Source organism: Anolis sagrei, chromosome 5 (genome assembly GCF_037176765.1).
Source record: "Anolis sagrei isolate rAnoSag1 chromosome 5, rAnoSag1.mat, whole genome shotgun sequence".
NCBI lineage: Eukaryota > Metazoa > Chordata > Lepidosauria > Squamata > Dactyloidae > Anolis > Anolis sagrei.
Window position 1 is genome coordinate 53,936,968 of NC_090025.1, and position 115,218 is coordinate 54,052,185.

The 115,218-nt window shown below is 39.9% G+C and overlaps 1 protein-coding gene across 6 annotated transcripts; it reads left to right on the forward strand.

The window, feature by feature from the left end:
- The first annotated feature begins 4,890 nt into the window (after positions 1 to 4,890).
- FNIP2 (folliculin interacting protein 2) lies at positions 4,891 to 66,096 on the forward strand. Of its 6 annotated transcripts, none has more exons than XM_060778776.2 (18): positions 4,891 to 5,251; positions 30,481 to 30,607; positions 33,695 to 33,814; positions 34,389 to 34,489; positions 34,568 to 34,639; positions 38,023 to 38,108; positions 38,225 to 38,314; positions 40,939 to 41,010; positions 42,545 to 42,665; positions 46,325 to 46,526; positions 49,111 to 49,199; positions 51,940 to 52,086; positions 52,188 to 52,357; positions 54,421 to 55,627; positions 58,066 to 58,222; positions 59,957 to 60,157; positions 61,687 to 61,802; positions 65,752 to 66,096. In XM_060778776.2, the coding sequence occupies exons 1-18, from the start codon at positions 5,145 to 5,147 to the stop codon at positions 65,828 to 65,830; spliced, it is 3,264 nt and encodes a 1,087-aa protein (XP_060634759.2). In that variant the 5' UTR covers positions 4,891 to 5,144; the 3' UTR covers positions 65,831 to 66,096. The 6 variants fall into 6 exon arrangements, with proteins under 6 accessions (XP_060634759.2, XP_067324803.1, XP_060634757.2 ...); XM_060778774.2 differs by lacking the exon at positions 4,891 to 5,251 and adding an exon at positions 6,209 to 6,695; XM_060778773.2 differs by lacking the exon at positions 4,891 to 5,251 and adding an exon at positions 27,602 to 28,143.
- The last annotated feature ends 49,122 nt before the right edge of the window (positions 66,097 to 115,218 follow it).

Genomic DNA, 115,218 nt, shown 5'->3' on the forward strand with positions numbered 1-115,218 from the left:
CCCCGCCACCACACGCACACACGCAACCCCACTCCCCCTGCCGCCGCACACACACACACAACCCCACGCTCCATCACTCCCCCCGCCGCCGCACACACACACGCAACCCCACGCTCCATCACTCCCCCCGCCGCTGCACACACACACACAACCCCACGCTCCATCACTCCCCCACCCCAATCTTACCTCCTTTTACTTCACGCCCCCCTCCAAACCCCACCCCGCCCCTTCCCGCCCTGTCAAAATCTAGGAAAGACAGGAAGGAAGGAAAGAAGGAAGAAAGAGAAAGGGAAGTAAAGAAAAAGGGGGAAGGAAGAAAAGTTAGAGAAAGAAGGAAGAAGAAAAGGAAAGAAAAGGAAAGATGGAAGGAAAGAAAAGAGAGACAGCAGAAAAGAAAGAAAAAGGGGGAAAGAAGGAAAGAGATAGAGAAAGAAGAGGAGAAGGAAAGATGGGAGGGAAGGAAGGAAGGAAGGAGGGAAAGAAGGAGAGAAAGAGGGAAGATTGGCCACAGCAACAGGTGGCGGGTAAAGGTTGTTATTTCTATTATTATTATTATTATGCTATTGTTCCTATGAGACCCTGGAGGAATGGGAGAGGTGTCAGGTCCCAGAGGCAATGCATTGCATTATTGTTATTGTTATGATGGTGGTAAAATAAAAGGAAATAAAAAGTGAAAGAAGGAAGCAAACAGGGAGGGAAAAAAGGCAAAGGAAGAAAGGGGGAGGGAATGAAGGAAAGAGAGAAGGATGAAACCAAGTAGTGAAAGAAAGAAAGAGGTAGAGAAGGAAGAAAGGAGAGAAAGGGGGAGGAAAAGGGGGAAGGAATAGGTAGGTACCTCTCTTTCATAATAGTCCAGATATCTACCTCAACTTTGATAAGTTTTACTATAGGCCACAGCAACGCGTGGCAGGGCACAGCTAGTAAGTAATAATAATCATAATAAATTTAGTACTTTTCTTTCCTGAATGTCTTTCTTTTTCCAGAATAAATCTTTGAACTCTAAGATTGACTTTGCAAGGCTATCTCTGCTCACCACATGTAACCTTTTTTGTGGTTATGAACTGATGTTCTGGTCCTCTGCTAGATTTTGGTGGAATCCCCCTAACTGAGGGTGATTTTGGGGCCTATCAGTTCTGATTCTCCAACAATTACTATTATAATATTATGTATACTTGTATATTATTATAATTACTAGCTGTGCCCTGCCACGCGTTGCTGTGGCCTATAGTAAAACTTATCAAAGTTGAGGTAGATATCTGGACTATTATGAAAGAGAGGTCCCTACTTATTCCTTCCCCCTTTTCCTCCCCCTTTCTCTCCTTTCTTCCTTCTCTACCTCTTTCTTTCTTTCCTTCTTTCACTACTTGGTTTCATCCTTCTCTCTTTCCTTCATTCCCTCCCCCTTTCTTCCCTCCCTGTTTGCTTCCTTCTTTCACTTTTTATTTCCTTTTATTTCACCACCATCATAACAATAACAATAATGCAATGCATTGCCTCCGGGACCTGACACCTCTCCCATTCCCCCTAAAAGGGTCTCATAGGAAAAATAGCATAATCATAATAATAGAAATAACAACCTTTACCCGCCACGTGTTGCTGTGGCCAATCTTCCCTCTTTCTCTCCTTCTTTCCCTCCCTTCCTCCTTCCTTCCTTCCTTCCTTCCTTCCTTCCTTCCTTCCTTCCTTCCTTCCCATCTTTCCTTCTCCTCTTCTTTCTCTATCTCTTTCCTTCCTTCTCCCTTTTTCTTTCTCTTCTGCTGTCTCTCTTTCCTTTCCTTCCATCTTTCCTTTTCTTTCCTTTTCTTCTTCCTCTAACTTTCCTTCCTTCCCCCTTTTTCTTTACCTCCCTTTCTCTTTCTTCCTTCTTTCCTTCCTTCCTGTCTTTCCTAGATTTTGACAGGGCGGGAAGGGGCGGGGTGGGGTTTGGAGGTGGTGTGAAGTAAAAGGAGGTAAGATTGGGGCAGGGGAGTGATGGAGCATGGGGTTGCATGTGTGTGTGCGGCGGCGGGGGGAGTGATGGAGCGTGGGGTTGCGTGTGTGTGTCCGGCGGCGGGGGAGTGGGGTTGCGTGTGTGTGTGCGGCGGCGGGGGGAGTGGGGTTGCGTGTGTGTGCGGCGGTGGGGGGAGTGATGGAGCGTGGGGTTGCATGTGTGTGGGTGTGGCGGGGGGGGGGGGAGTGGGGTTGCGTGTGTGTATGCGGCGGCGGGGGGAGTGATGGAGCGTGGGGTTGCGTGTGTGTGTGCGGCAGGGGGTGTGTGTGTGCGGGAAGCGGCGCGGCGGGGCTTGGAGTGGGCATGGTTTCCGCAGAGGGAACGTTGGCCGGAAGGCCATGTGTGCGCACCAGGGAACTTGCGGCTGGGCGCCAATGCGCATGCTCAGTTGTTTTGCCGTTTTGTGAGTGTGTTGTTGTGTTGTTTTTCATTTTGAGTAGATACGTTTGTACCTTGTGGGTTGTGTTATGGGCATGGGAATTTTGGTTAAGTTTCGTTGGGGTTTTTTTGAGTTTTGTTCTTTTGCCGTTTTGTGAGTGTGTTGCTGTGTTGTTTTTCATTTTGAGTAGATATGTTTGTACCTTGTGGGTTGTGTTATGGGCACGGGGATTTTAGTTAAGTTTTGTTGGGGGATTTTTGAGTTTTGTTGTTTTGCCGTTTTGTGAGTGTGTTGTTGTGTTGTTTTTCATTTTGAGTAGATATGTTTGTACTTTGTGGGTTGTGTTATGGGCACGGGGATTTTGGTTAAGTTTTGTTGGGGGATTTTTGAGTTTTGTTGTGTTGCCATTTTGTGAGTGTGTTGTTGTGTTGTTTTTAATTTTGAGTAGATATGTTTGTACCTTGTGGGTTGTGTTATGGGCACAGGGATTTTGGTTAAGTTTCGTTGGGGTTTTTTTGAGTTTTGTTGTTTTGCCGTTTTGTGAGTGTGTTGTTGTGTTGTTTTTCATTTTGAGTAGGTATGTTTATACCTTGTGGGTTGTGTTATGGGCATGGGAATTTTGGTTAAGTTTCGTTGGGGGGTTTTTGAGTTTTGTTTCCTCGTTGGATGCCCCTAACAAATTTATATATATAGATTATTATTCTATTTTGTTATTATTAGACACATACAGTTAGAAGGGACCCCAGTGTGCCAAGAAGGAAGATTAAATTCCTATTCTCATATTATCAATTATTTGTTGTTGTTGTTTTACTGACACAAAACCACACAGCAAACAAGATCTGTAAACTGGATTTCATATTTTTAAAAAATCACAAATTGAACACTTCCCAAGTGCCTAGGACTATGTGTATTTCTGAATGATGCGGGCAAATCCAATTAAGGTGGCCTTTTGCAGTTGACAGCTCATGATTTTGTCAATGTTTATTGTTTCAAAATGCCAGCTGAGATCTTTTGGCACGGCACCCAGTGCACCAATGACCACTGGGACCACCTGTACTGGTGTATGCCAGAGCCCTTGCAGTATGATTTTGAGGTCTTGATAATAGCTGAGCTTTTCCTGTTGTTTTTCTGCAATGTGGCTGTCACCCGGTATGGTGACATCAATAATCCAGACTTTTTTCTTTTCTATAATCGTGATGTCTGGTGTATTGTGTTCCAAAACTTTGTCAGTCTGGATTTGAAAGCCCCACAGTATTTTTGTATGTTCATTTTCTACGACCTTTGCGGGTTAATAATTCCCACCAATTCTTTATTGCTGGCAGGTGGTACTTGTGACATAAGTTTCAGTGAATCATTTGGGCCACAGAGTTGTGCCTCTGTTTGTAGTCAGTCTGTGCAATTTTCTTGCAGCAGCTGAGGATATGATCCATGGTTTCATCAGCTTCCTTGCACAGTCTGCATTTTGGGTCATCTGCTGATTTTTCGATCCTGGCTTAATTGCATTTGATGGCTTGCTCCTGGGCTTCAAGAATCAGGCTTTTTATCTCCTTCTTCAGTGTTCCATTCGTGAGCCACAACCAGGTATTCTCCTTGTCAACTTTTCCTTCAATTTTGTCAAGGAACTGCCCATGCAATGCTTTGTTGTGCCAGCTGTCAGATCTGGTTTGGAGTGCAGTTTTCTTGTACTGGTTCTTTGTCTGCTGTGCTTTGAGAAGTTTCCGATTACTGACTACAATTAAAGCAGGCTCTTGGCTTTCCTTGACATATTCTGCCGCGGCTGCTGCTTCTTTTCCTCCTCCTCCTCCTCCTTCTTCTTATATATGAGAGCCATGCGTGAGCCATTCTATATGAGAACCATGCGTGACTTAGGACCTTTTACTCTAGCACTTAAATCCTGGCTTTTTACTAGAGCATTCGATCTCTGTTAATTTTAATTTCTGTATGTATGTATTTTATCTTTTACAATTAAGCCGTAAATTGCCTAGAGCATTCTCGGATGGAGGGCGATTAATAAGTAATTAAATATGATATGATGAATGATGATTTTCTTCTTCTTCTTCTGTTTCTCTTCTTCTTTTTCTGTTTCTCTTCTTCTTTTTTCTGTTTCTCTTCTCCTCCTCCTATTTCTCTTCTTTTTCTGTTTCTCTTCTTTTTCTTCTGTTTCTCTTCTTCTTTTTCCTCTTCTTCTGTTTCTCTTCTTCTTCTCCTAGTTCTCTTCTTCTCCTGTTTCTCTTCTGTTTCTCTTCTTCTGTTTCTCTTCTTCTTCTGTTTCTCTTCTTCTTCCTCCTCTTCTTCTGTTTCTCTTCTTCTTCTTTCTTCTTCTTCTGTTTCTCTTTTTCTTCTTCCATTAAAAGTAGGCTCGTATCCCTTTAAGAACGAAATCCCCAAGGACCCTATGACAACATTAGGATGGAGCAAGCCCCTCTTGTGCGCATGTCCGTTTCCGCAGGGATTCTAAGCTGCGCGGGCTCGAGACGGCCGCAAGGGGGCGCTGCGCGCGCACGGCTCTCTCTCTCTCTCTCGGCCAGTCATATGACTGACGGACTGGGCGGCTTCCATTTAAGGGGAGGGGGAGAGATGGAAAGAGGAGCCGCACACACGCGAGAGAAAGGGGTGTTCCGTTAAGCGCGTCCGAAGCACACCCCCCCTCCCCCGCCCAGCCGGCCGCTGCCATGGATGCTCCCGCTGTAAGCGCGGCAGGAGGGATTCCTGACAGTTGGGCTGCCAGCTGAGTTGGGCTCTCCCTCTCGGTCCCGCCTCTCCTGAAGCGGCAGCATGGCCCCGACTCTGTTCCAGAAGCTTTTCAACAAAAGAGGCGGCGGCGGCCCGGCGTCAGCCTCAGGTGGAGCGGCGTCGTCGTCTCAGGAATGTTCCACTTTCAGGTGAGAAGAGGGGGAGCCATCCTAGGCTCGCTTTGTTTTCTGCGGGTTGGGAAAGCGCCTCCGCCAGGGAAGTTTCTCCCGTCGAAGCAGCTGCTATATCTTATCCTGACTGGAAAGAAATGGTTGAGGCGCATCCCACATGGCTGGCAGCCGTTTCATAACAGTCTCCTTTAATACAGGCCAGTCAGGCGTGTACCATTCTCTCTTTCGGGGGGGGGGGGGGCTATTGCTTGCCATTTGCTGCCCATCCTCTGTCTTTGGGCGCGTCTACGCTGTGGAATTAATTCAGATTGACACCACTTTGACTGCCATGGAATCAGGGGAATTGCAGTTTGGTTCTTTGGCAGGGAAGGATGAAGGTACTGCAAATCCCATCACTAAACTTGGCACCCAGATCCCCCATAACCCACTCCCAAATCCTCTCCCAAATCGCACCAGGGCATAAAGTGGGTTATGGGGGATGTGTGTGCCAAGTTTGGTCCAGATCTGCCATTCATGGGGGTTGCAATGGTCTCTAGAAGCAAATGAAGGTACTGCAAACTTCATCATCTGTGGTCCATCCTCCATCAAACTGCAGCAAGACACAAAATGGATCATGGGGGGGTCTGTGTGCCAAGTGTGGTCAAGGTCTACCATTCATGGGGGTTGCAGTGGTCTCTAGAAGCAAGGGAAGGTACTGCAAACCTCATCATCTGTGGTCCATCCTCCATCAAACTGCAGCAAGACACAAAATGGATCATGGGGGACCTGTGTGCCAAGTTTGGTCCAGGTCTGCCATTCATGGGGGTTGCAATGGTCTCTAGAAGCAAGTGAAGGTACGGCAAACCTCATCATCTGTGTCCATCCTCCATCAAACTGCAGCAAGACACAAAATGGATCATGGGGGATCTGTGTGCCAAGTTTGGTCCAGATCTGCCATTTATGGGGGTTGCAATGGTCTCTAGAAGCAAGGAAAGGTACTGCAAACCTCATCATCTGTGGTCCATCCTCCATCAAACTGCAGCAAGACACAAAATGGATCATGGGGGGTCTGTGTGCCAAGTTTGCTCCAGATCTGCCATTCATGGGGGTTGCAATGGTCTCTAGAAGCAAGTGAAGGTACTGCAAACCTCATCATCTGTGGTCCATCCTCCATCAAACTGCAGCAAGACACAAAATGGATCATGGGGGGTCTGTGTGCCAAGTTTGGTCAAGGTCTGCCATTCATGGGGGTTGCAATGGTCTCTAGAAGCAAGTGAAGGTACTGCAAACCTCATCATCTGTGGTCCATCCTCCATCAAACCGCAACAAAACACAAAATAGATCATGGGGGATCTGTGTGCCGAGTTTGGTCAAGGTCTGTCATTCATGAGGGTTGCAGTGGTCTGCAGGAGCCAAAGCGATTGAAAATACTGCAAATCCCATCATCCATGGTCCATCCTGCCCCAAAACACCAGGGCGTGAAGTGAGTCATTGAAAGTCTGTGTGCCAAGTTTGGTCCATTTATGTAAATAGCCCTTCTCTGTAGATCAGGCATGAGCAAACTTTAGCCCTCCGGATGTTTTGGACTTCAACTCCCACAAATCCTAAGAGCCTTCCGCCTGTTAGGAATTGTAGGAGTTGGAGTCCAAAACACCCAGAGGACCATTCATCCACTCTGTCGAATTGATGTAGTTTAATACCACTAGCTTAGCTTAATGCTTTGGAGTCATGGAAAGTGTATAGTTCAACAAGATATTTGGCCACCTCTTGCAAAGAGAGGTGGTGCCTCACCAAGGTACAGCTCCCATTATTCTGTAGCATTGAACCATAACAGCTAAAGTGTATCAACTTCTATTAATTCTACAGTGTGGATGTGCCTTTACAGTCCAAGATAAGTTGATCCAGGTCTAGTTCGAGGGCTGTACTTTGAGAGCCTTCCATAGAAATGGGAGATAGATGGCACAGACAAAGCTTATGTTTGTGTTAATTGATGTAGTTTGACATTTCAGGTCTTGCTGCCTGAAATGTCAAACTACTTGTTCTGTTCATTTCCAGTCTTCTGATTTGGGAATGAGAAGACTACTGCAGCTCCATTTGATTAATGACTGAGCCATAGGATGGGAAATCTTTTGCTGTAACAACAACAACAACAACATCAACACCTTATTTATATTTCGCCCTATCTCCCCAAGGGGACCCAGGGAGGATTACAGCACACACACACAGGAAAACATTCAATATCTTGTTTAGAGGAGGGCAACTAAAATGTCCTGTGAGGAGCACCTTAAAGAGATGGGTATGTTTAGCCTGCAGAAAAGAAGGTTGAGAGGCGACATATTAGCCATGTAGAAATATGTGAAAGGGGATCATAAGGAGCAGGGAGCAGGCTTGTTTTCTACGGCTGTGGAAACTAGGACTCAGAGCAGTGGGTTCAAATTACAGAAAAGGAGATTCCGCCTGAACATTAAGAAGAACTTCCTGACTATAATAGCTGTTCGGCCATGGAACTATCTGCCTCAGAATGTGGTGGAGGTTCTTTCTTTTGGAGCTTTTAAACAGAGGCTGGATGGCCATCTGTCGGGGGTACTTTGTGCTTTTCCTGCATGGTAGAGGGTTGGACTGGATGGCCCATGTAGTCTGTTCCAACTATTATCTGTGGCCACATTTTTGTTTTCCTTATGTTCCACAGCCACTATATTTGTTTTCTTAATGGCCTGTCTTTGCATTTTCTTCCTTGTCTTCTATTTCAATAATTGTTCCAAATCTTACCTATTTTTGTTATAGTATGGTGTCATCTGTATTTCATAAATTATTAATGTTCCTTCTTCGACTTTTCATTCCTCCTTGGCCATTGGAAACTTTTCTCTGTATTTTGTCCTGACTCTTATCCTGAATACAGATTATGCGTCAGGACAGTCAAATGTTGTGACACACCTATGTCTTTAAGAACAATCCATAATTTTTCATAATCGACACAATATTTTGCTATAATCAATAAGCACAGGCTGATTATCTTTTTAAATTATTTGGTGAACTCCATTATCCAATGTATGTTTGCAGTATGATCCCATGTGCCACTTCCTTTCCTGAACCCAGCTTGAACATTTGACTTTTCTTGCTATATGTATAGAAACGTTGTTGTTGTAGAATTTTGAGCATCAATTTGCTTGCAATGGTCCTTTACCAGGAGGGTCATGCATTCTGAGTCAAAGTACTGGCACTGTAGAACTTGCAATGAACCATGTCAATGAAAGTGGAATAATAGTGGTGTAATTGTGCAGTGCGAAAGTGATCCTGATTCAGATGTCAGCTTGGTTTTTGAAAAATGGTGCCATATAATGAGAGAACATGTATGCTACTTCAGTTTCCTTAGAAGCTGCATGGTTTACATAATTTTTGCCTGCAGCATGATATTTTTTGTAGCTTAATCTACCAACTTGTGTATACAGTGACTTGCTTACAAACAACTTCTGTATCTTCTTCTTTTTGAGCTATTTTCTCAATGGAGGAGTTAGCATTCTGACTGTCGTTTCCACAGGGCTTTGCTTTGGGCATCCTCGGAGCTCAGGTTGTCATCATTCATGTCTTTGTTGATGGAGTCCATCCATCTTTTCTTTGGCCAGTCACATGGTCATCATATCCCAGCCCAAAAATTACATCCTTGAGTGTTCACCTTGTTCCCCCAAAATGAGACTCAGGGTGGCAACTTTACATTTTAGTCCCACCTATCTTCCAATGAACTCAAAGCAAGTTTTCTTCTTCACTGCTTTGAAGTCACAGCAACAACCCTGTGAGCCGCCTTGAGTCCCTTTCAGGGTAGAGAAAGGTGGGATATAAATAGAGTAAATAATAGGCAAGGCCGAGGAAAGGTTTTATGGCTCAGAGGTGACAGGAGCCTGGACATTTCAAGGGTCTGTCCCCCAGTGTAACTACAGAGGAAACAGACCTCTCATAAATGTTGTGAGAAATAAATCACCAGTAGCTCAGCACTAATGTAACAGGTGTTTTGTACAGGCAAAGAGTGTAACAGCAGTTCACACTTCTGTTAGGATATCTTCTGGGTGATAACCAGTATGGTAGTAGCTTAAACGCTGAACTGACACTTTTGAGAACAGGGTTTGAATCTTTGCTTAGCCATAGAAACACACTGGGTGATCTTTAACATGTCACATTCTCTAAGCTTCAGTTGAAGGCAAAGGCAAACCCCTTCTGAGTAAGTCTTGCTATGAAAACTCCATGATTGACCACTTTAGAGTCTCCATAACTCAGAATTGACTTGAAGGCACACAAGATCAATAAATACCTGTTAGTATCTGTGCAGCAGTCTTTCCCAACCAGATGCCTTGCAAATGTTTTGAACAGTAACACTCATCATTCCAACTTGCTAACAAGGTTTGAGTGGCGTTTCAGTTCGATATATCTGAAGAGTCAGTGGGTTGTTGAAGACTTCCATACAAAATATATTGGGCATGTGCCTTGGAGTTTGGGACTTTTGTGGGGGTAATTCTGTCTTATTAAGAATAAACAGAACAGAAAGGGTTTCACAGTCCCAGAATAACTGCTGTTGTTTGAACCTTTGCTGGGTTCTATTAAATCAAGTGTCACTTCCTACTTTGAATGATTCCATATTTAAAAAATGTAACCATTTCCTTGCACATTATATGAAAAGAAAATTTTATTACATTGATTGCTTTTTGTCCTGTAGGCTTTCATTTATTAATAAAAAGTTTCTGAAGTGATAGTGAAAACTACTCTTCTACACTGGCATTCTAGATCAAAGATTAAACCCCTCAACCTAATTAGTTTTAAGTCTAAAGTGTAAAACAAAATAATGGAGCTTATTCAGATTGTAATGTCAGATTTCCTTTTGCATTTGCTATTTCCTTTTCCTGGAATTTGCTGAATAATCAGATGACTTCAAAATTAGGTATTTCATAATCTGTTCACTTACATTTTGAGGGAAGCTGGCCAAGGCCACAGTGACGAAATTACATCTGTAGACAACACATTTTCACATGACATCCCATTCCATTCATTGTGGCTGATCAGATCTTGTGACTGGGTAGTGTCTGGATCCCTTGCCAATTCCTAAACCTTTGAAATGCTAAATATGCTGTCGAGAGGGGAAAAAGAGGGGGCTGGGATGCAAATTTGGGATAGCTCTTTATCTCTCCTTGCTTTCTCCCAATTGGAAAATTCGTTTTTCTTTCTTTCTATACAGTACTATGCCCATATCCATGGAATTGATATAGAGTTTCCCTTACTTTCATTTCAAAAAGTATCCCCCCCCCCAAAAAAATATGGACCTCTCTAGATCCTCCAGTGCAATTATGTTGTATGTGTCCAGCCCAAAGATAGTCAAATTATTATCGAGAGTTTCAGTTTTCTATGCAAGCAGCCCCCAAGTCACAAACATCTGATTTACAAAAAATTCATAGTTAAGAACGGGGGTAAAACAACAGGAAGTGAGAGAAATCTACCCATTGGAAGGGAAAATCCTGAAAGATTTTTCATGGGGAAAATGTGCTCCACTGAAGCTTTCTCACCAATCCTTGTTTCCACAAGACATTTTTTCTCAAAATGCAGTTGTCACAGGCACAGAAAATGAGGTGAAATCTTCTGAATAGGAACACAGAGAGCCAAACAAACACTACAGGGGTGTTATCCCTTTCCCATGCTATCCAAAACTAAAAAATAGGTATTTTTGGCTAGAGTTACACTTTAAAAATTACCTGTTCTGACTTCGAAACAAATTCAGTTATTTGTAACCTAGGGATTGCCTGTGTTTTGTCCTGGAATATTTTCTCCATGGATATGGGGTTATATTGCGTGCATGCATACATACATATATCTGTATACGCACGTACACATTCTTTTAAGTTAAATAAATTGTTGATGTAATTTATCAAGACAGTATAAAATTACAAAACACCACGCTACTTATTGCTCCAGTGCTAATTATTTTTCAGTTGCTTCCATAGAATGGGTAGATGCTTGCAACATTCAAGGAGACCCTACTCTCTTTACTACTCCTTTCTTGGGGTACATGAAGTCTACACATGTTTACCTCTTTTCTCTGTCCTGCTGCTCACCCTTGAGAATTCTCAAACTTACCTATTTTGTAGCTTCATAGGATACCAAGGGCCTGCCGTACTGTCTTGTTTTTATATAAATGACAGATTGGTTTGTCTTATGAAGTATCAAAGTTACAAAAAAGGAAGCCACACAATTCCTTCAGTTCCTGATAGATTCATAATCTTATCAGTGCTGCTAGTTGTGGTGGGTGAGTTACACAACACTGAATATTAAATTCTGAGAATCCATATTGTAATGTTCTTACTGTATATTTAGTTTTGCTTTATGATTTCTGGACACTTTACTTGTGATGCTTTCATAGAGGTTTAGTAAGTTGGAAAGCAGAAAAACCAAGCCGTCTCTACAATTTTGTAGTGGCATAAAAAGTACAGTATTTGCACTGCAAGCAGGTTGTGGTGAGATGAACACTCTACAGGGTCTCAGATGTTGTTTTGTCTTGTCTTGTAATCTTCAATTTGCCATTTCAATTTTCAGTCATAATTCTTTGATATTTCCTTCCAAAATGTAACTACTCTGCTTATAATTTTCTTGCATGAAATTAGGATGAAATGTCTTTGAGTATCATGGTAACCAACTCCCTGACAAAAGAGACTGCAGATTATTATAAAGTAGCAGCTGTACTCACTGTTGTTGCTTTCTATGGTTTTCATGCTGACCAGATTTTATGACATGAGAGTGACCTTGTATATCTTGGGTAAGGCTATAGCTATTGTAATCTAGCCTCAAAAACCACATATGGGTGAGTCACCAAGATGTATATCCAAGTAAAACATTTGAGGGGCAGTGAAGCAATGGGAAGTTTTACTATTACCATGTTGTATAAAATCACAGATTCGGATATTGGAAGAGCCAGCATATTGCAGTTAATGTGTTCTGCTACTCAGCTTCCCTATCTTAAAATCTAGAGTGCAAATAAGAAGACTTAATTTGAAATTTTTGTTTCCTTGATCTTAGAATCTTTATCCAGACCCTTTATCAGGTCTGATTGTGGCAAGTCTTAATTCCTGTAATAAAGAACTGGATTCTGCAGCCAATATAATACATGTTCAGCTTCTGAGGAGTAAACACGCTCATGTGCACTCCTGGTCTTCTTTCTAAACAGTAAAGAAATCAAGCAACCAACAAACCGAGCAAATGTTAAATATAGGTTTTAATTAGGATACATCAGTCCTTGTTAATTACTTCATGTTGTGAGATCAAGGATTTATGTGTAGAAATTATGGATCTACCATATTTAACCATATGTAATACCCATTTCTCCAGCTTCTACCCTTTAACAATGTTGCTTTAATTTTCAAGATAATTTTATAGCCAATAAGTTATGGATGATGGTCTGTAAATAACCCTTATGCTTCGGCTCTGAGTATGATTTCATCAAACTACACACAGGCATGGGCAAACTTCAGCCCTCCAAGTGTTTTGGACTCCAGCCCAGAATTCCCAACATCCAGTAAGCTGGCTAGGATTTCTGGGAGTTAAAATCCAGGAGGGCTGAAGTTTGCTCATGCCTGCTAGAGCATCGATCCATTTAAATCAATTGCTGCCGTCTGCAGAATTCTGGATTTTGTAGTTAGTGAGGCCGCTCTGCCTGAGCAGTTTAAAGGCCCCTCCCTAAACTACAAGCTCCAGAATTCTGCAGGAGGCAGCAACTGAATTTAAAGTGGATCAGTGCTCTAGTGTGATGAAGTCCTAAGCAGGACTGAGGAGTCTTCCATTATGAGGGTGTTCTGATTGATATCTACTGCATGTAATGTTTCTTCTTGTCATGACCCCTTCCAGATGTATTTGGGAAATTGATGCTCCTGTTCGAAGTTTGATGTTTTGTCTGACATAACAGGCTGTGTTTTTATTTAATTTTAGTTGTTAAGTCATAATTTGTTTTTCTATGTAGGGTTGCCAATTTTTGTTACTATGGCTGTATTGTTGTGTTTGGACATTTAATGTTTGCCTTTTATGTTTGGAATCCACCCTTCCTTCCGGGAAGATAGGGCGGAATATAAATACAGTTATTATTATTATTTTACTGACACCACAGCAAACGAGATCTATATGCTGGATTTCTTATCAAAAAATCACAAGTTGAACACTTCCCAAGCGTCTAGGACTGTGTGACGTATTTTCGAATGATGCGTGCAGATCCAAGTAAAGTGGCCTTTTGCAGTTGACAGATCGTGATTTTGTCAATGTTTATTATTTCCAAATGCCGACTGAGATCTTTTGGCATGACACCCAGTGTGCCAATGACCACTGGGATCACCTGTACTGGTTTATGCCAGAGCATTTGCAGTTCGATTTTGAGGTCCTGATAACGGCTGAGTTTTTCCTGTTGTTTTTCCTCAATGCAACTGTCACCTGGTATGGCGATATCAATAATCCAAACTTTTTTTCTTTTCCACAATCATGATGTCTGGTGTATTGTGTTCCAAAAGTTTGTCAGTCTGGATTCAAAAGTCCCACAGTATTTTTGCGTGTTCATTTTCCAATACCTTTGCGGGTTTATGATCCCACCAATTCTTTACTGCTGATAGGTAGTACTTGTGACATAAGTTGCAATGAATCATTTGGGCCACAGAGTTGTGCCTTTGTTGGTAGTCCGTCTGTTATTACTATTGTTATTATTATTATTATTATTGACTTTGCAACCCTCCTTTTTAAATATTTGCAGACAATTTTGTTTCTAAGTAATCCTCCTCAACCAAAAAATATGACAATTCTTGATACTTCCTCCCTCTGTATATAAGTAAATCTGTGCAAACACATGTCAAGTTTTAAAATCTGTCCTATCCACTTCTAGTTTGGAACACAGATAAAAATGCCAGGGTTCGTGAACGTTTCTCTTCTTGTTGTTCCCTTTTTCCGTTTTAAAGAGATAGTGGGATGTATACATTGTTTGGAATAAAACCTTGAAATTATTCCCAGAGATGATTCTGTACTTTCCCCTGTCACTGCTGTCCTTTCTTGGGGTGGGTGGGTGATGAGGGGGATCATTGGTTGGGCAGAAAGACTGCTCAGAGATGATGAGAGAAAGGGGACCAACTTCAAAAGCTTTTTGCAGCATATTTTGGAATAGAAAAATGATTAGATAGATGCAATTTCATTAAATTATACAGTTTCCGTAAAAATAAGTTGAAAAATGGGGCAGTGGGAATTAAAAGGAGGCATTGGGGGCCAGCCACCGTCTTTAAAATTGAAGCCATGGGAGCAAGGAAAGAGAATGAGATAGAAACCCAGATATTTTTATGTGTGCTACAAAGTGGAGAGTAATGGGGTAGATAGACATTTTAAGGCGAACATGGTGTGTGTGTGTCCAAAAGTGTCATTAATTGCAGAGATAGGAAGTATGAAGAATATAGATATCTTGGTCCTTTCTTTATCTTGAGATATGCAAATTTGTGATCCTTCCTCTCCTCACAATTAATTACACCTTTAAACATACAAACATATACTCCGGTCAACTAGGAACATAGGAGTTGGAATATATTCATCCGAGGGCAAATTAGGACATTCCTCCCCAGAAGAATTGTTGTTGGTTGTTATTGTGTGCCTTCAAATCAATGGTTCTCAACCTATGGATCCCTAGATGTTTTGGCCTTCAATATCCAGAAATCCTAACAGCTAGTAAACTGGCTGGGATTTCTGGGAGTTGTAGGCCAAAACACCTGGGGACCCACAGGTGGAGAACCACTGCTTCAAATAGTTTCTGACTTATGAGGATTCTAAGATGAACTTATCACTTGACAAGATTGGTTCAAATGAATTTTGTCTTTGCTTCCTTCTGAGTCTGAGAGAATGTGACTTGCCCAAGATTACCCATGGGTTTCCATGGCTGAGCAGGGAGTCGAACCCGGGTCTTCAAAGTCATAATCCAGCATTCAAGCTACTGCAACATACTGACTCTCATTACAATTATGTCCCCCTCTCCAATCTATATTTATTCCCAGACCTCAAAGATGTACTATTGCAGTTGAGCATTTAGAGATACAATTTATATATCTTGCAAAACATGAACACCTCGTGAAAGAGACTGAAGATTGTACTATATAGAAGAATGTATCACACAGTCATATGTGTCATACAGCTGGAGCTGATCTTGATAAAATATTTATAGTGGTGCCCTTAATTTGAATTCTCCATTATGCGCTTGTCAAAATATTCTTCCTGTATATAACATTAATTAGGATTCTGTATGCTTGTCCAATAGTATTCATAATTTCACTATGAAAGTTTCTACACTGAGGTGCCTGAAGGTTATTTGAGCAGAGTGAACAGTGAAGTGTTTTATTTTCTATGCAGTGTTGTAAAGTATGTGATCTATAGTCTCAGTATAACAGAGTGAAAAGCATAGCGAAATAATAGGTGCGATAATTTGCTGAAATGAACTCCATATCAAAAGACTATCTATGGGTACTGCATGTTAGTCAGCTTTGAAAATGATGGGATACAGCTTGGAATACTTCAAACTGTCCTTTTTTAAACTGAACAAATGCTTTATTGCTGCTGTGCGGAGTCTCCAGCCAGTAACAAAATGTTGGCTGCGGTGAATGAGCTCATTCACTTGGCAATAGGTTGTAAGCCATTCCTTCTGGCCATGTTGCAATGATTAGAGACTCTGCCAGTGTGTGAAATAAAGAAATGTGAGAACGCTTTATGAAGTGTTTGGCAGTATTCCACTGCCAGTAAAAGGATAGGCAGAGGCAGGTTTTGCTGAGTTATGGCAGGGATGCTATGGATAGTCAGAAACAACACTGAATTGATAATAGTGAAGATTTTTAGTTTGTTACCATCATACATTACATTTGAAAGTACATTTGAAAATAAAGATCTTGATTAAGAGAGGGAAAGAGTAGGAAAACGAGGCTTTAAAATCTGATAAATAATCTAGTAAGGGGTCATGACTGGGTCAGATCAATTGGATCATGAATCACTCAAGAGAAGGGAGGGAGGGAGGAAAGTCTTGGATTCATCATTAATATTAATAGGATTGGGATCTTCAACTATTGGGCTCTTTCTTTCTCCTTATTGATTGAATCTTTAAAATGTGAGCAAGCAGAGCATATTTTAGACTCTAATGATGCCCAAATGGCTGCTTCTTATTGCAATTCAGGGTTGTGCTTCTGAAAGGCAGTTCTCAGTAAATTAGATGTAAAATAGAAATCTGCAAGCCATATGTTAAAAAAGGTTGGTTGGAAATGACATGCTCCTAGTAATTAGCTCCATTTATGAGTAACTAAGCTGTAACTACAGTATGTGACTTAACAAATGATACTTTTACTCCTTTAGCAAAGTAACTGTAACTTTAAAAAGTCAATTTTATAGTCTCACTAGGGTGTGGTCCCACTAAATGGTTATTCTTGTTGTTTATTGTTCAGTCGCTTCCGATTCTTCGTGACCTCATGGACCAGCCCACGCCAGAGTTCCCTGTCCGCTGTCACCGCCCCCAGCTCCTTCAGAGTCAAGCCAGTCACTTCAAGGATACCATCCATCCATCTTGCCCTTGATCGGCTCCTCTTCCTTTTTCCTTCCATTTTCACAAGCATCACTGTCTTCTCTAAGCTTTCCTGTCTTCTCATGATGTGGCCAAAATACTTCATCTTTGCCTCTAATATCCTTCCTTCCAATGAGCAGTCAGGCTTTATTTCCTGAAGTATGGACTGGTTTGATCTTCTTGCAGACTAAGGCACTCTCAGAACTTTCCTCCAACACCACAGTTCAAAAGCATCTATCTTCCTTCGCTCAGTCTTCCTTATGGTCCAGCTCTCACATCCGTAGGTTACTACGGGGAGTACCATTGCTTTAACTATGCGGATCTTCGTTGCCAGTGTGATGTGTCTACTCTTCACTATTTTATCGAGATTGGCCATTGTTCTCCTCCCAAGAAGTAAACGTCTTCTGATGTCCTGGCTTCAGTCTGCATCTTCAGTATTTTTTGCACCTAAATAATAGAAGTAAAAAATACCACTGGCTCATGCATGTTTTACTGCATGCTCTGTTGTAGATGTTAAAGTGGCAACAAAGTAGACAAAAGAAGACTGGCTTTGTATCACCCTAACTAATCCTTGTACCATTCAGATAAAAGTAGTTAAAAAGAACTCTGTTTCTTTTGGCAAATTGGACAATAAAACTTTAGTTGTAAAAATTGGAAGTATATATTAGGTAAATACTCCTGGAAGAGCAAGTAATAAGGTATGCTTTTACACTTAGATTTTAAAGTACTTTAGCATCTTATCGGTCCAAGCTCAGTATTTCTTTTGCTTGCTTAGAATGTGAGAACTACAAGTTACACTTTTTCAGAGTTCTCATTCTAAGTAGATTTTGTCTACAATGTTTGGAATTTATCAACTTTAACTTCCAAATAATTTATAGGAAAACTGTTTTAGGTTTTCCTGAGCACTTGAGTGTATTCATTTGGAAATAAAGAGATCTCTTCAGCTGACATTTTATAGTCTATCAAGAAACAAACCAGGGAGGTACCAAGAAAGGTATTTGCAGGAACCGTGGAGGCTTCAAAGTTACTGAAGGCTTTGTGCTCAGGCTGTGTACTTCCAAACAGAGGGGGATCCTATTATTGCCAATAAAAAGACATTATACACCTGTACTATTCCTTAATGTGTTTTTTCCTGCTGAGAAAAAGGAAAGAAAAAGCAGTGGTTAAACATGAGAAGACTGCAATGGGAATATTATGCTGTTTGGACCGAGTCATAAAATTTTGTGTTTGGTGAAGGAGGATTGCAGAATTGTACATTAAATGTGGGAGTGCTCTGAGCTGGCTGGAAACAGTTGTTGGCAAGCTAGCAATTCTAAGAGAAAGGGCACTGAGGGCCCTTCCACACAGCCCTATATCCCAGAATATCAAGGCAGAAAATCCCACATTATCTCAGTGTGGACTCAGATAACCCATTTCAAAGCAGATATTGTGGGATTTTCTGCCTTGATATTCTGGGATATAGGGTTGTCTGGACGGTCCCTCAGAAGCTTTACCTTTGATGTTGGGTGCTCTTACATTCTCCATCTTTTGAAAAGAAAAAGCCTGCAGATGGGGTGTTTTAAGAAGAAACTTGCTTATATAAGCAGGTTATACTGTTTCCTCTAGTTGTCAGAGGTGGCTCATGCTCATTGCATCCTGTTAGATTTCCCAAACATAGCTTCCTTTTAAATTGTATATAAGTGAGGTGTAGTTCACGTGCTTGCTTTAACAGCTTTGTTACAGATATAATGTGTGATAACTGATACAATGTGTGACTTTTGTGTAGTTTTATCTGTAAATATCTTGAGGCAGTCTTTCATTGCATCATATTGTTGTATCTATGCTGAGAGAGGCCATGGCTATGCCATGTTATATATTCATGTTATATCTCAAGAGACAGAGTGAGTCTATACTAGCAGCTAATAATAATAATAATAATAATAATAATAATAATAATAATCCTTTATTTGTACCCCGCTACCATCTCCCGAAGGACTCGATGCGGCTTACGAGAGGCCGAGCCTAAATATAACAATACAACAACAACAACAACAACAACACAATAACTCAAAAAAACAAAGCAATAGCAAAGAATAGCAATACATTAACAACATCCAATAACGCAATTAAAAAATAATGGCCAGGCCAAATGTAATAATTAAAATTAAAATTTAAAAATGCTGGGCATGACAAGGTGGGGTATTTAGAGGGGAATGGGCTTGCAGATATCATGGATCTCTAATAAAGTGCATTGGGACATAATGCTAGGAGTTTCCTTATTCTGGAAAGGCACACTGGAACAACCACGTTTTCAAGCTAGAGCCTGTCCCAGAGCATTTATGCTTTAGACTAGTCCCAGAGCATAAATCCATTGTGGTGCCATATTGGCTTTGAGATGGGCCGAAACCACACCAGTCTCTCTAGACTAGAGGTTTCCAAACTTATTTGACCTACCGCCCCCTTTTCATACACAAAAAGCCAAAAAAATGCCCTCCTTTTTAAGCGAATGGAAAAATGCAGTGACAAATTTACATTCTTTTATGTATCTATATTTCTACCTACACCACACAAGATGGTACAGAAAGATTTTTTAATGAGACACTTTGAATCTTGAAATTGTAAAGTTGCCATATTTACTTGAATTCTCACATTTCTTGCCAGAATTGGGATGCTCATTCCATTTGTGGCGTACAGTAAGCTTTGTACTAAGCCAAAGCAAAAGGGAAGGCTGCTTCAGGAGCTGCACTTAGAGCTTCTCTTTGAAGGACTTAATCTCTAATTCAGTGGTTCTCAACCTGGGGTCCCCAGATGTTTTTGGCCTACAACTCCCAGAAATCCCAGCCAGTTTACCAGCTGTTAGGATTTCTGTGAGTTGAAGGCTAAAAACATCTGGGGACCCCAGGTTGAGAACCCCTGCAGTCTAATTAAATGGCCAGGGCTCAATGCTGTGCAGTTCTAGGATTTGTAGTTTGGTGCGGCAACAGCATTCTTTGACAGAGAAGGTTCAAAACCTTGTGAAACTACAACCCACAGGATTGCATTGAATCAAGGCAATTAAAGTGGATTAAAGATGCATCCCAATGTTTTCTTTTCCATTTCTGGAAACTTGGGTGTTCTAATACAGTTGTTTATAATAAAGGAATTCTAAGCAGGCAGCAACAGTAATGCACATTTTTGGGGGTCAAATTACAAAGTGCACTCTTTTCACCACCGCGTATTACATTTTGCAGCAGATACTTTTGTTTTTAGTTTCAGGGTTTTAACAGTTGAGGTGCACATTAGACTTGAGTAAATATGGGTATTTATTTCAATCAATCAAAGTAGCAGAGAACATTGTGTGAGGAAAGTGAAACCTAATTCAAATATTTACTTTCGCAAGAGGTCACCCATCTTGCACAGGCAGAATCACAAGAGCTGTTTTCGAACCTACCTATTATCGCATATCAAGAATTCCTTTGCTAAGTCTTATGTAAGTATTTGCAGAACAATATTAAAAACAATTTTCCTACCATTGACAGTCTTGTGCTGAACCTGTTTAGATGTTTTGCTTCTGGAATGTAGCACCACTTTTCATATAAAGGATGATTAAAACTAACATTATGTTAATAAGTTCAAATCAAAACGTATTTATTGTAACATAGCAAAATATTAAAGAGGACTCTTTCTCTTGTGACAAGTGTCAAACTGTTTAATCTTTATCAGTTGTTGATATTAGCGTTATTAGCGCTCTCATATACATTAACCAATGGTTCTAAGAAACAATAGAGCTGAAGTCATTTTTGGCAGTAATTTATCATGTCTCATCTGAGACAGGATTTCCGAGCATTCATTGCTAGCGGGTATGGAAACACTGATCAACCGTGTTTTTAATATTACAAACCTGTTTGTAAAATGAGGGTTGGTATGTTGGACTCTGCCATTTTTCCTATTTTCTGCTTTCATGAAAACATGTGCATCTGAGCATTGTGTGGAGTTGGGTGGAACCATCTGTGTATGAGCCTATTAACCTGAGCACAGTGAAAGAGATATACACATTTTACAATTTATGGAAAACCGGACTCTACATAATCTTTTGAAAGCATGACCTTTTGAAGATTAATTGGCATACACACCATTTGGAATGATCATAACCTTTTTTTAAAGTATGATCTTCCTGAGACGAACTAAAAACTTGAGTGAAGTTTCTCTTTAGTGGTATATATATCCACTAGCATTCATGCAAGGCAATTTAGGTTTCTCAGTTGTTAGACTAATATATCTGGTTACTCTCTGAACTGTTAGGACCAAAGATTATGCCAATGCACAAAATATAAAGCAGATATTAGGAAGTGTTATTTCAGTTTCTCAAAAGCATATACTCTGCCTTAAAACATATTATTTCTAAAATCATGTTCTCAAGAAACAAAGATAAGTAGTCTTCGTTAAAAGTAACATAGTTGATTTATTTACAAGCTTCATGTATTCATCAGTTGCTTATCAGTTGAAAGTTTAAACAGTAAGTTCTCTAAGGCATTATGTTGCAGTCTCATCTCTGTTGCATACAATACAGAACCCAATCAATCTGAAAGATTACACTCTAAACATTGAAAATACAATATAATACTTCTAAAATGGAGTCTCAGTCTGATTACGCGACCCTCTGTTGAAGATTATAAACAGCTCCCTTGAGCAAGGAGTTTTTCCAGAGGGTTTAAAAGAGGCGGTGGTCTCTCCCCTGCTGAAGAAACCAGATTTAGATCCTTCGGTTCCCTCCAGTTACCGCCCAGTTTCGAATCTCTCGTTCCTGGGCAAGGTGATTGAGAGGGCAGCAGCGGAGCAGTTGCAGCAATTCCTAGACGACACAGCCGGACTAGATCCCTTCCAGTCCGGCTTCCGTGCGGGGCATGGGACAGAGACTGTGCTGGTCTCCATCACGGATCACCTTCGATGCCAGCTTGACCAGGGCGGGTCAGCGCTGCTTGTGTTATTGGATCTCACAGCAGCATTTGACACAGTCGACCACAATCTTTTGACCCACCGCCTTGCTGTTGCTGGAGTCAGGGGAACAGCTTTAAACTGGCTGTCCTTTCTTCACAACCGTGAACAGCGAGTGGAGAGGGGAAGCCTGGTCTCTGAGAGGTCCCCTCTATCTTGTGGGGTTCCTCAGGGGGCAATTCTCTCCCCTCTGTTATTTAACATCTATATGCGACCACTTGCTCAGCTGATTCGAGGTTTTGGGCTTGAGTGTCATCAGTACGCCGAAGATGGAAGGCCGACCGGACTCTGTACCCGATTGTTTCCATCAGTGCCTCGAGGCCGTTACTGGATGGTTGCGTGCCAGCAGGTTGAGGGTGAATCAAGCAAAGACGGAGATCCTATGGCTGGGTCGACATCCAGCTGCCTACCCTGGATGGCGAGGCACTACGCCCGTCATCATTGGTAAAGAGTCTGGGAGTCCTTTTGGACCCTCTGATGACGATGGAGGCCTAGGTCTCCGCCGTTAGCAGAACCACCTTCTTTCATCTGCGGCAGGCTAGACGGCTGGCCCCCTACCTGTCCAGAGACAACCTAGCTCCGGTGTTCCAGGCCACGGTCATCTCAAAACTGGACTATTGTAACGCCCTCTACATTGGACTTCCTCTGTTGGTGATCTGGAAGCTCAAGTTGGTACAAAATGCAGCTGCTTGGCTTCTTGCGGGAATTCCGATGAGATGCCACATAAGCCCAATCTTACTACAGCTACATTGGTTACCAATTGATCACTTTCAAAGTGATGGTACTCACCTTTAAGGCCTTGCATGGTCTGGGGCCGATGTATCTGAGGGACCGCCTCACCCCCTACCAACCCCAGAGATCCCTCCGTTCTGAGGACCAAGATCTATTGGAAGCCCCCAGTGTCAAGACCTTGCATCTAACAGCAACCAGACGCAGAGCCTTCACAGCAGTGGCACCATCACTCTGGAATGCTCTGCCACCTGAAGTCTGTGCCTTGTGGGACTTACCAGCTTTCCGCAGGACATGTAAGACATACCTGTTTCGACAGGCTTTTAATGTTTGATAGTGTTGTTTTTAAATTGTTTTTAATTGCTTTTAAATTTTGTTAGATTTTAGCTATTCTTGTAAGCCGCTCCGAGCCCCAGGGAAGTGGCGGCATATAAGTTTAAATAATAAATAAATAAATAAATAAATAAATAAAAATAGTCCAGATCTGATCACATGGTATGCAGTTCCTCACACGGCCTCAAACAACATAGAGTTAAGGGAAATCAGCATACCAATATACACATATACAATATTGTAAGCAATCTGAATTATATACATAACAAATAACTAGTATAGGAGGCTTGTAGAAGGTTGCTATTTCCAACAAGCCATGTATAAATTTGTGAAAGGGTGTCATAAGGAAGAGGGAGAAGGCTTGTTTTCTGCTGCCATGGAAACTAGGACTTGGAGCAATGGGTTCAAATTACAGGAAAGGAGATTCCATCGGAACATTAGTAAAGAGCTTCCTGACTGTACAAGCTGTTCAAAAGTGGAACTCTCTGCCTCAGTGTGGTGGAAGCTCCTTTCTTGGAAATGTTTAAGCAGACGCTGGATATCTGTTGGGATATTTTTATTGTGCTTTCCTGCGTGGCAGTGGATTGGACTGGATGGCCCATGTAGTCTCTTCTAACTCTATGATTCTATGTATGTTCCTTCATGAGCAACAATATGAAAGATGCTGCACTGATTAGGCAATACAAACTCAGAATCAGTATACTAGTCTCAGGTGTGGTCTGGAAGATGAAGTTGACCTTCCTCTTCCAGGAGAGATCAGATGGTTGTTATCAGCCCACATTAAGGGCCAGATCTGAAATTACCATAATTTACGATGAGAGAGTAATTTTTCAGATGTTAAAAAAACACACCACATATTGTCACTTAGGCAGGGCATGAGTGGGAAGATAAAAGTAAGCATAGCAAGAAACAGCCAACTTTCTGTGTTTGGCAAAGAGCTTTCAGCTGGAAATGTCCTGGCAGCATTTCTGCTGAGCTCTGTGTTCTTGGAACTTGACCAAATCCATCTGGAACCAGTGCCATGTGAAAGAAGCATCCTCTGAAGGAAAAAAAAGAAGACTGTTACATGATGTTACTCTAAGCACAACCTAATACTCTGTTTCAGAAAGTGACATTTGCACTAGTGAACAATTTTATGTTATGACAAAGATGCTGTAAGTTGAGTACTATCTCTTATTGTGTGTTTGAGTTTTATTTCGTTGCATTGATGAAGGGAAAGATTAGTTATGTCCTTGCTGGACCTCCCATGATAACTCAGAATTCTTGAAAGTTCTGAGTTATTTTGAATAAGACAGCATGCCCCACCATTCCTATTGCAAATGGAAGGGCTAAACAAACCACAAGCATTCAATCAGTAGTTTGCTTATTGTGACATCCAAGCAAAACACCGGCCTCTTGAGGAGGAACCAAATCAGAGTGCTAGGTTTGGACATAATTGTGAACTATTTGTGGGTGGAAGGTTCATGGTTTGTTAGGTCACTCTTGCTCAGTTGTGTCTCCTCTCCCCCATTTTTGAAGATGAGAGGAATTCAAAGATTTTAGGTAGAAAATTTAGGAGAATTTAGGAGCAACAAAGGAGGATAACACAATTTCTTCAATAGCATCAGCAGTACAATAGATTAGGCAAAAGTAGATTGAATGGGATTTCTAAATTATATATAATTATGACTGTATATATAATAACTATGGCGTGATCGGAGCGTACATACCATAGCCACTTTGCTGAAGTTCAGTGGCCTATGTCTAGTTGTGTAGAATGTCTGGAATTTTGAAGCTGCTCCCTCTTCCAGATGAGAGAATCCTAAAACTGTGGTGGACACCAAAATAAAAGCAATACACACTTACTTATTATTCAATCTATTTTCCTGTTTTAATAGAATTAATCTCATAACAAATTTGTTTAGCAAATAACTTTTTATTTATGGAGTTACCATAGGCATGTTTATTTAGATATAGTTATGTATAGTGTATTGTTTCCAGCTACACGTAAAGAACGTTGCACAAGCTATTGGCAAAGCAAGAGGGCCCCCTCAAACAACAAATTGTGGCTATCATAAAAGGGGAGCAAATCATTAGTTCATTGATTTATTACCTTTGTATATTCATTTCCAGGACAAGGGAAATTTTCCTCCTCAGGTGCCAAAATAACTTGACCATTTTTGGGTGCTGATCTCTAGATTTGATTAGGGTATGTGTTTGTGTATATGTGAGCATGGGTACTTTTACAGTTTTACTTCAGGCAGCATAAAAAGTCTTACGGTACCTTTACACCAGGTTGACACCACTTTAACTACCCTAGCTAAATACTTCGGAACCATGTATAGCAGTTCTGTTCCCAATTGTTGCATGACTACCCATTTTCTGTACTTTAGATTATTTTTCCACAGTTTGGAAGCATTGCTACTTTGGATTACATTTCCCATAATCTAACACTCAGCATAGCCCTGACTGTTGGCAGAAGGGTTCTGGGAGGCATTGCCACAACAAAATAACTTTTCCGGGTGCTCTTTTTCTGTGAAAATGTTATCAGGGGTTTTGCCACCTGAATATTTATTGGGTAACTAACTCCATGAAAAGAAACCAGAGTGGGGCTATGCAAATCACATGCTCTTATCACATGTGACTTTCAAAACAGGCTTTATGAGAAACTGATAACACTGCATTGCAGTTGAACAGGTGGATTAACCAAAGGTATGCCAATTTGCTTGCTGTTTGTTCAGTGTGAAATTTGCTTTTAGTCCTTTTGAGGCCGACTTCTCTAATCTGTTGCCCTCCAAAAGTGCTGAGCAGAACATCCCAAATACCCCCAACTGCCTACGGTTCTGCCATTTGCATAGCTAGCCTGAGGATTTGGGGACTTGTAGTCCAAAACATTTGGAGGGCAGTAGATTGGAGGAGGCTGTTATCATTGCCATGGTTACACAATTGCTACTACTAGAAATGGTTGATATTATAGAACAAAGTGTGTATGTGGCAGAGAAGCATCTGTGGTGCCTTTTTGCATAAAAGGTGTCAAAATAGCAAACTGAAAAGTGATAATAACTAGGCCATCCCTCCACATTTGCTGGGTTTAGGAGCACATGTGAAAAATCACAAATTAGAAAAGGCTTTTTGTAACCTGAGAGAATCTGCTGGTTCTCCAGGATATTTTTGTGGCCAACATCTGCCAGAGGACCTGTGCCCCTTCCACACAGCTGAATAGAATCCCACAATATCTGCTTTGAACTGGAGGATATTGCAGTGTGAACTCAGATAACACAGTTCAAAGCAGATACTGTGGGACTTTCTGCCTTGATATTCTGGGTTACATTACTGTGTGGAAGGGCCCCTAGAGATTCCTAGAGAGAACATTTTAATCAAATCCTCAAATGCCAAGCCAATAGTTTGGCTTGTCAGACTTCACTGATTTTACTGGCAAACATCCCAGCTGTCTAGGTTTGAGAGACTCTTGTCTCTGACTTGCTTTGGAACCAAAAGCACTGAGAAAAAGGCTGCTGTTGAGTAGAAACAAAATCTGTAACAGAGTGAGTGTTGAATTTATGCGAGGAGACTTGGGCCCCTTCCACATATCTGAATAAAACCCCACATTATCTGTTTTGAACTGGAATATATGGCAGTGTGGACTCAGATAACCCAGTTCAAAGCAGATATTGTGGGATTTTCCGTTTTGATATTCTGGGATATAGGGCTGTGTGGAAGGGCCCAGAAATTCATCATTCTTCACTCACTGATCTTTCAACACAGAGCAGACTCAACCTTTAGGTAGAGTGATCCAGCCTCCTGACAGGTTCTGAATGTATATGCTTCACATGATCTTCTCTGAAGCCCCTAAGCTTACCTGTCTGTTCTCAGAGATAGTAAAGGATTCTGTCCTGATTTCACTATAGAATGCATCTGCTTCTCTGAAATGCATAGGGTCACTGAAAGTTGAAAGGCGACTTGAAGACATATACATGCATACATACTGGTCAATTTTTATACCTGAAATGGGATATCAGTGCCCCATTTCAGGTATAAAATAAGAAGGGAGCTCTTATTTACCTCATGTAGCAGAAATGTTGTGAACCAACTGTGTTCATACAGTTATTAGCCCTTGGTTTAACCCACTTAATACTGCTAGATGGTTTTGTTGGGTTTTTTTTGGGGGGGGGGGCAAGATGTCATTCTCAAGACAAAAGATTAAGCCATTTTATGTGCTGCTAATCTGTAGTAAAGATCACTGAAACAAATCTCTTGACATGTCCCACATCTTATAAAAATCTTTATATGATCATCTGTGAGCAAGAGGTGACAAAAAGAAAAAAAACTCCTTTTTTAAAGCTTAGATTGGTTCACATGCTGATTATATTTATGGTAAAGTTTAAAAACTCACCAGCATTCTGTTGCCCTCTTCAATTAGGGTTTTTTCCTATACGAGTAATTGTTTCTGATAATTAACAGATTGCTTATGATAGTAGTAATATTAAGGGGGGACATTAGAAGGAGGGTACTGGTCCCCTTGTCTTTTGTTAATCATTGCCTACTGATAACCTGTGGTATTGATGACAGGTTCCTGTTTGCATTGGAAGAGTTGGTGTGGAGACACAAGGTTGCTAAGATCTGTCAGATGACACTTGCTCACATGAGACTATTAACAGGGTGTTGCAGCCGGTTTTAAAACAAGTTTGCAACTCAGGAGTGGATGAGAAAGCAGCAACCTCTCTATCCAAGGCCATCTGGTTAGGTCTTGTGATCATATAATTGTTAGCTACAGAAGCATACCAGGAAGCAAGATATTCACAGTTCTTTAGCTATTGCATCTGACAGCAAGTTGGCGGAATTACTGAAACAAACAAGCTATGCTGTTGGTTTAAGTTTTTTAAATTATATAGTATAGTATAAGACTTATACTATACCATAAATAGTTCTATAGATAGTGAATATTTGCAATCAGGAGGAGTTAGGACCTACTGTTTTATATGGAGCAAAGCAACTGAATGCTGTCCAGGTTGGGGCTGCTGATCCTCCTAGTGAGAAGGCTGATGGCCAATAGTTTTGCTTATCGCAACTCAGTATTTCTTTTGATATTTTTACATACACATCAGTTATTTTGAAGAAGCTGTGATTGTGTGTGTGACTGAGAGGGGGACACCAGTGAGCTCAAAATGTGTGGAGGTACACCGAAGGCTTCAAACAGTACAGGAAACAAAAAGGAGAAAGCAAGGAAAATCCATGTTTCCGCTTCCAAACTGGTAAATGACTTTTCAGTGCCGAGATTGGATAAAGCAAGGAAACCACTTGTGCCAGAAAAGGGTGCCAGACATTCCAAAAGAGTTGCTGGAGAACTATCAGGCAGGTATGAAAGCTTAATCCAATATCTGTATTGTGTGGTACAGGAATCTTATGTTTGAACACATGTAACAGGGAAAAAAAATTAACCTTGAAATGAGTTGTCACTCTTTAAATGCTGAAACTGCTATTCCAGGGAATCTCTTGATAATTGCTATCAACTTCAGAAAGTATTACTAGATGTTAACAAATTATTGATCTTCATGTATGTTAATCTAAAATGACTATTGCTTAGATACAAACATTTATATCTGAAAAGTTGAGTTTGCGTCTAATGCCTCCTGCTTTTCATCAGTCTTTAATGGTAGTCCAAAGCTGATATTCAGTCTGTCAAGTGAGCATTAATATAAGGAAAATTAATAGAGGCATGACACAGTATCATGCAGTTGGTGTTATTAAAATCTGGCTGTTATCCTCTTAACTATAACTGTTAGTATTTAGCAACTCCTTAATGTGTGGTTGAAAGGTTTGGGTTTTCTTTTTCTTTTTCTTTAAAGTCTTTTAAAGGAATATCCTGTTAGTGAATAAAAGAATAAAATTTATTTATTTATTTATTTATTTGCTTCATTTTTATACCGCATTTTTCAGCCCTTAACAGGCGACTCAATGCGGTTTTGAAGATTCAGTTAAAATAAAATAGCAATTTAAATGGAAATACATTGTATTTAAAAATACTTTTGTTTGAGAGAAAGTATAATTAAGTAAAAGTCAAACAGATATCCAAAATATTACCCACATATTTCAGTGTGTTAATAAATCTTATTGCCACCGAAGAATGAATTAATCGCTTTGTATGCTCCTATATAAATCTAGAGATTTTATTCAAAACATTGGGTTGACTTGTCCATGGATCAATGTAAGATCTACATCTTAACTCTTATTAAAAAACCAAAACCAAAACAAAACAGTTGTTTTATCTTAATAGAGGGACAAAAGGCAAGAGCTTAGTACATTCCAGGAGAACCTAAAAGAAGCACCAATCCCTTCTACTGTCTTGGTTGTGACATATTTCTAGTCTTCTTGAATTCATGGGTGGGAAAATGGCAGTGGCAAAATTATGCCCTTGACTTATACATGAGGTTGTTGTGTACACAAGTATATAGAATTAGGTGCATTTTAGGGAGGGGATGTAACTGAATAAGGAACCATGATTTATTAGGTTAGTATTTGCTGTTGTGCTTGAGAGTTTATAAAGTCTTTTTCAAAAATGAAAAATCAACCTGAGTATTTTTTTAAAAAGAGCCTTAGAAGACTAGTTTACACAAACTAGAATGAATGATTTCTTGGGGGGAACTAAAATTACCCACTGCTTGACATTAAGAGAGGTTCCCTCAATATTGTAAATATTTGCTAGGGTATTTTTGAAGAATGTGGGTAAGACAACACTTTTTGAATTGGTGTTGTCTTATCCAAAAGCATTATATTGATCACAAGCATAAAATCACATAATAATGAAAAGAAGATGCTTAGCTGACAGAGGCTTGGGATTTTTTTTTAAGGAAACAGTGTTTTCAAATTATGAAAATAGCATCAACTAGTTATCTCCACTGCATTGGCAGGCATCCATCTTTGGGTATCTTAGCAGAGGAGAAACTACTAATTCTTCGAGTCTCCTTTCTCGTTTCCTCTTTGGTGCATGCCATCCAAAAACTACAACTTGGCAGGGACAGTCCCAATTAATCCTCTGACATTTTACCTTTCCAGCTGCTTTTAAAAATGTTCCAATTTCTCTTTTCTCTTCTCATTTTCCGCCTTTGTCTACAGATTACTGCAGCTGCTGCAAAATGAGTTTGAAGTGCAAACATTATAGTTTTCAAGTTATGGTGACCCTAAGGCAAATTTATCAAGGGGTTTCCTTGGCAATGATTCTGACATAATGAATCAGATTAACCTACTACAGCAAAACAGGGCATCTTAGTCATGTTCAGTCATAGGTTCTACATAGAACAAGACTTACAATCTATGTATTCTACAGCATTGTCACTTGTAGAGTTGTAAAAAAAAAAGGGAGGGTTCCCTATTGAAGGATAAGGGGACCTTTAGGATTTGAAATGGGTTCAGGAAATGCAAGCATAATCATACCTCTGACCAATGGTACACCAGAATTTCAAATTGGGATCAGAAAATATCTCACTCAGTTCAATTTTTTTATCCAGGTGCATGAGGGTCAAGGATGTTTGTAACAATGTTCTTAGGAAGGGACCCCACAGCAGGTAGCTTTTGTATAAATCTCTTTATAGTCTTTTGAATGACACAATTTCTACAAATCTAAATGAATAAATTGACTGTTGTCTTTACAGAGAAAGCTGAAAAATTCATTCCTTCTTGCATTTACAATTCACAGCTGGTCGTGTTCAGGGTTTGACCAAAATGAAATCCGCTTGATAGTGTACCAAGATTGTGAGAGGCGAGGCAGACAGGTCTTATTTGATTCCACTGCAGTCCACAAGACTGATGAGACAGGGATTCAGGTATGGATATTTTTGTCTTTCATCAAACTATAAATGTTCTCTTTAAACCACAAGATCTACATGTTTTATAATCATTTATATTTTAATATTTTATGTTGCTATTTAAACTTTTAGACAGAACATTTGATAATTATGTGTCAATGTACTGGTTACAGTAGGCTTGGGCAAACGTAGACCCTCCAGGTGTTTTGGACTTCAACTCTCAGAAATCCCAGCCATCTTACCGAGTGTTAGGAATTGTATGAGTCGAAGTCCAAAATACCTGGAGAGCCAAAGTTTGCCATGATTGGGTTACAGAGTGTTGGACTGGGATTTGGAGAACTATGTTCTAGCTTTGGAATGGTAATATGGACGACGAAACTGGATCACGATTTTAGTCATGAGATGCATTGGGTTGTTATTGTTGTGCCAATATTGTGTATTATGCTTTTATGGTTTTAAATTGTATATTGTTGACTGTTGTACCTTTGTTGTAAACCGCGTTGAGTCGCCTGTTAGGCTGAGAAACTGCGGTATACAAGTAAAGTAAATAAATAAATTTGCCAAACTATGAAACTTGTTGGGTGTCCTTGGACCTGTCATGCAGTGCTAGTCTAACATGCTTCATACGGCTCTTGTGAGAATGAATAGAGGAGAGAAAGAAAACCATGCATGCTGTGTTGGGCTATTGAAAGAAAGGCAAAATATGAGTCTGGGGAGGGCAAAGTCCAGCCTGTGGACCAAAAGTGTCCCTTTATGCCAATTTTGTGATTTCCAGGAACCCTTAGTTTCAGTTTTTGAAACTAAGTGTCAATTTTGCTCCACAGTTTTCTAGAAATGACTTCCAAGTCATTTTCTTGGTGTAAAAAGGCGTCCCCTAAGCCAAAAGCATCTAGGGCAGAAAATGTTGCCTATGCCTTCTAGAGAGTACTTGGAGATAAAAATGGCATTTTGTGCAGGGAGGTAGAGCAAGGGCTGTGGCTTTCCAAGGGTCTGAGGAGGGGGGGTGTGTCCCCATATCCCCCAACAGCTACCCATTCCTGTTATGGCTGTAACCATGAAATAATAATGAGAATCAGTGTGATGTAGTGGTTTGAGCATTGGTTTATAACCAAAGTTCAAATTCCCAACTGACCATGGAAATCCACTGGGTGATCTTGGTCCATCTCCCAACAGTCATGTTTATTCAGAAGCTGAGCCCAGCTCCTTGCATGCAAGAGCCAGAGGCAGGAAAAGTTAGTTTTGTGGAGGGCAAGCAAAATTATTCTGGAAGTTATCCCAAAATGCACTTCTTCTAGGCTTAGGTAAAAGCGAGATTAATCATATGTCATTACTAATAGTTTCTGTTATAGCTTTTTCCAGTGGGTAGTCTAGAATAAAAAGCTGTAACAAGGTTTTCCCTACCACACTTCTTCCTTGTCAGCAGCTTGTGTTAAGCACATGATAACTAGCATTTTTTACTTTTTCCCTAGTGACAGTCACATTGGGGATTAGAGAAGTAGCCCTTTCATAAAAGCTGTATCTCCAAAAATAGAATGTAGATTGGTAGTAAAACGTGAAAGAGTCGATGTGCTTTATGGGAGGTTTTTTCTTAAGGTTAAGGGAAAGGGAGTTGGGCAAAGAATACTTCTTTGCAAAAAAAATATTCAGACAAAAACAAATTGACACTATGTCTTTTTATTGTCGTTCAGAAAAACGGCCTCATTACTGAATGGGTTGAGATTTGAAAAAAGTGATGTTTCCAAGCTCAGAGCTGTAATTATTAATGATATCCTCTATAATCAGGGCTTCTTAAACTTCGGGTCCCAACTCTAAATAATTTGATGTTGGACTTCCAAAAATGTTTTTCTTAATGTTACCTAGTGGCTAAATGTATTGTCGAAGGCTTCCATAGCTGGAATCACTGGGTTGTTGTAGGTTTTTCGGGCTCTATGGCCATGTTCTAGAAGCATTCTTTTCTGACATTTTGCCTGCATCTATGGCAGGCATCCTCAGAGATTGTGAGGTCTTACCTAGTGGCTGTTTTAGACATTTACATGAACCTCTTGTAAAGTGTTTACAGTAGACTCTGCAGAACACGCTTCAGCTGCACTTTGTAAAAAGGAAAATCAGCCTGTTTAGCAAGCCTTGCAAATGCCAGTTGTTTAATTGTATACCTATTTTGTATAACAATATATCTGGGGTCACATAAAGGTTCTCATGTGGAAAGGGGTCATGAGTGCAAAAGTTTAGGAATCCCTACACTATATCATACATGTCCTCTATATCAGACATGTGTGTTGAATCAAAATGGCATTTTCGCTTAGGCTGTCTAGTGTTTTGAACGAGGTACATTTTGTGCCATTCATTTCTTAACTGAGAACTCACAGAGATGTCCAGACTAAAACTAAAATGCCTATATTGCACTGCCACGTGAAAAAAAGCCAGGCATGTGACTTGAACAGCTAGACAAACACCAGAGATAAATGCATACACATACATATAGTGATTAAAAGAAGCAATTAGTCAACAAGCCAAAAGTCCAAGATCTTGTAAAAGGAAACCATATCTAAACATGGTTTAGTCCATAGACGTGGGAATTTGTTTGCAACAAAAGAGCTTAGCTGCTTTGAGGAGAGTGCAGTCAATGAGAACTAATTAATTAATTAACAAGGCAGATGTGCTCTAGGCATTACTTCTTTAACTGAGAATGTGGTACCTGGGGCAGAAATAGCATCGAAATAACTGTGTTTCTATAGCTCTCCCTCTTTTCTCATTGTTGATTCTGTTAAAAAAATCCAGCTAGACAGAAGGCAAGAAAAAAGGGAGGCTAGATGGACATGGAAAGACTTTTAAAAGGAAATTCTTTATCAGATGCTTTGTTAACATGTCTGTAAATCATATATCATTTGCCCTGTTTTTAATAAGATACAGATAAAAGTGTAATTTATTATGTGGACTATAGTAAATTAAAACTGATTCTTTAATAAATGTCTTTGTTTTCAAAGTGTCATAGAACCTTTGGTTGTCATCACATATCGGGATGCATAGTAGTACAGCTTTTAGTAGAAATATGCAAGGGCCAAGAAATGATGGAGATTCTGCTTTGTCATTTCTTTAATCTGGTAGGATGCTTCTGGGAAGCCATGTGGCAAATGCTGCCAAGAATGCAGGGGATCCAGTACAACTTTCCATAACTCTTCAATGGACAGCAGACACACTATCAAGGAAGACATTCCAAAGTATCAGGTAACTTGGCAGCTGAAATCTCTGTGCATATTTAGATCACATAAACTGAAAAATAGCTTCTGTACTGAGATCCCATCTCTTACTGCATTTTTGCATTCTCTACTTAAATACTGCTATCAAGTATCTGCCTAGAAAAAGAAATTGCTTCGTTTTCACAGTGGCTGCTATCTGGCGGAGATCAATATGAAGTTCATTTTCATTCAGTACATCTCCTTTTTCCAGTCTTTTAATTAAAAAAACTAGGTCAACTTGTCCATGGGGTTAATGTATACTACTTGTTGTGTGCAGATTAAGCATAGCTTCTTACCAGTGAGGGAGTCGACTACTGTTTTCACAGAGCTTTAAAATGCTACTTTAAGTGGATTGCAGCTTTCAGAATTCTTCTGCCAGCATGGCCACTGGCTGACTTCTGGGAGCTATAGTCAAGAAGTAACACCCTCAAGCTATCTTTTATTTTTGTTTCTGTTTATGCTTTGTCTAGAATTCAAGGTATGGCATGGTTGAGCGACATTAGAAACCGAATATAGTAAATCTTGTACAATTACAGTGGTATTTTTTCCTTTCTTACTTGTAGTACACCAGACCAGCATCTGATGTCAATATGTTGGGAGAGATGATGTTTGGTTCAGTAGCAATGAGTTACAAAGGCTCTACATTGAAAATTCACTATATACGGTAAGCTTGTTATCCTTGCACAGTGTGGAATTGCTGTTAGAACTTCTGAGTTGCCAGTAACACTGTTTATCCTTTCAGCTCTCCCCCACAGCTCATGATGAGTAAAGTGTTTTCTGCCAGAGTAGGAAGCTTCAGTGGAAGCACAAATAGGTAGGTCCTCTTTGCATTCTGATTAAGTTTTGTTTCCTTCTTACTGAAACATGCTTCCCATCCTTTCTTTAGAGAACATATATTAATGGTTTAAAGGTGCACAAGGACCCAGCTATTTCGGTTTACTGATTTGTTTCTGGGCAGAATTCCATATGAGCCTGCCTTATATTTGAGGTCTTTAGAGGAGGTCCTCCCTTTAGTCCCACTTGCCTTGTGTCCAAAAAGGAGAAGATCTTCCTGCTGATTGCTTCCAGGCCCTGGAACTCCCTTCTTAGGTAGACTAGACTGCCTCCCTCTTTGTGGCCTTTTTATTCCAGAGAACTGTTTGCTTTCCAAGGAATCTTTTTTCTTTTTTTTAAGACACTACATGTGCCTTTTTAAAGTGTTCTCTAAACAGTTTTCACCTTATTGATAGCTTAATTACATTTTAACAATAGCTTTGTGTAAAATTTTGGGGAAAGGAAGTGGGATATAAATAAGTTAAATAAATGCAATTATAATGTTTCTGTTTTTTGATGATCCAAAACAAGGTTCTCAAAGTGTGCTCTACGGAGCTCTTGAAACTCCATGAAGCATACCGAGAGGCTCTGCAGTTTCCTCCTCCTCCCAATCTCCATGCTTTCCCTCCTCTTTCATGCTCCTCCCCTTTATCCCTCCTCTATTCCTCCAAAAGCCTTTTTCCCTCAGCCCCCTCACCCTCAAAAGCCTTCTTCCCCCACCTCCCTTGCTTCCCTTTCCTCCCTTGCTTCCCTTTCCTCCCATCACTCAGGGGATGCTGTGATTATGCTTTTCTTGCATGGCAGAAGGGGGTTGGACTGGATGGCCCCTGGGGTTGCTCCTATTACTACTGCTACTACTACTACTACTACTACTACAAAGGCTAGATGTCCATCTGTTGGGGTGCTTTGATTCTGCTTTTCCTGCATGTCAGAAGGGGGTTGGTCTGAATGGCACCTGGGGTCTTCCACTGAAATACTGCTAAGTTTATGGTGGTTACATTGTTCTTCATTTTAAATATTGTGTTGTTCTTTCTTTCTTCCCTTTTTTGACACTACAGACAAAATGTGTGCTGTGTACATAGGAACTTGTTCATTTTTTTTCAATTAGTTCACACAAATACTCTCCATCGGTCAAAAGGTTTGCCCATACCTGGTATATATACATTATATGTAATATATAAAATTTCTTGTGGCTCCAAGAGAAGCTTTTGCTTCAAAAAAAAGGGCTCAGTGGCTGAAAACGTTTGAGAACTGCTGATCCAAAATATGAACTTTGCTTTGGATGGCTCAGAGTAGTGTAGTGCTATCTGGAGACCAGGGGTTAAATTCCCAATCTGCCATGGAAATCTTGTGGGTGAAGCTGAGGAAATCAGCTCTCTTGTCACAAAAGAATTCTCTATGAGCAAAACTTGCAGAGAACCCGTGACAGGTTGCCATAGGTTGACTATGAATTTGAAATGACTTGAAGGCGTATAACAACAAATAGCTCAGGTTCATTTGTCTGAATATTGAGATTGCCATCTAAAACATTTTTGCTTATGCTTGCTTCAAGGGAGGTTCATTGAGGGCCAGAGGATACTTTTAGCAGTAGCAATTCCTTCAGTTGGTTTAAGGTTATGGAGTACTTCACATTAACATTATCTTGGTAGCAGACAAAATACTTATTTTGCTCCCTGACATTAAGAAACCAAGAAAAAACATCTGCTGGGAGTTTATGGTGCTCATTCTAGATTGGGCAGGTGGGTGAAACATGAGTGTCGGTGAACACTTTTTGTTGTTGGAATAAAGTAATTCTGCTTTATTTCATTTTGTGTTTATAGCTTTATATAAATTGTGTATGACTGCATTATATTAATTATGAACTATATTGATTTCTGTAAGTTTTTTGGGCTGTATGGCCATGTTCCAGAAGCATTCTCTCCTGATTTTGCCTTTTCCTATTTTATTGAATGTGGCCATGGGAATGTTTTCTGTTGCAACTGACTTGAAGACTACTGTAATAGTGGGAAGAAAGATACACATTTAATAGTGCAGTGCTTAGAGTGCTGGATTAGATATGTGAAGACCCAAGTTCAAATCCACAAAACTATGAAGCAAACCATGACTTTGACTGTCTCTCAACCTGACCTATCTCATAGGATTGTAAAGAGAATTTGGGGCAAAGGCAAGATCCTTCCTTGAGAATAAAAAAAATAGGTGCCACACACTTATCCTAGAGATTTAGTAATCAGACAGGAAAAACGAGTTATGCATTCTGTTCCTGCGCCTTCTGTTCTCTTGGCAGCCTGTGTTAAAATAGTACTGTTTTGTAATAGGATTTCACTGGACAGTCTGTTGAATACTGACAGTGATCACAAGGGAGACATGCATTGCTCTTGAAGCAAGTCATGATGGCCTAGGCTTTAGCAACTGTTCCTTGAAGAAACCTAAATGAGTGGGTTCTTATGCCTGAACATTGAAAGAAATTCCCCACACTTCAGCTCTGTCTTCCTTTCATCCTGGATACTTTTGCTTATTTCTCTCATGTTTAGTTTCACACATGTGAATCAGCATGCACTGTTTACCAAATAACTACCTCATTGTAAAACAATTCCTTTGTAGTATAAAGGTAAAGGTTTCCCCTTGACCAGTGGTTCTCAACCTGTGGATCCCCAGATGTTTTGGCCTTCGACTCCCAGAAATCCTAACAGCTGGTAAACTGTCTGGGATTTCTGGGAGTTGTAGGCCAAAACGCCTGGGGACCCACAGGTTGAGAACCACTGCCCTTGACATCAGTCTAGTTGTGTCCAACTCTAGGGGGTGGTGCTCATCTCCATTTCTAAGCCAAAGAGCCTGCGTTGTCCATGGACGCCTCCAAGGTCATGTGGCCAGTATGACTGCATGGAGCACTGCCAACCTTTTGGTCAGCAAGTTAAGCAGCCTAGTGGTTTAACCAACTGCACCACCGGGAGCTCCACTTTGTAGTATAAGTGATATAATTTCAGTAGAAATCCATATTGAATTATAGATTTTCTACACCATTTTTTCTTCCAAAAGAAAAAGAAAAAAGAGTAAAACCCTGGTGTGTTTTTGGAATGAACTACATTCACAAGAAGAGGGAGAAAGATTAGTTCTGCCTCTTATTGCATCTATGAATGGATCACTCAGATAGAATTTATTAGTAAATAGAGATAATGCATGATTATAAATTCACACAGAAAAACTGATGCTGTGGATTAGATTTTTACTTTAAAATAGTTCAGACAGTTCTGTGTTATAATTATTAATACTGAGTAATACCATCTGTAAACTAGAAATAATTTTGGATATTCAATGAAGATAACTCAATTTCAGTCGAATTTTTGATTGTCCCTTGATGACTATTTTGGATGTTTTCTTTCTAAGCTTGCAAGGTAGTTTTGAATGCATCAATCAAGAAAGAATGAACATTCCAAACAGTTTGGGCCCCTGTCGGAACGGAGGTAGTTTAGGTAAGGGCATTTACCTAGTATGTTTACGGATGTGTTTTGTCATGTACCCTAGTATTTCATTTGTCTGTTTTCAATCTGACGTTTGTCTTGTGTATTTTTCACATTGCTATCTTTAGGTGCATTACAGCTGTGTAGCAACAAACTGCTGCACGGTGTGCCTGAAGGGGGGTCCCTCCGGCTCATCCGGAGTGCTTCCTTTTTTGCAGGTTTGTGTGGAATGCCAGTCACCTTGTGATGTGCTCCTATGCACTTGTTTGGCTTCTTGTGTGTTTTCTTAGTGTGGGATCAGTGACTGCTCTCTAAGCGGAATGGGCTGATACTGATATTGATTTTATAATTTTATTTAAAAATTGTACCAGAGATTGGAAATACTACTTTTTTACATCAAAGCTGTCAGAATCCCCCAGGCAATATGGCCATGTTGACTGGGACATTCTGCAAGTTGTCGTCTAACATCATCTCCAAGCTGTCTGGGAGGGTGCCAGCTTTTGCAAATATTGAACTACATTACCTGTATACCCCTTCCTTGCAATATCCCTCACAATGTGTTATTGCTATTAGTAGTTTTACGTCCTTGGGAATGAGGTTGCCCTTTCCAGTTTCGAGAGGAGTTATTTTTCCAGGCTAATCTTGCCTAGTGTTAATTTTGTGTTCTGTTACTTATATGTAATTATGCTGGGAATATGGTTTTATTCTTTCACTTTCCAGGAAGTCATTCCTCCACCCTCACTCCACCCCAGCATTTTCAACTAGTCTGTCGTTAATTGAAAGGATGAATTTGGGAAATGGGTTAAAATATAGTTTGATCAAAGAAATATTACACGGGTGATAAATCATGCATGTACTAATAAAATGCATTCATCTTCTTAATATTGGCTTGACCTATTCTGAATGTTACTATTGTGTTCCTGTGTGACAGGGAATTGCATTGGATTTTGTGATATCTTCCAATTTTTTTACTATATGATTTAGAATTACTTCTTTGACTAGCATTGTTAGTTGAAGTGGAACCCATTTGAAAATGAATATTACCACCTGTGGGCATTATCACTATACAATTTGTTGCACCTAGAAGCTCTCTTGTATTTTCTGACCATGGAAGGATTGTTTTGGTCTACATGCTAGAAAAGGAAAACCAAAGCTTCATATATTTGGATATATATACCCAAATATATCCACTAAACTTCTCAGAAGTGCTCAGGACTTTACTTTTAAAAAACTAAGATGTTCTTCCACTTTAAACCCTTTTACAGAAGCATTAGAGCATCTTTAATTACTGTTGACCAGAACATGATAACCATGGGGTATCCGTGTTTGCAATGATATTAGTCAGTGTTCCAACCTGATGACTTTAACCAACTAATTAAAATCAGACTGAGTTTTTCAGGTAAAAGACTGCAGAAATAGGCTTTAACAAATTTCAAGTAGAAATTTGTTTTCTTCCGTTCACCACAGGAGAAAAAAAGTGGTAAAGATACGAGTTCTGTTGAAAATGCAAAGTCTGTAAAATCTGATCTCTTTCAGTATTACTATGTTCATTCTGTGCTGAGAGTTTTTGTGATTTGAAAGAGACTGAGCAGGAGTACAAGTTCAGATACTCTTTTAAGTCAATTTAACCTTTTTACTTTTTAGATTTAACCTAACTTTAGAACACTGGTTTTTTGTTTATCTTTTGTTTAACCCTCAGGGAGGCAAACAGTATATTTCCACCGCCCCGGTCACATGTTTTGTTGTAGACTTCACATAGAGCTAGATCTACATTTTGGCATTTTATGACTTGGTTATATTAATGAGTTATAAGAGGAGTACAGTCATTTTTATTAATAAAAAACATCTGGGACAAAATTGTCCCAACAAATCTGTTGCATTTGTGTGTTGGTTTTCTTTCAAACCTGGAGATCTGACAAATATTAAAAATGTTCCATGTCATGCATAATATGTATGACATGGTACATTATCTGTTCTGACTTGCAGAGTATCCTTTATTCTGAACCCAAATCCCTCCTATAGTCATGAGACATTTCTTATACCTGCTATACATTAGAGTTCTCAATGTGGACAGACTGAGGCATTTGGTGTCTATTTTTTTCATCTGCCTGCTCGGAGGTTAACAAATATATAAAAAAACTCAGTCCATTGTTTTGTGGTTCTAGTTGTTCCCACCAGCTCATTCCAGTTGTTATTCTACATATATAACATGTCTAAACCCAAAAAATACATTCATTGTGAACTGTGGGTCTTTGGGTTCTTGCCCTGAATTTCCCTAATTGAGAGGAACACCATTTGAGAAAATGGATTCTTACTTCCTTAATGTGGGAACAAATTCAGGAGGATACAATTCGTTGCAGAACATCATAATGTAGTTTGTTTAGATTAGAAGGTCAGGCTAAACCAACCTTGTAATTTGCTACTTTTTGAGGAATGTTAGAAAGAATTGTTACATGGTTTCCTCTAAGAACTTGAACAAGTGAATAACTGATGGGAATGGTGGGAAGTGAGGTATTTTTTGCATTCACATTCTATCTATCTAGAAGCAAGCCAAATAATACATTGCCAAAGTGCAGCTTTTTGCTTGTCATTTGCTGACAGTTTTAAGGTACAAGTGTAATGTTTTTAAATATCCCATTGTGTTTTCTTAGCCACTATGGGATATTTCAAAATAATATTATACTGTTATGGGAATATCATTCAATATTATTGCGACTATTTCTTTGCTTAATGCTTTATTGGGGGGGGGGGGGGGTTTGGGGGGGGAGGTGGTATTTGGGTTTTGAAGACACATGATAAACAGTACTGCAATTTAATCTTTAGGATTTTTTTAAAAATTTAGCTCACAGCACACCTGTTGACATGCCTAGCAGGGGGCAGAATGAAGACAGAGACAGTGGCATTGCTCGCTCAGGTATTTACTAATTACTTCACTCTTTTTTAGAGTACAAGTTGAATATCATTTATTTGGAACGCTAGGGACCAGAAGTGTGAGAAAGTTTTGGATTTCAGGGTTGGGTTTTTTTCTGTGAACATAGCCTGATATTTTTAATTATTTTCGTCATGAAACAAAGTGTGTCTATGTTTAACTATCTGAAAGCATATGAGACAGTGTGTTAAGATATAGTTTTATTTCTTATGGAATTTGAACACATCTGTGAAATTTGACAGGCTGTTTAGAAATGGGAGTTTTGTTTTCTCATTAATTGATTTCAGTGGTTCCCAAACTTGGGTCTCTGTGTGTTTTGGACTTCAGCTCCCACAATTCCTAACAGCTGGCAAGGTAGCTGGGATTTCTGGGAGTTGAAGTTCAAAACACCTGGAGGCCCAAAGGTCGGGAACCACTGCATTTGTAAAATAGGTCAGTTGGCCTCTTCATGTAGTCTTGTGTTTTGTAATGAAGTTGGTAAGCCTCTTGGGCAAGGTAGTTTGTAGGTTCTTGTGGGTTTTTTCGGGCTATAGAGCCATGTTCTAGATGAATTCCCAGGACTGGGACAAAATAGACAACCTCACTTACAGGAAAATGGAGAAAAACATGGCTGTCCACACCAACAGACAAAAACAAAAATTCCACAAACGCCAAAAGCAACAGCCGAAACCAGAACTGGATACATCACGGACCATCATCAACCTGACAGACAGACAACTCTCTGAAGACCAAGTATCCATACTAGCGAAAGGAGGAAACTTTGCTGTAACCGCCACCAGGATCCCAGTAGAAAACATCATTGCCAATGTTGAATCAGCAATTTATCGCCTCCCCGAGGAGGAAGCAGAAGAAGTATGAGCAGAAACAGCAAGGATCCTGAAAAAGGCAAAACTTCCCTCCAGTAACATTACTAGGAAGGAAAGACAAGCCATCAGAGAACTGAATTCAGATCCGGATATCCTCGTTATGCCAGCAGACAAGGGGGAATGCCACAGTTATCATGCATATCTCTAGAACATGGCTCTATAGCCCGAAAAAACCCACAAGAACCTAGTGATTCCAGCCATGAAAGCCTTCGACAATACAAGGTAGTTTGTCTTGGACAGTGTCTGCACACTGTTTTAAAAGATCATGATTGTTCTGTGTTGTACCTGCTTGGTTCTTGATGGCATCACCCAAGGTGTGATTAAAAACTGTCAGTCTAATCTCTTGGCAAGATGGCTACAGAAGAGAGCTCTGTGTTTCTCCAGGGATGATGTTGGGGTCCATTATTACTTTGTAACTTAATGGAACTATCTCTTTCTTCTCCGTGTGATTGTAATATGGAGGAATAATCATCTTATCTGTTATGTGTTTCCATGCTATATTTACATATAAGGTAGAGCTGTTGGCCTTTCTTCGTCAGCCTAGCAAAAGAAAATATATGTTGGATATCTTTAATAACAGCAGGATATAAACTTCCATGTGATTAGGAAGTGACAACTTAAAAAATGTTGTCATCTTTCTGCTTTCCTGCTAGCATCTTTGAGCAGTCTTTTGATGACTCCATTGCCATCTCCAAGCCCTTCTTCTAGTAGCTTCCAGCGCCGCTGGCTAAGAAGTCAAACAACAAGTCTGGAAAATGGCATTTTCCCCAGGTGGTAAGTATCACAGGCATTACCTTCCTCAAATTCAGATGCTGTTTATAGATACCTTATATGCAGTTACTTTTCTGCTTTAAGAAACCATCCATAAACTACAATCAGAAGTCTTTAAGCAGACTGGCAGAGCAAGTACATTTTAACGACCTTTGTAACTGGAGTATGCAAAACTTGCCCAGCTTCTCTAAAGCTTCTGCAGGATATGTGGAGATGGAGAGACCACATAGAAGGTGTTCTCTTCAGATACTGTTTGTGTTTTATTATTTCTAGGAGCCTGCGGTGGCACAGTGGGTTCAACCCTTGTGCCGGCAGGACTGAAGACTGACAGGTTGGAGGTTCGAATCCGGGGAGAGCGTAGATGAGCTCCTCACTATCATCTCCAACTCCCCATGTGGGGACATGAGAGAAGCTTCCCACAAGGATAGTAAAACTTCAAAACATCTGGGTGTCCCCTGGGCAATGTCCTTGCAGGTGGCCAATTCTCTCACACCAGAAGCAACTTGCTGTTTCTCAAGTCGCTCCTGACACAGAAAAAATATATATACTGAATTTTTATTTTATTTTTTAAATAAAAATTCACATAATTGGGTAAAAAGCTATCTGGGAGGAAAAATCCTAGAAGCTGAGGAGAACAAATTAGACTTTATATCCATCTATAATTCTTAATTGGGGAACAAGAAAGATACTTCAGAAGAATTCCAAATATGTGAGCTGCCACTAAAATTGCCATTTCCTTGGCACAACATGGGGCATAAACTGTGAAACTGATATTTAGGGCCTAGATCAGATGTAGACAGAATGGTGTAGGCCATGTGGAGAACATATGGCCTTCCAGATATTGATGGCCTGTATTCTCCATCAGTCCCTACTAATGTATCCATTGGAGAGGAATCCTGGGAATTGTAGTCCAACCATAAATAAATTGGCATATTGCCCACCCCTGGTGTAAGGTAATCTCAAACTTTTATGTATGTATTAATATGTTACATATATACTTCTTTTGCAGGATCTGGTGCAGCTTATAATATGAATTAAAACTAAGTACAGTCCCAAAACATTCAAATAAATGCTGAAGAACATTTTAAAAAGAAATAATATATACATATATAATAAAAGCACCAGATCCCATCTGATACTGGAGAGCTAAACAGGATCAGCCCTGATTAGTGCATAGATAGAAGACCACCAATGAATACCAGGAGCTGTAGGCAATATTTCAAAGAAAGAAACTGGCAAAACTGCTTCTGAGTATTCCTTGCCTAAGCAAATCCTGTAAAATACATGGAGTTACCATCAGTCAACAATTAACATGAAGATGCACACACACACAAACTCATCAGAGAAATTAGATAATGACAGCTTTATAGATGTATGGGGTATTGCATACATTATGACATGAATAGGAAACTTTCATAGTACTTTTCTATTTTTCTAAGCTGGATGAGATTTCTGAAAATTGACATCAAAAACATCTGGACATATGTGTCTTCAGCCCTGCCATATAGAGAGAGTATTTATTGAGTAGGGCAGCGGGACATAATAGTACTACTTTCCACTATGATATTCCTCAATGTGGCTTGCAGTCAGTTTAAAACAATGTAAAGAATGAGTAAGAAAGAAGGAGCAGATACATGTTAAATTGTTCTCAGGTTCATTTCTTACATCTCAGACTTAAGCTTATTGAAAACTAGCACATGTTTAAATACACAGATGTGAGCCCCCACTTAACATCCTTCTACCTGAACTAATGATTATAGTATGACTTAGTTATTGTTTCCTTTACATTTCTTGAACCATAAAGAGTTAAAAATCATTGAACAGTACTTCCCAAAAAGACTTCACCTTCTAGAAAGGATGAGAGGATGCAGTGCTCATAGCATTTCCTTGTTTTTGGAACAAGATGCTGGTTCCAATTGTCCTCATGCATTGTTTGTAGCAGGTTGACTTCAGCTGGAAATCTGTTTAAACTATGTATTGCCTTGATTTGACCCAGTAGGGATTTTTTATGTTTCAAAGTTATGTGGTTACAATTGGAGAGATATGGAAGTAGATAGCAAAACTTCTCTGAAAAGCCAAGTCCATTATTATGTAATTTCTTACTCTTGATCTAAAGAACTTAGAACTTAATCAGTGTGAAGCTTCACAAAACAATATATCTTGGTTTGTACATCACATAGGCTGTGGATTCACATTTCTAGCATTTTCAACTCATTTGTAAAATGACTTTGACCACTTTTAGTATGTATTTTCTTGTTATGCTCCCAACATCCTCCATTGGTACCTTATGAACTCCCCATGAGTTAGCGAAGGGTGTTTTGCCAACTGCAAATACTTTGAAAAGGATAGGTAGGGTACTGCCACTATTCATCATTATAACTTCTATAGTTTATCCTTGCCTGTCACTAGGCTGCAATTCCTGTGCATTTTGAAATCACTTTTCAGAGTTATAAAACATTGCTAACTTACCTCTTGTTTCATTGTTTTACCATAATGAACTCTGAAGGACTTTGGTCTGGAACCCACTATGTCTGATTACGTAGTTTGATATAGTGACTACATGGTAAACAGCTTTTGAAGCAAAACACAATGCATTGATATCTGCATTATTGATTTAATGTTTAAAATTTTAAGTGATTTTTTAAAAAGTGTTTGCATGAATATCCTAATGCATTGAAATGTGATTTACCACAAAACCCTATACATGTCTACCCAAAGTGAATTTTTGTAGGCTTGCCTTTTAGTTGCTTATTGTTGAAATTGCACAGGCAGCAGAATTCCAACTACAAAGGGCAACTGGGTTGAAATTATTTCTGTTGTCAAAAGTTTTTGTTTAAGCCTGAGTTACAAATTCTGAAATATGTTTCTTCTAAGAAGACAAAGAAGGCAGGGGGAGGGTGAGACTCTTCATTTAATATTTTTTGTCTTGATATAGTAACATTTGACTTCAGATTCTGTCTTGAGGAAGATTATTCGATTATAGCCACATTAGTATTTTGATTGAAATATTATTAGTCATGGATACCTCTGTTGGCATAGGGAATTATATTTTGCCTCTCCAAATGTCCTTCCACTTGTGAGTAACTGAATTCTATGTGGTAGAAGTGCAGGCATTCATGTACTAATACCCCCATGGAAAAATCCAAAGTGTAAAGCTACAGCTAAATCATAGAATTAGAAGAGACTACAAGGGCCATCCAGTTCAACCCCATTCTGCCAGGCAGGAAAACACAAAGCACTCTGGTCAAATTGCCATACAGCCTTTGCTTAAATACTTCCAGAGATGGTGACTCCATCAACCTATTCCCACTGCTAAACAGTTCTTTGGATTACAAGGAAGATTGTATAGCTATGCATCATTGTTGGAAAAACCCATTTCCCCTCCAGATTGGATTGCAGCTAAACTCAAGGGGAAGAGGGAATTCCAGTGTGTGTGTGTGTGTATATGGATAATCATAATCCTTCTACTTAGTCACTGAGTCCTGGATCTTTGACCTTGTAAACTATGGCTCTACTACACCACTGATGGAGTACAAGGAGAGACACAGTTCTAATATCAACACACCTAGAATGAACAAAAACCTCTGGGATGTTGGTGGCTGTATGTGTGTGTTTTTGTTTTAAACGTAAATACAGCTGTTCTTCTGCTCTCCTTTCTTTAGCTCCACTGAAGAAACATTCAGCATGGCAGATGAAAGCTGTAGCCTCAATCCTGCAATGATTCGTAGGAAGAAAATTGCCATCAGCATCATTTTCACACTGCCAGAAAATGAAGAGGCCCAGAGGGACTTTCAAGATTTCTTCTTTTCTCACTTCCCCTTATTTGAATCACATATGAGCAAGCTGAAGAGTGCAATTGAAATGGTAAGCAATGGGGCAGATTTCCTCCTGGTTTTAATTACCACCTGTAAAGCAGATTGGCATGATAGGAGGTTGGCCAACCAGGTTTCCACATACTTTGTTAACTGATGCTCCCTTCAGCAATATCACTGAATCATTCACAGGGTGGACCAGTGTAGGAGGAAGGCTGTAGTAATTAGTAGGCTTGTGCATTTCGGCTGAACCATAATCCATTTCCGCTATCTGAATTTTGGCGGGTCCACATATCCATTTTTGCGCATCTCCCGAAAACAGGTGGGTGTTCGAATAGCCATTTTCGGTCCGCAGTCAAAAAATGTGGCAAGATCTGACCCATTGGCAGCAATGGGACGGGCTTCCCAGGCCCCCTTCCCATCATTTTTAGGGCTATTGGGATGAACAGGACTACATTTGGAAGGCACATCTAGTACTGTTAGCCCACCAAGATTCATAACATTTAGGTCATCCCTAATTTTTTAAAATTCCTTTTCTTTCTTGAAATAAAATCTCCTTTTATAAATTCCCAAAATGGCATCCCCCGCTGGCCCTGCCCTGTAACCTCTCCAGCAGCAGCAGGGCACCATCCTTCCTACCAGATGTCAAAGATGCATATCACACAGCTCACTATTACACTTTCTTTACTAATATAAAAAAGCAACTTCTTTCAGAGCTTTTGCAATTCTTGTTCTCACAATATTCTGAAAGAAGCCAGCAGCCTACCATCCAACAATACATTTTTTTTAAAAAAAAAATCAAAATGTATTGTTGGAAAATCTAGCCATGTTTGGGGAAAAACTATGTTTTTGTAGCTTATTATATTATTTTAAGTCTTCACAGTTCAGAGCAGGTCCTCAGCTTCACTGATTCGGAAAGGTAAGGTGGCAGAACCCCAAAAAAGGGTAATGGATGGGCTCAGGGACAAGGGGAGAAGGATGACTTCAGGTCAGGCAGACAGGTGGCTGGCAACCGGAGAAGATGGGCACTGTGGCTGTTGGCTGTGGCTAGATGTGGCTGGCCAATTGCTTGCATGAACAGGCAGGGTTTTTTGTGTTTTTTTTTTAAATTAAAAGTTAGAATACAAAAAAAGAATACAAATAATAATAACAACAATAATATTTTATGTCCTTATAGAGGTTGGAGTTAGAGAAAGACGATGGATTCTTTTGGCTTGGCAAAACTTCCAGAGAAACTCAATAGTTTTATTATTATTAGGCAGCCAAATTATTATTATTAAATGAAATAAGAAGGCAGCGAGCACTGAGAGAAATATAATAAAACAACAGAGAGATCTTGTGATGGGATTGAAAATTAAATAAATTAGTATTGGTGGTAGATTTAGGTTGGTAGGTAGGTAGTTTTCTGAGGATGAGGCTTTGCTGTTTTCTGGAATTTTTATAATTATTAATGACAATAATCTTGTAAAAAAGGAGCGAGGAAAGAAGAAGCTAAAGGTCACTTAAATAAAGGCTAAAGGGTGACTTAAAGCTCAGAGCCACCCTAAAAGAAAAGCACACCCACCCACGTCCCCAAACCTTGCCCGCCCACCCACCCATACTTTCCAACAACCAGTCCCTAAATAAAAAAATTAGGAAAATAATCTAGAAAAATCTCACAAAATCAAAAAATAAAATTAGATTAAGTGAGCCAAGCAAAAAAGCTAAAGCTGCGAGCAAGCAAGTGGCAAGGCAATTTGACTTCACAGTAATCGAAGCACCTCTCTCTAGAACCAGGATGCAACTGAGCAATGGAAGTGCTTGTCCCATGAAATAGATACAGTGTGTGTAAGACACATCATGGCTTTCGTCTATTCTGATTGGCCCAACAGGCAGGGCTCATGTAGAAATCCCATGCAAGCCTGTGGCAGCCTCTCCGCGCACTGCGTGATCCCAAATAGAACAGAAGGTAGCCACAACTGGCAGCCATGTGGTCTGTCTCGGTCGCAAAAAACATGGTAGCAGAGCCCTTACCGTTACAGGCATCTAAACAAGCCTAAAGCAAATGGCCAAAACAAATCTCTGCACAAACCTAGTAATTAGACCTATCCAGATGTCATGTTCTCAGCCTTTGATATGCCACTTGAGCAATACTTCTGAAGTGGGCTTCCAGTCCGCATTTGAATGCGAACCTGTATGCAAGATGTTCTCCATAGCATCATGATTGCATTCAATATATTATTTTTATAATGTTCATTTGTCACTTCTCAGCCTGCAATGTACAACACTTAAAGTCATATTCTTTAACAGTAAACTGAAACAATAAAAAAACAGTTGTATAGCCTAACATTTTTCCTGGGTTATAGTGAAGACCAGTATTTTACCCAAGAATTTTTAAAAAAATGCTTTTTTACTTAATTCCATAAAATGAGACTGATTCTTGCCTATTTCCTACATCCAATATATCACACGCTGACAACCTGTCACTCAAGAATAATTTTTGGAGTCACCATGAAGCAACAGGAGGAGGGTGTAAAGACCTCGATTCTGTATTTGGTTCCAGATCCTGAATTTTTTCAAAAAAAGCTTTTTAGTAAATTTTTGAAAGAAGCACTATTTCATTTTAAACCTCTTGTCATTATTTCTTTATCATCAAGGCTATGATCTCCTGTAGAAAAATAGCAGAAACTAGCCAAAGAGTGCAAGTTTACATCAGCCGGGTCATGAGTGCCCTGGATGAATTCAGGTGAGTTACTCTTACATAAAATTATCTAGGAGCAGGTGACAAGTAGGTTTATTTTTCTCCAAATGGCGAATCCAGACCACCATTTAGGTACAGATTCATTTCAGGTTTTTCCATGTTGTGTTAATCTTTCTGAGTTTGCCATACACACATATTTTTTCCTCAGTGACATAGATTTGTGCTTGCATACCAGATGTAAATTGCAATTGTTAAAATTTTGTTTTGTAAAACACAATTTAAAAGGAAAGAGGAATTCTTGTTCTCAGTGTACCCCCTAGTCTCATAAATTTCACAGTTATAGAACAGTTCATGATAACACCTATCATTTGAGGTGGTCTGCAAAGGATGGCCTAAATATGCAGCACCTTGGGTGTTGGACTGCTAGTTCATGGGGTGCAGGGTAGTAGTGACTTATTTGCAATCTGCCTCTTCTGTTCAGAATTGTAACCCCCACCTACAGTAGAACACTTCATTTTGACACTTTAGTCCTAGCTTATGCTGTTTAAATTCTTATTTGTGCAAACTAGTGCAAAATTGCTCTTTAGAATCCTAAAACAGCTGTTTTTAACCTGGGTTTCTTCAAGGACTCCATACTGTACTTGCACTGTTATAGAAGCGTCAGTACTGCCCTAAGCTATTACATTTTGAATCATTGCTATCAGTGTGAAATTTGCATAATTTGAAAAAGCTGAATGACAGAACTGGATTCTGGGAGTTATCCCCCAAAACATAACTTTCGCACACTGATCATAAGAAAAGTGAATTAACAGTGAAAACCACTACATTTACCTCTCTTTGAATAGCATTAAAGAATTGTTGTTGTTTTTTAAAGAACCCCTCCTCACCAACCTATAACTCCTGAAAAGTCACTTTCCAGGCTCTGGCTGTCATGCATATAAAAAAATCCCAATGTTGAAACGACAGAAGTTGCATGAGTGTGAAAAAATAGTATTTAAATAAGGATTTCATGCTTCATTTTGACTTCTGTGTGGATTTGATCATCTGACCATACTTCAGCTCATTATTTCAGCACCTGACTGGGGCCAGGGCCAAGACAGAGAGGGTGGGTCGAGATTATATAAAAGAGCATGTGAGTCAGAGATGAAATGCACAACATAAACGTTCCCGTCAAAACCGACACTCATGACTTGCTGCCTTTTGACTGTCCTGGGGTACCAGGGGATAATGTAGAAATGGGCTTTGCCAAGTTTTGATAATGGGTCTCCCAGATAATAGGGAATGAATAATCTGGAGTGAATTTCTTTGTTTATGTAGAATTTTCTCAGTTTGCTCAGAATCTAATGTTTTGTCAAAAACCTTCCCTGCATTTTCCTATTACCCCCAAATACCCTAGATGTCACATGTGTCAAACTCAAGGTCAATGGCCGAATCCAGCTCACTGTGTCATTTTATGTGGCTCTCCTGTATTCCTAATTATTAGACATCATGACTAGAGCTGATGGAAGTTGTGGTACAGTAACTTCTGAAAGACTGTAGTTCAGTGGTTCTCAACCTGTGGATTCCCGGGTATTTTGGCCTACAACTTGCAGAAATCCCAGCCAGATTACCAACTGTTAGAATTTCTGAGTTGAAGGCTAAAACATCTGAGGAGCCACAGGTGGAGAACCATTGCTGTAGTTTGTCAGAAGAGTGGGGTTTGAATTTAGATACAAGGCTTTTGGATATGATGTCTGATTTTAAAATGTACTTTAACTTTTCCCCAACTTCAGAGCCACAATTGCTGTTGACTTGCAATTTCCATTATCTCCAATCCGTATGGCGGATATTCTAAAGTGATAGGATTGGTTGCTTAGTAACATCTGGGGGCCCAAATTTGAAGTTTGACACCACTGTGTTCTAGCGATATGTAAACATAGGGTGGAGGGATAGGTTTGCCTATATTCAGCCTCAAGCCATAAGATAGGAAAGAGTCTCCAGTCACAATTGACGCACTTTCCACAAATACACTTGTAAGTGAGGTATTCCACAATTTTCACAGTCAGGCATATGCAATCTCACCTTGTACATTCACACATCTGAACCAGATTTTTGATTTCTACCATTAAAGCAATGTGATGAAAAGCTTCTGCAGTTATCTTGGATAATGTGTATCCTATACACATGGTACAACCCTGGGTTTCACTATAGTCTCATTTGGTAACTTTACTTCCTTTCAGTATTAGATCTGCTAATCAGTTGTAAGTTGTACTAACAAGCTGAAAAAAAAAGTATTTGAATAAGAATTTAATGCTTGACTTTGGCTTCTGAATGGATTTGTACCAGTTGCAAGGAGGAAAGGATCCTCTATTCAATGAATCATTCACACTGATTTTATCATGTACCATCACTGATTCATTAGATAGAGTGAGGCAATTGCCTCAGGTGGCAAACGGCAGGGACTGGCAAGGACAATGTGTGCTATTACATGTCTTCATTTTTCTTTCTGAATTTTCTAGAAACCTCCTCTTTGTTGGAGAACAGAACTCCATGTGACACTTCACCTGTCTTTCCCTCAGGAGGGAACAGCTTTGTGTATCTTCACCTCAAGCAGAAAATGTCTTATGTCACCTCTGCATTGATTCTTGAATTTCTGGACCATTTCAGTGGCATTGTGGGACCATAATTAATATTTTGACTTTACAAAACCCTTCCTTTTTGCTTGAAAGAGGTTTTGTGATGTGAATAATTGCATTATTTTAGCTAACACATTGTTGCTGTTTTTCTTTCTGGGAACTCTTTGTAGAGCTACAGTCTGGAACTTATATTCATTTCCAAGAATTGTAGAGCCTGTGTGGCTTACTATGATGTCTGGTGCTTCAGAAAAGAATACGTTATGCCAGCACTTTCTCAAGGAGTTCACTTCTTTGATAGAGCAGACTTGCAAAAACCAGTAAGTCACCTCTATGTCCTGCTTTGCTCTATTTCTCTATTAGAAAGAGTAAATGTATGGCAATGTTTATTGTCTTGTTTCTGGCTATTCTGTCTCCATAGGTTCTTAGCTGCTCTATTAACAGCAGTGCTGACTTATCACCTGTCCTGGGTCCCAACTGTGATGCCAGCTGACCATCTTCCCAGCAGGACCTTCTCTGAGAAACACGCTTCTCAGTCTGTGAACTTTCTAGCAAAATCTCACCCTTATAATCCACTCTGGGCACAACTTGGTCAGTAGAGATTTTCGCATGTAGACATTTTCTAAAAAAAAAAAAATCTATAAAGAAAGCAGGAGTATGCTTTGAATATAAATAGATTTGTTTCTATGGGTGTGGAAATTGTTTGCCTGAAAATGTTAAGGTTTGGAGCAACTGGCCTACAGTTAGAGAACAATATGACCACATTCATTAACACATGCACCCATATGATTGACTTTAAGCATGTATGTTTGCACCCTGCAACCTAAAATTACAACCAATTGCCGGATTTTACTACCGTAGCAACAGTGGCAATGATTCAGTGAAGCTGGGCAATGCCCTCTAGTGGTTTCTGAATACATTAAAAACTGGATAATTGGATTGCAGTCTCTTTGGCACTAAGGAAGTAAGTGCAAATGAAAGAACTGGATTTTATTTTTATTCAGAATGTGAATGAATCTGAGGTTTGTGCATTAGTAAATAGCAGTTTTTCTAGTTTCAGAATATAACAAAAATAACACAACAAATCCATAAGATAATTCAACACCAAAATCAGAAGTCAGATTGCTTACTGTCTTCCCTTACCCTCCTTCTTGCTTCAAGCAGAGGAAATAGTGTTGACAGAGTATTCTGCTCTACAAACCAAAGAATGGCCTAACTTGTAATTCTCATGATGAATTCAATAGCTATGTCTTAGTACAGAAATAGGCAACTTGTGACCAGATTTTTTTGTGCTACAACATCTCTCTCTATGCATAGATAGTTTTAGTCCAAGAATATCTGAAAGCTGTTGTATAACAATATTTGGTGGATCACACATTAGCCTGTTCAGTTTAAAGTTGTTAAGTTTGACTGTTTTACTCATTCTTAACTGTTCAGGTCTTCAAAATTTCTGTTTAACACCTGTCAGACAATAAAATATTGCAGTCCTAGTCATAATCCAGTTTGACTTGGATATTGCTGAAGTCTTGGTGTAGCCTTGAGTAATACTGTATTATATCTGCTATTCAGGCACATAGCTTACACTTCACCAGTCTGTAAATCTCATGGTTCTGTTTTATCAAATGCCATATTGTGCATGTATATAGTAACTGCTGCACTGATTTAAATTGAGTGGCCCACCTCTGTTGTATGTAGCATATCTGTATGATATGAGTTGCTGTAAATCTTATATTACACTTGAAACTCCATCCAACATAGAAACAGAACTGTAAATTGTAAATCATTTAATTTTATATGAGTTTGAAGAAAAAATCACTTAATTTTATATGAGTTTGAAGAATTCAGGTGATGTTAACACCAATTCAAAATATAGACCTCCCTGTTAATGATGTACCAAAAAGAAAAATTCTACTTGTACGATGTAAAAGGACCTCAAGGGGTAGATAATTCCAAACATTTTGATTTTCAGTTGGAAGTGTATTCATTTCTCCTACTAAAATCAATAGAACTTAATTTATCTCAGGATGGAATTGTAATGTTTGCTTCCTAAGTGCTGACTCATTGCACCTTGTTGTAGACAGAGAAATCACCTTTGGACAAGTTTGTTTCTAATGCAGTGGTTTGACCTTTTTTTGACCAGGGACCACTTGAACAGGGACCTGTTTGAGAAGGGACCACTCTCCAAAGGGTTACAAATCAGTTTTTGGTCAACTTTAGATGTGGTTTGGTTATTTGAGGTGCCGATTGAGAAAACTGCATTAGATAGAGCACATCAGCTCTAGTTTTAGATACAGAACATATGCCATTCAGTAGTTGCCATCTGCTCACCCACAGCAAACCATATTTTATAATCTAGAGCTGATGTGGTAGTAGTAATCTTTTGTAGGTAGTCAGCCTTTCTCCTCTCAACATCCCCATTGTTTCAGCACAATAAGAGGGTTTTGCAAGACCAGTTGCTCTTCTTGCTGAGTGATTTCGAGGCAACGGTGTTGTAATGGTGAGGCCGAGGACCATATTTTCGTACTTGCGGACCACTGGTCCACGGACCAAGGTTGGGAACCACTGTTCTAATGGATTCAGTTTAAGTCATGTGTCTGCCTAGTTTAATTACTTTGTATATCTCTCTCTTTTTCTTCCCCCTTTCCTTGGTCTAGGTGACTTGTATGGTGCTATAGGTTCACCTGTCAGGATGACAAGGACTGTAATTGTTGGGAAACGTAAGGATTTGGTTCAGCGGATACTCTATGTTCTTACATATTTCTTGCGGTGCTCTGAGCTACAAGACAATCAGCTGACCTGGAGTAGGCAAGTTGGAAGAGAAGAGCAAACTCTGAATGGGAGCAATATTACAACAGCTCTGGAAAAGGGAGAAACTGAGGAATCTGATTATGTGGTTGTCACTGTTCAAAATGAACCTGCTCTCATACCTCCTGTTCTGCCTCTAAAGCATGGAAAGCACGGGAGTTCTGCAGTTCTGGAACGTAACAGTTGTTTTGAGCCTATCTGCTTGAAGGGAAAATATGAAGGAATAAATGCTGAGCAGTGCTCTGAGATTTCCCCTTGTGTGTCCAGAGATGGCTTCCCAAAAGGAATTGTGGAGGAGACTAAGAAGGGAAAAGCTATGGGCAATGCAGGACCTGTTTCTGAAGAGCAAGCTAAACTGGATCATTTAACAGCAAGGATGCATAATGGCAACCAGTGTTGTGTAACAGAAGAGATGCTTCTTGGCTTGGCAGTTGTACGGTGCCCTGATAAGTCTGACCAAAAATACCCTCTTTTGGAAAGGGTTACCTTCCAGATTGGAAGTTCAGCCTCATCAGAGTCTGATTTAGAGACCCAAAGAAAGGAGATGGATAAAACTATTGGGGTGCACAGGGCTAAAAGCAAATCTCCCTATGTTATATCAAGTCCGCTTTCCCAATCCCAGCAGGACAAATCCAAGTTTTGTCTTAAATCACGGACAAAGCAGAAAGCTAGTAAAATGCAAGCACCCTGGTTGTTGTCAGATCAGATGTCTGTGTCACCTGATAGCAAAGTCAAGACAATAGAATCAGGAACACTGGAGAAAACTAAAAGTACATGCTGTGAAAACTTGGAAAGAGGTTCATTTGAATCTGATTCAGGCAATCCTTATGTTGAGCCAGAATCTGGCCAAGTAGTTACTCAGGAGATCCCCTATGGGGATACTGGCAGGAAACATACTTTTAGAATGGAAGAGAACATTCCTAGAAATGAAAGCTCTGACAGTGCCCTGGGCGAGAGTGATGATGAAGGCAGTGCATGTATTCCAGATGTACCATCTCTAAACTCTCCCAACATTAGACCTGGAGAACTTTCTGAGGTGGAACTTCTTTTACCAAGGTAAATAAATAACAAAAAAGTGCTGCTCTAAGGTGTAGTTTCCCAGAGGTTTGATGCTTGCATTGTTCCAAGATACTTATATGATGTGATGGTAGTTCTGTTGTGAAATTTGATCTAATCTAAAGCCAGAGGTTTTTACCACCTAGCAGTATTGACATAGAAAAACTAGCTTGGGACAACCTAAATGTATTTATATTAGTGTAAGTGAATGTATATTATTTCACTGAGAATCCTCTTTAGATAATGTATGCAAATATTTTGTGGTACATGCAGCTTAGGGTTAAATGTGGAGTTGTTTGTTAATAGCCATGAAGCAACTAACATTCAGATATGAGAAATAGTTGTTCTTTGGGGCCAATCTTTTTCATTGGCAATTTTTCATGGCCCATCCTGAGTATGCCAGGTCATTATCACACGAAGCTCATAATGTGAGCTGCAGTCTTCCCAGCCACAGATTGAATTACTTACAGTTGCATGCTGTCATCCTGTATTCACTCCAAATCAGTCTGCAATTCATCTGTAAGCTGTGATTTTTTTTTTTTTTTAAAAAAAAAACCTTGCATTTTCAAGTGGCACTTTGAAGCAGTACTTTCAGCTGTGCGGTAAATGCAAAAGCACTTCAGTTGTGAGTTTGAAAACAGTGATGTGTTATTGTGAGCCACTTTTAACTACTTCACTTCCCTATGGCCATAGTACTAATAATGTTACTTTTGCTTTTTGCAAACTGTTCTTTTACAAACATGGAAGCAACGTGTTGGAACCAGAATTCTGAAAATGCACTGCTGATCATTCAGTAAGAAATAGCCCTTTCCTTTGCAGAATGCACAAACCAGGGGAAAGATTCTAATTGCAAAATGAAACTTTTATTTTTTTTTTAATTTAAAATTATCCATTTTGCAATACAGAAAGGTTGTGCAAAGCAGCAGCTTGTGTGGGCTTGCAATAAAATTAGCCCTCTCTCTTGCTGAATACATATACAGTGTTCCCTCACTTATTGCGGGGATTACTTTTGAGGACCCCCCACAATAAGTGAAAAACCACAAAGTAGAGACGTCCCCTCCCCTTCCCTCCTTGCCCTCTTTACCTTCCTCTTCCTCCTTCCTGCCTGGGCCTCTTGCCACCATTTGGGACCTGCGATTGAGGAGGCGGCAGAGGTGTCGCAGGGCCCTAGCTGCCCCCTCGCCCTCTTTGCCTTCCTCCTCCAAGCAGCAGCAAGAGGCCTTGGCGGCTTGGAGGAGAAGGAGGAAGAGGAAGGTAAAGGGGGTGAAGGGGTGGCTCTTCTTCGCTTCTCGCCCTCTTTACCTTCCTCTTCCACTGGCAGCGAGAGGCCCCGGCGGTGGTGAGGAGGAGGAAGAGGAAAGTAAAGAGGGCAAGGAGGGAAGAAGAGCTGCTTCCGCGCCCTCTTTGCCGCCAGGGCCTTTTGCTGCCAAGCAGCAGCAAGAAGCCCTGGCGCCGGTGAGGAGGAGGAAGAGAAAGGTAAAGAGGGTGAGGAGGGAAGAAGAGCCGCCCCCTCGCCCTCTTTACCTTCCTCTTCGCCGCTGGGGCCTCTTGCTGCGGAGGCAATGCCAGGTCCAAGTGGCAGCAAGAGGCCCAGGTGGCAACAAGGAGGAGGAGGAAGAGGAAGGTAAAGAGGACGAGGGGGCTCTTCTTCCCTCTTTGCTATAGTGTTCCCTCGCTACATAAAATCTATGTATGTGTGTGTATATATATATAAGCCCGCTAAACAGCAAGTCCACGGTAAGTGAATCGCAAAGTAGCGAGGGAACACTGTAATGGGAAAAATACTAAATGGAAAGTGTATATTTCTCTTATTGTTTTAAATGTTTAAAGGGACAGTGCTTGTGATCTTAATTATGAAGCCCCGGTTCCCCAGTCTCATGAGATTTTGAACTTTCAAGGTTGTGGAATTTGTTTGGTGGAAAAAAAAAGGGGGGGGGAGGTATGGATTAACATGCAATGCATGGTCTAGGACAGTGGTGCCAAACCTTTGATCCTCCAGGTGTTTTGGACTTCGGCTCCTACAGTTCCTAACAGCTGGTAAGCTGGCTGGGATTTCTGGGAGTTGAAGTCCAAAATACCCAGAAGAGCAAAGGTTGGGAGCCACTGGTATAGGAGGAGAGAAGTCATAAGCAGATGTAGTAAACTAAACATGTTTGTTATTGTCTTGAAGCACTTGCATAACTGATTGGTGCAATAAGATGAGCAACTATCCTGGTGTTTTCCACTTCAAACTCGAGGTGTGTTTGCAATGCCAGATCTGTTTTCAGAGCCCTGTGTGATAATGTTCCAAGTATTTTGGCAAGGAAAGAAAGTGATCATGTAGTCCATTTGCATAACACTGTTTTTGTCAAAATAACTTATAAAACACTTCAGTGCCATTAACAAAGAAGCCTCTGAGAGGGTGAGTGCTAAGCAAGCTGCTAATTCCTGTGTTTTAGATCCAGTACAGTCAGCAACCAAAATGTGAAGCATTTTGGAAGGTCGCTTCTGGGTGGCTATTGTGCCTCATATATGTCTGATCTGGTGTTACAAGGAATAAGTAATGAGGAGCAGCTTAAACAGTGCTTACCAGCCGAATTGAGTCATGCTGTGAATGTAAGTCTGTGTGTGCTTCTGAGAAAGATTAATACAGACAAACATGGGGAGAGGGGGAGGGATCTGGTAGAACCGACAATAAGCTTTGGTTAGAATGGGCTGCACAGGAGGAATTCAGGTCTATCACTTTCTTACACTAGCAGAATTTAGATTTCTTTGTCACAAATGTAATGGTGATGATACACTATAAGAGTGAAACCATAAATACCATATACATCTTTCATGACAACGGCATTGTGTAACATCATCCCATATACTACTGTCCCTTTTGCCACTTCAACTCCAGATTGTGTCAGCTGCAAACTTGTGTACTGGTTAAAGCAGTGGTTCCCAACCTGTGGCCCTTCAGGTGTTTTGGACTTCAGGTCCCATAATTTTTAACAGCTGGTAAACTGGCTGGGATTTCTGGGAATTGAAGTCCAAAACAATGGAGGACCAAAGGTTGGAAACCACTGGGTTAAAAAAATCTTTCACTTAGTGACTATAAAGAGTCAACACAGAGACACACTCAAATTACTTTATGAAGCAAAGTATAAATATAGTGTAAGTACAGTATAAGTATAGGAATTTTAGTTAAAAATCAACTAAAAAAGCTGGGTTGACTTATCTATGGATCAATATGAGTATTGTATCTTACAACTGATCAAAAACAAAAGCATCCCCTTCTTTGAGTAGAGTGGTGAAAAACAAGAGCTTATTCCATCCCAGTAGCACTTGGAAGAAGCACCAACTCCCTCTACTCTTTTCACCATGGTGCTACTTCTGGCCCTTTTAAATGCCTGTACAGGGAAATTAGTGCTTTTTTGTAATGATTCTTGATTTATGCACAGAACATATCAAAATCCATAATTTTGACCCCCAAACCACTCTCAACTTATTATTTATTTATTTATTTACAATATTTATATACCGCCTTTCTCACCCCTGGGGGGGCGCAAAGCGGTTTACACATAAATAATGGCAAAATTCAATGCCTTACACTGGGCACCGATACGATACCAGTACAAACAATTACGATAGTAAAACCACAATTAAACATAAATCATAATTAAAACAATACATCAACATGTGATGTGAACTTGTACATTAATATATAGGAAATGTTTTAGGGGTTGGGACAAAGAACCACCAAGTTGTATACCTCTAGGATCTCCTCACTAGGTGCAATATCAAGTCACTAGAGTTTAGAAGTATAGTTCATTCCCACGTACTGAACATGAACAACTTTTCCCAACGCCATTTCTATTTAAGCAATGAGCTGTATTCCATTTGCTTTAAAAAAAATGAGTTTTCTCTATTTATTGCAAGCAGTAGAAAATATACTCTGCTCTGAGAAAATACTTTTCATCGACCCTATCTAGTGCAGCTAGTAAAGGAATACTGGAATTCCAGTCCATTGTTATCTTTCACAAGAAATTCCTTTCACATAGAAAATTCGCACTCATGGAGAATTTTCTTAGAAACTCTGGTGATGTATAATATTATTGTGAATTAATTATAGAAAGCAGTTGTCACACACATTCACCGAAGAAGAAAAAACCTTACCTACATCGGAACTGTCAGTTTTTTAGACTGAGTGCTTGAATGCAGCTGCTGTTGGGGAAAAGTCTATTGTGTTCAGTTAAACTGAATACAAAATGTAATATTTGTGCTTTCAATATGCAATGAAATAAAATATAGAAGAGCAGTTTGAAATTCTGTTGTTTGTTCTTTCTGATGTCTTTGTTTTCACAGCATCCTGTTCTAGATGAGCCTATAACAGAAGCTCTTTGCATTATTGCAAATACAGATAAATGGACTGTCCAAGTGGCTACAAGTCAGAGAAAAATGATGGACAATATTAAGCTGGGCAAGGATGTCCTAGTTTCCAACCAAGTGTCTTCCTTATTGCAGTCCATTTTACACCTTTACAAACTTAATCTTCCTGCTGACTTTGTAAGTATTATTTTACAGTCAACTTCATTCAGGCATTTCACACAGGGAAAATGTGATACATATGCCATTCCACTTTGTTTTGAAATGTAGAAGAAGGGCAGCACAGAAAAGTGTATTTTCCCTGCTCAGTTAGCAAAACTAATTGCTGCTGTCGGAACTGAGACTCTGGGACTGTATTATTCAAAGTAGTGGTCCATGAACTGATGCCAGTCTACCAACTATCATCTGCCAGTCCTTGCAGAGTTTTTACGAAAGGAAAAACTAGCTTATTATTTATTTATTTACTACATGTATATCCCATCCTTCTCACCCCAGCAGGGGGACTCAGAATGGCTCACAAAAGGCAGTAGTTTGATGCCATACATATACATAAATGCAATAAAAATAAACATATGCATTAAAACTCAAAAAACAATAGCAGCATTAAAACAATGATTAAAATCATGTTATCCAAAGTCAAATCTGAGGCCATTCCATTAGCCATTTCACAATTCCGTATATTCATATTGCACTAGCTTGTTAGCCAAAAGCTTGGTTCCATAACCAGGTGTTAACTATCTTCCTGAAGGTCAGGAATGAGGGGGCTGCTCTAATTTCACTGGGGAGGATGTTCCATAGCCGTGGGGCCAGTTCTAAGAAGGCCCTGTCTCTCATCCCCTCCAAACGTGCCTGTGAAGAAGGTGGGATTGAGAGCAGGACCTCCCCAGAAGATCTTAACCTCTGTGGTGGAACCTAGAGGGAGATACATTTGGTGCCAATGGTTATAAATATGGCACTAGTCCCTCGCACACTGGCCAATGGTCACTCACATCAGATAGTATAAGAAATAGTGGACTGGGAAATCCACTATTCAAGAATTGGAAACAAGACTACCTTTCTTGATTGGAGTCTAGTTTTTCCCCCTAGCAGACCATTGTTCCCTCTTTTATTCCTCCCAAACTATAGGTCCACCAGAAAACAATACCTTTCAATTCCAGCAAGCATAGTAGGCTATACGGTGGGACTGCTGACTGAAAGGTCAGTGGTTCGAATTCGGGGAGTGGGATGAGCTCCCATCTGTCAGCTCCAACTTCTCATGCGAGGACATGAGAGAAGTATCCTACAGGATGGTAAAACATCAGGGCATCCCCAAGGCAACATTCTTGCAGACGGCCAATTCTTTCACACCAAAAGCGACTTGCAGTTTTTCAAGTTGCTCCTGACAAGAAAAAAATAGGCTACATATGAGGCCTAGGGGTAACTGATACCAAAATGCCTTCTATCAGCCTAGCTATTCCCACTTCTGGCACTCCTGGTGATTAGTAAACTACTATCCATTGTTAGGGTAAGTATACTTGTCGTTCTATGGCAGGGCATCTCTCTCTCTCTGGATAGTCACTTTTTAAAAGGTGTTAAACTGGACTGGTAAAGTACGGAGATTAACAGAATATTAATCTTCCCATGATTCCATGTATTTGGGTATTTGCATGTTACCTGTTGTACTAGATTCTTCTGGATTTGATCACTGTGTACTTTTTAAAAATTGACAGTGCATAATGCATCTCGAGGATCGCCTACAAGAAATATACCTCAAAAGCACAATGCTGTCTAAATATTTGCGAGGTCAATCAAGAGTCCATGTGAAAGAACTTGGAGTCGTGTTGGGGTAAGTAGTGCTAACAATGCTTTGAAGTTTGAGCAGGTTTAAAAAACAACAACTACAGTCATTTACCAAACAGTTGAAACCATTAAAATATTCATGGAAAATAAGAGCGATGGTTACATAATCCATGTTTTGTCAATTACCAGACTAATCTGCTGTGATATACTGTGATCTTTAACATGGATTCTCCTTGGCACTAATTTGAAATTACACTTGTCACAGAATGCTGTCCCTGGAGATTCTATGCCCATTACCTTTTTTTACAGTAAATATGTAAAAATGTTTTTCTTTTGAGTGGAAATTTTAATTGTTATACATTCTTACATAGTCTATTTCTGCTTAGACACATGGCTTAGACCCATTTGGATTAATATAACATACTGGCTGCCTTTGGAATCTGCTTGTACACTTCAGCATATTTAGTTGGCTATAGCTAGGTTGCTAACCAAGGCTTGTTAAAGGAAGCACACCTCTCCCTTGTTGAAACAGCCTAACTGGCTGCCAGCTCCTTTCCAGGCACAATTCACACTTCTGGTTTTGACTTACAAAAACCTATGTTGCTTAGGCCCATGCCAGCTGAAAGTTTGTATCTCACCATATCAGCCTGCCTGTGTTTTGATCTTTAGGGAGGACTTTATTCCCTTTCCAAAGTCATCTTCTGAGACCATGGAAGAGGATCTGCTCAGTGGCTGTTCCTATCCCATGGAACTCCCTCCGAAGGGAGGCTCTAGTTGGGCTTTCCTCTGCTCTTTTTTCACCAATAGGCAAAGAAATATTTAAAATTCAGCATTTAACCAATTGTGATAGGTGTAAAATGGGTAGATGTTACATAATGTGTGTTTTTGCTGTTAATATATTAAAAGTAATGTTTTAATTGGATTGATAACTTTTGTACCACAGGTTATGAGGCCAGAAGTCTTTCAGATTTTATTAACTTTTGAAATATCTGTATTTGCATATATATAGTGCATGACAGGGGGGCCTTGGTGGCACAGTGGGTTAAACTGCTGAGTGCCAAACTTGCTGACCAAAAGGTTGGCAATTCAAGCCCGGGGAGCGGGGTGCGCTCCCGGTGTTAGCCCCAGCTTCTGCCAACCTAGCAGTTCAAAAACGTACAAATGTGAGTAGTTGAATAGGTACCACTTCTGCAGTAGGGTAATGGCTCTCAGTGCAGTCATGCCAGCCACATGACCTTGGAGGTGTTTACGAACTACACCGGCTCTTTGGCTTAGAAATGGAGATGGGCACCACCCCCCAGAGTCGGACATGACTAGACTTAATGTCAGGAAAAACCTTTACCTTTGCCTAGTGCATGACAGATGATGGTAAAGGGAAGGCTAGTCCCATGTCCAGCATCCACTGAGTTTTATCTCAAGAAGCCCTGACAGGTGAAAGAGAAGTGGGGGAGAACTCTGCCTAACCAAGGTCTCTCTAAAAAGCAAATGTCCCAGACAGTTCCCTGCCTGATATTATCCTTCCTACCCATTCAGTCAAGTAGCTAGGAAAGGAAGGGAAAATCCTCCTGCTACACTTTTTAATTCTCTCTGGGCTAAGTACAGGTGGTGGCAAATGGGGTCACTCTGTGTTCACCTTTGCAAGTGTTTCCAGGGGGCTTGTCTTGGACGTCTGCTTTCTACAGGGGCCTTGTGTAAGCAGAGTCCTCCCACCCTCTTCCTCCTCTTCTCTTTCCAGTTAGCACTCCTTGGTGAGACCCCAGCGAGCACTGAACATGTGGCTAGCCCTTTCCCCCCCCCAAAAAAATAGAAGTGGGTAGCTGACAGCAAAAGGTTTGGGGGGTATTTTGAATTTCTAGATAAGGGGGATTCAACCTCTAGTGAACTTTTTGGAAAATACACTGTATTAATTTATCAGTATTTTTTCTACTAAGTCTGGGGTTTTTTTTAGAACAAATTGACTTTGAACAGTTTTCCGTTGAACAGTTATTACAAAGAGTGAAAATAAAGACTAGAAGATTCCAGTGGAGGAATCATGAAGAAATTTCTGTAGCCTGTCATTTAGCTATCCCAGTTTTAGAGTTGAAGAGTGTGTGATTTGTTTGCTTCTGCAGCATATAAAGTAGTTAAATAAATGAATGCCTTGGAAAATAATTTTGTTCCCAACCCTGAGTTCATAAGAAACTGCGCTGTTTATTTTGTCGTTTGACATTTTTAAAGCTTTGAAAAGATACATTACTCTACCCTCAGATAACTCAGCCTTCAGCACAGCAAATGTGTGCTGTTTGATATAAATTTGACAAATAAACAGCTCTAGATTAGCAAAGTGCTGGACCCTCTCTGTTACAGTATCTGAATACAAATTGTTCCTTAAAGGCTGAGTGTCTTACTGACAAGGGCTTGGAGCAACATGCTTATAGCATTCAATATTATCTTTGGGGTTTTTTGTAGGTTTATGTTGCTGGCAGGTGGATCTTGTTATAAGCCTCTGTATCACTGCACAATATTTTTCTTAAGTGTGTAATCCATGTATGCTCTCAGGAGACACTCCGGTTGCTTGGTTGCACATGACTATTGATTTCTCTTCCTCCCTATTCCTCAAAAACCTATTGTCTTTGGTTAGAACAGTTCTGTTCTTTGCAGAAGTCCCTCAGGAAAAAATTGGAAGACTTTCCACTCCAAGGAATCCCTTCCCTGTGTAGTTAATGCCATAAGTTTCATGGTGTGTCCTTTTTCTTGCCAGTCAGAATGTGATGCATGGCACAGCAGATAGGAGGAGGAGCTTGAAAACGTGGTTGTTCCAGTGTGCCTTACCAGAATAATAAACCTTTAGCATTATGTCCTCTAAAAGCACTTTATACTGATTTAGGACTGCTTGTACGTTTCCACCAACGCCCCACCTCCTCTATCTTGTTCATGCCCAGCATTATTTTGTAAACTTCAATTACATTTGGCCCAGCCATAGATTTTAAATGTGCAGTGTACCTTTAATGTTTATTCTATTTGTGTATGAGATTTATTTTAATTGCTTTTTATTGTGTTTGTTATTGCTTGTATTGATGTATTGTGGGCTCGGCCTCATGTAAGCCGCACCGAGTCCCTTGGGGAGATGGTAGCGGGGTATAAATAAAGTATTATTATTATTATTATTATTATTATTGATACACTTAATGCAGAAACAGGCAACCTGGCACTTTCCAGTTGTTTTGCATTGCAATTCCCATAATCTGTGACAGTCCACTCTCTCTGAAGCTAATGTTAGACTACTGTTAACTAAGCACAGATTAGATTAATAGGACCATGCGCTTCCTATTGTTGTCAGTCTTGCATGAACATGGAGCGGGAGGTGTTATGAAACTGTCATGCCTCCATGTGACAGTGCTTAAGAAGCACACATAGGACTGTGTTTTAAGAAATGATTCCCACTGTGTTCACTGAGGCTTTGCTTTCAGAGAAATGGGTATGAGTTTGTAGTTTTACTATAATCTGACTTGGGCAACTTGTGGTGCTTCCGATCCTGATGCATTGCAGCTTCTGCAGTCCCATGTCATTTGCTGTGCTAAGGCTGATGGGAATTGCAATCCAAAAACATTTGAAGAGCTACAGTTGTCCACCCCAATTCAACAGGACAGCTTACATTATCTCTCTTAAGAGTTGTATTCTGTTACATATCTTCAATGTCTACCATTGCAGAAAATTACTTTAAAATGTTGTGTTGTTGTTTGCCTTCAAATCATTGATGACTTATGGCAACCCTAGGAAAAACTTACCATGGATTGTATTGGCAAGATTTGTTCTTATGTAGGTTTGCTTTTTCTACGAGGCAGAGAGTGTGCAACTTGCCTTAATAGGTTTTATGGCTGAGTAAGGATTTGAGTTTTGGACTCAAGTCATTGTCCAATCCTCAAACCACTACGCCATACTGACTCTACTTTTAACTTGTAGCTTTAACTTATATATTTAAAAGTGTCTATCTTTTTTCCACTCATTATCTTTAGGATTGAATCCAACGACTTGCCTTTGCTGGCTGCTGTAGCAAGTACTCATTCTCCGTATGTTGCTCAAATACTCCTCTAAGCTACCATGATGAAAGCAAAAGCTTCCTTGGCAAAGGGAGTGGATTTAGGTGTGAAGAACAGCAATACCAAATGTGAAGTGGTGAGGAGTGGAAGACAGCAGGCGACAGCAATTGGTTCTGTCACTTTTACTTCTCCTGGATTTTGCCTGAACACTTATTTGTGGGTTTCCAGTTTACATAAAGTAAAAGACATTCAGGGTTTTTATACTGGCATGCAGCCTGACATTTTAATGGACAAAACCATTAAACACTGTTGGCAGATAAACTGTTTATTTGTTGTTTTGAACCAAACCAAATGGGAAAAAACCCAAGTATTGTTTCCTAACTATTGCACTGGTCTTGTTCTGATTTGCCTCCAACTGGACTTCTTTAAAGAAAACAGCATCACATCTCTGTGTTGGGAGGACAAGCTGGAAGATGTATGCATGAGTATGCACTTGTGTTACAGCACTGCTCTTCATTGGAAGAAGGACTGCCAATAATGAACCTGCAACTTCACTCAACATCCGTGGTTAAGAAGAACGTTCTAGCATCTCCATAGTGTTAGATGAAATCGGAAGAAGCTGCTGGAGTCTTCGGTAAAGCTACTATCTTCTACATTTATGTCAGGTCTTGAACTTGTTTCTTGGCCTTACTGAAACATCTCAGACCTGCTTATTTGTCTTACATAATCAGCCCTCAAGAATGTGTTTTTGAATCTTAAAAGCTGACATGGTGGTGAACTTGGCATAAACTCCCGATGGTTTATTTTAAAACCTAAGTATATCCTGTTGCCCTGTAGATAAGAGACCACACTTTAGCCACCCTGTGCAAGCAAGATCCGCTTCTTAAGTGAATTCAAGAAATGTACAGAAGAGATGTCACTGAGAAAAAGAAAGGTGGCTATAGGAACAGTGACAGAGAAATTCATTAAGATAATTCCAGGTATTTGATCCAACAACTTTTGCACTAGCCTCTCAGTGCCTTTCACTTGTTACGTTTTAACTCTAGAAGAGAAACGTAAATGATTTTAAAATCCAAAATATCATTTTTTTTTTCTGTACTAATGTAGAGTCATGAAAATCTTGGGTTTCAAACATAGGGCCTTTTTCTGAACAGGTTCAGTGTAAACATAGTGACTTATCAAATTTCAAGCAACTTTCAAGTAAATTAGCTTGTGAAATTGGAACACAGAACAGTAAATCCTTTTAGAAAGGCCATTTATTAAACGGATATAAAAATAAGTTTAGAGCATATAAAATCTTCCGTTCTCTTTCATTGCTCCTTAATTCTTTATCATACTGACTGCAATTCAGAGAGCTAGGCAATACACCTAAAAATGATCTGTCCCTGATTAACTTTTAAAATGAATGAAAATTTTATTGTCTAAACTGATGATTTGAATTCTATGGGGAAAATCTACACAAGCAAGAATTAAAAAGAGATGTCTCATCCCCATATCAACACCATGAAACAAAATTAATCAGCATTCCATATTTATATTATCTGCTATACACTTTAGGGCATATATATCCTGCCTCCACCTATTGATGCTTCTCTGTTTCCAGTTTTAAAATGTGCTTTTAAGAGAAAAGTAGAGGCTGAAAAGCCCCAAATGAAGATTGTGATGTCTAGGAATGTAGTAAAAATAGCATTATTCAGAAACATAAAACCTCCCTTCCCACTTTTTTCCCCTTGGAAAAACTACCTCAATTGACAGAATAAGCTGCCAGCAGGGGGAGCATCAAGTGCTTGTACCTGTTAAAATTTCTGATGGAATGTGCTGTAAGATGTGCAGAGCATGTGCTGTACCAGTGAGGTTCCATGGTTATGTTTTATTTCTCTATTTTAAATTTTAAATATGATACATATATACATAAGAGACACTGAACATGACAAGAAAGTGGAAGCTCCTAAATCTTAACAGATTCCAAAGTGTTTTATTTTCCATGGTGTGTTAGCAGTATTTTGTACCAAAAAATGACATAAAATACCATGTTTTTTAATTTCCTGAGTGGGAGCAAATCTCTTCAATATTTCATGTTTATTTTGCAGAGTGGATTTTCCCCCCAAAATTAATGAATACAAAAACGAATAAAATAAAATCTGGTGTCTTTTTAATAGATGTTGATCTAGGTAAACAGTTTGTAATGTATCAGTGCAATCAGAGTTTTACAGCTCAATGCCTAACATTTGAAAAGTATTGATTGGTATTCTAGGTATTCTCTTCTGAAATCAGCATCCCGTTTTGAAGGTTTGGTTGTCTTTTAACTTTTTAGTCAGGTTGATAACTGTACCGCTAAAACAGATGTCCATACACTAAAATAACAGTTGCATTTTTTAGAAATACAGCAGCTGTTCTATTTGTTTCGGTGAAGCATGTTACCTGGATTAGATGAAGTAACGTGACTTTCTAGGGAAAGATGCATATGTGTGTGTGTTGGTGTGAAATATCTTTGGAGAGAAAGTGCAAATACTGTATTATGATTGTATTGTCGAAGGCTTTCATGGCTGGAATCACTAGGTTCTTGTGGGTTTTTTCGGGCTATAGAGCCATGTTCTAGAGGCATTTCTCCTGACGTATGCAGCGAAACGTCAGGAGAAATGCCTCTAGAACATGGCTCTATAGCCCGAAAAAACCCACAAGAACCTTGTATTATGATTGTTTGGATACCAGTGTCAAACTTCTTACTTTGGGCTGTAAATGTACAGTATCATTTATGTTGGTTTACTTGTGGCTTTAGTGCAATAAATTATAGAAATATGTTTTGTCAATGGATGGCTAAATCTGCTATTTTTAAAAGTTTTACAATGGGATATAATCTCATAGTGATACTCGAGGCAAGAACAATCCCAACAGGGAAGATGGGTTTGCAGCTGTCATTTCCCAATTCCAGGGGGAAAGATGATGGAGGAAGGTGGCTATTCCCCTCCATTCTCAAACAATTTCTGGTTCTGTTTATGTGTCCAGATAATAAGGAGTCTGAATTATCCCAAGATTGCCCACCTTGGAATCTGTTCAATGAAACGAATACTGACTATTCTATAAAGCAGTGGTTCCCAACCGTATTTTGACCACTTGACTAGAGACTACTTGACCAGGGACCACTCTCTAACATTAGTACCAAAAGGGTTACAAATCAGTTTTTGGTCAACTTTAGATTCGGTTTGGGGTGCTGATTCAGAAAATTGCATTGGATAGACCACATCAGCTCAAGTTTCTGATACAGAACATATGCCATGGTCAGCGACAGGGAAGGAGTAGCAGGCGGCGTAAAAGGAGTGGAAATAAAATTAATAAATAAAGAGGAAGGAGGCTCACGGACCGGATTTTTGTCCTCGCAGCCCACTGGTGGTCCACAGCCCACAGGTGGTCTAGGTTAAGAACCAATGCTATAAAGCTAAGTTCTGAGATGAAAGTTATTGTCTTAAGATAAAGCCATCCTTAGGCAAGTCTAAGCTCTTTAGTAAATACTTCAATACATGCAATGAACAAACTGGGAGTAGTCCTATGGGTAGTTTGAGCCTTATGTCCCAAACAGATTCCTGACTTGATCTGCTATTGAATATAAGTGAAGAACAATCTGCTATTGAATTTAAGTGAAGAACAAAAGTCTCTTATGATTCCAGCTTATTAAAAGGCAACTTGGAGATTCTAGTTTGAATGAAATGGTAAACGAACCAAGAGTGTGGGCTTTCTGGCTTGTATAGCTGTCCCTAGTAATATCTTTGATCATACATCACAAGCCAACATTCTTTAGAATTGTGGTTTACTGTTATGTCCAAAGCAGTCCATTTGTTTTGTAAACGTAAGGGCGTGTTTCTACACAGCCAAAGACAAGCTAAATAGAAGTGATTCTGCATTCTTGATGCACATCAAAGTTGCTTTCTTTTACTTCCAATGGTCTAAGTCTTTAGCCCTAAAATGAAAAAGAAAAAAGAATGAGGCACTGAGTGGCAAATAGTCTGAAGGCTTTTGTTTTACTTCCATTTATGAAGGAAGATCGACTGAGTGGAACTGAAATGCACAAAGTCGGATTGTTGTGGGTGGGACAGCTGAATAGCTTTGACCTACTTCCAGTACCAGAGAAAATTAGCTTAATGACCACATGTTGGTAGCCTACATGCTGGCAAAAGTATCCCATAAAGCATATCCAGTCAAAGGCACATGTCTCTTTTTTCCAAGTGCCCGGATTGGGGGATGGTCTTAAGAGCTGCAGATAATTAATTGCATGGAGCCAGGAATTTGGCAAGGTCAAGATAGTGCAAGGAAGCTTATGAGAGACTGTCAGGTCTTTAAAAATAAATGTAATCTCAGCTAAATTGGATTTCTTGCATCCAGTGTTACAACAGTCTGCCAAAAGTCCCTTAGATGAGGGAATCCTCTGTGCTGATGTTAACAAGAAAGCTTCCTGTGCTGTTAATAAACTGGCAAGCCTCATATATTCTAAGAACCAATTTCATCTGAGAACAGTTAAAAGTGAAACTACAATCTCAGTACTATGCATGGATTTTTGGAAGCAAGGTTTACTTCCGAGTAGGTGTGTCAGGTTTGCAGCCAGAGTGCATAAACTATATATTTTTTTCTCTTTGTAATTGACTCCTTACTACTAGTAAACTATATCAAACCCACCTCAAAAAGGCACAGATGGTAAACAACCAATGAATGTATTTTCAGCTAACTCGGGGTCAAGTTAAGAACTTCTGGTGCAATCAATTGCTAAAGCAGTAATTCCACTTGCAAACTTAACTACCAGCATAATTAAAGGAGGAATATTCCCACCTTCATTGGATAAGGTGAAGTCTCTGGTCTAGCCATGCTTGGCATAAAGGGTTGATAGTTGGGGGAGTCTCTCCAGAAAAGGTATTGTGGATCAGGTGGAAGATACCTTTGTAAGCTGTTTTGGAGAAAGTGGCATCAATGAGAAAGGTAGAACACGCACCTCATTATTTAGAATACACTGTATTGGCTTAATGCCAGTTCCAATATGCTTTATAGATACTAACTTCGTTTAAAAGCCAGAATGTATATAAACTTGGAGCAGTTTTATTTGCAAAGCTTCTTGCATTGGCATAGGTCAAGTCTGGGGAACATGTGGCTCTGTAGATTATAATGAATGGGGACTCTGGTTATGCCTATGGGGAATGATGGCAATTGTAGTTTAACAACATTTGGAGAGCCACACATTCCCCAGCCCAGTATGGGATATTTTAATGTAATACCATGCTTCTGCATAGAAAGACCTTTTTAAACATGGTTGTTGAAATTCCTGAAATCAGTTTTCCAGGCCAATGTCTGTTACCATGATTATTGACATGGGAGATTAGAGGTTTAATCCAAAAAGGCTTATGTTGACCTTTTGTCTTTTGTCAGATTTGGTTCATGAACTTTTCCAAATGAATTTTCAATGTCACCATCCATAGCTGGCATTGCAGGGGGGAAAGGGCTTATTATTAAATCAAATCACCATCCAGTGTAATAATTATTTTCTTTTAAAATGTCATTAATGGCAGTTTCTGCCAGAAAAGATTCCCCATTTGGAATTGATGGAGAAACATGGATGGAGTCAAGTCACATCACAGTTCATCGGAGAGAGCTGATGGGGATAAGGCTCTCCATCCCCCAGTTTATTGGGAAATTCAGATAACTGAAAGCTGGAGAAAAAAAATGTTCTGTACTACAGTTCTGTACATGGATTACAATCCATGAGAAATGACATTGTTCATTAATAATCCCTGGGAGAATTACTTCCAGCAATTAATATTTTTTGTATTGTCGAAGGTTTTCATGGCCGGAATCACTGGGTTGTTGTAGGTTTTTTGGGGCTATATGGCCATGTTCTAGAGGCATTCTCTCCTGACGTTTCGCCTGCATCTATGGCAAGCATCCTCAGAGGTAGTGAGGTCTCACTACCTCTGAGGATGCTTGCCATGGATGCAGGTGAAACATCAGGAGAGAATGCCTCCAGAACATGGCCATATAGCCCAAAAAACCCTACAACAACCCTTTTTTTTTGTTTGTTTTATCCGAGTCATCAGATAAGTCAATCCGAAGAGCTAAAGGGTTTAGAGAGAGCCCTCAGGAGACATCCTTAAAAACCTGTTGCAGAGAACAATGGCACTAACTGCCTTTTTAAAGTCAAAGTCTCTTTTATAGACTCTCCTCATCTAACAAAGTGGTCTAATTGCATGATGGCACTCGACCGAATAGCCACTCTCTTTCTCTGCTGATTCTTATGGTAAATTCAGCGGAAATTTTCCTCTAGGCCTGTAAGATAATGTTCATATTGTGTTTTGTGTTACAGAATACAGTAGGCAGCAACATAACATTGATGCCATGGGGCAATACACTTCTTGTCCATTACGTTCCTTGTTACTAGACATTCTCTTAGTAAAGACCTAAATAGCAGTTTTTTCAATAGCCTACAAAAGTGGCCATCTTCCTAGACATGGTCTTATCATGTGTGGTAAAATGTCTTTGCAATCTATACTAAATGTAAAAACAATTATGCATAAAGAATGATGATAACCAAATTGGCCTTATCCATCGTATTCTTCCTCTCTGCATTACAATTATTTTGTTTGTTTTTCAGTCTGTGTATTCTGCTTCTGTGTCCCACATGTGATTCCCAGATCTCAGGGCCTGGCCCTTCTTCTCTGGTGTCAGGAGGGGAGGGAGGAATCTCAGAGTGAAAGCATAGCCTTGAATAGTATGTTCATGTAAATTCCTCATTTGTTAGATTTTGTGTTTTTTCTTTGAATGGGTTATTGCTGACAGTTACAGTTGGTGGATAATGTGAATGACATCAACACAAGTTCCTCCTGAGACATAAGAAGAGGTCATCTTTAGGTCTTATGTTTGGCTTGCAAATCACAAGACCTGGGATAGTCCTTCCCTTGCAATTAGAGTCTCACAAATCCAACATACAGTGCCAACAAAGGAAATTCTGCAACATGGGAGATTGTGGCGAGGAGTTATGTAAAACACTCCACCTCTTTTTATTCAGCTTTGAGCAAGTGAATAATAACTGGGTTCACAATGGGAAGGCTTGACAAAGAGAACTACGCTTGGTTATGATAAACACATAGATGCAAACAAAAACTAAAAGAACTGATTTTGTATATCTAAGGAGTCCATCTTAAGGGGAAACTAATTTAGCCACACCCTGCTGTTGCGTAGCATTCCCTGTTCTTGTGACCCAACTCCATATGATCCTTGGAAATGCTCTTACTAACAATTTTAACAACTCCTAGGTCAAAGAATTCTCACTGTGGTTAGTTTTTCTTTGTGTGTGATCCCCTGTCACTGCTATACCAGTTTCTTTGAACTCAGCTCATGGAAAATGGAAATTCAGCACAGCTTTTCACTCTTGTCTGTGTTAAATACAGAACACCTTGTGTTCCTTAAATACGGCTAGAGAATTTTCAAATAATAAGTCCAGGAATAGAGGTGAGGAGGAGACTAATAATAATTACCATCAAACAAAAAGTGGGAAGCTGTTGTGTTTTATAGCTGTTGAGTTGTAGTGTGCAGTAGGTAGCTGTGTAATTGTGGCAGTATTATACATCCCAAGCGTTTATGTGTTTATGTTTTTCTTGAATTTTTAAAAAAGAAATGGAGGAATATATAGCATTTGTTTCATGTGTTAAAATGTACCATTTATAAATATGGTCTACAGTAAATATGTTTATCTCCTGCAGTTAAGCTACTTACCCTTTCTGAGGGAGGAGGAAAGAAGGGAGAGCACATTGTTCCACAGCATGGCTAATACTAATACTCTAGTAATGAGGTATTTAATGGTACTTATGGGGCTGGACAGTTCAACGCTCTCTATATTCTGTGTGTGCATTTGTGTGTTTTAACGTCTGCCCTTACACTTGACTTGAAATGATCCACAAAAGCTTCAGTTTTCTGCTCTGTGTGTGCCGCCTGTGTGGCTTCCAAAGCTGATAAATGACATTTCTGTTTCCCGGAGACTGGAGGGGGGGGGGGATGTCTCAGCCCAATGGTGATGTCACAGGGACAATGCTGATTGCTACTTATGGATTCCAGCTGGGTTTCAAATTACTCTGAGGTAATGCAACCTAAGCAAATCGTATTTTCCTCTTCACAAGAAGCTTCCAAAAAAAGCTGCTCTGCCAAGGACTCCTAGCTAGAAATCATTCTTGGTCAGGGGAATATTGCCTCAGTAGCTTCTATTAATTTTCTTTACTGCTGTGTTCTAACTGCTGCGATAGAAGGAGAGGGGAGCCACAATAGTGTATTTTGGTATTTGGTTCCAAAGGATGCCTGGGACAAAAACATTTGATGTATTGCTAAGTCTTGCTTAGAAGCAGCTTTAATAATGGTTGGTGTTATACTAACATTATTAACAATTCCTGCAACTGAGGAATGATTCCTGGGCCCATAGAGAGAACTTGAAAATACTTACTCTGTTTTTACATGGCCATTACATGCAATTTTGTGTGATTCCTATATTGGCATTGCCAATATAGGAATGATATATTTTCAATTATGGTGAGTACCTCACTGTACGTTGCCCCTATTAAGCAGCTCCACTGGCTGCTAATAAGTTTCCGGTCCCAGTTCATAGTGGATGTTATGACCTACAATGCCCTAAACAGTTCCTATCCTCAGGATCGCATCTCCCCCTATGGAATGGCGTGGGCTCTAAGATCTGCTGGGGGGGGGGGTCTTCTCTCACTTCCACCACCATCACAAGCATGGTTGGCTGCGACAAGGGAGAGGGCTTCTAGTTGGTGGCCCCCGTCTTTGAAACACCCTCCCCAGGGAAATTAGGCAAGCCCCCACACTGTCCTTCTTTCATAGGGATCTGAAAACCTGGATGTTCCAGCAAAATTTTGAGAATGATTAGTCCCTAAATAGGCAGATAACACTCTGTCCTTCCCCAGCCCTGTGATACGTTCATGTTCATTTTGTAATCTTGGACATTGGTTTATTGAATCTCTACTGCTAAAGCTACAATGAAATGGATTTTTAATATTTTTATTTATTTTTTGGTGTATTTAACAGGATTTTGGTATTTTTGATGCTTTTATTTGTTGTTATTTTGTGTGTTAAGTTAAATTTGGTTGTGTTATATTGCCACATGTTTTTATTTAGATATAATTGTATGGTTTTCTTTCTGGCAATTGAATCTTTGTCTTATATGTTGGAAACTGCCTCGAGTCCCTTCAGGGAGATAGAGTGGTATACAAATAAAGTTGTTGTTACTATTATTATTTTACTGACACAAAAACACAGTATGTCACAGCAAATGAGAGATATATGCTGGATTTTGTATCACAAAATAAGACGAACACTTTCCAAGTGTCTAGGATTGTGTGTATTTTCGATTGATGTGAGCAGATCCAAGTAAGGTGGCCTATTATTATTATTATTATTATTATTATTATTATTATTATTACCTCTCACCTGAAATGTTTGGGACCAGATGTGTTTTGAAATTTTTCAGATTTTAGAATACCTGTATTTTCGTATATGCACCTAAATGAGATGTTTTGGAGATGGGGCCCAAGTATAAACATGAAATTCATTTATGTTTCATAAACTCATTAGACTGAAAGTCATTTTGTACAATACTAGCCAATCCCTGCCACACGTTGCTGTGGCCCTGTCTGGTGATCTGGAAAATAAAGTATTGAGAAAGTGTTGGTTTCTAATATATGTAATTTTTCATGCTTGTGGGTAAAGAATATTGCCTGTTGTTTCTTTATAAGTGTTGATGTAGAGATTGTCTGGTTTGCCTAATCTGGAACATGCAACATATAATTGTCCTTCTTTAGGGGTCCCTTTCAAATCTATGATACTATATCTGTCATATACATATATGTGTGTGTGAATCATATCTATCTATCTATATCTATCACTGGATGGCTCTTTGTCAGGAGGGCTTTGATTACGTTTTCTTGTCCTGGTGAAGGGAGTTGGACTGGATGACCTTATGTATGGGGGTTCTGTGTGGGAGGTTTGCCCCAATTCTGTTGTTCGTGGGGTTCAGAATGCTCCCTGATTGTAGGTGAACTATAAATCCCAGTAACTACAACTCTCAAATGACAAAATCATAATGTTTTGAGTGATGGTCACTCCTTGAGTTGTAAGCTGTTTTGTTGCCAAATTTGGTGTGATTTCGTTCATTAATTCTTTTTTTAAGGTACTCATTATGCACAGAGCATTTATATATATATATATTAGGCCTGGGTAACAACGGAAAAATTTGTTTCTAAAATCGATTCATTTTTTGGGTTTTTTTGCGTTTTGATATTTAAAAGAATTCCGAAATTTTCCTTTTAAAAAGTTTGATATTTACGAAATTTCGTTAATATTAACGAATCAATTCGTTAAAATGGCGGACGCGGTTGCGCAACATGAAAATAATACTTTTAAATAATAGTTTTAACCTCGGAGAAGGAAAGAGGGGGGAAAGAGAGAGAGAGAGGAGGGGTGAAATCTCTATTCTGGTTTGACAATGCTTCTCAGTAGTAATAATAATAATAATAATAATAATAACAACAACAACCCACTTTCTGCCTTCGTGCATGTAAGGCACAGTGAAAGCACTACTGAAAGATGGCCATCCATTCTTAATAATAATAATAATAATAATAATAATAATAATAATAGTTTTAACCTCAGAGAAGGAAAGAGGGGGAAAAGAGAGAGAGAGGAGGGGTGAAATCTCTATTCTGGTTTGAAAATGCTTCTCAATAATAATAATAATAATAATAATAATAATAACAAACCACTTTCTGCCTTCGTGCATGTAAGGCACAGTGAAAGCACTACTGAAAGATGGCCATCCATTCTTAATAATAATAATAATAATAATAATAATAATAATAATAGTTTTAACCTCGAAGAAGGAAAGAGGGGGGAAAGAGAGAGAGGGAGGAGGGGTGAAATCTCTATTCTGGTTTGACAATGCTTCTCAATAATAATAATAATAATAATAATAATAATAATAATAATAACAACCCACTTTCTGCCTTCGTGCATGTAAGGCACAGTGAAAGCACTACTGAAAGATGGCCATCCATTCTTAATAATAATAATAATAATAATAATAATAATAATAATAATAGTTTTAACCTCGGAGAAGGAAAGAGGGAGGAAAGAGAGAGAGAGAGGAGGGGGGAAATCTCTATTCTGGTTTGACAATGCTTCTCAATAATAATAATAATAATAATAATAATAATAACAAACCACTTTCTGCCTTCGTGCATGTAAGGCACAGTGAAAGCAGTAGCACTACTGAAAGATGGCCATCCATTCTTAATAATAATAATAATAATAATACTTTTACCCTCGGAGAAGGAAAGAGGGGGGAAAGAGAGAGAGAGAGGAGGGGTGAAATCTCTATTCTGGTTTGACAATGCTTCTCAATAATAATAATAATCATAACAGTTTTAACCCCTGCCCAAGAAGGCAGGAGGTTAGGCAGGCAACAGGCAGGTCTCTGAGTGCTGCACTGCTGTGTCTCTTTGCCCAATGCACGCAGGCCAGAGTGAGGAACGAGGTGAGGTGATGACAGGAGGAGAGGAGAATTTGATCCACTTAAGCAGAGGCCAGGGACCCGGAAGTGGGGTAAATGCCGACTGCTTGCAACCAGGGAGAGGGGAGGGAAACAACTATAAAGCTTGCACCAGACATACGGAAATAATAACGAAACAATTACAAAACAATTACAAAATAGATTTAAAAATTCATTTCATTTTTTAGTTGCTCCTGAATGGTTTGTTATCGCTTCGTTATAAAAAAAAATAACGAATTATTAACGAATTACGAAATTAACGAACGAAACCGCCCAGCCCTAATATATATATAGATATAGATATAGATTTTAATCATTTTGCACATGAAAGAAAGATTTTGTACTCTGAACCATCAGAAAGCAAAGGTGACACTAATTGAGCCACCCACTTAGACAATTTTGGATATTGGAGTATTTTGGATTTCAGAGCTCCAGCTAACAGAAACTCAACCTGTATATTTTAGTTGTGTTCACAACTGTGCAGGCATGTAGCTGGGGGGGGGGGGGGGGGCGCTTGAGGGGCTTCAGCCCCCCCCCCCCCCGAAATTCTCATGGTGGTTCGCTAAAAGGCCTTACTGGTGCATTATTTAAACTGTTATGTTTATTCATATCATGATCTGATCACCATTCTCAATATATCCCATATGCATGGGGGTATTGGGGTAATGATACAAAGGGTTTGCTAGGCTAGATCCTCTTTCACTCAGGCTCAGCCCCCCCCCCCTGAAACCCCCCCTGAAAAAAATTCAGCCCCCCCCCCTCCCCGAAATGAAATCCTGGCTACGGGCCTGCAACTGTGCTTTTTAATTCAACATGAATGAAAGGAGAGAAATGGGCCTTTTAAAAGCATCTGAAAAGGTGAGATGGCAGAAGATTAACTGGGAAAGTTACAAAGTGTGAATCGTGAATTGATGTGAGGTATATTTTCTCTACGTTTTTTAAGTTTTGCTTTGGGCCATTTGGGCCATGTTATTGCTTACTTGAATAGTTGTGTCTGCTGGATAATGAAACACTCAAATATGATGAGGCAAGCATCAATATCACACACAGGATTTAGGAAAGGGGGTGGGGAGGGGACTATATTCCAGAGCTCAGTCTCTGTAAAGAACTGGACAATGAAAAAACAAAGAATGCATTACAGAATATGTTCAGTTACCCTCAACTACCTAGAGAGTCATTGCCGCATCCACTGGTAAATTAAGGAACCGATTACCCATCTTAGTGGCCCTCATTATATACTTTTCTTGTAGCTTTCTTCGCAATCCCATCCTGGACAGTCCAAATTGAATTAAATTGGGAAATCATGTCGAGGATCAAGCGTACATGCTCGCTCTTGAAAGTGCCAGCCGCTCATTATCCCTTTCAACGTGGCAGATGGTAATTATGTGCAATGCATACAATTAGGCAAATCATTGAAGAGGTTTGAATTAGTCTACTAATTGACAAATATGCTAAAGCAGAAAAATATTTTTTTAAGGTTTTGAACATCTGCAAATCTTGAGATTTTCAGTCTTGTTGTGACACATTGAGATTGATGTAGTGGATAAACATTTTTTTGAAAAAAATGTTTTTTCACGACTTGCATATATGAAAAACCAGATGGGCACGGGTGTCTTTTTTTAAAAAAAGTAGTTTTTGACAGGGCAGGAATGCTAAAGAGAGTGGCATGTGATGAGTTATTCGAGCTACAGTTTAGCAGCTCATCTACATGAAATTATGATTGTAAAGTTGCAATGGGTTTATGTCACTGAACTTCACATCTTGGAGAGCTTACAAAGGAGGCAAGTAAACAGACAGAACATTCTGTTTTGATTTTGCAAATGTACTGAACAGAACACATTAGATCTAACATGTGCCATTTAGACACAAACATTAGACAAAATGAACTTGCTTATACCTCAGATTTAAAGCACAGTAACGGGTGATGATGTTGACCATGCGTGGGTTACCTACATGGTTTGGGTCCAGATTACCTACAGGATTGCCTTCGGCTGTACAATTCACCCAACACAATAAGGTCCTCTTGGGGGGAGGGCTACTCCAGCTTTCCAGAAACCAAATGGTGACTGTCACCCAGAGGATCTTTTCATTGACTGCTCAAGACTGTGGAATGACCTGTCGGTAGAGCTCGAACAGCTAAACGAGCTATTGGAATTTGAAAACCATCTCAAGACCTATCTCTCTGGTGTCTCACATTTAATCTGGAGGCTTTTAAGCAATGGCTGGATGGCCATCTCGGAGATGCTTTGTATGTGATTTTCCTGCTTCTTGGCAGGGGATGGACTGGATGCCCCACAAGGTCTCTTCCAACTCAATGATTCTATGATTCAATATTTGTTCTGTGTATTTTCATATGTATCTTGTAGAAATATGTTATATGTATATTTTGTAGAAGTTTTTTAGATGATGGTGTGTTTTTAGTGATGCTATGGCCTGCTTTGAGCCATGAGGAGAGGTGGGTAAGAAATAAAATTATTATTATCATCATCATCATCATCATCATCTCAACAACATGTATGCTATAAGCATTTCACAGGAAAAAAAATCAAAGAAACTGAATTTAAATGGAGTCCGGTGATGTAATGGGTTAAACCTTTGTGCCAGCAGGACTACTGACCAAAAGGTTGGCAGTTTGAATCTTGGAAGGATATGTAAGCACATTTACATTGAGAAGGTTAGAATAATGATTTAATCAGAGTTGTGCAGTCTTACCTTAAATTACAGTGTTATGTAAATATTCAAAAACATTTAACCTACTGATGCCTCAATTAATGCAATTATATTAATATCTATTTTTATTTTCAAATTTACCAGTAGCTGCTGCATTTCCCACCCTCGGCTTATACTCAAGTCAATCCATTTCCCCAGTTTTTTGTGGTAAAATTAGGTGCTTATATTCGGGTCGGCTTATACTTGTATATACGGTATTCAGTTGGATATTAATCTGAGTGTGACATCTGAAATTGTCAATTAAAAACTGAATTCATGACTCAAATTTGGTTATTTTCCTATTTGGATTAGATAACTAGGTTCTAAAAAAAAAACCATTTTCACATTTTATAAGATATAACATAGTAATAATGTATGTTTAGCATATTACCCATAGCATCTGTACTTGTTTAACTATGGGTGAGATTACATTCCTTTCTGGTATGTGCTGCTTCCCAGAGGACAGAACTGTGTCACCACCACCTTGGACATGATAAGGATTCCTCTCATGTATTTTGACTAAAATGCTTAGTTCTTGTAAAAAGCATTTGCTTTTAATTTCCCATCTTTGCTCTTTAGTTCCTAATAGCTTAGGAGTTGTATATGACCTTAAATGAATACTCTGTTACTTTTAATGGAAGATGAGCGGAAAATGGAATTTGTATTCAATTTCATATTGTGTGTAGAAAATTCCAAGGGAAAAAAAGGAGCGATCTTCATAGGTACAGCTGCCCCTACAGAGACATATTTCACACTGCTTTCTTTAGAGTAGCTGGCTATATTTTAGAGGAAGCTAAGAGGCTTGTGGGATCTCAAGTTTTCTTGTCCAGCACTCATTTCTAACCAAGGACAGGGGGATATTTTGCAGACATTTATCACTTGGTGTACCTAGCTATCTTGAGTCTCAGTATTTGAGGAAAACGTGGAGTATACGTGAAACACTCTTACTAGTATTGCTATCCTGATTTGGCAGGACATTCCCAATTTGTTCTGTCAGCTCATTTTCAACTTCTTTTAAATTGTCCCAGTTTCTCTCAACCCCTTCTATGTTTCTCTTTTGTTCTCAGTTTATTTTATATAGAACCACCTAGCCATCTACATTTTATATATCTGTAGGGATACTAGGGTGCTTGTTTATAAAGCTATTATCCTCCCAACCCTGCTATAGGCCTACGAATCATGGACTGTCTACAGATGTAGCACTCAACTCCTGGAATGATTCCATCCACGTTTCCTCTGAAAAATCCTGCAAGTCTCTTGGGAAGACGGGTGGACAAATGTCAGTGTGCTAGAAGAAGCAAAGAGCACCAGCATTGAAGCGATGCTGCTACGCCATGAACTCCGCTGGATTGGCCATATTGTCTGAATGCCCAATCCCTATCTCCCAAAGCAGTTACTCTACTCCCAACTCAAGAACGGGAAACGGAATGTTGGAGGACAGGAAAAGAGATTTAATGATGGACTTAAAGCTAACCTTAAAAAACGGTGGCATAGACACTGAGAACTGAGAAGCCCTGGCCCTTGAACACTCTAACTGGAGGTCAGCTTCGACCAGCAGTGCTGCAGAATTTGAAGAGGCACAAATGGAAAGCGAAAGAGTGAAACATGCCAAGAGGAAGGCACATAAAGCCAATCCTAAATGGGACTGCCTTCCACCTGGAAACTGATGCTCTCACTGTGGAAGAACATGCAGATCAAGAATAGGACTCCATAGTCAACTAGGTACCCACCACCAAGACACTACATTTGGCGGGCCACCATACTCAGACAATGACGGATCACCTAAGTAGGTACTACATTTGAGGATGCTGTGTAGAGAACAACTATAGAGGCAATTAAAATGAGTTTCTGTACTTCATTATTAACCACAAGAGCATGTGATAAACATGGCGAAGCATGGTTCATTACATGACAGCTTAAATATAGACACTGAACACTTAGAGCAACCAATACACATTTTTCTTGAAAGCAGGTACCGAACAGAAATTGTTTCTAAACTCCAGTCAAGAAATTGCTGGGGAACAATCAAGAGAGACCAATAACAATATAGTAGCTTCCCTTGCTGTTACTGAATGTTCACTTATGGTTACCAATCACTTCCTGAAGAGGTCAAACCACAAAAAGGAAGTGGTGTTTTTCACAGTTTAATTCTGAAGAGAAAGCGGGAATTCCCTGATTACAATTGTCAGAACTATAATTTTTGTTCATTTCATCTATTAGTGCATTTTAGACACTGGGGGCAAGATGTTAAAGAGTTTTGATAGAAAATAATAGTAATGGTAAAGTTAGCAGCAGCTGCTGCCAACTGAGGAATAATAACTAGATCAGCAGTGGTTTGTCTCTTCAGCTTTGAATCTCTGCTCAATCCTTGAAACCTACTGGTGACTTTGGGAAAGTCACACTCTTTTCGGCTTCCAAGGAAGGCAATGGCAAACCTACTCTGAATCAAGAAAATCCCATGATAGTCAACCTAAGGCACATAACAAGACATTCCTACTTCTGAAGGAGAAGGACATGCACACATTTCTGTGTTGCACGAAAAGACTGAGAAGACCATTATGCTGGGGGAAATGGAAGTAAAAAAGGAAGAGGAGAGAAACCTCTCACAAGGATGGTGAAACATCAAAACTTCTGGGCATCCCCTGGGCAATGTCCTTGCAGACGGCCAATTCTCTCACACCAGAAGCAACTTGCAGTTTCTCAAGTCGCTCCTGACACGAAAAAAGCACGCTTTTTGAGGAGTTTGTTGTCTGGCTGCTGCAGTTTGAAGCTTCGTATAGCATTAAATCGTAAATTTAGATAGGGCCTGATTTGGGGTTAATTTTGTCCATTTTGTGACAATTTTGTGAATCTGGAAGAAATTCTGATAGAAAGCCCCCCCCCCTCTTAACATTTTGGAAAAGAGTCAAGACTTGGTTGTCAGAGCAAGTGTTTGAAAATGCAAGGTAAAAGACGTAGGAATTGGAACGACTGGACAACAAGATGGGACAATGTTTTTTTTATTAAGAGACGCAAATGATCTATGTTTTAATATTCTTGTTATGGTTTTGTATTATGTATTAATGTTTTAAATGTTTTATGGTGTTTTAGGGCATCAAATCATTGCCATTGTGAACTGCCCTGAGTCACCTGAGGGCTGAGAAGGGCGGTATTCAAATACAGTAAATAAATAAATGAATAAAGCAAAACAAAATACTCATCTTTCTCTAAGATACGGGCAGATTACTCAGTTCTGCTTTCTCCTGCATTCCAGTTTTGAGTCTTAATCTTTTAGTAAGTCTGATCAAAACCAAACTGAAACCATATTGGCACCAATCCTTAATCTGACCCAGGCTATTGGCCATGGTGTGATCCAGATAATGGGAAATACATATGGTTAGAGAAAAGAGGATGTACCTGCACAGCCAGAGCACTGATTGTTTGCTGCAGTAGTTGCTGCTGCCAGAAAGAAAAAAAGGAACGACTGCCCTAATAGCAGCAAGCAAAGATGCCAAACAAGGCACACTGTTGGCATTTGTGTAATTTTCCCAGCTGAGCGCCTGCTTCCCCTGTGGTCTCTGCCTGGGAAGGCTTTGGCATGAGGTCCAGCTCACTGAATGCTGCTGAGCTGAGCTGTTGTCTAGTATGAGGAAGCAATGCTGGAATACAGAATATGCAAGTACGCTTGCCTGTATCTCTTCTATTTACCTGAGCAAATCAGCCGGTGTTGATACAAATATGTCACTTCAAAGATTTACTATGCATTATCTCTGGAAAATAAGAGCTCTTCAAATGAGCTATGAATTTCCCAGAGGACATTAAGAAGGCTACAGAGGAAAATGGTTATGTATACCTTGGATGAGAACGAAGCTGCACCAGTACAGTCGCAATGAAAGAGCGTAGGAAATGAGAAGTGTCCATTTTAAATATCTCAATTTATCCAAAGCTGGTATTTTTACACTGAAGTGTGGAATTAACAAATTACAAGTACCATCACTGTGACTAGTTCTTTTTTTAGTCAATGAGCATGTAATTTAGTGAGTGGAAACAACATTTTAAATGTAAGGTGGTGTAATGGAAACAAAATTAAGCCTGTATTGTCCAAGGCTTTCGTGGCTGGAAAACTTGTCTGTTGGAAGTGGATGTGAATGTTTCAGTTGACCACCTTGATTAGCATTTGATGGCCTTGCAGTTTTTTTAGTGTGGCTTGTTAGTGCTTGGGGGAATCTTTTGTTGAGAGGTGATTAGTTGTCCCTGATTGTTTCCTCTGTGGAGTTTCCCTGTGTTTGGGTGTTGTTTTGCTGTTATAATTGTAGAGTTGTTTAATACTGGTAGCCAGATTTTGTTCATTTTCATGGTTTCCTCCTTTCTGTTGAAATTGTCCACATGCTTGTGGATTTCAATGGCTTCTTTGTGTAGTCTGACATGGTGGTTGTGAGAGTGGTCCAGCATTTCTGTGTTCTCAAATAATATTCTGTGTCCAGGTTGGTTCATTATGAACCATCATTCCCCCAAACGTTCTTTCTCCCACCCTGGACATTCCACAGATCTATAAACCCTTTTTCCTAGTTCCAACAGACCTCACAACCTCACAAGCCTGCATAAACCATTTTGGAGGTTAAGATTGCCCATAGAGGTACTGCTCTCAGTCCCATATCCCTTGCAGGGGTGGCATTGATCTCATTTTGTTGGGGAGGGAGTTCCATTATCGAGGAGCCACTACCGAGAAGGTTCTGTCTCTCATTCCCACCAGTCACCCCTGCAAGGGATGTGGGACTGAGAGCAGGATCTCTATGGACAATCTTAACCTCTGAGATGGTTCATGCAGGCGAAACATCAGGAGAGAATGCCTCTAGAACATGGCCATATAGCCCGAAAAAACCTACAACAACCCAAAATTAAGCCTAACTTTTTTTGGAAAGCAATGAAAAATAGTGAGCAATGCAGCAGGTAATACAATGAATTACTCTTACAATAACGTAGTGCCACAATTTACATGCTTGCTGTATCACATCATTCTTATTAGATGTAAATTGTGCTCTAGTATTAACTCCATTGCTGCCTCTGATGAAGTGGACTGAAATGCACCAAAACTTAGGCTAAAATAAACCATTTTCACTGTAGAAATAATGAGGTTTGACACCACTTGAATTGTCATTTATTTACTTCACTTGTATACCGCTTTTCTCATCCGGGAAGGGGAGAGGGACTCAAAGCGGTTTCCAACATATTTATGACAAAATGTAATGCCTCACATAATATGAAACCTAACATAAAACAACAATATAACATATAACTATCAATTAGATCATAAAAACGTTAACAACATTCAAACAACGTGAAATTAAAAACATATTAATATAAACATTAACATCACATGATCCAAAAATTGTAGTCCAGGCCATTCCAAATATCAATTCCACACAATCCTTGATCATTCCTTGTATTTCTTACTGCCCAAAGGCTTGGTCCCATAACCAAATTTTTACTTTTCTTCTGAAGGCCAGGAGGGATGGGACTGATTTAATTTTGTTGGGGAGAGAGTTCCATAGTCGAGGAGCCACCACCGAGAAGGCCCTGTCTCTCATTCCCACCAGTCATCCCTACAAGGGATGTGGGACTGAGAGCAAGACCTCTATGGACAATCTTATCCTCCAAGATGGTTCATAGAGGGAGATACATTCAGATGGGTAAGCTGGGCCAGAACTGTTTAGGGCTTTATAGACTAAAGCCAGTACTTTGAATTGTGCATGGTAGCAGACTGGCAGCCAGTGGAGCTGGCATAACAGGGGGTGGTATGCTCTCTGTACCGCGCTCCAGTGAGCAATCTGGCTGTCGCCAGTTGGACCAATTGAAGCTTCTGAACAGTCTTCAAAGGCAATCGCACATAGAGCCAATGCTATGAAATTGTAGGAACTGCTCTTTGGCAGAGAAGGCTAAAGACCTTGTAAAGCAATAACTCCCATGATTCCTCTTAATTGTTCCCTAGCAATAATGTCAAAAATGTTTAATAGTTGCTAAAATTTCAATTTTTACTGTCAATCTTAAGGCCAAAATGAGTGGCACTTGGCATATATCAGTCTTATATCCCTTCACCTGAAATTATATAGTATGAAGATACTTAATCATTACCAATGGACAACCAACATGTACAACCAACTAAGGGGTGTGTTGTAGTTCTTATATAGTTACATGAAAATAGTGTTTATTTTGTAGGTAGTAATAGATGCATTTCCTCAATTTAAATGAAACTTATCTTCTTCTATAGAAAGTTAATTACAAGGCCCATGATAAACCTTCCTGTTTTTACATATTGTCATCAGGCAGTTACGTACTGGAAGTTCACTTGCACTTGGTAATAATATGAGATGCAATTGCCAAAGCCATTCTGCTTGTGGTTAAGTATATTGGCAGTATCTCCTGTCTTGTTTGACCATCACTGCAACAGCAGGTCAATTAGTATAGGAATTTAAAATGAAAGCAATATAGTTCTACCTGGGATTTCTCTGTCGATTAATTAATTCATACTCTTCAGCTGGAGGAAATACTTCATGCTGCCAAAGGAAAATAAAATGGCATATTCACAATGCCTAGTTATACTCAGTGTATTTTATTCCTTTGTTATTTTCAAGGGTACTCATCAGATTCTGAAATGAGCAGACACAACTTTGAAAAAATAAAGTGTTAGACCAATCTTTGAGTATATTCTACATGCTCTAAAACAGGGGCGATAACACAGGGACCCAAGGGCAACCTGCAGTCCCTGGATCCCAGGAGCCCTCCACCAGCCCCCCAATGCTCCACAAATTCCCCTCAATAATAAGAAAATTAAAATAATTTCCTCCAAGCCATGTAGGATGTCCTCTATACATGAAAACATTTTAAAAATTCCCTTCACTTTCAGCCCACTGGCACCCTAGAGCCTTGTACTACCCAGAAATACCTCTACAGTCCCTCTCAAAATGGCAACAGGAACTGACGTATCATCTCCTCTTGCTATTTTGAGAGGGTCTGCAGAGGAAAATGAAGGTAGTTGGGTGGTTTTGCAGAAGTACAATCTATGGAGAATGCCGAATGGGCAATTTTCTCCTGGGTCACATGCTCACCCATTCTAAGATGTTGGAGCCCCCGGTGGCGCAGTTGTATACCAGCAGGACTGAAGACCAACAGGTCACAAGTTTGAATCCGGGGAAACTGTGGATGAGTTCCCTCTATCACCTCCAGCTCCCCATGCATAGGCATGAGAGAAGCTTCCCACAAGGATGGAAAAACATCAAAACATCTGAGTATCCCCTGGGCAACGTCCTTGTAGATGGCCAATTCTCTCACACCAGAAGCAACTTGCAGTTCTCAAGTCGCTCCTGATACGGAAAAAAAATCTAAGATGTTCAGCTATCTTTTCACAATGACCATCAAGTGCTGTTATGGTTTCACTTATTTGAATCATCACAGCAATAATTATTTAGATAATCTTAAAAAACAAAACAAATATCATTGCATTCTCCATTTATGAGGAAACCTGGTTTCTAATTAGCTAGGTAAAGGTAAAGGTTCCCCCTGACATTATGTCTAGTCGTGTCCGCCGACTCTGGGGTTTGGTGCTCATCTCCATTTCTAAGCCAAAGAGGTGAAGTTGTCCGTAGACACCTCCAAGGTCATATGGCTGGCATGACTGCACAGAGTGCCGTTACCTTCCCGCCGGAGCGGTACCTATTGATCTACTTACATTTGCATGTTGCATGTTGCAGGTTCTGCTAGGTTGGCAGAAGCTGGGCCTAACATGTGGGAACTCGCCTCACTCCCTGGATTTGAACTGCCAACCTTTCAGCCAGCAAATTCAGCAGCTCAGCGGTTTAACCGGCTGCGCCACAAGGGGCCCTGGTAATTAGCAAATTAGCTAATGTATCACAAATAGCTTGGAGGAATACTTTAGGCATCATGGTGGGATAAAGGGGACATTTTGATATAATATTGAATTTGTTACCATAATTGGCTTGACCCTGGAAAGAGCCCTGCGTCTGAAATAACCAAGGTCTTCTACTCCCCAGCCAATTTCTCCTGCAAAGCGATGTCTGTGGGACCACGGAGGAGGATTGAATGGTGCAGGCCTCCACAAGTACATAGCGTCACTAGTCCCCTCTTTTGGTGCCGTTCGTGTTCCTATATAGTGAACATGATCTGTAAGCTTTGCCTGGTAGTTTCCTGTACCATCTGGCCCTTGAGAATGAAAAACATTTACAAATATGATTACAGGGAAGCAAACACATGTGCTTATACAAACATTTGCAATGGCATCACTTATTGACTCTAATATCTTGGTTTATTACTGCATCCTGTCTACTCTTTATTTCACTTTCTCCTCCTATCCACATCTTCCCCATCCTCCTAAGTCCTTTGTACCACCCTATGGGGATACCAAGTCACCTTGCAGATTTGGGAAGGAGTTTGGAAGAATTGTATTCCTCGTAGTAACCTATGGATGTGAGAGCTGGACCATAAGGAAGGCTCAGCAAAGGAAGATAGACACTTTGGAACTGTGATGTTGGAGGAAAATTTGTGAGAGTGCCTTGGACTGCAAGAAGATCAAACCAGTCCATACCCCAGGAAGTAATACTGAGCTGCTCACTGGAGGGAAGGATATGAGAGGCAAAGATGAAGTACTTTGGTCACATAATGAGAAGACAAGAAAGTTTGGAGAAGATAATGATGCTGGGGAAAATGGAAGGAAAAAGGAAGAGGGGTTGACCAAGGGCAAGATGGATGGATGTTGTCCATCAAGTGACTGGCTTGACCTTGGAGAAGCTGGGGGTGGCGACAGGGAGCTCTGCCGTGGGCTGGTCATGAAGAGTCAGAAGTGACTGAACAAATAAATAACAACAAAAAAACCCTCCTTCCATATTTTCCTCATGCAGTCCTTGTAACCAGGAAGGTGTTTTATGTCACAGCTAAATGGCAGCTGTTGAGTTTTATGAGCACATCTACACTGACTACTGAAATCATCTCAACCTGGTATTGAAGAAAGTGATTTCGGTGTGCAAATGATTACATAGGCAATCCTCAAACCTGTGTGAGGCCTGGATAGTAATGATGCAAACCACAGAACTCCCACACACATTAAGGACTTTCTTTTGCACACGTTTATGGGAATTTGTTGTCTAGCTGCCACAGTTTAAAGCTAACTAATTGTATTATTTGTTATTAATTAATTAATTAATTAATTAAAAACATTTATATTCCGCCCTTCTCACCCCAAAGAGGACTCAGGGCGGAGCACAGCATATACAAGACAAACATGTTAGTGGATGTGTGGCCTATATCAGTGAATCTGTTCCAGATTTTAGATTAAACTTTAGAGGAGTAATCTATGGTACTGAATCCTACCCAAACATGAGTGAAGCACTTTGGATAGCTGCCTTAAAGTTCAGAGTGCAGCCTTGTTTCAGCACCTCCACTTCTACTAGCCCCTAGGCTTGTGAGTGGATCTGTTTTCCTTCTGTACCTTTGAAAACACAGAATGGGAAGCGTCTTCCCATTACAAAAACCCGCGCAACACGAAAGCAATCAGAAGCTGATCCCAGCTCCTCCTCTGCTCTTCAAGAGCACATAGCGCTCCTCATTTGGCGTGCTAAACCCAGGTCTCCTTTGCAGACTGAGGGAAAATCATCACTGGAAGATTGGTATCGTAAGCCCTTTCTTTAAACCCAGTTCTCCTCTACAGACTGAGAGGAAAGCATCACAGGAAGAGTGGTATCTTAGACCTTTCTTTAAACCCAGGTCTCCTCTGCAGACTGAGGGGAAAGGAAAGCATCACAGGAAGGGTGGTATCTTAAGTACCTCTGATGCTTTAAATCCAGGTCTTAATGAAGGATATAAGGACAAACCATTGCATGAAAAGATATGAATGGAAGGGGAGAGGAGAGGAATTCCACCCCATTACAGCCAATGGGATGAAAAGATCCACTCAGTTTTTTCGTACGCGGAACAAAAATGTCGTTTCAGGAAAGTGCCCGTTTTCGGGAGGCGCCCACAAAATGGATATGGGGGCTTTCTGTATCCAGGAAGCAGAAACTGATAGAGATTCTCCCAAAATGCACAAGCCTACTAGTCACCATTCCATGCCTGTGCAGGAATTAGTATGTTGTAGGAAATATCAGCCCAAAGGAAGACAGAGATGATATCAGACATCATAGAAGTGTCAAGCAGTCCCTGGATTCCTAGTAAGTGTCCTTTCCAGGATGTCATGGACAGGAACGACTTTGCTTTCTCTAGTCCCTCATTTCTCATGGATGTTAGCTGTTGCCCATCCAAACATTTCAACTTCAGCTCACCACACATGGTGACTCCAGTCCAAACTGTGGCATACTTCTTTGCAAGTAAAACAGAGAGAGAAGGCCAGCTGCACACAATAAATTCCATGCAAAGTGTAACTTGACACACACCTAAGAGAAATGTATTTTGAGCTTTGAAACTATCTTAGGGTGCTGGGTGTTACTCTAGAAATCTAAAGTGGAAGCCAGAAAATCTGGCTGGCTGTGGCAATATTTAAACTGTGCACCATCTATCCAATATGTAAATAAATATATTGCAAGATACCTGTCAGACTCGTGATCTCTTAAATGGAACCCACTTGAAAAACAGATATATCCCTGAAACCCTTTATCTCTTGGGGAAGTTGAGTACACCAATACTAAGACTGCAAGCCTATTTCAATTTGCCATGCAAAATATCTCTATTGAAGTAAATAGGACTTTCTTCTGAAGACTACATATAGCAGGGTGGGGAAACTGCATCTTGCCTCTTGTTTGCACAAGATTGGCAATTCCCTCAGACACCCTCCCACTTGATTGTTTCTTTAAGGTTAAAAATCACAATAAAAATGCCTCCAAACCCTTCAAAACACACACCAACCCACCCAACTCAATTCACTAAACAAACAAACCCTCAGAAGCACAAATTGCATGCAGCCTTCTGGTAAGATCTGGGAGGTATTTTGGGAGCATGTTTGGACAGAAAATAAGCAATTGTGACATGTTGTGGAGGCACAAAGTGAAAACATACTCCTCCTTTGCAGCTGACCCTAATGCAATGTGAGCCAGCTGTTGCTGGAAAAACTAGGGAAATAGTTTGATGGAAGCCCATCTATGTGCTCAAACACAAAAGTGAAACTAGAGGCCAAATACTCTTATCAGCATAGGCAACGCATGCATCTGTCACCTGCTAATCTTAGAAACGTTTATTTTTGTAAGCCCTGCTGATCCCCATGTCAAAAAAGGTGGGATATCAATTGAAAAAAAATGAATGAAATGATAGTAAATGGGGCGGGGGGGGGGGGGATACCAACATTGTAGTTTTTTCCTGGGTATTCTGTCTTAATTTTGCTACTGGGTTTTTAAAAGAACAATGTATGCTCTTTTAATTTTAGTTGCATATGTATCAGTATAATTATGTAGCTTCCAACATTTCACTGATGAAAACTGAGAAATATGTGGTCAAGCAACATCCGAATGTGGTTAAAATGGCAATGTTTACTAAAAAGGAAGAATAAACAAGCTTGGAGAGGCTGCATCTCCTCCCCCCTCACTGTTGAGTTGAGTGCAAACTGCTTTTCCACATTGAGTTTGCAGCAATTGAAATAAGCAGAAGATAAAATGGGAAAGTGGGAGAGAGAGAGTAGAAACTGGGACATTTAAAAAGAGCTGAAAAAGTGGGATGGCAGAAGATTAATCAGGACCATCCTTTCCTGAATTGGGACAGTTGGAGGCTATGCTATTGTAAGGAAGACCCAGACTATTTGCAAAACTGCAACTGTATACAAACCGGCTTGAGCACTGTGGAGGCTCTGCTCTCAGTCCCACCCCCGTCTCAAGCTGGTGGGAAAGCGAGGGGGATCCACTTCCATGATCGCTCTCTGCCTCTGGAATTCCCTCCCAAAAGACTTAAAAACTGCTCCCTCTCTCCTTCTAAAAAATACTTATGCATTTTGGCATATGGAGAGGAGAAAGACTAATATGTTTCGACATTTACCATCACCAGATATGTTAAATCCTTTCCAGATACTGGAATTAATTTCAGTCTTTTAGCTGTTGGAATGATCCCACCTCTGAACAAGGTCTTAGCTTTTTAAATGTTTTATCCTGTTAATTTATATTATATGATTATGTCAGGTGAGTTATTTAAGTTGTATTTTTTGGTTATTTTTATTTGGTATTAAGTTTATGGTTAGGTTGCTTTTATATTGATAGATGTATGTTGTTTTGATGTAATTTGTATATATGTTCTTTGTAGATATTGAATATTCACCATATGTGTTGGAAATTGCCCTGAGTCTTTCGGGGAGATAGGGTGGTCTACAAATAAAGTTATTATTATTTGAAACACAACAATATTACGACACAGCAAACAAGATCACTATACTGATTGTTGTATTGGATAACACATCGGACACTTCCCAAGCATCTAGGCTTAAAGAGCTGGGCATGTTTAGCCTGCAGAAGAGAAGGCTGAATGGAGGAGACATGATAGCCATGTATAAATATGTGGGAGGAAGTCACAGGGAGGAGGGAGCAAGCTTGTTTTCTGCTGCCCTGGAGACTAGGATGCGGAACAATGGCTTCAAACTACAAGAAAGGAGATTCCATCTGAACATGAGGAAGAACTTCCTGACTCTCAGAGCAGTTCAGCAGTCGAACTCTCTGCCCCGGAGTGTGGTGGAGGCTCCTTCTTTGGAAGCTTTTAAACAGAAGCCGGATGGCCATCTGTCAGGGGTGCTTTGAATACAATATTCCTGCTTCTTGGCAGGGGGTTGGACTGGAAGGCCCATGAGGTCTCTTCCAACTCTATGATTCTATTATTCTAGGACAATGTGATGTATCAGCGAATAATGCCTGTAGATCCCAGTAGGGTGGCCTTTTGCAGCTGACAGATGGCAATTTTGTCAGCGCCGATTGTGTTTAAGTACAGGCCAAAGTCTTTAGGCACTGCACCCAGTGTGCCGATCACCACTGGGACCACCTTGACTAACTTGTGGCAGAGTCTATGCAGTTTCGATCTTTAAATCCTCATATCGTGTCAGCTTTTCCAGTTGTTTCTCTTCAATCCTGCTGTCACCTGGTTATTATAATCATCATCATCATCATTATCATTATTTACCTGTGGATACAATTGGAGTTCTTTAGCAATGCTTGAGAAGGATAAAAGAAGGAAGTCAGGTTTATAGGAAAATGCAGAAGTGAAGAAGTATTGGCTGGGAGCACAAATGAATTAAGGAACAGAAATTTAAAAAGGGAAATAGACACTTAGGGTGGGTAAAAGAATCCGTTAGCTTTTACTTTACAGATCAACAATTTTTTTTTAAATTCCCACTGCTATTGTGTTTATGTATCATATGACAAAGTCTCTCAAAATGTCAGGAAGAATCAAAGAAAAGGCAGAGGAAGGAGTAGTAACTGGAACAGGAAGGTGGGCCCTTAAAATAGTCAAAAGGATTTTTAGAAAGTATTCTTTGAAAATGGAAAACAATATCTGGATGGGGGAATTTCCTCTATACTGAGTTTCCACCCTCCCACTCTCTCCCTCTCCCTCTCTTTAACCACAACTCTCTGAATCTCTCCTTCCACATGACCTTGTCCATTAACCTTTTCCATCTGCATCCTTCCCGAAACTGGTCTAGATGTACTGCCTAAAACTTGCATCTCTTCTACATTAGCTGGTTAGCAAGACTATCATCTCCAGAGACCGTAGGAGTTGTAGTCCAACACATATGGAAGGGCAGTGGGTTAAAGGAAGCTAATGTAGGTAGGATTTTTGTGTGTGTATTTTTTTAAATAGTTTAGGTTTTAGTTTGCTGTCCACTATAATAATAATAATAATAATAATAATAATAATAATAATTGATGTCGCCATACCAGGTGACCGCCGCATTGAGGAAAAACAACAGGAAAAACTCAGCTGCTATCAAGACCTCAAAATCGAACTACAAAGGCTCTGGCATAAACCAGTACAGGTGGTACCAGTGGTCATTGGTGCACTGGGTGCCATGCCAAAAGATCTCAGCCGGCATTTGGAAACAATAAACATCGACAAAATCACAATCCATCAACTGCAAGAGGCCACCTTACTTGGATCTGCACGCATCATTCGAAAACATACATCACACAATCCTAGATGCTTGGGAAGTATTCAACTTGTGGGGTTTTTTATACAAAATCCAGCATATAGATCTCATTTGCTGTGACATACTGTGCTTTTTTGTGTCAGAATAATAGTAATAATAATAATAATAATAATAATAATAATTCATTTGTATTCCGCCACTATTTCCCCGAAAAGACTCAGGCGGCTCACAAAAAAGCACTCAATAGTGCAACAATATACACGGCAAGGTACATAGAAATACAGGGCTTGTTTGAAGGACTGAGCCATATTACAGTACGAGCCCTATATCTATGGGGGATACATTCTCAAACTTTATGTGGATATATGAACATACTGATATAGTGAACCCTATTGTTTTCAAGGGGACAAATGACTGAGGTACCGAGAAGAGGGTATAACTTGTACACAGGTGAAACTGTGGTTAAGTAGAACTGTGGCTATCAGTCCTGTGAATATGTGGGTGGTAATGTATTTTTAAAACCATTTTCTATGTTTTAATACTACTACTACTACTACTGATAATAATAATAATAATAATAATAATAATAATAATAATAATAATTTTATTTTTGTATCCCACCGCCATCTGCCTGAAGGGACTCGGGATGGCTTACGTGGGGACCAAGCCCAATCACATCCAGTTAAAATGTAGCGCAATAAAATACATGTAAAACATCATAAAAACATAAAGCATCAACAATCAAAAACCAGTAGCCAAGCACAGTGGACATATTCAGAACTAAAGGGTGAGGCAATGGCTTGAACAATACAACTGCTAGGGTGGGGCTGATAGTAAGGTGCAAGGGCCAGAGGTCAAATTAGGGCTAGAGGGGCCACATCAATTAGTGCAGTACAACTGCAAGGGGAGGGATACTAGTAAAATGGCTGGAGGGGCCAAATCATCTAGTGAACCAATTAATCAAAAGCACATTGGGACATGTTTTGTTAAATAAGCATTATTCTGCATTAGTGGCATCACTTGAACGAGGCTGGTGGGGGGGGGAGGGGTTGGTAAATTTTTACATATCTTACTCTTATATTATATTGTGGTACAATTCCTAAAAATGATGCTTATCTTTTGCATCTGACCTATTGCACACACAATATGCCCCAATATCACTGTTGTGGGTCTGTCCGACATGGGGTCATTAGGTGTCAATTTCAATGCCAGTTTATCAGGTTCTGTAATGGTCGTCCTTCTATGTTCGTTTGATAACACATGGAGCGCATAACTATTTATAGCGCATGATGTAGAGGTATAGTATGTAGCACTTTGTCAGATGCTGAAGCAGAGTGTCTTACATCTCCCTCTGGGTCATCTATCAGATTAATGCAATTGCTTTTGGCATTGTTCAGAAGCAATCCATTTCAGCCGTAATGGAATGGGTGGGAGTTACCTGTAAATATAATTCTTTTCCCTGTATCGAGTGGTACGGTGTTGGGCCGGCCAGCACCTCCTTTTGCCATGCCCTTGCCAGCCTGAGTAGAGACTGCAGCCTCACCAATCAGTTAATCCTTGGCAGGCTCAACCCTGTTCGGAGCACTGCGGCAGCTGTTGTCACTGGCTGGCTCTCCAGACAGAGCAGACAGGAAGAATGGTAAGCCAGGCAGCTTTGGAGGACACTGGGCTATTAGGTGACATTTGCTACATTGTGACATATTGTCCTGGTGACCTTGCAAGCCAACAGGATTCCATTCGCTGGCTGCTCACGTGTCCAAATGGACCAAGGACCTGAGGAGTCTGCAAGTCCTTCACAGATCTCATTTTGGAAGACATTGAGCCAACTCTTGTGTCTTCTCTAAAGCTTCTTGGGCTAATCAGCAGCTTTGTAACTATACAGGAATGTAGATTATTGGATTGTCTTTCCACCTTTGATTATTAAAAAGGTGGGAACCATGATACTGTTGAGCAGTGGTTCTCAACCTGTGGGTCCCTAGGAGTTTGGGCCTACAATTCCCAGAAATCCCAGCCAATTTACCAGCTGTTCTGATTTATGGGAGTTGAAGACCAAAACATCTGGGGACCCATAGGTTGAGAACCACTGCTGTTGAGCAATGAGTACCTGCCTCACAGAGATTCTGGAGCACAGAAGCAGCACTGTTGGGGGAAATGGGAAATGTAATCTGCTTCCTTCAGGTATGGTGACACTATTTTGCCTCCAGATCTGAAATTGAGACTCAGCTTGAGACAGCCTAGTTTGTTTGTATACATTGAATGGGGCGTGCTAATGCCACTTTGTCCTTTGCCTCAGGCAGAAAAATGTCAGTGGCTGATCTTGAATGAAATGCTTCAAGGACACAATGAAAACACATATTTCGTAACTTCTCCACAGAGTTTTGGCCTTTCTGAAAGTCTTGCTACAAAAGCAACAAGGACGTTACCTTCTGATTAGTCAATGTTTGCTATTTCAAATGTGAAGATAGGCTTCTGGTCTTCATTGAAACACAGAATGTACGCAACTTACCTTTCTAGATAAGATCCAGTCATCAAGGCCACATGACCATTGTCCAGGCTGGTTGGGGAATTTTGGGAGTGGTTATCTTAAAAAAAACTTTTCGAATTATTTCTGTTTACACGAAAGCCTTTATCCACCATGGGATTGTCTTCCAGTGTGTCCTTGGGGTCTTGTTGGTGGAGGGATTCCCCACTCCAAGTAACCACTATGACAAGTAAATGGTCCTGCATTACAGCCATAAGCTAGTTTGAACAATTTTGCAACCTCTGAGGATGCCTGCCATAGATGCAGGCAAAATGTCAGGAGAGAATGCTTCTAGAACGTGACCATACAGCCCAAAAATCTTACAACAACCCAATTTTGCTCTTCTCTGACTCTGATATTATAATGCTATATATCAAAAACATTTTGTGTAGTCATCTGGTTTGCACTTGCCAAGAGAGGAACTGAAGTCTAGTGCCTTTTCTCTTTCAGAATATGATTTATTTGAAATTTCTGGCAGAGCAGACAGACAGCGTGGAGTTATGCATCCTCTGAATCCAAGACTGCAGCAGCTGCTTCTTGGTTAGTTGAGCCCTCTCGCAAACTCTGAACTTAGGATGGAGGCTGAAATGTGCATTCCAGGCAGTCTGCCTTCTGCAGTGATCAGCTGATTCAAACAGGAATAGACTACTCTCAATGAAAATGACCTTTCTCCTCAGCAAGGGCATGCAAGTGTTTGTTTAAAGTGGTGAGACACTTGGCAGAAGCATCTTTTCATGAAAGGGATCTGGCATCTCTTTGGAGAATTACAATCACTTGAGTTGTTTTGCAAGCACCGTTTAGCTTGAGGGCTGATTCGAAGAACCGCAATGTCAGGAAGATATGTAGTCTGAAGGGATCTGGATTGTGTTCACCTCTTGGAGAAGAACAATGTACTTGTTTGATTAAGCATCCAGAACACAACTCAACCAACATTTAGCATTTTACTGCTCAGTTCACTTTGAACTGGTGGCTGTAGCAAGATCAATATGGCTTGAGTGCATTTGGTTGATCATCTAAGGCTCTGGCATCCTGCTCCCTGGAAAAAAACAAAAAATCCACCCACTACCCAAAATTATAAACACACACACACACAAAATAACAGAATGCAAGCATTTTCTAAACAGTCTCTGCTGAACATATTTGAAACCATACCATATCTTTTGCAGGTGAACTCCTGTGCAGGTGTTCAACTCCTTACGACTAAAATTGTGGACAAGGATAAAGGTATGTATGTAAGCCGTGCTCACAAATCCTGTCACACAGCTAGAAGCATTGTGAATGGATAAGGACAAGTTCCTGATCACAGGAGTTCATCTGACCACACATAGATAACCTTGTCCTGCTTCTTATGCTAAATCATAGGTCTACTCCTGGGGTGTCAAACTCATGTTTACCAAAGGCCATATTGGTCTTATGGTTGCCTTAAAAGGGACAGTTGTAATCGTAAGACTGTATAAATGTAGCTATGTTGCTCTGGCACTGAAAGCCTGTCAAGCCACATAAAATGACGTGATGGGCCAGATTCAGCCTTGTGTTTGACATATGTGGTCTAGAAAATCCTTCTGGATGTATTCATGGCAACATTCAAGGTCAGGGTGAATGTGCAGGGCCACATCTACATCATCTCCAGTTTTAGCCCTTCATGTAAGAAGGCAAATGCCTACTTGGGGGTGAGAGTATCTGTCAATATAATGATAATCCAACTCACCCACCTCCAGTTTTGCTAGGGAGTAGGGGGGCATAATTTCCTCTCTGCCCCAAGGAAACTTCCAGATTGGGATGTACATTTTTGTAAATGTTGCATTTGCACTATACACGGTTTGGGACTTATTGTGTGCAAGAAAATGCACTGGGGTTTTGCATGCAGAAAAATTGCCCCTTCTGTGCACAAAAAAAGTTTCCCATGCAGAAAATTGTATTTTCTCTACAAATGTTGTTTTCTGTGCAGGAAACTTAATTTTCTGCATAGAGGTGCCATTTCCCACAAACATGTTTTACACATATGTTTTGAACTGCAAAAAAAAATAAATATATTATTTACCTAGGATTTTTCTTGTCAGCATTTCTTGAAAATCATGAAAATAATATTTTAACCATTACGTTTCCCACCCAAATTCTGAATACATCCCAACTGTAGGTAAAGATTAGCATACTGACTACACACAATCTTACTGAAGATAGAGTTCATCTGCCAGTGTTTTCTTTCTCTTTTGTTTTGTACCTGCTAGGTCCTGTGGGATATATTTCAGAAGAAGGAATCAGCAAACAACCTTAGACTATTCCTTGTTGAAGAAAACTTTATGAGGTTGTTGTAGGTTTTTTGGGCTGCATGGCCAAGTTCTAGAAGCATTCTTTCCTGATGTTTCACCTGCATCTATGGCAGGCATTCTCAGAGGTTGTGAGGTCTGTTGGAAACTAGGAAAATTGGGTTTAATCACCTCTCAACAAAGGATTCCTGCAGGCAGTAAGAAGCCACAACTAAAGTCAGGCAATCAAATGTTAATCAAGGTAGCCATTGAAACATCCACACCTGGCTCCAACAGACAAGAGTTCTTTCTCCCACCCTGGACTTATATAAACCCAATTTTCCTACAGGCCTCACAACCTCTGAGGATGCCTGCCATTGGTGCAGATGAAATGTCAGGAGAGAATGCTTTTAGAACTTGGCCATACAGCTCGAAAAACCTACAACAACCCAGTGATTCCAGCCATGAAAATCTTCGAGAATACATTAAAACCATATGAAATTCATGGACTCACCATAAGTCAACAAGTGACTTGAACACACAGATACACATAGTCTTGTTATAACTTCATATGATTTTAAACCCCGTTGGCTATGGGGGGGGGGGATCTCTCTGAGAAAATCTCAACTGTGGCACTCTCTCTTAAGATAATTAAATCAGCCCTTTCTTTAGTCAGCTACCCATAGGACAATTAGACCTTTATTCCTCCACATATTCCAATTCTACCAGCCTCAGTCAGCCTGCTCAATAATCATGAGCAACAGGATTTGACATCTGGAGAGTGACAGATTCCCTCCTGCTGTTCAAGGCCTCCTGGAATGTTTCCTCTCCATTTACAAGTAACTTTTATGTGATGTAACTCTCTGAGGCAAGGTGTTTAGCTCATTTCATCTTGTCAACATTCTTTTGGTCTTTTCATTCCCCCCCCTCTTTCAATCTTGTTTGTGTATGTTTGATTCCTTACAAAGTATGGTTTTGTGTGGTCAAACCACATGAGATGACTTCATTGTATTTAGTTATAAAAAACTTTGCCACGAAAGGGGAAAAAAACAGTCTACTAATAACTGATGCCTTAAACACCTTAAGAAAGTTAAGGTCTAGAAACCATGCCCTATGAGGCGTGGCTTAAAGAGCTGGGTATATTTAGCCTGCAGAACAGAAAGTTGAGAGTAGACTTGATAGCAATGTTTAAATATTTGAAAGGATGCCATAAGGAAGAGGAAGCAGACTTGTTTTCTGCTGCCCTGGAGACTAGAATTCAGAACAACAGGTTCAAATTACAGGAAAGGAGATTCCACTTGAACTACCTGAGTGTAAGAGCTGCTTAGCAGTTGAATTCTTTGCCTCTGAGTGTGGTAGCAGCTCCTTTTTTTGGAGGTTTTGAAACAGGCTGGATGGCCATCTGTCAGGAGTGCTTTGATTGTGCTTTCCTGCATGGCAGGGGGTTGGACTGGATGGCCCATGTGGTCTGTTACAAGTGTTTTTATGATACATTTATTTTATACATCCCAACAATTAACAAACTTTACCATGCATGACTTATTTCAGTATACATTATTCCAAAAGTAAATATTCCTTAGATGACATTTTATACATTCCTTAGATAAGGGGAATATGTGGCCTCTTCCAAGTAAGTTGTGGAGTTCCAGGGTGCCTAAGTTCCCTATTAGTAATCCTCCTGGTTTCCATAGGGTAGTGGTTCTCAACCTGTGGGTCCCCAGGTGTTCTGGCCTACAACTCCCAGAAATCCCAGCCAGTTTACTAGCTGTTAGGATTTCTGGGAGTTGAAGGCCAAAACATCTGGAGACCCACAGGTTCAGAACCACTGCCACAGGGCCATGCTTGTTCTCCCCCGAACCCCCACCCCAAGTTGAAAGTAAGCAAGCAATCAATTTCAGTTTTGGAAGAAAAGAAGGTTACTTTCGATCATACAATGGATTTAGAGGACTAGAGTTTTTTTCTTGTTCTGGAACAGATGTGTAGTTAGCTGAAAAAGAGTCATGGAAGATTGTTTCAATATATGACCACGGCAGGAAAACTGTTGTATCACAAAAATGGAAGAATGCAACATTACCCACTACAAAGGAGTCATTGTTGGGACTGAAAAGAAATAGACATTTTTTTTTCTAGTTTCATGAGAGCAGGATCATCAATGACATTCCTCAAAGACTGGAAACCCTTTATAGACATTTTGTGAAAAAACTAAAATGGCTTGGTAACATTTGGTTTTGATGATTAGAAAGAATATACAATTGGAAGGAGCCCCTGGTGGCACAGTGGGTTAAACCGCAGAACTGCTGAGCTTGTTGACCGAAAGGTCGCAGGTTCAAATCCGAGGAGTGGGGTGAGCTTCCGCTGTCAGTCCCTGCTTCTACCAATCTAGCAGTTCGAAAACATGCAAAAGTAGATCAATAGGTACCGCTCCGGTGGGAAGGTAATGGCACTCCATGCAGTCATGCCAGCCACATGACCTTGGAGGTGTCTACGGACAACACTGACTCTTTGGCTTAGAAATGGAGATGACCACCAAACCCCAGAGTCGGACACAACAGGACTTAAGGTCCGGGGAAAACTTTACCTTACAAGTGAATGAACAATATGGAGCAAATGAATGAAAAATCAAAAGTCACTTTTCCCCTTTTACTTTTTTGTTATACTGTATCTCGGTTTTCTTTTTTCTTTCTATCCTTTTTGTAATGCTTAATCAACTCTGATCTCCCAGAGACCTGGTCCAACAGTCATATTGTTATACTATACTGGTTCTCCCTGATGTGTACTGCGGACTATCATAAACCGTGAATGTGCCAATTTTAACTCTTTCTAAGGTTCAAACCTTTGCTACATATAAGAAGTAGGGCTGAACTCAACTATAGTCACATACAAGTGGGCTGATGGTAGTAGGCTGCCATACTTTTCATTTTTCTCGTAACAGACATATCATACTCCTGAAAATGTTACTCAAAGGACCAGAATACCTTGTTGAAGGAATTGTTAGTGATTCAAGAGAAGCAGGAATGATGTCCTCATGGACAACAAGTTAAACATGAGCCAACAATGTGTTGCGGTAGCTTTAAAAGCCAATGGGATTTTGGCCTGCATAAATAGGAGCATAGTGTCTAAATCCAAGGAAGTCATGCTACCCGTCAATTCTGGACACCGCAATTTAAGGGAGATGTTGTCAAGCTGGACTGTGTCCAGAGGAGGGCGATTAAAATGATAAAGAGTCTGGAGAACAAGCCCTATGAGAAGTGGCTTAAAGAGCTGGGCATGTTAAGCTTCTAGAAGAGAAGGCTGAGAGGAGACATGACAGCATAAGGAGGAGGGAGCAGGCTTGTTTTCCACTGCCCTGTAGCATAGGATGCATTAGAACAATGGCTTCAAATAATAGGAAAAAAAATCCACCTGAACATTAGGAAGAACTTCCTAATTGTGAGAGCTGTTCAGCAGGGAACTCTGTGCCCCGGAGTGTGGTGGAGGATCCTTCTATGGAGGCTTTTAAGCAGAGGCTGGATGGTCATCTGTCAGGGCTGCTTTGAATACGATTTTCCTGCTTCTTGACAATGGGTTGGACTAGATTACCAACAAAGTCTCTTCTACCTAGTATGATTCTATGAAACGATGCAAAAGCACCTATGCATAGGTAAAGGTAGTCCCCTGACATTAAGTCCAGTCATGTCTGACTCTGGGGTGTGGTGCTCATCTCCATTTCTAAGCCGAAGAGCCCGCATTGTCCGTAGACACCTCCAAGGTCATGTGGCCGGCATGACTGCATGGAGCGCTGTTACCTTCCCGCCGGAGCGGTACCTATTGATCTACTCACATTTGCATGTTTTCGAACTGCTAGGTTGGCAGAAGCTAGGGCTGACAGCGGAAGCTCATGCCGCTCCCCGGAATCGAACTTGCGACCTTTCGATCTACAAGCTCAGCAGCTCAGTGCTTTAACCCACTGCGCCACCTATGCATAGTACACATTTAATACCACATCGATCAGGACTAGTGGTCCGTTGGTATCCACTGGAGTTTGGTTCTAGGATTCCCTCGCATGGACACTAAAAATAGAAAATGCTCAAGTCTCATTATATAACTTAACATATTTAAATGATGTTCCAGCAGGTTATGCCTATGTATTAGCATAGCATGTGGCAAAATCAAAGTTTAATTGTGAGAGCTTTCCCCTGAAATATTTTTGAGCTGTGGTTGGTTGGACCTGTGGTTATGGTGGGCCAATTGTATTTCTGAACCAAAATATAGAGGTAAAGTTGGATTAGAAGTAAACCAATGTGATGGAGAGTTGGATAGGGTTTAGGACATGGAGATTCAAGTTCGTTGTGTGGTATAGGAGAATAGCCAACTCATAAGAAAAAGACAGGATGTATTTAATTAGGAAATCTGGAGGATCAAAATATTTTTCCTTGGTCAGTGCACTTTTAAATGATATTTCTGATTACTGGTTGAAATATAGTAGCACTAGAGCGTGTGATCTGGAGGACTTTTCTAAACTGTATGCAAGAAAAGTGCCTCTGAAGACAATTTTTGCAGATATCTTTTGAACAGTAGTCCAATTAGTAGACATCAACAGATGTTTATCATGTCATAAAAAACTTCATATGTTGATCTCTTTTTTAAATATTCCACTTTAATCAGGAGGAACAGACAAAGTTGGTGGTTCCATCCTTGCCAGTCGGGAATAGTGATTGCCAAAAATCATGTACCAAATACATCCTAAAATAAATATGGTTGTAAAATGTTTCATGGCTGGATGAAAATGAATTGAAGAACATTTAGTTGATTACTAAAGGACTATATAAACAGTAAGCTTATACTATCTCTGCTGGTGAGCAAGAATTTATCTTCTTCCAAAATATATTATTTCTGCCCATGAATGATTCCCATCCGAATAATTATCATCTTTCTGCTTTATTCCCCTTGGTGTCTTTCAGTTAATTGCTTTGTTCTTGAAATTGCGGTAATTAAACAGCACTGAAGTACAATCTGAGGTTTGTCTATTTCTCTTGTGTGTCTGATAATATTATTCAAATTGAACTGAGTGTGTGGTGAAGCAGAGTTAACCAATGTATCACTGGATGGAAGGTACATGGTCATGACTGCGTCATAATTAGTAATCCTATTTTCAGGGGAAGATTCGTTGTATTTTCTTCAGGCATTCCAAGTGTTTCTAAGAGGGTTATCTGAAAAATCAGGTTACAAGATTTTTTAAAAAAATACAAAGAATGAATATATTTTAATAAAACTTTCATGGATTGTAGCATAGGTATTACATTATTTTTTCCATATAATCACCATTCAGTTCAATACATTTTGTCATCCATGGAACGATGCCTGTGTCATAGAAGTTTTCCTCCACCTTTTCCAGCCAATTTGTCACTTCAATTTTCACCTCATCATCGTCAGAAAAGTGTTTTCCACCAAAGTGTTCCTTCAATTTAGTGAACAGATAATAGTCACTGGTGCGAGATGAGGGCTGTGAGATGGGTGGCTTAAAATATCCCAACCAAATGAAGTCAACAACTCTTGTGTTGCATGAGCGGTGTGTAGACGCATATTGTCATGAAGAAGACAGACTCCCACTGTCAGCATCCCACGATATTTGTTTTGGATGGTTCTGCAAAGGTACTTCATGGACTCACAATATATTCCATACCAATTTTGTCACATGCTGTCTTGATAAACTGAAACAATTTTGCGATGAATCGCAGCAGCGTTCATGCCCTTTAAGTGGTGTATTACAGCACAAACTTCGGATTTGGAGGGAAACAGAATGGGGGCGTTCTTCTCTAACCTTCACCACAATGTCAGTCAATGAGCTACTGATGACTGGCACTGCCCGTTTGCTTCCGCTGGCTTCCCACTTCACAGCAGTGATACCAACTTCCCCCCGAGAAAATTCCCCACAAGAGCTACATGCCTTGTAATCTTACTTTCCGGATAACCCTCGTAGTTAGAATTAGGCATAAGACTCCCTGCTTAACAACATTTTAGCCAACAGGTGCCAGTTGAAAACTGTGAAACCATATTAAGATGAAGAAAACCAGTAATTTTGATTTGAGGAGGGTAGAGGGTGCAGCATGACTTTCCTTGATAATAGTGTAAATTATGTCAGAACTCCTCAATCCTTTGTCCAGTAGATGTTTTTGATCTCACCTCCGAGAAATCCCACTCATGGTTACGAATTCCTTAGGGATTATGGGAACATCCGAAAAACAAAAAAATGGAAACTACTGGGTTTGACATTTTCGCAGGTCAGTGTTTTCCAAAGAAAGGATCAACTTTCTACTACTCAAGATAATGGTTTTTGCAATTCTTTCTACTCCCCTTCATTGTCTCCATAGACCTGGGTGGCTGTTTTGCAGCCCTCCAAGTTATGTTGAATTGCAACTCCCAGCATTCCTCAGTATTGCTCTTGCTAAAGATGCATCTATACTGTAGAAAATAATACCGCTTAACACCACTTTAACAGCCATGGTTGAATGTAGTTGTATTTTTACAAGGTCTTTATATGCTGATGCCTCCCCAAACTACAACTTCCAGGATTCCATGGCATTGAGACATGGCAGTTAAAGGGGTACCAAACAGCATTATTTCTACAGTGTGGATACACTCAAAGACAAGGAATTGCAGCACAACATCTGGAAAAATGTTATTTTGGACCCCTCCAGATGATGTTGAACTGCATTCTTCCAGCACTTACTAGTTGTCTTTAAATATTAGGTCATGGGGTGGCAGACCTCAGGTGTGTTTGGATGTAGAGTGTTTTGCTTTTGCAACAGTACCCAATTTCTACCATGTGTCAGTTGCAGTAGAATATACATTTTGCATTGAAGAACTTGAGCTCTAAGCAGATCCATGTGTCCAGTAGTATGTTTCCAATACCTCTCTTGGCTACTCTACGTTGTCGATGTTGTAAAACTGGAACTCACAAGCCTTTGCAAGTCTACTGTGAATTTCCCAGGGATGCATTGGGGGATTTTGATCTTTCTTCAGAGCATGATTGCCTTAGGTTTCTGAGATCCATTCCTTAGTTGGTTCTCCTCCTACCATTGGTATTTTTCCATAGCTAGTTCTCCACTTATTTCTGTAATCAGTCTTTCAATGTTACATAACTGGGAGCTCTTCTGCTTTCCCTTTCGCTCATATGATCACTCAGGGACTTGTTCTTGGCTCTTCACTACTCACTGTCTGTGAGTTAGTTTCAGTAACACTTGGTGTTGCCAAGTTTTCAAAATAGCATTAAGGGACAGTTGAAATATGCCAAATGAAAGTATTGACTTCACTTATCTTAGCCAGTCTCTAATTTTTCTAAAGTTATCATATTGTCCACATTGATAAATTAAATGATGTACACATTTCTGTCTTTATTAAGGGCCTACATCCCAAAATATAGGTATTCTGTTCAGTTTAGAAAAATAGAGTAAAGGTTTCCAACCCTCAAATAAAGAGCTTTCCTTATAATAAGGTACACATACCATTCCTAATAATAGGCAAGCTTCCTAAGCATCGAATAAAGGACTTCCCTTTTTTTTTGGCAATCCTAATATTGTGCTGGAAATTACAACCTTCTACAAGTCTCCTCTAGTAATTTGTTTGTATATAATCCTGTTGCTTACTTATTGCATGTATGTTCTGGTATGTAGCTTTATTTCCTTTGCTCTATGTTTTCCTGAAGAAGTTGTGGGAGGGGCTGCAGACCACATGATCAGACTCTGAGACTGCTCAGACCCCAGACTCCATTTTAGACTTTAGACTCCATTAGACTTTGAGAGTGCACAGACCAATACTTACCTGTTGTTGTAAGAGAGATGTCCTGTTCCCTCTGCACACAGAGAATTATCTCTACTGTAACTGGACGGATAAGTTGTGTACCTGAACACATGAAGTTGTGAGTAAACTAAATATATTATTTTTACAGAAAGTCAACTTCATTTTTGTCTTTTGACTGCATAATGTAAAACAAGTTGTTTTATGTGAGAGTAGATGTATTTTTGGGCAACTGAAAAACACTAATGAAGCACTTCTGTTTTGTAGACTGGCATATTCTCTGTTTCCTAACAGATCAGAAACAACAGGTTATCAGTCTAACAACTGAAAGCCAAATTGCCTTGCATAATTACATCTGGTTGTGTATGACTTGAGAAAATTCGACTCCAACGTGTTTTTGGTTCTTCTCTGAAAGATCATTCTTTTCCAAAAGGTTATGATCTCCAAATGGTTATGAATGCCATTTTCCAAAAGTGTGTACCTTGATGCCACACTGTTCCATCCTTTTTCCTTAAACTGCCTTCTCATTCCAATCGCATTACTTTGACTGTCTCTTCAAAAAAATCATAATGCATCTTAATCATCTTGAACTCTGTATGTTGAAAGGCAATCTTCCCACCTCTCAAGTATTTCTTTCTGCAGTCACCATACACTTTTCTTATCTAACAAGTGTTATGCCATTCACCCTATTGAACAAACACATAGCTTTCTTTTAATCTATGGTGTTGGAGCCTCTGGTGGCACAATGGGTTAAAACCTTGTGCCAGCAGGACTGTTGACAAAAAGGTTGGCGGTTTGAATCTTGGGAGTGGGGTGAGCTCCCATCTGTTAGCTCCAGCTTCCCATGCAGGGACATGAGAGAAGCCTCCCACAGGATGGTAACACATCCAGCTATCCCCTAGAAAATGTCCTTGCAGACAGCCAATTCTCTCACAACAGAAGCAACTTGCAGTTTCTCAAGTTGCTCCTGACACACAAAAAAATCTATGTTGTTTCTGTGCAGTCTATATATCTAAGTTGTATAGCTTCTCATTACAAAAGGAATGGGTGAATGTATGAAGGGATATCTAATTTGTCACTTTTGGCAAAAGCTCTGGTCACAACTCTGTTATACAAATCTGTCTTCGGGAAGTCAAAATGAATATGAAAAAGAGTGGAAGTGGCATTGCATATGTCCTCAATCAGAGCTGGCTCTATCATTAGACATGGCTAGAGAGTATCTTCCCATGGCACATCTGGAGGAAATGATTGGGCAAGAAATCATTTTTTATTTAATTTATTATGAGAGATAATAACATCTCATGTCCAGTTAGATGTCCAGTTAGGGCACATGCCAAAGGTTTGTGGACTGAATCCAAATGTCATTTTGTGTAGCCCTTTAGATGTTGGAATACAGCTCCTTTTTTTTTGTTGTTGTTGTTTATTCATTCAGTCATTTCCCACTCTGCATGACCTCATGGACCAGCCCGCGCCAGAGCTTCCTGTCATCCGTCGCCACCTCCAGCTCCTTCAAGGTCAAGCCAGTCACTTCAAGGATAACATCCATCCATTTTGCTCTTAGTCGGTCCCTCTTCCTTTTTCCTTCCTTTTTCCACAGCATATTTTTTTTTCTCCAAGCTTTCCTGTCTTCTCATTATGTGGCCAAAGTACTTCATCTTTGCCTCTACTATCCTTCCCTCCAATGAGCAGTCAGACATTATTTCCTTGAGTATGGACTTTTTTGATCTTTTCACGGATTTTCCTCCAATACCACAGTTCAAACGTGCCTATCTTCCTTCGCTCAGCCTTCCTTATGGTGCAGCTCTCGCATCCGTAGGTTACTACGGGGAATACCATGTGGATCTTCATTGCCAGTGTGATGTCTCTGCTCTTCAATATTTTATCGAGATTGGTCATTGCTCTCCTCCGAAGAAGTGAAAAACTCTCATATTCCTCATTATTAGACATCATGACTACAGCTGATGGGAGCTGGGCTACAGTAACACCTGGAAGCATGCAGTTTGTTCTGTTTAGTCAGAATAATGGGGGTTAAATTTAGTTACAAGACTTGTGGATATGATGCCTGAAGTTAAATGTCCTTTAACCTTTCTCCAACCTCAAAGCCACAAGTGCTGTTGTTCATCTCAGTTATACAGAGAGTCCTAAGGAGCTCGGATTGGATGCATGTAGAAACAACCTTCAAGTTCATGTCTGCAAAAATCTGAAGCTCCATCCTTTCATTTGTTCATTTTGAATGCCTGACAGGGACACGATCTTACCGGGAAACCTAAGATCCTGTGGGACCTGCCTTGCCCCCAAGAGGATTACAAAGGGGATGTCATTGCTCAAACATAACTGAAAACTGGAAATTATATAAGTCTTATGTAGTTTTACAAGCTACAAAGATATGTTTGACTTTTTATGAGCAACACATACTGATATTTCAGCAGCGAAGGAAGGGCCTGAATCAAATTTCTCTTCCTTGAAATATCCTATGTGCCTCATTGTCTCTTTCCCATGACGAATGTAAACAAAATAAATTATGGGAAATCATGAACATTCTAGAAAAAAATATATAAAGAAACAAAATTATGACAATCGCTCAGTATGAACAATTTATGCTCATTACACAGGTCTAGTTTTCTTGGGACAGAATTTGCCTCATGGAATTTTATATTTTCAATGCAGACTAAATACTAAATCAGCCTGATCAGTCCATATTTTTTGCTTACGTGCTGGAGTTCTTTCTCACCATATTGACTAGGGACCCTTCCACACAGCCACATAACCCAGAATATCAAGGCAGATAATCCACAATATCTGCTTTGAACTGGATTCTCTGAGTCCACACTGCCATATAATACAGTTCAGTGTGGATTTTATACAGCTATGTGGAAGGGGTGATGTGAGGCTTTTTGAGCTGTCTCTCCCCATTGAGGCTTTGCAAAGTTTTATATATCTGGAGCAGAGCTTGGGAATATTACCTCTTTAGAAAGTAACCCCCAGAATCCTACAAGGAGCAAAACTCAGAGAAATCAGGTCAGCCCTCTCTCTCCTGACCTTCAGAATCAAGTAAAAACATGGCTCTGGGACCAAGCTTCTGACCAATAGAGCTGTGAAATAAGTAAAGCATTTTTTTACAGCATTTACATTCTGCCCTTCTCACCTTGAAGAGGACTCAGGGCGGATCACAGAACACATACATGGCAAACATTTAATGCTGTTAAACAGACAGGACAGACAACAGGTAGAGGTATATGTTGACTTTTTGTCCAACTTCGGCATCCTGGAGGTTTTGCTCGATTCCAGTCACAGGGGGGAAGTAGACTTATGTGCAATAACAACCAGAACAGCCTTTGACTATGTCCTGAGATTATGTGATTTTAAAATTGTGTTTAATGTTTTATTGTTTTTAATTTTGCTTTAACTTACATGTCTGTTTTCTATTGTCTGTTGATGGCATCAAATTGCTGCCGATTGTAAGGCCGCTCACAGTCCCCTTCGGGGTTGAGAAGGGCAGGATATAAATATAGTAAAATAAATCAATAAAATAATAATAGAATCATACATTCCTAGAGTTGGAAGAGACCACAATAATGTGTGTAGTATCTTCTGCTCAAGGCTTATGCAATAAGCTGAATATACTACATACATACTACATACATACAGACATTATTGCAACAGTCTTCTCTGTCCTTATATGTACATCCCCAGTCTCACAGACACAAGTGCACATTTTATTATTACACCTTGTAATGTAGGTTAGGAAAAAAATAGGAGAGAGAAAGAGAAAGAAATACCTGATTTCACACAGTTATGTAGTTGAGCCCTCCAGCACTGTAAGAACTACACCATGTTCTGCTCCCATTTCACTAAATAGCGAGAAATGTGGCCTTTAATGTTTTAGCCTGTTACGTTGAATTTCCTCCCTGGTGGAGCACATGAACACCTGCTATGATTGTCAGGAAAGTTGTTTGAAACGAATCCTACCTGAGCAATACTCACTGGATTTTAAATGAGCCCAAATTTAACTGATATATGGGGTCTTCGTTAATGAAAAATATAGCCTAGATTTTTTAAAATCATGTTTTTAATTATACTCACAGTAAACTGCTGTTACTTTTTATATGGAATGGGGTTTATGAATAATGCCCATTTGCATTGAGAAGAGTGTTGATAGTCTATGCACATTATGAGCGCCTTTAAACATATGGGTGGCCACTCAGAGGCTGCTGACAATTCCTTTTCTTCTCTTGCTTGTCTTCTGTATTTACTATTGAGTTCTTTGGCAGAAGAGAATGTTGCCCTTATTTTTCTCACCACTCACAAAAGCTGTCCTCTGCTTAACATGCACATTCTTTCTTTCAGAGCCCATTGCAGCCCTCCCGCCATCTATTACAATTGGCTACATGCCAAACAGTAGGGAGAAAGAGAGAGAGAGAGTTTATCACAGGCAAGCTGTCTTGCCATTTCTTTCTTGCATTGAAAGTGCATATGGATGCTATTATGGACAGATTTTAAACACTGGATTGGCAGAGCTTTTCTAAAGAACTGAAATACAAAGCCTTTGGATACTTAGGAAACCGCCCTACACATATATACATACAATGCTAAAGGAGGGAGGCAGAGTTGTGGCTTTTCTGGCAGAAATATGCAATCAGCCAGCAGAATAGCAGTATGTAAATGTATTGTTGAAAGCTTTCATGGCCAGAATCACTGGGTTGCTGTGAGTTTTCCAGGCTGTATGGCCATGTTCCACAAGCATTCTCTCCTGATGCCAGGAGAGAATGCTTTTGGAACATGGCCATACAGATAGGAAAATGTCAGGAGAGAATGCAACTGGAACATGGCCATACAACTCAGAAAATGTCAGGGGAGAATGCTTTTGGAACATGGCCAAACAACTTGGAAAACTTCAGGGGAGAATGTTTCTGGAGCTTGGCCATACAGGCTGGAAAAGTCAGGAGAGAATGCTTTTGGAACATGGACATACAGCCTGGAAAACGTCAGGGGAGAATGCTTTTGGAAGATGGCTATACAGCTCGGAAAACATCAGGAGAATGCTTCTGGAACATGGCCATACAGCTCGGAAAACGTCAGGGGAGAATGCTTCTGGAACATGGCCATACAGCCCGGAAAATGTCAGGAGAGAATGCTTCTGGAACTTGGCCATACAGGCCAGAAAACGTCAGGAAAGAATACTTCTGGAACATGGCCATACAGTTTGGAAAACGTCAGGAGAATGCTTCTGGCACATGGCCATACAGGCCGAAAAATGTCAGGAGAGAATGCTTCTGGAACATGGCCATACAGGCCGGAAAACTCACAGCAACCCAACATATAAATTATTGGAATTTTTACTTTTGGGTCCTTTACACCCAGAATTCATTGCCAAACATGGCAACTGTCAATAACTAAGGGGGTTCTGGGAGCTGTGATTCAAAAAGTAAATAGTTCCAGTTTTAGAAATGTCAGGCATGCCCTCTTATGAATCAGGGATTGTGATAATAAAATGACAAACAGCGTTTTTGCAATCATGCTGATGCACCCTCCATTCAGGCTCTCTGTCTGTATGCACACATGCATGCAAAATGACTCACAGTGTTCCTACTCTGCTCGCTCCAATAACAATGAATCTGTTCTTGCAAAACCAAACATTATTTAAAAAGAAGGGGTAAAATGCCCTTATGATTTTCCAGTTATAAGTTTTGAATACACTACTTGGGAAGGGGGGCATATATATAATTATACTGCGTTGACCTCCACTGATATCTAAAGCGAATTGATAGCATTAAAGTCCAAAATCATACTGATGACAAAATGGAGTTTTGAGTGTGAATGTACAATCACATGTCTGTAGCCCCTCCCACACTAAAGGAGTCAGTTAATATATACATGCAATAGAGGTTAGCAAATATATACATTAACAAACAAATAGTGAAGGCTTGGAAGGTTGCTATTTCCAACAGACCGAAACACATACATACACACACAACTTTTAGAAATAAAGTATTGTGTCTCAATACAAGGCCTTGTACTTTATTGCAAAGTGGAATGTAGTCCCTGAAGGTTTATGATTAAACAAACTGGTTAATCTTTACGGTGTCATAAGACTGCTTTTTAAATTTTTGCAATGGACTGTTATGAGACTATTATTACAAGTATCCCTTGGTCTTTACCATTCTGACTGGCTCCTTCATAACCTATTGCATTCCTTTTGCCGCGATCCTTGACGTAAAGTAGAGACACAAAACTAGAGCCGTACAATATTCTAGAGATCATAGCCAGAGAGCAGCCTCTTATAGGAAAAAAAGAGAAAAGAGAAGCTAAATTCAGTATGCTTTGAGCAATGTGATCATAGAAAACATAGCAACATATAAACATGTTGATGGGTTCCCAGAAAGAGATGTCAAAGATGCTCATTACTGTACTAGAATATTTACAAGTGTTTTATTTCTGCTGCCTTAGAAAATTAACCAGAAAAAGGGTGTCACCAAAAATAACAGGTTAGAGAAATTTAACAGACCCATATGGTCAACAGACATTAACTTATTTTTCAGTGGAGAAAGACTGTCCACCCATGACACATCATTTTTGTTATCAGTTCCTTTTTCAGCAGTGTTGACTGGCTGTTGATAAAGTCCACATTCACAAGTGTTGATTTGCTGTTGATAAAAAATGAAATCTACTGAGGAGTTGTAAGTTTTTCAGGCTGCATTTCACAGATATATAAACCTTATTTTCCTAGTTGCCAACAGACCTCACAACCTCTGAGACTGCCTGCCACAGATGTAGGCAAAACGTCAGGAGAGAATGCTTCTGGAACATGGCCATACAGCCTGGAAAACTTATAACAATCCAGTTATTCTGGTCATGAAAGCCTTTGACAATACATTGAAATCTACTGAGTCAAAAATTTCTGAAAATATTCCAACCTGAAATATTCCAATCTCCTCCAATACCTGAAGTAACACCAAAAGTCAGTTCCAAGCCCATTTCACAATACACAGCTATAGCACTATGATTCCAGATAAAATATTATAGTAACTTCTTATGGAACCCTGGGATTGATTATTTCATTAGGCACTATCTGCCACATAATCCTAAGGCACTATCTGCCACATAATCCAGTATCTGAATGCAAAATATCTCCGTTAAATTGGATGGCATGAATTTACACTTCCATATAATTGAATTCAAAATATTTTGTTTATTTATTTATTTATTTAGTTATTTACAGTATTTATATTCCGCCCTTCTCACCCCGAAGGGGACTCAGGGAGGATCACAAAGTACATATACACGGCAATCATTCAATGCCGTTTTTGACATACAATACATACAAACAGATAGAGGCCATTCAGCAGTTCTTCCACTTTGGCTCCTGGAGGTTGCTCGATTCGGCCACAGGGGGAGCTGCTGCTTCGTCCACTATGATGTCGAGCCTTTTTGATAGTAGTATTTCCTCCTTGCTCTCTGGCATTTTTATGGTGTCATAAATTAGCCTTCCTACTTTAAGCGGTCCCTAATTTCTCTACTCAAAGCTCACAGCTATTAACAACTATTAACAGTCGGGCATTCAACCCCGACTTGACTCGGACTTCGAACTTGCCACCTTCAGTCAGCAGTGATTTATTGCAGCCGATTAACCAGTTGTGCTACTAGCCAGGCCCAGAGTAGGCAATCTGCATTCAAAAACTGGATTTTATAATAGTGTAGATGAGGCCTAAATTGCCACCCCAGGATTCCATAGGATGGAACTATGGCAGATAAAGTGGAATCATAGTGCTATAACCGTGAAGTGTGAAATGGTCACTGCACTTCTCACGCTATAATTGTGTAGCACGGAAAAGCTTAACATGCATTATTGAAGACAATCTCACATGAAGCAGGAAAAAATATAATGATGGGGCCTTATTGCTCCTCACAAAGCTTTAGAAAGCAAATGATCTGAATAAAGCTACAGCCTTTCTTCCATATATTTAAAATATGAACATGGAACTTACATCCTCTCTAGATAATGGAGTGTCTTCTCGTGTAGGTGGTGAACACTCATCATCAGTTTTCATCAAAAGGAACAGGATGCTGCTGCAAAGAAAACCACATGAAACACAAAACTTATTGTTTCACTCAATTATGTTTTTTTTTTTAAAAAAAAAAAAAACCTAGAATACTACAGTAATTAAGAACAAAGGTTTCTTTAAACAACAGCAACAACCCTGAACATGAGTCAGTAATCTGATGCAGCAACTGAAATAAAACCAATGCCTTTCTATCTGCATCAATAGAGGGGCATAGTGTCTAGACTGAGAAATGTCACAGTCCCGTTCTATTCTGCTTTGATCAGACTTCACTTGGAATACTGTGTCCAATTCTGGGTATCACAATTCAAGAGGGGTATGAACAAGGTAGAATGTGTGTAGAGGAGAGCAACCAAAGTGATCAGAAGTTTGGAAGCCAAGTTTAATGAGGAACAGCTCAGATATGAGGAAAGGAGGCTGAGAATAGTAGAATCATAGATTTGGAAGAGACC

Excerpts from the sequence above, each read along its gene's own strand:
- FNIP2 (XM_060778773.2), top strand. The coding sequence starts at position 27,953 with ATGTGTGGAGGTACACCGAAGGCTTCAAACAGTACAGGAAACAAAAAG. Across the intron at positions 38,315-40,938 it reads GAGTGCTTCCTTTTTTGCAG|CTCACAGCACACCTGTTGAC; the intron begins GTTTGTGTGGAA and ends TTAAAAATTTAG. Across the intron at positions 58,223-59,956 it reads AATTGAGTCATGCTGTGAAT|CATCCTGTTCTAGATGAGCC; the intron begins GTAAGTCTGTGT and ends TTGTTTTCACAG.